The sequence below is a fragment of the Dermacentor variabilis genome, unplaced genomic scaffold (assembly GCF_050947875.1).
Source record: "Dermacentor variabilis isolate Ectoservices unplaced genomic scaffold, ASM5094787v1 scaffold_43, whole genome shotgun sequence".
NCBI classification, from domain to species: Eukaryota; Metazoa; Arthropoda; class Arachnida; order Ixodida; family Ixodidae; genus Dermacentor; species Dermacentor variabilis.
The window spans coordinates 190,148-323,000 of NW_027460621.1; the positions used below are offsets into that span (position 1 = coordinate 190,148).

Sequence of the window (132,853 nt, forward strand, 5' to 3'; positions counted from 1 at the left end):
TGTTACTGCTCATTCCGTAGAGGAGTAATCTTGTCCTATAAAATTGCGTGGCATATGCGGAAGGATCCAAGTTGGCGAAAGGTTCACTGAAGAGCGTCACATTCCCAGTTAATCTCTGGGGCAGCTCACTAAAGTATTGTCCACAAGACGTTCATTGAAAAGGGGTGCATTCCCAGTGGATTTCTCAAGAGCATATACAAAGTGAACCAAAGTTAGCGAGAGGTTCACTGAAGAGCGGCACATAACCAGTGCATCCATGCGGCAGCTCACTAAACCATTGTCATCAATGACGTTTATTGAAAAGTGGTGCATATACAGTGGGTTTCTCAGTGGCACATACACGGTGACCCAAGTTAGCGAGGTGTTCACTGAAGTGCGGCACATACACAGCTTATCCATTCGGCAGCTCACTGAAACGTTGTACTCAAAAACGTTCATTGAAATTTAGCACATATACATTGCCTTTGTGAGGACTGCGGTAGTACAGTCTTTCAGAAAACACCTTCATGAACACAAGTGGAAAAGTGCGCGGCGACGGCAGGCGGCACGTAATATGGATCAAGGACGTGCCGCAAGAACTAAGTGTATGGACCGTTCGTTGGATAAACCCTGCTGACTCCACTTCTGTCAAAAATATGGGCGATTTCAGCACAGATGTGCCTCGATCAGACGGAATGTGGGGGGTGGACGTCCTCTTGGATGTGTTCGGCATTCAATGTTGCACAGACGTCAGTGTGCCTACGAAGCGTCATCGGTCGTGCGTAGACCTCACCTTAGCGAACAACATTCGCAGTGTCGCCACAGAGGCACTGGCCGTATATCCTAGAGATCAAAAACTTACTCTGGTGCCGAAATAATAACTACAGAAAAGCAAGCAAATGAAAATTAAAAATGAAAAACAGCATCGAATAACCAATAAAACCACAGGAAGGTCGCAAGAAAACAAAATTTATTTTAGTGTGTGTCTTTTATTTTGAATCAAAATGTTTATCTCTATATATAAAGCTCCGCTGGTCGTTCACCTCCACAGAGTGGAATGGCTCTTAATTTGTTCTGCCAGCTTTGCTGAAGACATTACCAACTTTAATGAGCAGCCATGTGACTGTTATGCTATTATAATCGCCCACTCATTGTTTCATGCAGTGCAGGCCTACCGGCTAATACTCGGTAATGCGGGCGCTCTGCAATGAATTAGGCTAGGTGGATTACAGACTATTCTACTTCTAATTCTTGGGCCACCGTGAAGCAAAGACACATTGCCGGTACCACAGATCAGCGCGCCGTAGGTCGCAAAAACGCGTAATTAATTGAAATTCCCTTCGTGCGGAGTGAAATTAGCTTCAAAAAGCAGTTTGGTTGCACAACTATGAACCGCACGTTTTAATCCCAAGCACCGTATCCAGGCAAAAGCACAGGAAAACATCTTTAAAACATAAGCAGCTCGTAATTGACTAATAGGACTGAAACGCTTCACCTGGTAATTTGGCGAATATGTGTGCCTACCTATACAGTTTGTGACTCCAAGGTGTCGATAAATAACGATACTAATTTCGAAGTCTCAATAGGCAGCCGACGGCTCATCTTCTTTTGCCATGAAACACCTTTTTTTTTGCATTACACTGCAGTACTGGCGACAGATTTCTTGGCGTCCGTACAACAACGAGTGCTTGTGGTGGACATGTTGGTTCCGCTACCATGCAATTTCTAACTAACGAAGGCATTTCTTCGCTCTCGTTCATTCTGGCATTCCTCTGACGATGCAGAATGTAGGCGTGCGATATCCTTTGCGCAAACGCTGTCGCGCTTGTTACCGCTGTACCAGAAGCCCGGAAACGCATGCCGCCAGCAGAGAGCAGTGACCGGTGGTCATAACGTAGTCTCGGTAACAGACACCTGATGCGCTATCAGGATACATAATGACTACCCAAATGCGCTTCTTCCTTGTCGTTTATTTCGAACGGGACGTATCATGCGACATCATTATCTGTCATTCTATTACTTCTCGCATTATATCTGTAGTTCTATGGCTTTTATAGATGAAATAAACAAGTTAAACCTAGAAAACAAACTGATGCGTGAAACGCAAAAGGCTAAGTTTGGGGACAACATTATCGTGCAAGACGAAGCATTGTACCTGCAGCGTGCTTACACATTTCTGCAAAATCATCCACTTGAGAGATTCATTAGTAAACACTACGTACGAATGTGCTCGATAAGCTTTGAAAGATATCTAGAAGCATTGTGCCACTTGTACATGTTTGTGAACATCAATAATTTTTTCAATTCTCTCATAGTTCAAAGTCACGCGAACAAGAAGCCTGAAAGGTTAGCATTCTTCATGCATTGTGGACGCATTCGTGCTCTTGAGTGCCTTGTTCGGTATTTCAATAGAGCCGCTGTCATCAATAGCGAGCTTATGCGGGCCTCGACGCATAAGTTAGCATCTTGAACTCATGCCACTCCGAGCAACAAAAGCGGCGAACCACCTATGGGCAACCCTAGCGGCAAGCACGCGTTGATGGATATAACCTTTAGTTACTTGCTATACCCGCCGTGGTTGCTCAGTGGCTATGGTGTTGGGCTCCTGAGCACGAGGTCGCGGGATCGAATCCCGGCCACGGCGGCCGCATTTCGATGGGGGCGAAATGCGAAAACACCCGTGTGCTTAGATTTAGGTGCACGTTAAAGAACCCCAGGTGGTCAAAATTTCCGGAGTCCTCCACCACGGCGTGCCTCATAATCAGAAAGTGGTTTTGGCACGTAAAACCCCAAATATTATTATTATTATTAGTTACTTGATATCGAAAAGAAATATCTAGACCGCTTTGATGCTGCTAGAATCCCTTGGACTGTCAACAACGACACCCACCTTTTGTCAAGATGGCAAAGGTGGCTACGCGTTTGTTTGCTTTGAAGGCAGCAGACGAGACTCCGCCGTGCCCGCCCATTACTTTCTTTTCGTTTCAACGTGATACCGTAACCTTGCGGTAGACCAGGAAAGGAACCACTTCTATGGTAAAACGATCGGGACGAAATTGGCAACTACTTCGTCTGACCCAAGTTGCGTTGCTCTCTGTCTCTCGCACGCCCACAAATAAAAAGAGTTAACAATGCGCCCAGTATTCTTCCTCTTCCGTATAGCACATTATCTTGTGTCAGAAAGTAAATCGTATAATCTATGGCTTTCAGTGAGCGCGAATATTTTTAAATGATGGCGTTATAATATAAAGTGCTCGTGAGTATCTATATATTTTTACTTGTAGGTTTCAACCTACTCCCAAGTTTCTTCAGAACGCTGTGCACTTTCAGCCCGGTAATTGAGTGAACAAACGACAGCAATACATTTGACGCTAACCCAGCTGCATATATTCGCCATGCTTCGCACAATATTGCTTCTCAGCGCCTGTGTATACCATGCGTGCCACTTTATCTTCTGCCATTATTTTAAGATATGCAAGCGCCACGCAGCTGAACAGAAACAAGATAACGTTGTTTGACGTCGCTTGGATCAAAGCAGAGTCGTTTTTGCATTTCGCGTGATTAAATAATTACTCATTAGTGTTATTACATTCATTCAACAATATATTAATAGCGAAAATGTAAATGAGAAAATTGTAGACAACCCTTAAAAATTCCAATCTAGCTAGTTTTCTAGGCTTTCGTTCAAGATTGAAAAGAAAAACGTTTGTGTAGCACGTATTGAACCACAGAAAGCATATGTGCGTTGTGTCTCGTGTCTGAACCCTTTAAAAAGTTAAGTATAGTTTCGTGAAGCGCTAACGAACGTTCACGCGATAGGGAGTTAATAAAATCACTCCAGCTACTTGTGTGCATTGCTGAAGTTTATTTATCAAAGTCTACAAAACACGTCGTTCTTCGAGGACACGTGTTGGACCACACCTGAACCGTGTTGCCATGGTTAGTAATCAGACAGGGCAAAAGTAAATCTATACTTTTGACTGATATGCGCCCTCACAAGCTGAAATTGATGAATTGTTATAAGTGCGAAAATTTCTTTGTCGTGAAGAAATTTGAAACCATAGCTTATTAAAACATCTTTGATATTTTCAAAGGAGTTACTTTGCATTTGAAGGTGCTTTGATCAAGCGAGGTGAGGAATTTTAACTGCATCAACCATCCGTTCCTTAAAGGGTGAAATGAAGGATATTTCGGGCGGACTGGTGTACTGCTTATGAGAAGCCGGGCGTGGGGCATACGAATGGCATTGCTACTGTCGTAGTCTCTGTAAGTAAATGTTTGAGTACCATTGGCGGTTTCTGGAGTGGTTGCCTGCGTGCAATTATTGCAACCTGATTTAATGCAGCAGATACAACCGGCGAATTTAGAAGGCTTAGATTGTGTGGGTACTTAAAGTTTGCGAATGTTTTTTTAACGGCGGAAAAGCAATCTTGGTTCTACCTTCACAATGTTTAAAGGCTATCAATTTCTGTTAAGATATTTTGAGATTCATTTATTATCTAGGTCAAATTAAAAAGCCATACCATGTACGTTAGCATAGTGATAAATTTAGCATGCCGAAAGCTCGCTGGTCTTTTTCTAGATCGAACAAATATTCCTCGGTTGAAGTTATCGCCTTTATCCAGTCGTGAATAATTTGCAGGAGGCACTGCCTGCATAGTTCACTTGAATGCTTGTCTCATTCAGGAATGAAAACGTTATTGTCAGAGTATACGCGTTTCAGGAGGGGGTACTGACTAGATGGAATGCTTCCTTTGCAACGCGTGACTTTACTGCTGTCAAAATGAAAATGCTGAAATCACTCGGTTGGTTTTTTTTATAAAGGTTTGCCGGAAGATTATTGCTGCACATTGCTACCGTGACGTCAGCAAAGTTCATAGTGATTGCTCAGTGATATTGCCAGACATAAATTGAAAACATTCATTCTTATTCCAGAAAAATGCCGACAATGGAACGTTCGTCGCAGAGAAGTGCGAGATTGCCATTTCAAAGCTATCTGTCTTCTTATAACAACATTGTAATGTAGTTGGAGCCGATCTATGTACTCATAGAAACGGTGCTTGTGAGTACAATGGAAGCCTTAGTTCAAGGAGCTGAGTAAGCAGCGCGATTGATGTGGAAGAATGATCTGTTTTACCAAACTGTAGTTAATCATATTATTTGAAGACCAGCCAGAATGTCGTCAGCGGAGGTGGGGGAATAGATTTGATGTGAGAAAATAAATATTTATTTTTACCAAATACACAAAAGCTGATACCCTAGTGGTAGACGGAATATTGCACTTCACATATGTAGTAAGACTATTTGTGACAAGAAGAGTATGTTGCGGGAGAAACAGTATATAATTGGTGCAGTACCTCGTGCATTCAGCCTTAATTCAAACCGTTGTCGACTGACCACTGGCATTCGTATTAAGTAAGCGCGAGCGACACCTGATGAAGGAAACGATGAAAAGGGATGATTATCGGTATGGACAGATGGCAAAGTAAAATATTACCAGTATATATATGTATGTATATTGCGGCCATACGAAGCGCTTCCCCCTACACGCACAAAAACGAACAACACATTGACCATGAAAGAGCGCCCACGATGTAAGTGCGATTTTTTAGATGTAAGAATGGTGGTGGTGTAAGAATGGTTAGCAAAGAGGTTATACACTGTAATTTTTTTCTCTACTAGTTCAGTAGACAAATTACTTTATTATTTAGCGAATTCACGTGCCTATTGACAATTAAATGGAACTAGCTACTGAAGAGGTAATCTCATATTAGTCGTTTTCAAATGCAAAATATTAAAGGCAACTGGTCTATGAGTATGTTTGGCAGCTTTGGTGCAGAAACACTTGAATGACGCTTCAGGAGCACAGGAAACCAGGTGTACGCAAGAAACGTCATCTTTTGTTGTCTTATAAAGTTTCCAGGTTTCCACCTTGCAAGCGGAGCCATCTCCCTTATTTTATCGTAGTGATTATGCCTCATAGCGTGAATTTCGGTCTGCTCTGAGCTCGGAACTCCTGAACATTTGTTATCAGCTATCATAGGCAATCTAGCTCATCTTTTGAATAAAAAATTCCCCGTATTTCACGCTGCCAAGCAAAGCTCTAGAAAAAACGGGGCCAAACAGCGAGTGCACTGTTCCAGAAAGCCTGAGTTTGGCGTAGTTCGGAACAACCGCCAACTCTAAAATTAAATTCTGGGAATTTATGTGCCAGTACCACGATGTGCTGATGATGCGCCCCGTAATGGGGGGCTCCGGATGAGTTTTTGACCACCTGGCGTTACTTAACGTGCACCCAATAAACGGTATATGGGCATTTTTGCATTTAGACCCTATGGAAATGCGGCCGTCGCAGGCGACATTTGGTTCCGCGACCTCGTGCAGAGCAGCGCCACGTCAGAGCCACTAAGCAACTGTGGCAGATGTGCACGAGCACTGGCGAGACGCTCAAATGAATTGGTTAGTGCTACCAAGACGTTATAATTATACCCTCGATAAACCTGATGATAAATCGTCTGACTTAATTTAACGCTTGTGTTATAATCACATGGCAAAAAGCCTCATTCAGGACAGAAAGAAAAATTCACCTACGATTACGACACCTCCTAATGCAAAGTTTGAGCTTAGCTGTAGAAATGTTTTTATTTCGGTATAAATTTCATATATTTATACAGGCATGCGTGACGTTGCAGTCTCCAAATCTGCACTTGAATATTGCTTTGATTGCTTTCAGGTCAGCTTCTCTGGGTGCAGGGTGCCCTGGAATGATGCCCACTTGTATGGTAATGAATCTTATGTAGTGCCGTACTACTGTTGCCACATCAATATACTAATTTGCCTGACGCTGCTTATACCTTCATCATCAGAAACTTGCTCTGTGTGTTTGGCAGTGTCCTATGTACGGTCTCCTCGCCTAATTGTTTACCCCATATTACACGGTACGATCATGTAGTGTTTCGAGTTAAGGTGTTCCTGAAGCTGTGTTGCGGAAGAGAGGAGTAGTCGTCTTTGCAGCTTATAGTCTAGCTGGCATAATATCCTGTGACCAGGTTCCGAGCTCTTAAGGCAAAGAATTTGTGCCGCAGGCTGCACCTCTACGATATCTAGGCGTCTGTTCGCTTGCTGTTTCTCGTAGTCTTAAAGCACAGTGAAGTTGTCAAGGCCTGTTAGCACGTGAACCCTGGATTGTGCGAGTTGTCTTTCTTGTGCCTTGCTGGCGATTCATACCATACAATATCTTTCACACAAGTTCACCATCTGCGATTTTTTATACCATCTGTGCGTCTGCCTCCCATGATTTTAGGATTATTCTTTTCACCAGGTGTAGAATTTTTATCCATGCGTGGCATAATAGTTTCACCAGTGTGCTGGTTCGGCCGTCTTAGCCTTACACGAGCTCACGATTCAGAGTTGTTGATTTGCGGGTACATTTATCCAGCTATGTGACGCACAAGGTGCAATCGGGGGTAGTTCTTGATTCTAGTGTTATTTCCGACACCGATGTAAGCTGAATTATCAGAAACCTGGAGGGCAGACAAGCTAAACAGGGTTGCAACGTTTTCGAGAGCTTGTTGCATCGTACTTGATTTCTGTATAATGGAGATCTTCCATAGAGTGTAGTACTTCTTTTATTGTACCTATGTTGTTGGTGTGGGTGGGCCAAGTATATCTCCAACTCTCACTTGGAACTTTCTGTCTTTCAGAAAGTTGCAGTTAAACTGAGGACTCTGCCAGAATTTTCTGGCTCATCATTCCCTTGTCAGAATAGCAGGATGTACTGTATTGAATCCTCTTTACTCTCTTCATTCTTTCATAAGCGGTATTGCACAATGCCATCTAATAAAGCCTCGTCTGGTAACCCCACTCATATCTGCAGGAGGGACAACTCTTGAAAAAAGGTTTCTTGTCTGCTGTGTGCACGATGCAGTATCAGCATTCATGTAGTATGAAATTGTTACATCTGTGGAACCAGTTAGCTGATGGAATGCTTACTGTGCCTGACCATGTTTATTTGTGTGCTCTTGAACAATACATAATGCTGCAATGAATGTTTTCCACATTCGGAGTATTGTAATGATGCTTGGTTTACCGTTGCGTCCTTTGTTTTTTGCTTGGTGTTATAATTGTTTGTTAGATTTTGCGTGCACATGCCGCCTTTAAACCATAGCCTTTAGAAATTTCAGGGTTCAATAAAAGTATAACAAAATAAATCTAAGTGTAAAAGCTTTCCTTGCCCATAACTCACATCTAAACGCGACTGCCACGACTTAGAATTCAACCTCTTTTCTTGTGTTAGCAGCATAATGCCGTAGCACAGTTCCAAGTCAGTTAATTACAGAACAATTTTTGCTGTCAACAGATTTGAGGTTTTTCTTGCCTGTACGTAGGTAAAAATTGCATTAAATGAGTGTGTCATTGGAAAAAAAGCTGTTGGTGACCCTTTATTGACCAAACTGCACATTCCCTAAAACCGAAATAGAAAAGGCAGGCAGAAAGATTTGACAGCTTGAGAGAACGCCGAAGAAAAAAAAAGTTTATAATTTGCTTTTGTGGTTATCTGTGTTATGTTCTTGTTACTGCTCAGATCACTCAACATATAAAGCACCAGGTAGCTATAATTAGGTAATTCAGAAGGAAATACATATATTACGTTGTGGCTAAAATGCAAAGGAATTTTCTTATGGGTAAAGTTCATGAAGACGGTTCTATGAAGGTTTATAACCACATGCTATTCTTCGCACCAGGAGGCTATCTTATAACATGCTTGACTCAACAGCAACTGACCGGATGTACTGCTAAGTTCAAAGTATAAAAGACGGTCATCTTCATAAAGCATGATCTGAACAGTAATTTGTGTCGCGATGCCATTAATAAACAAAATAAACAACAAAGGATAAATTAGTGATCCCTGGAGAACACCGGAATTGGGTTTCGCATGTTTTGAATAACAATCACGTTCTGCTTTAGTTGGGTATAAAGAGAGCCAACCCATCAACATTTTATTAATAAGTATCCTGTCTCATTCCAAGAGCTATTTTTTAGGCAAGGCCTTATCTAATGCTTTGGAGAAATCCATAAATGTACTATCTATTTCATTGCAATGGTTACTGTATATTGCGAAAGGTTGTGTGGTTTCAACGAGCTGTGTTCATGTTGAAAAACCTTTTCTCAACCTAGTTAGGAAGTTCTGTTCAAGAAATTCAAGCATATGATTGCGTATTATCGGTGCCAATATTTTCCAAGACGTCGAAGTTAATTAAATAGGTCGATAGTTCGCAACGTGGCTTTTGTTTACTCTTTTATGTATTGGTTTGATTCTGGCAGTTACCGAATTCGGTGGCCGTTCACCCTCGCGTAATGATTTACGAAATAAAACACACAACAACTTAAAGGCCATTCTGCATATCTTTTTGAGAACGCATCATAGATGCCCTCAGCCCCAGGGAATTTTTCACATCAAGTTTTAGTAACATGTTTAAAATGCCACTCTCTGACATAACAACATCTTACATAGGGGGTAAGAAGACACTAAGAGTTGGCAAGGTACCATTGTCTCTAGTTTAATCAGATTTAAAGTGTTCATTAAAAGGGTTGGCAGTGGTGGCTAGATCACTGATCTCTTTGCCACTATAGTCAAGGATTCCACATTCACGGGACTTTGGGGAAATTGTTCTCCAAAATGTTTTTGGTGAGCTTGTTATGAAATTGCGTAACGACTCACGCCAGTAACGTCGTTTATCTGAAGTCAATTACATTTATATTGAGATGCTAATTCTGCACCTTTTTTCTTTATAACTGGATTCAGTAGAACAAGTCTTCCTTTAGTTTTTTCATCGTTTTACCTGCCTTCTCGATTTAAAGTCTGCATAGATTTCAACAGGTTCTTAATTCTACCGAGTGGTCGCACTATCAGTGCTATTAGCAGAATCATCAAAACGAAACGAAAGCATATCAAGTGTTGATTTCTTGTGAGCTTTGCAAAAGTTACGAAAAATAGACCCTTTTTGTTTTTCATTGACAGAACGTCTGATAGCGTTAACACGACAGCAAAGTGACCGGAAACACCGGGGATCACGTCACAAAACCATTTATGTGTAATATTCCCTGAAATAAAGACTAGCTAGAATTGACTTGGAACTGCCCTGGACCCCTCTGTAACTTTCAACTGCCTATGACAGGTCGTACAGAAAAGCGATATCTATCATTGCTCTGCAGAAGCGTCACATTGACTAATGTGCGATATAGTGGACGAATTAACAATTCGCCGATTAAAGTCTCCTGTCAGTATAATCCGATCACTCGACTTGATATTTGTTGACACAAGATTTTTCAATTCAATAATTATATCGGCGGATGAACCGGGAGGCCTGAACATAGTTCCCAAAACATATCTAATGTTATCATGGTGGACCTTGAAAAAGATGCGTTCAGCGTTATGTACAGCAGGCATTTTTATTAGGTTTATTGCTTTCTTAAACACAATAAACACACCGCCTCCCTTTGAACTGCAATCTTTTCTACACGCACTGAAACCAGATGGAATGGCTTCGCTGTCATAGAATCTGTTAACCATCGCTCTGTAAGGACAGCTATATCAGTATTCTGTCACAGTAGAAGCCCCTCCAATTCAATAGCCTAACTTCCAACGCTTCGGCAATTGATGTTAAGGATCTTCAGCGAGGAGTGTGGTGGCGTGTTTCATCAATTCATGTTCTTGTTTCTAATGCGGCAACACAATGCGTTAATGTCATCCTACACGAACGTGACTTCATCAAAGATTAGTTTGTGAAGCGAAATCTTCACATTCGGGCCTTCGGCCCTTGCTAGAGTGGACGTTTGCCACAATTGCCTTCTATTATCTGGAATTTACTTTGAACAGTCCTCAGGTATAGACAGGTCACGGTTCTGTAGTCTACATGCGGCCTTGAGGGCAGGTGCTTGCTATCGATGTCGCAAAAGTTCTATTATAGCAGGTTGCACTTTATTTTCAGTCTTTTGACCCAGTCTGTGAGTACTTTCAATATTTTTGCTGATATGTCTAGCTTTTCTTATATTAAAGAAGTTATATATATTATAAAGTTATTCCTTCGTCCTCTCTTTTCAAGATCGTCCATTTTTTATGCAAATGCACAAACTACAGAAAATCAGAAGACCAAAAAATGTAATGGACGTCCAGAGGAGAACGAGGTGTCGCAAAGTTGTTAACGGCGCTAACTTTGGCAAGGATCAGGCTCCACCCAGGTTCCAGGTTCGTCCCGGAAAAAGAACGCTCTCGCTGTATTTCAGATTGCATTGCTAGCATTAAGCAATCAAATTCTTATTTTAACACGTCTGTCCCTGTCCGACCGTTAGTTAATTACTTTGTGGAGCATAAACTTAGACCAGTAATATCTGACATGGAAGGTTATTTCCGTAATTATGCCAGATGATATGTTTTCAGAAAAAGCGATTTCATCCGTAGAAAAGAATTTACAGCCAGTAAAACTCAAGCCTTTGGCAGTTAAGCCGCATGTGGTTGCCTCTTGTCAAGACATAATCTTGATAGGGTTGTCGGTAATGTCAAGAAAGCAAAATACCTCAACTTAAAACTGTTTTTCTCGGCGAAGATCCACAAGCATGAAATTCCTTTTCGTGCTACAGTGTCAGAGAAGGGGACGTGGCAAGTCTGTGTCGCTAGTTACCTACAGAACTGCTTAGCTTCACTAGTTTTTTCAGACCCCTTTTGCTTGGTAATTCTCAGGCGCTAGTTCAGTATTTGAGAGAGGAAAATCCTGGTGATTGTACAGCTTTCAGTATGGATATCGAAGACCTGTATTATTCCTTTCCGCATGACGGGTTGCTAAATTTCGTAAATGAGTGCATTAAAGAACAAGTGAAAGTGTCGCCTTTTATTGACAGATGCGGTGTTGCCACGGGAGCATTTATAGAAGTTCTTTCAATGTACGTGATGTCGACGCTGATTGAGTAGAGAGATGGCGTCTTTTTTTTTGCAGAAATCAGGCATTTCTATTGGCTCAAATGTTGCCCAAATTTTTAGCAATATTTACCTGAGTAAGGTTGACAACTGCATAAAGAAAGCCTTTGGTGAAGCGCTATCAAGGCGTTTCGTTACCTGGATGATTGCCTGATTTTTTGCAATAGGGAAGAACTCGATACCGCTGCGAGCGCTGTAGCTGAGCAATTTAAACTTTATAGAGGAGGATTACAGTTTACCAAGGAATTTCCTCAGCGACGTGTACCTCATTTTCTTGACATATCCTTGGTCGTAGAACAAAATCATGTTTGTTGGTAGTAGTCGCCAAGATCTTCGAAGCCATTGCTAAACTTTCAATCCAAGCATTCCAAAGTAGTAAAACACGGAATTGCCATGTCGTGCCTTAAGTCTTCTCTCACCAGATTCTGCATGCACAAATTGAGCGCTAGTTTTAATGCGCAGGTCCGGCGCCTATTAGAAGCAGGTTATCCTAGTGTACCAGTGGGCACTGTGGCTGAGCGCCTAAAGAAGTCGGATTCGAGGGGGACGGACGAGATTACAGAAAGCAGCAATAGCAAAAAACAGTAGTGGCTATTCCGTATATTCATTCCGTGTCGCACAAGCTTGAAAAGTTGCAAGTAGATATCATGTTAATGTTGCTTTCATTGCTCCCAATAAGTTAGGTAAGATATGCGCTGCCATACAGAGGTAAAAGGAGCTGGTAAAATGCAAGAAACGAACAGAAATTTGTCCAGCGAAGCACAATAAGAACAACAGTTTTCCTGACTGTCGTATGGGTGTGGTTTATAAAATTCCCCTTAGCTGGGGCCAGTTCTACATAGCGCAAACGGGACGGTGTATCAATCAGGGGCAAAGGAACATAAATGATCCTTAACCGGTGGATCGCCTTCTAATATTTCCCTACATTGCCAAGACTGTAACTGCACGCCAGAGATGAATGCGCCATATTGTACAGGCATAAGAATGAAGATACGTGTCTTATGGTAGAGACATGGCATATATATAATGGTTGAAGTGCGTGCGTGAGTCAGCTTTCGAATACAATACATAAGGAAGAGATTAAGCGTCTTGACAGTTATCTCTCACGTAGATTGGCACGTGCACCCGACTGACACGTGGTGTTACCATTCCTGAGATTGCACAGATGAGTTTTTTGTCTTGTTTCTTTTTCCGCCCCCTGTGCTCCCTTCAGTTAATAGTCTGAGTTCGTTTTGTCCACTTCTCTACTCTTGTGTCCTGTCTGCACGCCTTACCTCTTTTTTGTATAATGAATCCTTACCAACTAGCTCAGCTTTCTGTCGTAATAAGCGTCATTTACACTTCGGCGTTTCAAAATTTAACGGCGAAGCCCCTTTTAACTCATGACATTTGGTTGATTTATTTCGATCAGTAAAAGCAAAATAAAACTTCTTTTTGCACGTTACACTGCATGTGACATTTATTGCAGCATTTAAAAACTACGAGCGCATTTAAGCAGAAATGCACTATGTCCTCATTTCAGCATTACCACATTTAGGCTTACATAGTATTAAAACATCCCAAGCCGCTGAAACATGCTGACCATGCAAATACTATAAGTAGCGGGAGAAATGCCCCAATGGGAATTAGTAGGGTGGTTGTACAGCTCGAGATATGTTACTAAGCTGCTAAACTTCGACTTTTGTAACGTGCTTTGCGTATTTTTCAGCTAATAACGTGTTTGATGACATCAGCTCTATGGTGCGTTCATCGGTAACTCAATAAAACTATCAAGATGCCTTTCCTACGTTGGCGAATTACAGGAATGCAATTGAACTGCCCGGCCGTTCCCGGAGTGGCCATGGGCTAAGCTTCTTCATTCCGAGAAACTGAAAGGGATGGAAGTGCGGCAAGTAGAAATTCCCCTGATGAAACCTGAATTGAATGGGGGCGCCTATTCCGCAACACTGCGTTCGAACCATGCACGGACTGTTCCCTTGAGGTAATATATTATTTTACTCTGTGTTATAATATGACCCCACTAGGGGTTCTTGCTGGCTCCTCCGTAATCGATTAGCCAGTCTTCGACGTCTATCGTGTGAGTGCCAAAGAAGGAGCCAGGATCGGGGAGTTGGGTCAATGCAATCGGTGTTGTGGTAGCCAAAGGCGAAGCCGCGGGCCTCTCACTCGACAAGGTTGAATGGACCACAAGATGTCCGCTTTGAAGTCCCGTGATGGGATCGTGATGCACGCCGCAGCTCCACCAAGATATTCAGCGGAGAACTACAGAAAAGGGGGCTTATTTACAATATATGCAAGGAGATTAAAAATTGAGCAGCAGCAACATAGATGGCGGACGATGGACCTCACTTCGTCCTTCCCTTGTCCGCTCTACACTTCATCTTTTTCTACGCCCGCCGGACAATTGGCTTCTAACAATATGGTGGTTAATCATTTCTCGGGGTCCTAAACGAAAGAGAAACGCCAGGATTTCACTAAATCTTGCGCTTAACATGGACCTATTTCTAAATAAGAGACAGTTGGCAAAATGCAGTGTTCTCTGTATAAATCGGAGAATGTAGCTGATACTTATTGACCTGCGTAACACTTTCTAACACTTTTCTACGGAATTTTTACCAAAGGTTGAAGCAAGTGGACGTATGCCACGCCTGCGGAAGACTCGGGCATTGCGCGTATGTCTGTCCAACACCAAACTACGTCGTCTGTCGGGGATGCGGCCTGCCAAACCCCAATGAGCAGCATCAATGCACCCCGAAATTCAAGATTTGCGGCGGGCCACACCTTACCGCCGGTAAAAAATGTGCGCCTAGATTCAAGACGCCGTACATCGTTCGCTGACGACGCTTCAAGCGTGCCAGGTAGCAAGGGAAGCTCCCCCCGCCGTCGGTCGTTCGATCCTCCGATCTGCAAGTCTCATCCAGCACCAACCTTAGGGGCAGGAGATGCTTGCGCACGGGAGGTCGTTCTACAAGCCGACGGAGCTCCAGAAGTTGTTCTACCTCAAGATCGCGACTCACCTCACCTTCTCCACCACGCTCCGGCTCCAGAAGCCACTCGAACTCCCGCACCGGGAGCGACTCGTGCAACAGGTCACGATCCAAGATCCCCAACGGCGGTAAAGGCTAGTCCTCTCTAACGTAGGCAAATAGGGCCCGTTGCAAACAAACGCAGGCGCCCAACTCTCAAGACTCACACGATTCGCGCTTCACGAACGAGCTCGACGGGCATAGGCATGTCAATGATAGCCTTAGGAAAAAAACGTTCTGTTCGAGCAGGAAATCAGTCGGCTAGCCGCCGAAAAGGCACAAATACGAAGACTGGCGCTCACACTGCCAGCTTCTTAGCTTGCCGCACGCTATTCGGCCATGGACACGGTGGAGGCCCCTCCCAAGGCGATTGCAGGGAATCATCGCGTCCTGGATAACTCAAGGCAAGACGAGACACTAGAACTCCTGTCTAAGCTCAAGAAGGCCATTCCTAACATACAGAGAGGTCTCTGTCACGAACAAAAAATGATCGCGCACCCTCAGTTGGGCCTGGTTGCCCTCAGCGCTAGAATACTTAGGCTGGAGGCGGCCAGCCACGGATCTTTGCCAAGTACATCTACAGCACAAGTCCAAAACATGCACAGAGTCATTACCTCGCGGAGGGAGGGGGCCATTCTGAATGCGGCACTTTCGCACTCCATACCCAAGCCCAAACATGAGTAACGGAACTAACGTCATAACAATGTGTCAGTGGAATTGCGCAGGGTTCGTCAGCAGACGGGCGACCCTACGTCAATACCTAAAAAGCATACGAGACGATCACACCATCAACCATCAAGCTCTCCGGCTCCCTGGCGGTGGCTTCCACTGAAGGAGAAAGGGGGGTGGCTACTATTGTCAGTAAAAAGTTCACGTGCCTTCAGCGAGATCTTGGTGCCGTGGAGATGGGGTCGAATACGGCATGGCCGAACTCCTTGTCGGCCCCGTAATTAGTGCTACAGAAGAAACAGCATCTTCATACTTAATGTTTACTGCAGACCCAGAGCTCACAGAGCCAGGCCCGGTGGTCTCAGGAAGGCCGTGCGCTTGGCCGACTGTCAGCCTCTAGTCGTCATGGGGGATTTTAAGGCCCACATCAGGCGTGGGCCTACTGGACCAATACGAAGAAGGGCAGAGATATATGGGACGGGATAACGGAGGAACATCTTACGCTGATAACGGATAAAGACTTTCCAACGAGGAGAGGGAAATCAGTGTGCCGCAATATGACTCCGGGTTTGTCAAAATCCTGGAAAACGTCAAGTGGACTAACACAGCGATGGACCTCGGTAGCGATCATTGCATCATAGAAGCAGTGATCAAGGCTGCCCTTAACAAAACGAAGACCTTTAAGTTCACTGACTGGAACTTGTTTCGAGCCAACCACTCCGAGCACGTCCTTAAGCAGGATATGGACCTAGACTCTTGGTGCGACGAGATAAAAAATGATGTAGCTGGAGCCACCAAGGAGGTGACAACCGATCAGGAGGTGGAGAGGATGGACAGTAGGCCCGCGCATCTGTTGGAAGCCAAGCAGGCACCGCTTGGCTTCAAACATGCAAGAAAATATCCGACGCAAGAAAATTGCCGATGTAAACAAAATGATAGAGGCTCATTGCAAGGTGCTACGGAAGCATCAATGGGACGAGCTGTGCAACTCGGTGGAGGGCCATCTTAAGAACGGTAAGTGTTGGAGTTTTCTCAGTCACCTACTGCACAATGGCTATGCCAAGTCCACTCAGAAGAGAGCTTTGGCGAAAGCTGTCCATTTGGCCACCGACTCGACTCCAGATGAGGTGGTTACGAAGCAGCTCATGAAGTACCTGGAGGCCGCGGATGATCCAATGCGCTCCCCCCCCAGTTTCCCGAGTACGAAGAGTGTCACATGACACCTCTGGACGAGGATTTTACCGCGGCTGAGGTGAAGCGGGTTCTCGCATCCCTCAACGGCAGATCTGCCCTGAACCCGACGGGGTCACCAACGAAATGCTGAAGCATTTCGACGGTGACACAATCCAGTTTCTTACACACAAGATGAATGAAATCAGGTGCAGCGGCCTCATTCCCAACAGCTGCAAAGCAGCCTACACAGTACTCATACCCGAGCCAGGTAAATCGCCGAGCATCGACAATCTAAGGCCCATCTCCATGACGTCGTGTGTTGGGAAGATGGCCGAGCACGCCCTACTGAACCGCCTCACTGACCATCTGGAGTCTAACGAATGCTATACAAAAACATGATTGGCTTTCGCTCGGGGCTCTCGACTAAGGACACCATGAGACTAATGAAGCACCAGATCCTTCACTCTAGCTCCGCCGATACTAAGGCAATTCTCGGCTTGGATATGTACAAGGCTTTTAACAACATATCGCACACTTTCATTCTCAAGAGCCCGACAGAGTTTAATGTCGGCAAGCGGGCGTACAATTTCGGGCGCTCCTTCCTTTCCTTGAGGTCCACTAGACTCAAGATAGACGCGTTTTTGACCCACGAAATTCAGCTTGGGCCACAGGGAAAAACATCAGGGGGAGGTCCCCGAGGCTGTTCAACATCTCCCAGGTCCACCTGTCGCGGGCCTTGAACAAGATCCCGAACCTTAACCACACGAACTCCGAGGATGATATCACCATCTGGTGCCCCAGCGGATGCGAGGGTCAGGTCGAGGGTTCTTTGCAAGAGGTCATCGATGTGACGGAGCGGTAGCTTATCTCGACCGAGCTAAGGGGCTCGCCCGCTAAATCAGAGCTCTTGCTCTACAAGAATAGGCCCAGAGGCGGTTCTCAGCTGTCCTGGAAGGCATCAACAGAGAGCCACATTGCGTTATTCACCAGTAAGGGCCCCCCGGTACCGCGGGTAGATACTATCAGGGTCCTAGGAATATTTATTGTGTCGAACGGGGCCAATGGAGTCACCTTCAAACGCATTTGTTCCAAGCCCTCAGCCCTCAGCCTGATCCTAAGAATCCCCAGCAGGTACCGCGGAATCAGGGACGACAATCTTATCCGGATTATCCACGCCTTCGTGATATGCCACCTCGCTTATTCAGGGGCTATGCACAACTGGCTCGTATCGGAGAGTCTTCAAGCTTGCCCTTGGTCTTCCCGTCTGAACTCACACTATTGACTTCCTTAGTTTTGGAATTCACAACACGTTCGAGGAAATCGTTGAAATCCAAGAGTTTTCCCACTTTGTCAGACTCTCCGGTACCCCAGTGGGCTGGGCCATATTGGCAAGCTGACACGTAACCCCACAGTCGTCAGTCTCGACGCTGTGAAGCTGCCCAACGACGTAAGACCCAAGATTTACATACACAGGATGCGACGCAGTATGCAATTCACCTACAACGAAGGATGAAGACAAGCCAGGGGTAAAGCTCTGCTCGCGAGTGCCCGCTTGAACATGGACCGAACATACTTCATCGACGCTGCTTCGTACGTTCAAGGAGAAGCCTTCTCCTCAGTGGTCATTGACTGGGATTAAAAAGCCCTTAGCTGCTTTATCATTCGTACTTCTAGTTCCAGCATTGCAGAGCGGGTTGCTATTGCTCTTGCATTGACAGACAGTGTACATGACACGATTTATTCATATTCCACGGCCGCTGTACGGGCCGTTCAGGTGGAATGGTGGCTCCCCAGACCCTAGGTATCAGCCAAAGTGCTAAAGACATCAAGCATCACTCTTTGGCCTGGTTCCCTGCACACCTTGGAACCATTGAGGGTGCCACGAACAATCCCAACGAGCAGGCACACTCGGCTGCACGAGGTTTGACTGACCGTGCGCCGGGTAACGCGTCTTCTCCGGGGCGACCCGAGGCTCTCTACTCGTAAAACCAGATTTGCAAACATAATTATCTTTCAAGAAGACTCCTGCCTTTGCCGCACTTCTCGCTGTGCTGGGCCCATTCAGTCACTCTCAGACTTCTGCAAACGAACACTTACCCGAGCCCCACGGCGCTGCATACAATCTACCCCGAACATTTCCCAAGCCCGGACTGCCCTCTGTGTGGTGCTTGTGCATACTTCGAGCATGTCCTGTGGAGCTACGCTTGTGCCGTTGCCCCATTCACCCGAAAGGAAATGGTGAAGAGCATTAGTGCCCGGACAAACCTCTGAAATCCTGGTCGTCTAGAGTGCTCGCGAGAGGCATCACATGACAAGAACTTTATTTGTGTCTTGAGTGACTGAGACCTTGGGGAGCCAAAACCCAAGGCTCCCGAAGATCAAGTCGGTGGCTCCCTCCACGATGGGACCGGGAGATCAAATCCCAACGCAATGTCGTGGGCCCTCTGGACAGCCTGGTGTTGAATGAGGAGATTACTGGTCTTGTGAGATTCCTGCCATTGTTCTTTCGTAATGGGTGGAGGCGTTAAGGGCTGGGCATAGCCACAGCATGTGGTCAAAAGAGCATGACTCATGACTACATTTGGGGCAAGATTTTGAGTGTTCAGGATCTGTCTTGTTAAGGTACCGATGAGTGGGATATGAATTGGTTTGTAGGAGTCTAAGTGCGGTAGCCTGAGGTTTGTTCAATGTGGGGTGAGGGGATGGAAATGTCCTCCTGCCTAGTCAATAATGAGAAACAATTGCGTGGACAGTACATAATGGATATTTGTGGATGTTGACCTCATTCCAAGCCTTGCTACCCGCGATAGCGTGGTGCGTCAAATCGCGCGCTCTCCGGTGAGCCTGCTCGTTAGGATTACATCCAAGCGGGTTATTTGAGCTGTCTAGATGGACTGGGAACCACGAGATTGGGTATCTTCCTTCGCCGCTCTGCCTAGTCCTTTGAAGTGCTTTATTCACAATTCTGTTCTCCTGTTCAGATATGAGGGCACACGAGAAGGACCTAACCGCTGTACCCGAGTCCGCGAAGACGACAGCGGGAACTTTTGAGCTGTGAAAAGCCAGAGCCATCGCCGCTTCCTCCGCCACATGGGCAAACTTCGTATAAACAGAGGCTGCATTGACCCGGTTTCCCCCCTCGTCTACCACCGAGACAGCGAACTTCTCCCCACTGTCATATCTGGCAGCAACAATAAAGAGGGCATCTAGTTTTTGCTTATTGATATCTTTATAGGTGGAGTTGGCTCTCGCGTATCTTCTACCCTCGTTATGCACTGGGTGGATGTGTCGCGTGATAGGGTCAACCATGATGCGAGTTCTGGGTTCCTCAGTCAAGTTAAATTTGGCTGCCGGTTCATGTCTGGGTTGGATTCCCGCTTCTAAAATCTTAATCCCTGGCTTAGTGGATGAAAGTCTCATTATCTGTGCCGCTGTGTGAGCTTCCATTAGCTCATCGATGGTGTTACGGAGTCCTAGTTCCACCAGCTGTTCAGTGCTTGTGGACTGCGAAGGCCGAGCGCGCGCTTGAGGCCGGTGCCTATTTGGAAGTTTAGCTTGGCCTTTTCCGCTTTATCCCAATTAAGGTACGGAGCGATGTAGATGACATGACTCCGGAAGAATGCCTGATAAGCTCTGAGAAAATTGTCCTCTTTGAGACCGCCTCTTCGATTTGAGACGTGGGCTACAAGTCTTAGGAAATTAAGAGCCTCTCCAGTGAGCCTGTTGAGGGCCGTCGAGTTAAGCCCTTAGCATCAATGAGGAGACCTAGAATCTTGACCTAGTCGATACTTGGTATGGGATGCCCATTTTTAGCTCGAATTTCTATCGGCAGGGTTCCCACAGGCGCAAGATTTCTGACCCCCTGTCTGGACTGGCGGTACCACAGTAGCTGCGACTTGGCGAGGGAGAGTTCAAGGAGCGTGTTTGAAAGAAAATATTTGGTTGCCACCAACGCGCTTATAACGAGTGTTAGAGCGTGGCCAGCGACCCGCCCGGCGCCCAGATCGTGATATCGTTCGCATAAATGGCGCGACCCACGTTCGGAATATCAGCGAGGCGAGTGGAGAGTTCGTGCATGGCTATATTAAATAAGAGTGGACATAGTACCAAGCCCCGCTGGGTGCCGCAGGTGCCTAGTTCGTAGAGTCCTCCCGTGACCATGCCTATTAGGAGGTGAGCCTTGCGATCCGCGACGCAAGATCGGTGTAATCATGAGACCGCTGGCCCAGGTTGAGAGACGAAATCTCCGTCAGGATGTGTTTATGCGCGACCCGGACGAAGGCCTTGGAGAGGTCCAGTGCGAGGATCCCTTTCACGTCGCAAGTAGGCTTATCAAATATTGCTTTCTTAAGCAAAAGCATAGCGTCTTGCGGGCACAACGCCTGTCTAAAGCCGATTAAGTTGTGTTTAATGAGCTCCTTGTTTTCAATATGTTTAGTGAGCCTGTTATGTATCGCGTGCTCCGCAACCTTGGCGATGCATGATGTAAGCGAAAAAGGCTGGAGATTGTTTATATGTGGGGTTTTTCCTGGTTTTGGTATGAGCACCACTTTTGCGGGTGCCACTCTATCGGGACCTGTCCACTTTTGCATACCTCATTTATTTTGGCCGTGACTATCTCGATTCCCTACCGTCTATGTTCCTTTGGAGTTTGTTCGCGAATCTATCAGGTCCCGGGGCTGATCGACAATTTAGATTGAAGAGAACGTGTCTGATCTCTGACATGGTGAGATGTTCGTCTAGATCAGGTTCCGAGAATCCCATGTAGTTCACACGCTCTACCGGCCGGTCCGCGTCTTTGGCGAGGGGGAGATAAGTACGTGCTAAGTTGTTGGCTAATTCTCGGTCGGTGAGACCAATTGCGGTTCGCTTCTTAAATAGCCCATCCGTTGCAAGGCTAAGGGTGTCCTTAGGCTGTCTATCGTTGAGGAGACTTTTCACTAAGCTAACTTTGCTACCTCTTCCTATACGCCCGTCGGTTTCGGTACACGTCCCATCCCACTGCTGCAGGGCGAGCAGGGCTGAATAGGTTTCACTGTCCTTGTTAAGAAACACGATTGTAGATCTAAGTCTACGATTAAGCTTTTGGGTCTTCCACCTGGCTGAGAGGGAGTGTTTGGCCTCCAGAAGGTGAGCAAGTCTCGAATCCATTTTAGAAACTTCAAGATCCTCATACTCATATCTCGCGGGTGATCTGGGTTTGTCACGCAACAGAATGTCAAGTAGGTAATGGTCCCTGGCTAGCCCCTCCTGGAAGTTGTCCACCGTGCCTTCAATACCTAGGAGAAAGGCGAGATCGGGAGCCGTATCTCGACTGACCCAATTACTGGATGTGGTGGGGAGCCTTGGGTCTGTGACGAATATTACGCCGAGCTCTGCAGCGTTGAAGGCCAAGTTCGTCCCTTTCGCACTTTTGTAACCGTACCCCCCTTCCGTATTACATGCGTTAGTCACCCGCAACAACGAGAGACGCGCTTCTCGCCGCCCTAGAGGTGGTGCCTAGTAATATTTTGAAATCGCTTTTCCTGTCCGATGGTGCACTGTACACGTTGAGAATGAAAATGTTAGATTTGATTGTTCTGTTCGGTACGATCTCTAATAACTGGGCCTCGAGGTCCGCTTTGTACGCGCGGACCTCGTGGTCAACGAACGAGTTCTTTCTGATTAGGGTAGCGATACCTCTGCACTATTCTCTCGGTATGCCACCGTGCGGTACCCCTAGAGGGAAATTTCAGCCGTAGATAGCGTTTCCTGTAACAATATTCTATTTTATGGCAGCTAGCTTGCCTCTGCTGTTTATTTTGGCAGGAGTATCGGCGGCGATAGCTATCGCTTCGCTCGGTTCAGCCATCTCATCCTGCTCTTCTGTCTAGCTCACCGGTTCTGGGCCGGGAGCTTTACGCTTGGATTTGCCAGCAAGTGGGCCTAGATCTTTATGTTATACTAATCGCGGTTCGAGATTTAATGCTATTTAAAGCCTCTTTGGGCTCTGAAAGTTCACGCCTGAGCTGTTGATTGTCTGCCTCAAGTGATTGGATTCGGGGATCATTCACTCTGACTGTGCCTCACCACTTGCTCTCTTGGCCGTCGCATTTTTCTTTCCCATAGACGGCACTGTGCCGGAGCCCTTGACTTTGTGGGCCCACATGGCCCACTTCGCGGGCTGGGAGCGAGACCGGGACCGGGATCTCGATCTGGATGCGCTGGAATTGCCGCCTTTCCCTGAGCTGGTTCGCCTCCTGGAGCGAGAGCACCCCCGTGATAGTGAGCTGCTTCGCATGGCGGAGCCACCACATACTGCCGCAAGTGTCACCGAACTCTGCGCGTAGCAGATACTGATATCATCGCCGCTGGCGCGCTGTGCTATTCTCAACACTTGTCGCAGCCCTCGACTTCCATGCCTAACGATATATGGGATATGGTAGCGTTGTTTGCATGTCCTATCCCCGGTGATATGGGGGCCGCCGCATGCTTCACATTTGGGTGTGCATTCGTGTTCCTCCTCTTGCGACTCTGATGGCTTCATATCCCCATAACCGCGGCACTTCTTTTCCTCTTCGCTACTGAGGCACACGTCGTCTCGGTGACCTGGTCGTCCCTGAGTGGGCTTAGCCAGGTGATTATGACTTTGCCTGCGTCTATCTTGGACCAAATAAACTTGTTTCACTCCATCACTCACTCATCAAACGTCCAACTTATTCCACTGGCATTTAACTTGGTACAAGCAATCACTATTGTGGGCACGGGACCAGCGTTGGCAGCGTTGTGCTTAATCGGCACGTTTTTGCGATGCAGGCGGTGTTATCGCTAGCCCTTGCTTGGCTCTCGTCAGCTCCCGAATCCTGGACCAGCCCTACCTCACCGTTGCCGAGCTTCGAGTACAACCATGGCTCCTACCCCGATGATCCATTCCTGGATTCAACTTCCATCGCACAGCTCCCGCCAGTCTACCCAGCGCCATCGTCAACGTCATCACTTCTGCCTGCGAATTTAAACAGCTGGCACTCTGGCACGCTCTTCAGTGGGCACGGGACCAGCGTTGGCAGCGTTGTGCTTAATTGGCACGTTTTTGCGATGCAGGTGCGTACACGGTTCTTACCATACACTAAAAAAACTGATGAACTCTGCCTGATTGTCTTCCCGTGCCCACAGGTGTTGTGCGAGTCGTTGCTCGAGTGCTACGCAATGGCGATTTTATTGTTATGCGCTGGAGACATTGAATCTAACCCTGGACCTAACACACGTACTGTCGCCTTATCTGAACTGGATGATTTACCTGATGATCCCGCAGACCAAATGAAGATCATGTTTAAACTGCTTAAGGACGTACACTCTCGTTCACTACAGTCTTCGAAGTGTCAAACCGAACTTGTTTCAGATGTCAAAGCCATTAAAAACGGACAGAAAAACGTACAAACTGAGCTAGCAGGTATCAAGAAAAGGCTTGACGATTTAGAAGAAAAATCGAAATCCCTAGACTGTTTCGACACTAACCTAACACGCATGCAAGACAACGTAGATAGCCTCGCTGCTCGGAACAGCTCCTTATTATCGCGTCTGGATGATCTGGAGGACAGGTCTCGTCGCGATAATTTAATATTTCATGGCCTACCCGACTCGAAAGAAACCTGGCAACAGACAGAAGAAAAACTAACCTCAGTACTTAACGCTGCTCTTGGATCTTTTCCCAGCAGTTCAATTCAGCGAGCCCACCGGCTCGGCACTTACCAAGCCAACAAATGTCGCCCGATAATTGCTAAATTTACTAACTACAAAGCGAAAGAATCGGTACTTTCATCACGCGCGCAGTTAAGATCTAGTAACATTGCAGTTAATGAGGACTTCTCACCGCAACTCGACTTGCCCGTAAAAAACTAATTGAGTTTGCGAAATCGCAACCAGACTTGGCACAGTTTAAACTCAGCCACAAGAAACTACTACTAAACAACAAATGCTACATGTACCATTCTAACTCAAATAGTATTCAGGAGATGCCAAGACGCAATTTTGGCCTAAACCATGTTTCAGCTGCCTCGCAACATGTTCCTACTTAGGGACACGTGAGGGGCAGTGGGCATGCGCAAAATAATCAAGTAAGCATCCTTTATACTCACATCAGAAGTGTTCTGAAAAACCGTGACTCGTTATCATCCGCAATTGGCACGTGTTCAGCCCATTTAATAGCTTTAACTGAAACGTGGCTCTCGAATGACATTCAAGACTCAGAACTGTTTCATGATAGCAAACAATTCACGATATACCGCTGTGACCGAACAGAGCGCCGTGGTGGCGGCGTACTTCTTGCCCTTTCGAAACGCATCCCATCATCACCCATTCACATCAGCACCAATCTAGAATCAGTGTGGGCTACAGCAACTCTGAACCATCAAAAGGTAATTTTAGGCGTTTGCTATCGTCCACCTTCCTCGTCACCCGCATTTACCAAATTGCATGATATAATTAGTACCATTACGACAAAGTTTCCTTCTACACCTCTTTTCTTATTTGGTGACTTTAATTTTCCTAATATAGTTTGGAACAGTGATATACCTAACTTATTATCTTCTTCTTCTGATTCAAAAGATTTCTTGGGTATTTGTACTACATTTTCATTAACTCAATTAGTCACACAAGCCACGAGATCAACATCCACTTCCGCAAACATTCTCGATTTGATCCTAACCAATCGTCCCGATTATGCCTCTACCATCCATTACTTACCGGGTATCAGTGACCACTTATTACTAAATATTCACTTTAATACTGCGTTTGTGAAACTTCCGAAGACTAAAAAAATAATTATAGACTATAATAGAGCTAACTTCGAAGCAATAAATAATGAACTCAGTCTATTTCTTAACATATTCATGAGTGATTTTGAAAATCGTAGTGTGCAGTCAAACTGGAACATGTTTCCGCAGAGGTAAATCGCTTAATCAATAAACACATCCCAACCCGAACTGTAACATGCAACCCGCGCTCGCCTTGGTACAATAATCATTTAAAACGACTATCCAACAAAAAAGACGACTATATCGTTCCGCGAAGCAATCACCCACTGACTCACGTTGGAAAGCCTACACATTAGCATCTAACACCTATGTAGCCGCACTCAAATGCGCTAAAGAAACATTCTTATCAACCACATTACCATCTATGCTGATAACTAACGTAAAAAAATTTTGGCGCGTCATACATCCAACTTCCGATGATTCTATCACTCTTAACACTTGCTCTGGTAACCCTGTTCCGAAAAACCTATGCGCAACTCTCCTGAATAATAACTTTGTTAAAAATTTCTCGTGCACAGTTGATATTGAACTACCTATCTTGAATGACTATAACTTCTTAACTATGCCTCCAGTGACTGTTGAAGTTCCCGGAGTTATTCGACTAATAGATTCATTGAAGATGGAGTCGTCACCCGGCTTTGATAACATCAGTGCTAAATTTCTGAAAAACACCTGCACTTATAGTTCCATTATACTAACCAAAATATTTCAACAATCACTCAACACATCTACTGTTCGATCAGAATGGAAAATAGGAAAAATAATTCCTTTGCACAAATCTGGCAGCAAAACATCACCTACAAATTATCGCCCGATATCATTAACCAGTACCTGCTGCAAACTGCTAGAACACATTATTTTTACTAAAATTGCGGATTTTCTTGAATCTAATTCATTTTTTTCGTCATCACAACATGGTTTCCGAAAATCATTCTCATGTTAATCACAATTATTAACATTTACTCACAAACTACACCAAATACTTGACTGTTCTTCTCTCGCCGATTGCATCTTTCTAGATTTTCGAAAGCCTTTGACAAAGTATGTCATAAACTTTTACTTTATAAACTAAGCAAATTAAACCTCGATCATAACGTTCTCAAATGGATTGAGTCATTTCTCGCTAATCGTTCTCAGTTCGTAACAGCTAATGGCCATGACTCACCTCATAGCGACGTTCAGTCAGGTGTGCCCCAAGGTTCCGTCCTGGGACCTCTATTATTCCTTATCTACATTAATGACTTACCTTCAGCAATAACCTCTGACGTACATTTATTTGCAGACGACTGTGCAATCCTCAGAAAAATAACTAACGAACACGACATCTCCCTGCTTCAGGCCGATCTCAATAACATCAGCAAATGGTGCCGATTGTGGCGAATGGAACTCAACATTAACAAATGCAAATTTCTGAGAGTATCCCGATCTAACGATAATCTGCCTGTGTACTACTTGAATAACGTTGCTTTAGAATCTACTACCTCATATAAGTACTTAGGCCTACATATAACATCTAAATTAACATGGAATCATCACGTCGAATACATAATTAATCAAGCTAACCGCTTGATGGGATACTTACGCCGTAACTTTTCTCATGCTCCCTCTCCTTTAAAATTACTACTTTATAAAACCTTGTTACGGCCAAAATTAGAATACGCTGCAGCTATATGGGACCCTTACCACGAAAACCTAATACATTCCCTTGAACTCATCCAAAACAACGCCACTCGTTTTATTCTTTGGAATTACTACCGTGGTGCAAGCGTTTCTTCAATGAAATCGAATCTGGGTCTTCAACCGCTAGCAACACGTCGAAAAATTTCCCGCCTTTCATTTTTTCATAAGCTGTATCACCACCCTACACTTCATCCAAAATTCATGTCGCTACCATGTTAATTATCTCACCGTACTGATCATCATCATAAAGTTAGAATTGGTACATGTAACACGACGCTCTTTTTACATTCATTTTTGCCACGTAAGTCGAAAGATTGGAATGATCTTCCTACTGACATTGTTTCCATTCATAACAATGATCATTTTCGAAAAGCACTAGCTAACAATGTACAATAGCAAACATTTGTACGAACTGCTCCTGGTGTTTTCCTTTTTCATGTTTAATGTTACTTTTATATGTCATGTTCTATTACTGCATTTATCATACTTTCAGCTAACATTGTATAATTAGCAAATATTATGTATAAGCTCATGATTTATTTTCTTCTTATTTGTTGTATAACCCACCCCCCTCTCTAATGCCGAAAGGCCCTGAGGGTAAATAAATAAATAAATAAATAAATAAATATAGTGGGTTAGCTTCATTTTATTGAAATCGATCTTGGTGGTGTTTGTAGTTAAGCTAGGGCAGCGCGTTCGATTTCGCGCCGCTCCTGAAGTCCACTTGTCACCCATATCTCAATATGAACGCCTGTTTCTAATGTTTATTTTATTAACCACCCCTTATGTAATACCCCTCCAATGGGGTTTTTAAGGTAAGAAAGTGAAGTGAAGTGAAGTGAGGTTGCTCCTTTTACCGCCATGTTCACGCCTGCGGATCACTCGCTTACCTAATGTTTTTAAAAGGCACCATATAACCCACACGTTTTGAAATTTGCCTACACATTGATCATGACGTGCACACAAGTTCCGTGAAATGTAAACAATGTGCATTGCTTGTTCCACCGAGACCACAGAAATAAGACTAACTGTCAACCTCATATTCTGCGTAATAATAGGAAATGAATGACATTTCAGGAAATATTTGCAGTGCTTACATTGTAACATGGTAGCTTCACCAAACAAGAACATCCTGTTTTACCATGTTTTCTTTTAATTTGGAGGTGTTATCTGGTGTAATTGTTTTCGGACACAACGAACTGTGGCGAATAACTGCGCTCTAATGCCCTGGAACACATAAATAATTAACTTGCTACAAAGACAGCAATAGGGGTAGCCAAAACAAAAATAGGGTATATCGACTTTTACTGATAGCATGTTTCCTACTTACAAAAATTATAAACATAATGCCTCGGATAGTTCACCAAGGAGACCGGGTTAAAACAACTAAAGGCATCGTATTACGCACAAAAATTAAAGAATCCGAGTATTCAGCGATTATCCATGAAAGCACATGTCAAGCCTACAAATTTTAAACGTGCAGTACACGTAACCACTGGAGTGGCCATCATTTGGAATAAATATGAAATTTCGGCTGTTTTCCATCATTGTATAAAAATGGGATTGCGTTTTAAAGTGCATATGACACCTTAAACGGACCAATAACAAAAATCTAGCAATGTTCATTTAACATCTATTTGACGAACGTTCTTAAAAAACTACCCGCATATCATATCCTCTCCAGCATTGCCCACATCTGCTTAAGATATAAACTTTGTGAGTGATACAACTATTATAGAAACCGTGAAAACTAGTACGTAACATGTTTGAGTGCTTGCAAGGTTTATTAAGCTCTTCGCTGAAAATGGCTTGTATAACGGCTACATAAGAGGACAAACTAAAAAAGAAACTCACAAACGAACAAATGTTCCCACAGTCACCTATGACTCGCGTAAGTATATCCATGAAGCAAAAAAAGAAAGGTCATTTTCGCTTGCAAAGCGAAGTATCGATTGCGATAGCAAATTAGTAGACAGCTATACGAAGTAAAGGTAGTACTTTTATTGGCCGTATAAGCTTGGAAACATTCTCTTACTAACTGAATGAACAAGGATGGAGTCACAGGGTACAAGCAAACACGAACACATCACACTCGATGGTGCGGACATTCGCTGCCAAAATCTTGGTGTGAGCAAGCGCGGCAGCAGCATCGAGCGAAGTGACCTTCGTGCGGTCGATCTCTTCAACGCAAGGGGGGGGGGGGCGAGAACACGACGCACGACGGTATGTTGTGTCTGCAAACCCCCTTCGAAATAGGATGCGTGCGACCGCGCGTGGCCGTGCACAGTGCGCACTTGTTGGCGGAGTCGAAGCTTCCCTCTCCCTCCCACGCTGCCTCCCGGCTTTCCTCCGTATACGACGCATGAGATTCAGCAGCGATCGTCAGTTTCCTTGCGCCTGCTCTGGAAATGGGAAATTGCACCTCGAGCACAACACCGTCTCCCTTCCCTCCCTCCCATCTCACGAAGGCCTTTAGAGCGACAGAAGAGGGCGCGTTTGCTCTCCGCTTCCTTCCTTCGCGGCCACAGACTGAGCTGCGATAGCCGACTCTCCGTCGCACGCTTTCACTCGCACATGCAGCATGCGGTTCATGGCGGCGATCTTATCGCCCATGAATTTCATACGAGACCTGACGGCGAAGCCGATGGCCGAAATGCGCGTGGAGTCGCCATATAAGTGATATCGTTATAACAAGGCACCCTAAAACTGTCTCGTTATCATATCCACCGCAACGGATTCGCGCGCGGTTGTTGCGGCGCGATACGATTGCAGTGGTGAAAAGTGCGTGTGAGCACCCAGGGAATGCTAACGCTACAAAATTAACCAGAGCCGTATACGATATGAATGTTCACGGAAATGAGTTTAGCATTAAATCCCTTCGCGACAACACGTATAGCCACTGTCGAAAAGAGTTATACATAAGGAGCGTGCAACGAAGGAACTCCACGCGTCCTTAAAGGGACTGATAACTGGCCAGATGTGTTGTGAGATCGTGATGGAAATAATATTACCAACACTTATAGTGGTGGAATGAAGAATGCTGTTCGGGATTTAAGTAGGAATTATAATTTTAAGTTGGCCAAACAAGGTCTCAAGAACCAGTAAGTGGAGAGACCTGGTGGTGAAATTTTGGAACTTCGAATCTATATTAAGAGATTGCTGTACGCAAGTCGACTGCTATTAAGTATATCCTTATTATTGCCTAAATTTGAAACTGCTGTATTATTAGACACTCGCGTATTATTCTGTGCTTTGGAAATCAAATTGTACGCGTGGCTACGTGCAAAACGTTGAACTCGGTATCATGTGTAAAGGTGTCGTTTTGTTTTTGATACAGTTGGTTTAGTTTTGACTTTTAAAGACCAATGCAGTTGGACAGAATACGACAAAAACACATAGCTGTAACCGCCGAAATCATTTAACCATTCCAAAACGCGAATCGCACATCGACTTGACGAACAAAATTATACTTTATTACAGCATGGCAAGGAGTAAGATTATTATATATTATTATTGCACCGTGCAGCATGGCCGCACTTGTCTTCTGCCTCCCACTAATGGCGGCGTATAATCGCTACCGCGCTAATGTATCACCGTTTTCAGCATACTTTCAGTGAACGACTACATACTCACTGCAGACCAAAAGATTCTGAGAAAAAATGTTCCACGGCGTTTTTCGCGTAAGCACTTCATCATTTGACACTCTGACCGGTTCTCTGCCGATAGAGAGGAGCCGGGCCCCTCTCTAGCGCGTCTTTATAAACACGTTGCGCCATATAGTGGCGCTGCAGAGAAGCCTGAGTGTGCTCTCCTAAATGAGAACCTTTGCACGCTGGTGCGCACGAACGGCGAGAATTGTTCCCTTCCTTGCAGCACACTGAGTGCCACATACACAGTTACCCACGTTGACAAGACATTCACTAAAAAGCGTCATTGACCAAGGCATTTGTAACCTGGCTTGCTAAATTGTATAGGTGTTGTCCTTGAGGAAGCCGCGTGACGTGGGCACGATTCCACCCAGCATCGGATAATTTTGATGCGAGAGCATTGTAATTCCTTTTAGGCAAATATCCGTCGGCGCAGGCGTGACCGAAAGACGGTATCAAAAATCGCGTATGGCGCAAGGAGTAAAAACACGTCAAGAAATGCTTGCATTTAGGTCATATTTTTCTCATGGAGGTTGCTGTAAAGAAGTCAAATTTAATGGCTTCGAAAAAGAAAAATGATCCGTTTTGGTCTGGAAGGTAACGTAACCCGCGACTCTGCTGTGGGAGAGGAGCACGCTCTCCATCGTCACATTGATTTTTTTCAGGTGTTATTTATTACAGTGAATGAAATTACCTTAACTAAATTCTGCGTTTTCACGTGCCATTATGAGGAACGCCATAGTGAGGTACACAGAAGTAATTTTGACCACCTGTGGTTCTTTAACGCGCATCTAAATTTAGTACACGGGTGTTTTCAGTATGAAACGCTTTTACCGCCGTTATCGGCGACCTTCAAGTGAGGTTGAGCCAAAAGCCAAAGCCGTTATCCGGGCGCTCTAACAAGAACATCTGGGCAGGTTGCGAAAAGAAAACGAGATTATCTGGGCAACTACACAAAACTTAATAAAATACGCTTTCTGGTCCCCAAACCTTTGTACAGGACCGCATTGCATGTGCTAGTTACTGCCCAAACAAGTGACAGAAAATATTGCTTACGATTTCTTCCTAATGATTCTTCACAATATCACTCAAGTTGTAACTTGTTATACGCCAAAGTTTTATTTGTCATTTCCAATAGCGGACGTTCAAAAAGCACATACGGGGCACCCAGCACTTCATTGTCATGTTTTGGCACTTAGACAGCGTTGCGCGTGCTATGTGAACGCCAGCAGTCCGCGACTCCCGCTGCGCAGGTTTGGCTTGCATCGAGAGATGGCAGCACGCTGCTTGGCGCCTCTGTCAGGCGATTTTTATTTTCTCTAGAATAGCAGCTTGAGCTTCTTGGTTTTCCATCCTGCTGTTCTTTCCGTCTTTTTCTGGTTAGGGAGGGCAGTTTGTTTTAATGACTTTTTCTCTCCCTGTCGTGCTGTCTTCAGCCTGTTTTCTTCTAGCTAGGCAGCGTCCATGTGAACCAGTGTACCCCACCATTTCCCACAGCACAAGTGTGGTGCGGTGGGGTGTGCAATTGCGAGCATGCACTGCACCCACTTTAAGATTGTGACTAGTCTGTTCTCCAATCATTCTGCTTTGCCGGTTGCCACTCCATGCTTACATCTACTCTTGAGTATGGCAGAACCGGCAATTTTTTGCATTTCGCCGCCATAGAAACGTGGCCGCCGTGGCCGTGATTTCATCCCAGGACCTCGTGCTTAGCAGCGCAACATCAAAGACACTAAGCAGCCATGGTGGGTAATAAATGAAATGATGTTTGTACAGGAACTATCAGCCATAATATGAACACTAGGTGGTCATAAGCAAACGCAGGTCAATGAGCAGTACATACAAAGAAAACGTTACACTAAGGAACTTCTTTCATCGAAACAAAAACTTGAACGGAGAAGTTGAACACCTAATCAAAAGGTGGATACCGTTGCGTCGGATATTCCTTTTGATCGTAAATGTCGTTTCAGTGCTTGATCACGTGAACGAAATTCATAACGTCACTGGCTGACAATAGGTAGGGCGTAGTGTTTGCGCCATTAGGCACGTGCTGACGCAGCCCAAGGAAAGGCGGTGGCACCACATAATTAGTACATAAAGTGAGCGCGTTCATGACGTTCCGAGTTTTACAAACAATAAAATGCTTTCCCATTCAAACACGCAAGCAGTCGTAAGTGTCTCCCCCGAATTGTTAGAGAAGCTTTCAATGCGTCAGCATTATTAGGCTACCTCGTGCACTTTCTGCGGGCCAACTACGTAGCTTTGTCTCTCTGTTGGTACCTGTTTTCCCGCCTACATGGTTTACTGGGTACTGCGCGGTTGAATAGATAGCGCATCGGGCTACTGTGCGCAAGTACGAGGGTTCGACACCAACCATTATATAAACTTCGCCCACAGGGTATGTGCCAATGTGTACATACGTTCTTCCCTTCAACGAATCTTTTTCAGGGCGACATTGGCCAGTGTAGGTGCAGGACTAGATAGGTACCACTGTTCGATGGGTCCTTTCACAGCGACTTGGAGAACTAGGCATGTGACGCTCGGTGTGTGGTGGTGTTGAAGGAGCCTCACTGACACGAGACACTGGGTATGTACCAGTTGGTGTGCGCTTCTCTTCAATAAACGTCCTCGAGGCCGACTTTAGCAACTGCGTATGTACAACAGAGAATGTGCCGCTCTGCAATGGCGAAGAATGTCCTTTATATTTCTTCAATGCTGGTCGGAATTGAGCCCACGTTACGAGGGTTCTTCGAAGACAGGAACACGATGATTTAGCAGGCTGCGCCGGAAATGGAGTGTGTATGTGCCGCTTTTCAATAGAAGAGTTTTACGCCAACACTCTAGTGAGCTGCGCCATATAATTATACTGGGTGTGTGCCACTCTTCAATGACCCTCTCACCAACTTGGGTCACTGAGTACGTGCCACTAGTGCGGCAAGCAAGGAAAACAATTCTTAGCGCTCGTGGACACCGGCACGCAACCCTTCTCTCGGAATCCACGTGCGGACTGAATGGTACAGCTCGTGCCTAGAAAAAAGTGCGAGAGAACATCCTGGCTTCTACATTACGCATTTCTAAGCGTTCGGTGGCCACGTGCAACAGCAGGAGGTCATGCGTGATTTTCATTTTTGGCTTTGCGGTGCACCGCTAGACGTGGCCGAGTGTTCATAGGAAAGCCCAAGACCGCCCTCACGCTGCAGTAGACGCTTCATCCATAACTGTTTTTAACGGTGGCAATACATTGCGTCGCTGTTTATTTAATACTAAAGGCTCAGCGCCGGCAGTCACGGTGATATGCATTCTGGCAATATTAAAGTAGAACGTGAAATTTGGCGTGGACCAACCTAAATTTTGAGGGCGGTCAACTTGAAGTTTGGGGTGGGCCAACGGCAAAAGAAAAGCTCAAACTAGGCTAAACAGGCAAAGGAAAATCCGAGCTGTACCAAAAAATTTCTTCGCATTAGAAACGACTTCTATGAATTTTTGAGGCTTTGTCCATTTGACCTTTTTTTCGCGCATGTATGTCGACGTTGTCTTCTTTCACGTGGGTTTTTTATTGACACTCCTTTCTTTACTTTTTTTTGGCGAATGGTTAGGTGAGATGCAGTAATGAGTGTAGTATTATTTGCAATATGGTTATCTTTCGACAATATTGTCGCTAAACACACACATATCGTTGATTTTGCCCGCTCGGTGAGTATTGTTTGCTTATTGTCTCTTTGAAGCCTAGATTTTGCTTCATTCTGCGACCCTCTATGATGCTCTAGAGGCGTGAAAGCGCATTTATCTGGCTGCTAAATAAATACGCAGGTTCTACGCATACAATAACAGTGTTAACTCATCAAAACAGAGATTGGTAGCTAAAGTTTAGTTGCCATGCTATCGCCGTCATACACTGGCCGTCGCCGTCCTGCTGCTATTATCATTCCACTCACACTCGCATCACGCACACATATGCGTGCAGACGAACACGTTGTTGCCTGGATAGCATTTTGGAGACGCTACCCAGGTTTTTTTCGGTGATAGCCCTTACAAAAATCGGTTTGACCTTTCAGTCACTCATGAGTCACCTATCGGTCACCTCTGTCACCTATCTGTAGACTCGACCTTTCTGTAGACTAAGTCCGCAGAATGTCTGCAGACACCGTGCGGACTGCAAGTAGACTTTTCTGTAATATGCGTGCCCAGTGAGTGTGTGTGTAAATATATATATGTATATATATATACATACATATTCTGAACCATGACATATTTTATAATTACGGTTGAATAGTTTTGACCTTTCAGTCACCCATGAGTCACCCACCAGTCACCTCCACGTAGACCTAGTCTGCAGAATGTCTGCAGACACCGTGCGGACTGCAAGTAGACTTGTCTGTAATATGCGTACCCAGCGAGTGTGTGTGTGTGTGTGTAGATGTATATCTGTATATAAACGCATATATATACATATTCTGAACCATGACACATTTTATAGTTACGGTTCAATAGGTCTGACCTTTCAGTCACCCTTGAGTCACCCACCAGTCACCTCCACGTAGACCTAGTCTGCAGAATGTCTGCAGACACCGTGCGGACTGCAAGTAGACTTGTCTGTAATATGAGTGCCCAGCCAGTGTGTGTGTGTGTAGATGTATATCTATATATAAACGTATATATATACATATTCTGAACCATGACACATTTTATAATTACGGTTCAATAGGTCTGATCTTTCAGTCACCCATGAGTCACCCACCAGTCACCTCCATGTAGAGCTAGTCTACAGATTGTCTGCATATTGTCTGCAGACACTGTGTGGACGGCATGTAGGTAGACTTGTATGTAATATGCATGCCCAATACATATATATATATATATATATATATATATATATATATATATATATATATATATATATATATATATATATATATATATATATATATATATATATATATATATATATGTGTGTGTGTGTGTTCTACATGACACATTTTGTAACAGTTAAATCGGCTTCACCTTTCAGCCACCCACGAATCACACACGCACACAAGCACACACACACACACAAACACACACACGCACACGTGTGCGCATCCTGAACCATGACACATTTTATCATTGCGCTCTGTTTTGCCATTTTAACATTTTGAAAACTGTCACTGATTGCTACAAGAACAGTCTGATAATGGCAGTTATATAAATCAATTATTTAATACTAATTGAAATAAGGTAGTGGTTACATAACGTACATTAAATGCAGCAATTGTACTATGGCTCGAACCGATAGCCTGAATTTAAGGACATATCTACCGCACGACGCCGACACCATCCATCCGACCACCGACTGCGTGGTTGCTTTCGGCGCCGCCCCCCAGGAGGCGCTGGCCTCGAGCACCGGTAAAATTACGGGTGAGATTATTTTCCCGTCTTCACCTGGTCACCGACATGTCACGGCGTGCACGTGTGCACGCCGCATTGACGGCGACCGATGAGGTAGTGTACATGCCGTGCCGAGAGGAATTGTGGCGATTTTTGTGTGTATTAATGATCCAAAACCCCTGTGACTGCATAACGTAGCTCTCAGTGTTTTTCGTGTGGTGTGCCGATGCCAATTATCGTAGTTATGACCCGGTCGCGCTTTCTTTGTTACCGGCTCATGAAAAGCCGATGGTACTCTCGCTGCGCTCGCATTCCATCACAGTGCGCGGAAGAATTTTTTTAAAGTTGTGCCATCACGTGCTGTAGTTCATCTGCAATTCTACGCTGTTGACGCCGGAAGCACCGTACACCGACTGTCCTTCCTGCGGTACCTGTGCGATGCGGCAGCAGCTGTCACGGAGACGCGTTTACCGAGCACGCCTAGAAAGGTAAGTCCGGCGCGTGCGCGCATTCTTGTAGTCCGTGAAGTGTGCATTTCTGTACGGATAACAAGATGATTAGTAACCGGACAAAAATGATCGTGCTTTTCGAATGTTCGTTCTTGTCGCAGGGCGCATTTAACGAACAGTTTGATGAAAATTGCCCTAAAACGTGATGTTGCCAAAACCTATCGATTATTTGCTTTCTGCTGTGAAGTTTCCTTGCGCCGGGTACTGTTTGATTTGAATAGGCGCAACAATTCAAGCAGGAAAAGTTACTATTTCTGTACGTAATTTTTCAGCGAGAAATCGTATAGCCATTTCTAGAGGTGCGTCGATTTGTCGTCTTCACAGCTAACGGCTGCGCGAGATGGCACCCGTTTGCTGTGTACGACGCATGGCCAGATTTTAGCTTGTATGCAAGTTCTTTTATTTATATAGTGTCTTCAGACAGCCTGTATTTCTTGCGTTGGGTGTCATGTGTTTTCGTGTATTTGTAAAGGGTTCCGAGATTTCAACAACAGTATTTATTTTTAATGGAAAAAATTGTTTTCTCACCTGAAAAAGAGGGAGTCTGTTCTTTTTCAATGCATCGTCCTTTGGGGCAGGGCTTTGTTGCACCGCATAAATAAATTAGGTTTTCGAACGCTTGTCATGTGTTAAGGAGCTTTCTGCTTGTGCAATTCGCATTTGACTTAGTACAGACGTGCGTTTGTGTGAAGTTCTTTATAGTGGATTCATGTTTGCTCCAGTTCCATTTACATGTTAACTGCCTGTGATGTACTAATCGGGTATTTGTGCAACGATGCAGCTTCATGTAGCTGTTTGTACGAGACTTTTCACAATGTCACAAGTTTACAATTTCAGCAGGGTTTACAGTAAACTGAACATTTCTTCTTGTTTAGGGATGTCACGATTTTGTGAGCCAGAGGAATCTACACCACTTGGGAGCCTGCGGCACTTCTGCAGGCTGAACAGCACGTCAAAGCATCTGATTTGCATGCTGCGACAAGGTGTGTGCAAGACGGTCACTGCCACTCACATGAGATGTCGGTACTCACTACTTCATTCCTTGGAAGCGATATTCTTGGTCCCAACCAAGCAGCCCGGAAGAAAACGGAGACAAATAAAATGTGCAAAGAATACTATTGCGTCGGTTTATTGCATGCATGCATGCCAGTTCCCCATAGTGGGGCTACAGAAATTCTCTCTAATGTCTGCCTAAATACTGCAGTCCTGTGACCACAATCTCGACAGACTTTCTGCAGAAATGCTGTATCCTGCAGCTACACAGATTGAGCAGACTTTCTGCAGAAAGGGTGTACCAATTGGGCGCTGGGAGGTGACAGGGGGTGACAGAAAGTCTGTCACCTGTCTTCAGATATTCTGCATCCCGGGTGACTCGGGGTATGCAGAATTTCTGCAGCAAGTCTTCAATGATTTTTGTAAGGGCTAGGTGTAACCGAATCAGCGAATTAAGTAGATCTCGCTTGCTAAACAGAGTGATGCCGACGAGGTTTTCTTCTTTTCAGCTTGCTTACTCGGACCTAAACAGCAGTTCCTTGTTTAAAGAACGACAAAAAAATACAATTGTGTTTTTTTTTGTTTTAACAAGTAGGCTTGGTTTATATCAGGGAGCAAGGGAAGCACATGCTTCCGTATGAAACATAGTTTGGGAAGGGGAACGGTTGCTTTATAAATAGCGCAACTATTTTTCTTTTGCTCTTAAGGCACTACTGTTTTTATGGAACGCACTCAGACAGCTTTATTCATGTTAGCCGTTACAGTGAGTGACTAAAGATTACTTCACAGAAGAAGAACGCCTCACGAGTCGTTCTGGCACAGATTTCGCGCGAAAAATTTTGCAAACTAAGTAAAAATGAAGAAAACTTCTGCCAACGCGAAGTTCGCGAAAATTTGGCCTGAATGAATAGAGAAAGATAGCATAAACATGTAAATAGTATTTATTTATGAAATTCATTTGGTGAAAAGTCCAGACAAAAAAGCACTGTTGATCAGAGAAGGTTTCACGACAGGAGAAAGACAGCAGCAATGGGTACGGCGTCCGAGCACATCGCTCTATGTTCACAGCAGCTGGCCAACGGCATAGAGGTAGGCAAGGCGCTTCCGCTCGAACATCAAGGTGTAGTGGCTTAATTAAGTAGCGCTTTGTGTACGCGCATGTGTCTTTTCCGTACTTTATTTTAACATTCACTTAACACATTATTTCTTAGTTTTTGGCTTTGACAGTGAGATGCCGCGCTCCACCGTGTGGCTGACCGTGCATTTACAGGGTTACCCATATTATTGAACCGCTCTGCTTGAAGCGGGAGCTTCTGTAAACAGTGATGTTCTCAATATACAAAAGTGCCTGAACCACAAGAGAAGTGCAGGAATTAAGCGATGCAGAGAACACGCTAGCGAGAGAGCATGTTCCACGCCTTATCGTAACGATACTTTATACATGCGGCTGTGTACGGCTGAAAAAACTCAAGGAACAAATTAACTCCTTGATTTCAAATTGCACATCACATTTTCAATGCGTTTTAATGGGACATGCATGTGTGAATTGAACTGCATAATTTCAACTCGCACGCTCAAACACTACCTATGGGAACGGAGCAACCACAGTGGCCATTAGTTGCCTGCATAGAGAGCTTTGGTTCGCACGATGTGTGTGTTCTTGCTGATCGAGCACTGTGGGGTGAGGTGAGTTGCACTCTAATGCAAGGTTGTTAAGGGGCTTCAGTGGAAAATTCGACAAGTATGAGAAATAGTACACGTTACTTAGCTCAGGTATAAATTGCACATCGCTGCGAAAAGAGGCTTGGCAGAGGTTTCGGTTAGAGAGGTTCGCCGCTTAAGATTGCGGTCCCAAAAGATATCGAGGGTACACGAACTAGAGGGCACGGCAGGGCTTTCCTCAATATGTTTCTGGGCATGAAGGCTACTGTTGCATTACTGTTGCATTTTTAATTCGTGAATAGCTACGACTTGGTGAACATTACGTAGGCGGTCACAATTGTTAGATAACTCTGTATTTCTAATACTGCGTATGGGTGGTCATGTAGCCAAAGAAAGATTAGCTATAAAAACTGCCTCCTTGGCTATTATATATATAGTATATGAAAAGTAGCCTTGCATCATACAGAGTAGAGCTTTTTGCATGTTTATTTCTTCACTGTCATGTAGTACTGCAATGAATGCTTTTCTTTAATTTTTCTCCTGCACTAACAGATGGATGTATATGTATGGGTAAACCTATTCCGCGGGCAGAATCCAGAAACTTCCAACGTCCCTGCGTACGTGCTCAGAGCAGCACTGATGGACACAGACTTACACTGTCAGGGTTAGTGCACTAATAAATGATATTGCCCTTATCAATATACGCCCTCTCATGCGAGCGGACACAACCTCAACAAAGATGCAGTTATCTGCCACTGCAATTATGGCCAAGGACGATTTACATATACGCACTATGGGAATGCGACTGCATCAGTATTGAACATAGTTAACATTTACTAACAGGTATCCGTGGGAGCCACAAAGTATGTTACTTCAGCCCCTACACAACAGATAACATTCCCGTTGCCGCATGCCTACCGATGACGAATTCGCGTCGTATACGCATCTGAGCAGATGTATTATTTGTCAACGAGGCCTCCGAAAATAAGCGGACTACGTGGCTATATTTTTGCACGGCAATCCAGATGAAGATACAAAATCTCAGAAACAAGAGGCCCACTAATATCCTATAAAATGCTTACAGACACTCGTGGTTATGTTCCAGTCATAACAAACAGTGCGTATTTGAAAAGCAGCAAGTTGACTTGACAGTGTCAATTACTTGACACTGTCATTCAGATGTATTGTTACTTCCTATTACTTGTTTTCTCCCACCAAAAGTAGAACGTTCGAATTCCTTAATTAACTCCGCCCTAATTGACACCAAACGTTGTGCGTTCGAATCCTACAAATGATGATGGGTAAGACCATCAATGGTGACATAATCAATTTTGGTGCCATTGAATTTTGGTCCCATCGAAGGTCGAGGGTTCGCTTCCCACCAAAGGTCGGGGATTCGAGGGCCTTTATATATTTGGTCCTAATTAACAGGAAGGGCTTTGGACTCGAGTGCCTTAAATAATTTCACCTTAATTAACAACGAAAATTGCGGTTTCGACCCCCACCAAAGATCGAGGGTTCGACTCCCAAGAAAGTTCGCGGGATGAGCACCCTAACTTTTCCCTAACACCAAAGGTCATGGGTTCGTGTGTCCTAATTCACTTTGCCTTATATACGCCAACTGTCGTGGTTTCGACTGCCAACAATGATCGTGGGTTCAGCCATCAATGGTGGCATCATCAATTTTGGTTCCATTCTATTTAGGCCCCACCAAAAGCCGAGGGTTTAACTCCCACCAAAGATCGGGGTTCAAGTACCTGAAATAATGTTGCCTAATTATTACCAACGGTCATGGGTTCGAGTGCCTTATTTGTCTTGGCCTTAGTTAACACCAAATCTCGTGGTTTTGACTCCCCTTAAATGATCGTGGGTGCGACCATCCGCGGTGGCATCATCAATTTCGTCGCAACCGAATTTTGGTACCACCTAAGGTTTAGAGTTCGAATGCCGCCAAAGGTTGTGGGTTCGAGCACCTTAGGTAAGTTTGCCTTGATTAACACCAAAAGTTGTGGGTTTGAGTACTCTACATCCGTCACCTTAATTAAAACCAAAGGTAGTGGGCCCGACTCCGACAGATGATCGTGGGTTCGACTGCTGTGGTGGCATCATCAATTTTGGTGCAGTTCAATCGAACGATGAGTAGTGGCATCAACAATTCTGGTGCAGTCCTCTTTTGGTTCCACAAAAACTCGACGGTATGAGTACATTAATTAAGTGTTCCATAACGCCAAAAACTCTGGGCTGAAGTGTCTCAATTAACTTCGCCCTTTCTACCCCCAAATGGGCTCGTTTCAGCATGCACCAAAGATCATGGGTTCGACCATCATTGGAGGCATCATAAGCGCCGACTACGAGAGGGCTCTGGCACCCGAGTCCCCCTCCTTCGGCAATTACAACGTAATCCCCCCCACACCCAACGTATTATTTACAGACTTTTGTCACCCACGTCATCTGAGGTATCTTTTGATTTGCCTCGACCTTTTCACGTGAAAATTTGTTGCGGCTAATTGCGTACTGCATGATTGTTGGCACGGACGCGCGTGGATTTTAATTACTACTTCGCTTTATTTCTGAAAAACCCCAAAATAGCATAGCAAGCACATTAGAAGTACCAGCAGCGGCTGCCTCTTCCGTGTTTTCTCACTGCAACATTTTTTTTTCAAGTTTCCACTGTAAACACCACTACATACGCAATATATTTAAATGCATACAGAGGACAACGTTTATTATATTTTTAAAGAGAAGGAGCTAGTCAATTAACAATTAGTAGCTTATGCCTAGAGAATGAATAGGTTGCTGTACGTTCACATCGCTTGAAAATGCTTTGCGTGTTTTTTGACCCTGAAAAAAACCTGTAGACTTTATTGACCCCTTCGGCAGTCTTTTATCAACGGCGTCTGAAATTCACCTGAATTATATGTGTCTCAGCATCGCTTCTCTTTACAGTAAGGAAAGCTGATGTCTCCTTGAAAACACTTCTAATAATTTACAACATTATTTAGGGCTGGAAACATCGTCACTTGCATGCGGAGGACATCAATATATACAGGGTGTCTGAAATAATTATCACGCACCAAGGTTTAAAAAAAAAACAGCACGATCCTCAATGAAACCCTACTGCATATTGTTTCCAGTACGGCGGAGTAGCTGTCAGTGACATATTTGTTAATGATATGTTATTAGTAATTGTAATAAATTATCGGACTCGAGACGTACAAGCATAATTACCAAAGTATCAATGAAGCATTTGTAGGCACAGCCAAATGACATCTAACTGCGGTATCTTCAGCTACGTACGAATTGCGTGCTATTTGTTTCTACCTGATCAGTAAACACTGGGAAATATGACGAATACCACCTGACTGCACTCCCGCCAGCATCATAAAGCAGCACCTTCGAACGAACATGCTCCTTCTGAGTTAGCCTGAACCAATTGAAGGAAATAAAGAAAAATATCGCCGCCCTAGCGCTCCGTACAGATGGTTAACGAACGAATCAGAAATGTGCAGCACCGGTGTTTATTGCTGGGCTAATCCAGACCGTTAATTAAACGACGGGTTATTAGGCTGCCGGATCCTCGGTACGCTGTTACTGCTTGCGCTCGACTGCACGAGCCTGTTCTTGTGCCTAGGCTGCAGCATCGGGATGGTGTGCACTAGCTCCTTCCCGGTTATTCTCGCGGCGTTGCTGATCGACAGCTGCCTGTGCCTCAGGATTGCATATGACCCGTGGTCTACCCATTTCGGAGCCGGAGTCAAACTGCTGCGCCCCCTCGGCTACGACGAAGAGCAACGACGCACAAGAGACGTAGCCAATCGTGCATCTGTTTATCGCTATTTTTTCGTGCGTTCGCATGGTGTTGCGCCGCAGGAGTTTTGGGCGTACAGGAGCCAGACGGGCGGATGAACCAATCGGCTAGCTATATACAGCTTCGCCGTAAAACATCCTGATCGAGCAAAGAGCTTATCTGCCGCGCCTCGGCTGAAGTAACGCGCCACGTTTGGGGTTAGTTGGAAAGAAGCTGTTATAGCTGTTGCTTTAGCCCAGATAAAGGGCGCCGATGGTTCCTTCTTTTTTTGCCGCAAGACCTATCACCTCAAAAGCGAATCGACAACGTTAGTGCAAATGTTTAAAGGTGCGCTATGTTACGTCCCCGTCACCATGTCTTTCTCTAATGAAGAGAGGGTATAAATAATTCTTGCCTTGGGTTCTGCAAATAGCAACAAGAGGAAGGGCGCAAATATATATATATATATCAGCCATGGAAGCATGGTGGTACACCAAACGCATCGATAATCATCAAAAATAATCAAAACCTAAGACAAACCGGCAACTTCAAGAAACAGTGGCGGAGAACTCCAGCTTTGAGTCCTAGTCTGTGCACGGATGTTCTAGTATTTATGGCCTCAAACCCTCGTGCCAGCGTGGGGCACACTGCCGCCCATGTACCAATTAATTAATCAGTGTGGAGGATCCTAAACGACGGCTTTTCAACTGTACCACCTTAACCAGCACCAATGATTGGAAGTTAGCGATCTGTAGAATCGTCTAGGTTTCTCGAATTGGGTCCTCACAAAAGCCGATGAGTCACCGGACTTCTTGAGCAGCATCAATATGCACAGATAAAGCCAATTTTCAAAGAAACGCCCAAGTAAATTTCCATAATGCATAACATAGGAGTCACTACAATGCACACTGGGTAAAGCGCAATCGGCACCAGTATCAGTGGTCGTTCAGTGTGGGGTCTGGAATTTACGCCAGTGGTGTAATCAGCCCATCTTCAATCCTACACTGACTAGAACCGTTATGTGGACGAAATCATTGAAAGAGTTGTGGATGAGTTTCTCAGCGAAGTCCGTGCTGTCATGTCTTCCACTTCTGTGATATAAGCAAGATGGAGCACCAGCACAGAGTAGCAGCGAAGCACGAAACTGGCGGGATGCGACATTCCATGCGCAATAGATTGGAAGGCAGAAGCCTGTAAATTGCACGGCTAGGTCATATGACCTCTCTCCTCTCGATTTCTTTCTTGCGGTTATGTGAAAGATTTGGGCTTACATAATTGAGATGGATGTGAGGTTAGTTTAAGGCAAAGATAACGGATGCCTGCTGCAGAATTCCGGCGTCGGTCATCAAGGAAGCCACTAAGATGTGATGAAACGGACACACTACTGCGTAGCTGCAAAAGTACACCTATTCGAATATGTTCTAGGCTGATGTTCAACGGAAACTACGAATGCATAAATAATAAGGACTCACTAAAATCCGTTTTTCTTTTTTTTTTGTGCAGGCATCCTGATTTCCAATTCGGCTCATTTATAAGAGGTATACATACTTTCTTGAACGCATCGGTTTTGCTTTCCTCAACAAGAGAGTCGCTTCCCGGTCTCTTTATTTCATTTCGTTTGATGCCATGAACCTATTTTTGCAGCACGTATACACTCTCATGAAAACTAAAGCAGGCACTTTAAATTGGCTTTGGACCGAAGCAATGTTCTGGCGCGAAATGTAGCTGCGCGCTCACTCTATCGATTCGGTCCGAGCAAAGCCTGCATTTTCAAACATGCTATGTCTATTACATTTGCATTTCGCGTTTCGTGCGTGGTCAGAGCGGCGCTTCGACCGCGTTATCAAGGCTATTTTGTTGCGAAAGTCATAAGTCGTCCTTGAGAGACGGATAATGAGTGTGACGTAGATAGGAAGGAACAAGTGCAAAGCCGTGAGACCTGCTGTTGCTGCTCCTTCGGTACCATTATCAAGATGATGGACAGGCTCTGTCTTCTGCTTTGCTACATGCAATGCAGTTGCTCGCAATCAGCTCAATTGAGAGCGCTGCTTTATGATGCGGGTGGGAGCGCAGTCACTGGGTATTTTTCGCATTACGCCAGGTTTGTTTGCCAGTCGCAAAAACTCTAACGCAATTAGTAATTCGCTGAAAACACGGCAGTTAGATGTCATTCGGGTGGTGCCTGGGGGTGCCTACGAATGCCTCGTGGGCACTTTTATAATTAGGACAGTACTTCTAGAATGAGATTATTAATTGCAGTTGTTTAATTAAATTTTAGGAACGAACGAATTAATGGCAGCTACTCCACTATACTGGAAACAGTATGCACTAGGTTTTCTTCGAGTAGCGCAACTTCTCTTTTCTGAAGTCTTCGTGCATGATAGTCGGGGGCACCCTGTATAATAATCGAAACGAGGCCAAGCCGGATTCACTCGAAATAAAAATCAAGAACAGCCATGCGCACTGGTGCTTATATTCGGATTCACAGAAAATAAAATAAAAAAGACACGAGAGAGGCTGCAGTTTCGACGGAAAGGCGAAGCAGTATTAGTGATAGAGAAGCATACGACAATTACATGAAGGTACACGACACCACCCAGACGCCTGATTCTTGGTGGCAGGACAGCACACAGGCTGTGAAATTGAACTGTCTCCTAGTATGAGGTTTTGTAAATTCTGATAAATTCTCACATAAGGTCGTCACTTCAGTGGACAATTCTTTGAGGTCACATTATGTCTCTTCAGGTGTAAGGAATGCATATAATATGAGACAAGGTTTTAGGCAGCCAGTCTCTTCTCTATTCTTCCGAGTTAGAGCCCCACCAGTAGGCCCCAAAACGGTGATGATGACTATGTACAAGTGAGAATATGAGGCGTACGAATGATGCTCCCACTAATTTCCCCGCGCGCGCAAGCGGTCAGTCGGGCCGCGACTTAGCCAGGAGCGAGACGCAGAACGAATCGTTTCAGGCGCGAAACGTGAACGATCTGGAAACCACGATTACGATGATCCGAAGGAATAAAATAAAATTATGGGGTTTCACGTGCCAGAACCACCTTCAGATTATGAGGCACACCGTAGTGGAGGACTCCGGAAATTTCGACCACCAGGGGTTCTTTAATGTGCACCTAAATCTAAGTGCACGGGCGTTTTCGCATTTTACCTCCATCGAAATGCGGCCGCCATGGCCGGGATTCGATCCCGTGGGCCGAAGAAATGTCTATGGGAGTAACGTGATAGTTCACGGGGGACCTTTGTTCATGCATAATGTAGGGTTCAAGGAAGGGGGGTTCAAACTCCTCACACAAACCGGTTTTACAAACGGGCGTCCAAAGGAGCACTTCCTCTCCAGGATGGAAGGAGACCTCTCGACGAGAGATATCGTAAAGTTGCTTGCTATCTAGATGACTGACTTCTGTGGTGAAGCGAGTGCGTTGACGGCAATCCTCAAATCTGGAGACGAGCTGTTCGAGTACACTGTGCGACATCTTGGGGTATTCAAGAAAGCGGCGCCGATAGGGAATGTCGGTGAACCGCCCTAAACTAGATACAAAGGTGAGTACCCCGTAGTTCGCTGGATAGCGGTATTGCGAGCAAACGTCACAAATTTTAAAAGGTTGTCCCAGTTGTCGTGGTTTGGCCCGATATACATTGATATCATATCTGTTAGTGTGCGATGAAATCGCTCTGCTAAGCCATTTCTTTGAGAGTGATACGCGGATGTCATCTTATGAACTGTGCCACAAGCTCTGAGCACTTCTTTGATGAATGTTGACATGAAAGTCGTGCCGCGGTCACTTAACAGTACACGAGGTGCATCATGACACAACACCATGGCATCCAGAAAGAAGGGGGCAACGTCTGAGGCCAAACTAGAGCGTAGAGGAGCGGTCTTTGCGTAACGTGTGGGCTGGTCAAGAGCAGTCACGATCCTTCGTTGACCTGACGGCGTTAAGGGCGGAGGGCCAACTAGGTCTATCCCAACGATGGCTAAGGGTGTCTCGGGACCGGGGATGGGCTCTAAAAGCACAGCAGGAGGCGAAGTTGGTCATTTCTGCCGTTGAAACTGGACGCAAGAAGCGGCGTACTTGGCCAGAAGTGTAGAAATGCCTGGCCAAAAGAAACAGCTTGTAACGCCGGGGGATGTTTTGTGGAAACCCAATTTGCCAGAAGATGGGTCTTCGTGAAACGCTTCAAAGACTTGTGTGCGCAGCGAACGTGAAAGAACAGTCACTCAGCGGTGTCCGTCGGAGTTGTAAATGTAACAGGGCAGCACATCGTTGCCGAGCTTAAATAGGCTCAGTTGTCGGCCTAATCTGCCATTTGGTGCAGAAGTACTTCCGCACAGGCCGAGCGTAATGCTGTTGCAGTACGGACCAGAACGTTGACACGATGCGAGCTGAGTGACGCGATGGGAAGATAACGTACCAGTAACCACTAGACGTAATAACGGGAGTGGAGACTTAGTCTCATCATCATGTGGCGAGCAATGGAGAGATGTACTCGAACATAATAGTGGCAGGGGGCAGCGAGAGAGGGCGTCGGCATCTTGATGCTCTTTCCCTGGCTTGAAGACAACGTCAAAATCGTGCTGTTGTAAGCGGAATACCCAGCAAGCAAGATGCCCAGACATATTTTCTATTGACGACAACCAGCTAAAGGCATGGTGGTCGGTTATGACCGTAAAGTGGCGTCCATAAAGATATGGTCGAAATTTTTGTATCGCCCTAACTACTACGAGACATTCCTGTTCGGTGATCGCGTAGTTCTTTTCGGCAACCATTAATGCGCGACTGGCATAGGCAACAACTCGCTCTCCCGAGGTGGTATCACGCTGTAGATGGACAGGACCGATCCCATGGCCATTTCCGTTGGTGTGCAAAACAAGTCGGTGCGTTCTTATCGAAGTTACAGACAGGGTCGTTGCTAATGCTATATATATATATATATATATATATATATATATATATATATATAGGCATTTATGTACGTATATGTATAGGCTTCGAAAATCTGGTCAAGCCCATTCCGCGCCCGGAAATTGAAACTTTCAGCACATGCGAGGCATCATCAATTTTAGTGGCACTGAACTTCGGTGCCATGGAAGGTCGTGGGGTCCAGCACTTTAATTACTTTTGCCTTAGCACCAGAGATTGCCGGTAGGAGTGCCTTAATTAACTTCGCCTTAATTACCACCAATGGCTTCGCTTAGAGCGCCTTAATAAACATCAAAGCTCGTGGGTTCGAGTGTCTTAACTAGCTGCCCCTTAATTAACACCAAATGTCGACGGTTCAACTCCCACAAAAGAACGCGAGTTCGAGTGCATACTTAAATATATTTCAATTAACTGTGCCTTAAATAAACTCATAATAATTCCCACAACAAGTTGTGAGTTCGATACCCAGCTAAAGTCGTGGGTTCGAGTGTCTCAATTAACTGTAACCTAATTGTCTGTACGGCAATAAACTTGTCTTTATTTAAAACCAAAGTTCGTAGGTTCGACCTTCAATGGTGGTACCATCAATTTTGGTGCCATTGAATTTTGGTCGTACGAAAGGTCGAGGGTTCGACTCTCCCCGAATGTCGTGAGTTTGAGTGTCTTAACAATGTTTCCCTAATTAACACCAAGGGAGGTGGGTTACACACCGACCAATTGTATCTGGATATAATGATTTAATTACCTCCATCTTAACTACCTGTGCTTTAATTACCCTCGCTTTAAGAAACAAATGTTCGTCCACCCTCAATGATGGCACCAACGATTTTGGTGCCATTGAATTTTGGTTCCACCATGGGTCGAGGTTACGACTCCTACCAAAGGGCGTGGGTTTCAGTGCCGGAATCAAGCTTTCCTAATTAATACCGAGGGACGTAGGTTCGACTCCCACAAAATGTCGCTGGCTAAATGCCTTAATTACCCCCATCTAAACTATCTGTGCTTTAGTTATGTTCGCCTTAAGAAACAACAAAGGTTGAGGGTACCACCAATAATGGTGGCACCATCGATTCTGGTGCCATTGAATTTTGGTCCCAGCAAAGGTCGAGGTTTCGACTCCCACCAAAGGTCGTGAGTTAGACTTCCCCGAATGATTGTGGGTGGGACCATCAATTTTGGTACCATTGAATTTCGGGGCCATAAAACCGAACGGACAATGCTTCGATAAAGCCGGACAACAGATTTTTCCCCATGAGCCACTTAGGGACTTCGCCTTATGAATAAACTCCGGCTGAAGGTTTCATTCGATTCTACCTTCAAATTTTTCACGCATGCGTTAGACGAATTCTGCATTGTTTTGATGAATATGCGTTCTACGTATTTCAATCGTTTTTAGATGTCTCACATTAAGATACGCCGGGCATATAAGCATGCTGAACTGCTAAATACATGGTCCCTTCACGTCGCCGCACATTCCATGTGTGCTGCAGTGCAACGTGCCTGTTTCTATGCACCTCGCGGGTCAGATCTGCATGCTCATGACTGCTTCAACAAATATTGGATTTGCTTCCATAAATATGATGCGCGCCAGCAAACACTCATCAGATTCGTTGATTTTCGACGCGATAGAATGGGAACATGACAACCCAAGTTCTTTCTTTGCGTGCACTTTAATTTTCTAAGACAGTTATTTGCCGAGAGTTCTCTCCCGCCCCCGTTCCCCCCCCCCCCGAATTCGAAATTTAGTAACCCGGATCGCTACGCGAATTGGGTTTGTCATATTTCGTAGAAGCACTAGCGTGATAAGTTTACTGAATTTTTTTATTGCGATAACAATTATATGGACGCTCTAGGTGCATTTCTGCCGTCTTCGTTACTGGGAAGTTCCCTAAAGTAGTTCCCACATTCAAAAACGGTGATAGATACTCGCGAGATAACTACCGACCAATTTCGCTCACGTGTATTTGTTGTAAAATGCTCGAACATATAATAGCTTCTCATATATACAACCATCTGGAATCTAACAACTTTTTTTTCACTAATCAGCACGGGTTCAGGAAGGGTTTGTCATGTGAGACACAGCTTTTTGAATTCACGACTGACCTGCATTTGGACGTGGACCATAATGTACAGATTGATAGCATATTCCTTGACTTTTCCAAGGCGTTTGATCGCGTAGCCCATTGCCGCCTAATTTCAAAGTTAAATGCACTAAGATTGGATTCACTGACAGAAACTTGGCTCCGGAACTTTCTTTCTAATCGCCGACAATTTACTATCGTTAACAACCTTTCTTCGCCCCTTTCCTATGTCACTTCGGGCGTGCCACAAGGTAGCGTTCTTGGGCCGCTACTATTCTTAATATACATTAACGATCTTCCTAATAACTTAACATCCCGAGTGCGAATATTCGCAGATGACTGCACTATATACCGCGCTATAACCAGCCCCGATGACCACCTCTATCTTCAAAACGACCTTCATCTCATATTCGAGTGGTGTAACACTTAGTTAATGAATCATAATTCGTCTAAATGCAATGTAATGTCTTTCACCCATAAAAACTAAATCTCTTCCTTCCAATATAACGTAAATAATAAGCCAATTTCTGTAGCTACTCCCTACAAATATTTAGGCATTAATCTCGCACCAAGCCTTTCCTGGGACCATCACATTACTATTATACGTGCTAATGCTTCAAAATCACTGGGGTACTTACGCCGAAACCTACGTAATTCGCCCTCTAATATCCGTAAGCTAGCTTATCAGACGTTTCTTCGCCCCCAGCTCGAATTTGCCTCCCCAATCTGGCCACTCCATCATAACAACCTAATCAGCTCATTAGAATCAATTCAAAATAGGGCCGCCAGGTTTATCTCGCGTAACTACACCTACAATTCAAGCATCTCACAAATAAAACTTGATTTTCACTTCGGCCACTAAGTACTCGACGCGATTTTGCACTCATATCATTATTTCACAAGTGCGTTCATGCGGATAGGAAATCTTCTTTACGGCTTGAAGTCGCACCTTTCACATCTCGCATATTACATAATCACCTCAGCTTCACACGCATCTACGGGAACACACATGCATTGAACTGGTCGGCGCTTCCTCGGGCCATTCGATTGTGGAACGCTCTTCCTGATTTCATTGTCTCCGAACCTAATCCCGATAAATTCCGCCAGCTCATCATGTCATATTCCTCCGCGTAACTTCAATAAAGTGCACGATGCTTTTTTTCTTTTTTTTTCAGTTATGTGCTCTCTTGTTTATGAGCTCATTTCGCTTATTATTCTTGTATTCTTTAGCATTGTTTAGTATTTGCACTAGAGTGGCAACATAATTTTTCATTGTTTATTAATGAAACTGTATCGTTTGTTTTTTTTCTTATATGTACACTCCAGACCTTGTTTTGTTGTACAATGCTTTTAATACTTGTATAAGATAGGCATATGTTTTTTCACTGTCAATTAATAATGTATGCCCATTACGTTTTTTATATGTACTATATACTCTGTTAATCTTATTGTAACGTCCCCTTTACCCAATGCCTCACACGAGGCCTGTAAGGACATTGTTAAATAAATAAATAAATAAATAAATATAGTCCAAGGGTGATAGCACCATCCCCGCGCGCCGTGTGATGTTTGTGCGAGTGAGAGCGTACGAGGGAGAGGCGAAAATGGCGGCGCAATCTCGTGCTCGCATATAAGAAAAGTGGGGTGGAGGGGCGGAAGCGAGCATGCCTTTCGTCGCGCGCAAGGCACCGGGCGTAGTGGAGGGAGTGGTGTTTCACTACGGATGCTTCTGCGCATTGCACAGCCGCTCGGTCCCTATCGGAAAGCGATCTGTCATAGGGACAGACTCTGGGTGTCTAAACGCACCGAAGGCCGATAGCATCGCGTGTATTCTATCCTCGCCGCTCAGCTTGCGCTGAAGCGAGAGGCAGCACGAAGGTAAATTCGCCCGCCCCTGCTGCCGTGTTTCGCGTCTCCAGCAGTTTGACAGCCATTTTTGTTGGTCATCGAGTGAGACGTGTTCATGTTTTATTGTGCGCGCATGACACCATGGTTGTTAATTTTGTTAGTAAGCGAATGTCTACAAGTTGGCACTGCCGATAAAACTACTATCCTTACTTCGTATAGCGGTCTACTAGTTTGCTACGCAATAGCTGCTTCACCTTTCGAACGAAACTGCGACTTTTATATATGTTCTGCTACCTATTTGTCTGTTTCTTCCATTTCTCGTACACAATTCCTGCAATAGCCCTGAATAGTCCTGCAGTAATTGAACATACTAACTGAAAATAAATAAATAAATAAGTAAATGCGCCTTTCGCAAATACACCGCTTGTAGATTACGCGCTGCTACTGATTAACTCAAGCGATTGCTGCCAATGCATCCGTGTTGCAGTATTTCCTATTTACGAAGATGTTGAAGTAGAAGCTGCAATTCAGAAAATAACAAGAGAGAGAGAGAGAGATGAAAAGCCAGGGAGGTTAACCAGATATCAGTCTCCGGTTTCTACCCTACGCTGGGGATGGGAGATAGGGGTTAGAAAGAAGAAAGAGAGAAAAGCGCTAAAAAACATGCACACACGGATACACACACACACACACACACACAAAAGGCGTTCCAGTTGAAGACGTTCGCAAAAGCCGGTAGATCGCAGAAAGCGCTATAGCACATGGACGGCCTTCTTCTCTGACATTAGGTCCCTTCGGTGGTGTAGAATTCATTCTTGGGATAGCGGTTCGTCATGCAGTTGGTCAGGTTCGTGGCGAAGGCATTTCCTCTGTGGACTGTACTGCGGACAAGCGCACAAAATATGGTCAATTGATTTGTCATGGCCGCAGTGGTCACAGGTTGCGGTGTCAGTAAAGGCAGTAAAAGCGCTGCGAGCTCTGCTGCCGTCGACGTTGTCGCTGGTATCACGATTTCCGCCGCATAGCTGTTTGGCAGGACAGATCCATCAGTGTAGATATGTGTAGAGTCAAGGTAGCTCCCGTACAAAAATAGTAGTGTGAGCTATTTAGGGGCTGGCAATGATAGATCACCTTTTTTTGTGATGCCAGCTATTGTGAGATTGATTTTTGGCTGAGTGAGGCACTATGGACGAATCGAAGGTCTCACAGCTGGAGTGAAGCAAGGCGACAGTGATTCATCATGTACGGTAATTATTTGGCTGAAGATGTTCGAGGTCTATCCGCTGGTACAGAGGCTAAATGCTGACGAGGAGTCCTTGTTAGATGCCTTATATGGATCCTGAGAACTTCAATTTCAATGTGGGTCTTGACAAGGTGGTCTCTAGCGATTGCTATTGTAGCCACTGTTGATGTACTCCGAGGTAAGCCTAGACAGATCCAGAGTGCTTGAGCCTGAACACTATGTATTGTGTGTAGATTCGTTTTACCTATGTTAGTTATTGCTGGGAAGCTGTATCACAGAAACTCTAGAAAAAGCACCATGTACAGTTGTAACATGGCCCAAGTCATGTTACACATTCCCCAAGTCTTCCCAGTGAAATACTTGAACAGGTGGCATATGCCTATCAAACGTTTTTTCACATATGATACGTGAGGGCTCCCTGACAAGTCCCTGTCGTGTATGACGCCTAGACACTTGAGCGATCGAACGCGCGGTGTTCTTTGGCCATTTATCATTACGTTGTAGTGTGTCATCGGTTAGCGCGTACGTGGCACTAGTGTGCATTTCTCGGAGGAAATTACCAGGCCTCGATTACGGAGGTAGATAACAGTTTCGGTCGCGGCTGTCTGAATTTTCGCTCCCAACTGTAGGCGTGTTACTGCAGACGTCCATATGCAGATGCCATCCGCGTACATTGATAACCCGCCTATGCTTGGCAAGTGCTCAAGGAGGGCAATTAGAGTTAGAATAAAGAACACAGGGATAAGTACGCTGCCCTGGGGGACACCGCGACAGCTATAATGTAGAGAAGTATGGCGTTCCTCGGTGCTTACAAAAAGGATCGCATGGAGAGATAACTCCGTATCCATTTAAACATCCGACCACCCACTCCTACGTCTGTGACCGCAGGGAGGATGGCTTTATGCGTAACCATGTCATACGCCGCTTTGAAGTCGAGGAAGAAAGAAGCGCAGAGACGCTTACGGCATTTCTCATGCTGAATGTAGGTGACAAGGTCGACGACGTTGTCGATCGATGGTCCATCACGTCGAAAGCCCGCCTTGGCGTCCCGGTAGGTGTTGTGGTACTCCAAGTACCACTCCAGGCGTCCTAGGACAATCGTCTGCATTACTTTGCCCACACAGCTTGCCAAAGCCATCGGGCGATATGATGAGGGTTCCAACGGCGACTTGTCAGGCTTCAGCAGTGGAACAAGGCGACTTGTCTTCCAGCTTGTTGGTAGCGCACCATCTCTCCAAGATTGATTGTACAGCTCAAGGAGAGCACCTCTCGCTCGCTCACAAAGATGACACAGAGCTCAGTAGGAAATTCCATCAGGTGGTGGCGCTGATGCATGGCCACGCAAAGCTAATGCTGCCTTAAGTTCGGGGATCGAGAATGGTAAATCAATGCGGTGATCACGTGGTGGCGGACAACTAAACTACTCCAAGGTGTTGGAAAGTTGGGAGCTGTAAGTTGACCGGATAGTCTGGCGCAGAAATGCTCTGCCACATCAATCTCCGGTCTCCTTTGAGAGAGGGCAAGAACTTTGAATGGGAACCGCTGTATGGTGGTTATGCGGAGACCGCACACATTTCTCCATAGTTGCGATAAAGGCTCGCGTGGATATAGCGACTCACAGAATGCAGTCCAACGTTGCAATTCGAGCTCGTGTAAGCGGCGCTGGATCTTCTTCTGCGTGCGTCTGGCGGTCCGTAAATATTCCACTGCCTTCCCACTTGGCTATCTTCGCTCAGCACGTCGTCGGATTGCTCGAAGTCGTTCTATTTCCACATCAAATTCCTTGAGTTTTCAAGAGCATGTGAGAGGGTGATAGGGCGCATAGGGTCTTGCACGGCGCTCTTGCTCGCCTCTTCCATGTCGAAAGACGGATTGGCGTCGCAGTGTTCTTCAATCACAGAACGAAATTTATACCAGTCCCCTCTTTGGATTGTATCTCGTATTTTGGAAGGGCACAATCCTCTGATCTTGACGTACCTGGGGATTTGATCCCTTCCGCACTTCCCTATGTCCGCAACCACCCAGCACGTCTGACAAGGCTTCGTGAGACAAAAGGCAAGTCAAGACAACTGCTGTTTGTGGAGCAACGTAGAAATATAGGGCTTCCATCATTCAGCAGCCAAAGTTCATTACTGGAGGCAAAAGATAACAGAGCTCTGCCCCTCGCGTTGACCTTCGAATTTCCCCAGAGTGTATGATGGGCCTTGAAATCTCCAGTGATGATCCAGGGATCGGGAGTTGAGGATAGGATGTCCCGTAGCCTTTTGTGAACAAACAGAATTGACCGAGATAGGTAGGCGCCCACAAAAGTAACGATAGATTTCTTTTTCCTTATTGTTAGGCATATAAATCATCGTAGTCAGCTGGCACAGGCTCATGAATGTAAGTGAGGCCACGGGGGATAAACACCAAAACATTACTGTTTTCACCAGCTGTTGGCTACATATACGATTCATATCTAGAAAGCCTGATCGAGTTCGATAAGTTCGGCACGCAAATGACGATAATCGGAAACATATTGGCATACGCGAAGCGTCGGAAATCCGAAATGCGCGCTCTGAAAAATCCACTGAGAAATAGCTACTTGCCGGTCCTCATCCTTGAAATACAGTGGCTGAGGAGCCATGGTCTACTCAAGGGTTGCCAGCACCGAACTCAGAGCGTCCAGTACTTGAAGTGCACTTCTGGCAGACGGTGTATGCATCTTGTTTAGCAACACGCGAATGGGATTGATTAAAGGTCTAATAAGGGCTATCACTTGCTCATCTATGCTCCGCGACTCCTCGATAACAGCACTTTGCTGTACTGGAGGCGGCTTCTTCTGTGGCTCTTCTGGCGGTGGTGTACATGGTAGTGGCGGCCATTCCTTTGTCGAGAGAGATGTGGCAGTTTTTTCCCTTCCCACATGGGCAGTTTTCCGTTCCGGGCTGGAGACTTCCGCTGATGGTGCTGCATGACGAGTGGACTTTTCTTGAAAAGTTGATATTATTCGTCGTGAAGTCCTTCGACGGTGACGTCGCCTTCGCCACACTTTCACCGCGGCCTCTTTGTGTGTAGTGCTCTCTCACCGTTTGTGTAAGAATGGTGATCTCATTCTTGATCTGGGGACAGTCTTTGGAAGAGGCACAGTGATCACCCTGACAGTTAGGACACTTCAAAGTCGTTACGCTGCAGTTGTCTTCAGAGAGGGGTTCGGCGCATCGAGGGCACACGGCAGAATTTCTGCAAGCACCTTTCACATGGCCAGTCATCTATGAGAATTGAAGCATTGCATTGGTCTTGGAATAAATGGTCGAACCTGGCGGCGAAATTGGCCAACCGTCACGTAAGATGGAAGGTAGTCACCTTTGAACGTTACCCTCACAAACGTGTGTTACCGAGGTGACCAATATGCACAATGACGTTGTGTTCACATGCTGGATTTATGAGAACTGGGAGGTCTGCCTTAGGTATTTCATTATCAATGTCATAGATGACTGCTGTTATTGTGGCACCATTCGCTGGCATGATGGAGCGGACCTTGATGTTACTCAGCTGTATGACATGTTGTAGTATGTTCAGCGCGCTTGAGTTCGTTACATCGATTGCCAGGATGCTTCGCCTAGTGGATATCCTGACATCCTTGATCTCGTTCGGCACAGTGTTTTCTAGATACACGGAGAGTGCTTGCCTGTTTAGGACGCGTAGGTTGTCAGTAGCGTTCTGTGGCACAAACAGGATGGAGTGAGGCCATCGTTGAGGTGCAGTTTTCATGGTGTTCGAGCTCGACGCCAAAGATGAGTTGAGAATTCTTCATTTGGGTTTTCGGTACTGGACAAGGTTAAAGCTGCCTTCCGAGGACTGGTCTCCTTAAGCGGAGTACAGCACTGTTTGCTCGCTATCACTCGATGTATTTCGTGGCTTCCTCGAGCTGATGTCCGCGAGTGATTGGGCACCGTGAGGGTCCCCGTGGTGCAGTACATCCATCACCGCGATGTAGGGGGCGCTTGACCCCACATGTGCAGTGAGAAATCCTGAAAAGCACAGAGACGGGCAACATGTGTTCAGCCAGAAAATAGCGAAATCACTGAGAAAATAACAAAATCAGTAGCTAACATAAGTAACTAGAGAAGCGCCACTGTTACCTTAACCGCATAGGTCAGCTGACCCCATTCGAAGTCTCCTTCACTTTTCGTTCCCGAACAGCCGCGATTTAACCTTATCGTACCGTTTGCCTTGTCGTTGAAGGCATTTCTTTCAGGACACTTGTTCGTGACACTGCTTTAACCATACCAGTATAGCGCACTACTACATGACACAATGGTCCGGTCAGAAAAAGACGAAGAGGACACGCCCAGCAGGCTGACGGTGTGCGAACAGTGCAATAGGCAGAATCAGGCTTCAATATGATTGAGTTGGCTCGGCAAAAACGCAACTTGCGCGCACCAAGCACCAGCGTCTATCTGATTTTTCTTCAATCACAAATTGGGTGACTCCGGAATGCGCCTCATTGCTCTCAGCTCCGGTTGCCCCAGCAGCTTCGCTGGGCCTAGCACCACCAGGAGCTCGGACCCCGCTGTCTTTACAGCCCGCCTTCTTCTAGTCAGTAATGGCGTCGCATTCTCCCGACCAAGTACTGCCGTCCATGCCTCTACCCCGCGATACCGAGGTCTCTGCACTGAAGCTGCCGGAGTTCTGGTCGTCAGGCTCGGAACTCGGGTTCCTTACCATCGAATCCTTGTTCCGTTGCCACACCCCAGTTCGCAGTGAACCATGTTCGATCAGGTCGTCGGAGCACTTTCACCTACTACTGCTGCCATTGTTCGCGATGTTTCAGGCTCCCCACCCGTCGACCGCCCCTATCACCAATTATGGCACTGCTCATCCAGCGCACCACTCAAACTTAGCGGCATAGATTACAGCCACTTCTTACATTGGAGGGGCTCGATCACCACAAACCTACGGACTTATAGCACCACATGCAATCCTTGGTTGGAGACCTGGCTCCTTCAACGGACAGCGCACTTCTCCGGGAACGTTTCCTGCAGCGCGTTCCACCGCATTAGAGAATGACCCTGACCGCGTCTTCGTCTTCGAAATTGGAATCCCTGGCTGATCAGTTGGCGACAAGATAATGGACATCCTAATTCCCTTCGTGCCCCCAGTTCATCACCCTCGTGACCAATCGTCCCAGGGCTCAGCCGCTGGCGACATCTACGCAAGTCTTCTCGAAGTTAACGAGTTACTTACACGGCAAGTAACGCGACTGACAGCTGAGGTAACTGCCATCCCAGTACTGCGGTCGCCTTCTTCGTCAAGACATCGCCGTTCCAGTCCTGGTCACTCAGGTCGCCGTTCTGCTCCTTCCGTTGCGCTTTGCTGGAACCACTGTCGCTACGGCTCTCGTGCAAACCGGCACCGCCAGCCCTGCTCCCACGTGGGGAACGGTTGGGCCGAACACTGGGGGCCACCACTGTTCTTGGCAACTGATTCACTCGCTTTTTCCACGTAAATGTCCGTGTCCTAAAATTCCGCTATTTCGTCGACACTGGAGCATAGATTCGTGTGCTTCCTCCTACGTTGGCTGAGTGCCACCATCCTCCCGACTCGCCTCCTCTCACTGCGATAAACTGATCGACCATCCGGACCTACGCGCAAAAGTCGGTGACGCTTGACATCGGCCTCAGACGTACCTTTTGATGGATCTTTGTCATCGCGGCCGTGCACCAGCCCATCATAGGAGCCGACTTTCTTTGAAACTACAAACTCGTTGCCGACGTGCGGCTCAGCAGCATCTTGCACTCCGAGACGAGTTTACCCATGCAAGGCACTTCCTGTCGCGCTCCACTACTCCCGCTTCTCCAGGTGCACATGGCCGTTCCCGACGCTTGGTCAGCCGTCCTTGCCGAGTTAACTAAATATGGGACGTCTTCCGACCCCCTTATTTAGTCCTTCATCGCTCGCAGGTTGACATATATCGTCATGACTGGCCCTCCCTTGTTTGCTTGGGCTCGTCGCCTTGCGTTGGATCATCTACCTGTTGCCAAAAAGTTTGAACATATGCTTGACCTTGGCTTCGTTCCCCCCTCCTCCAGTCCCTGGGCCTGGCAACTCCATATGGTGCCCAAGAAGACCGGTGAGTGGCGCCCTTGCCGTGATTACCGTGCTCTCAACAAGGTCTCTGTCCATGACCGGTACCCGATACCTCACATTCACGATTTTACATCTGCACTGAACGGCTGCACGATTTTTGGCAAGGTCGACCACGTGAAATCCCAACAGCATATTCCTGTGGAACCTTCACATATTCCCAGGACCGTCATTATAACACCCTTCGGCCTATTAGAATATCTGCGCATGTCTTTTGGCCGCCGTAAGAAGACCCAGGCCTTTCAGCGTTTTGTTAACCAGGTATTACGCAGCTTGACGCAGTGCTTTGGTAATTTCGACAAAATCCAAGTCTGCAGCACCCCCGCCTAAGTTCGCAAGCTTCATCTCTGTGAAGTTCTCACTAGACTAAGCGAGATTGGGCTTGTCGCTAACGGTCTGAAGAGCGAGTTCGCGACGTTAAGGTGTTGGATTTCCGCATGGCATTCGTCCATGGCATTCGTCAACGCCCATGGCATTCGTCCACTCCCGACCCGCCTTACAGCCATCCGTGAGTTTCCTCAGCCATCAACCACCGGGCAACTCTGCGAATATCTGGCCTCGCCAATTATTACCAACGCTTGATTCCTCATTGTGCCAATGTACTGCAGCCTATTCAAGACCTTCCATCGGTCATCAAGATACCGAATAGTTTCATGGCCTGGAAAAAAAACTACAGCCCGCGTGTTTAGAGGCATAAAAAGAGCCATAGCTAGCGCCACGCTCCTTCTTCACCCCAAATGCGACCCCCCAATATCTGTCATGGTACAAGTATGGGACACCACTGTTGGTACAGTCTTGCAGCAGTTTGGGGCTGGTGCTTGGCAGCCCATCGCATTCTCTTCAAAAAAGCTTGTGCCCCCCAGAGCGTAGCTACAGCACAATTGGCCGAGAGCTGCTCACCATCTATTTGGCTGTGAAGCACTTTCAACAATTCCTCGAGGAACACTCCTTCCATGCCCTTATCGACCATGAACCACTGACTTCCGCCTAGAGTCAAGCAGCATCTCCTACGCGGGCCGCGAAAAAAGAAAGCTCGCCTACATTTCCGAATACACCAGTGATATTCGTCATGTCAGCAGAAAATCGAATGCCGTTGCCCACGCACTTGCCGTTGTCCATGCAACAGACCACGGCCGAACTGTCACCAACTTCACCGCCATGGCTACCGCCCAGACTGTCTACGCCGAGCTCCAGCTGCTTCGCACGAGCTTCTCTGGTGTTTGAAGATATGTTGCTTCCTCACTGCGGCGTGCCTAGTTTTGTGATACGTCAACCGGATGTCCTCGTCCTGACGTGACTCGCCCATACGACTTTGATTCTTTATATACATTATCTTACTCATGTTGGCAATCGTGCAACGCAGCAACTGGTCATTTCTCATTATGTGCAGACGAACGTAGACATTTGTCACAGGTCACGCGCTTGCCTCACCTGCCAACAATCTTAAATGCGTCGCCACGCTGCGGCTTCACTTGGCACACTCCCGTCAGCGAACGCCCGCTTCAGACATCTGCACGCCGATATCGTTGACCCCCTTCGTTCCTGCAGGAATATTACTACACGTTGATTTGCATCGACAGGTTCACCAAATGACCTGAGGGGATGTCCCTCCTGGGCATAACGGCGGAGTCGATTACTGTAGCACTCCTCACACTTAGCCGCAACGGGTGTCCTTCTATCATTACGACTAACCGTGATCTCCAGTTCAACTGAACATTGCTCGACAATCTATCTGGGCTACTCGGCGTCGACAACATCAAGACTATATCTTACCACTCGATATCCACTTTTCCTTTATCCTGAATGGAGCGCCTTCTTTTCGTTATACTTGGCATCTGCACCGCTTTTCGAAATGACTTCCAGTAGCGCCACCGAGCTTACGTCAAGCATCACGCTACGAGTCCCTGGTGAATTCTTCGACGATTCGGCCACCATACCTGCTGACGTTTGCGACTACGCCTGCCGTATGCGCAGCACTATGCGTACTATTGTTCCCCCTCTTTCCAACAACGTTCTTCCCGACGTGTATACATCAACCCTGGGCCATGAGAACTGCACATACGTGTTTGCGCGCCACGATGCTGCGTGGACTCCCTTACGGCCCCCGTATGATGGTCTGTTCAAAGTGCTCAAGCATGCGCCTAAACACTTTCTGTTGCTCATCAACGGCCAAGGAGAAACTGTCTCTGTCCACCGTCTGAAGCCTGGCTACTTGGACTATGATGCTTTAGCCATTTCTGCTGTCACACTGCCTCCCGACGAGGCCAGTCCTACCGGCCGCGTGCGTTTCGCACCGCCGCCATCTGCGCTTCGCCATTCGTCCAGCTCGCAGCTTTCTCTTTAGAAGTAGGACCCTGTAGCGCACTACTACGCGCCACAATAGTCCAGTCAGAAAAAGATGACGAGGACACGCAGAGCACGTCGACGGTGCTCGAGCAGTGTACTCAGCGGAATCAGGCCTCCGAATGATTTAGCGGGCTCAGCTAAATATATAATTAGTGCACACCAAGCACCAGCGTCTGTTGAATTTTTCTTAACGCGCACCAATGTGCAATTGCAGAGCACTAATAAAACCTCAAAATTGGTGCCGCCTGTTACGGTGTCTGATGAGACGTGCACATGTAGCCATGTCTATTTTGATGCTGTTTCGTCTTTATTGAAGTCGTGAGTGATGCGCAAATGGAATTCTCTGCAAACGTAATGGAGCGTTTACATGCGGCAGCTGGTTTCAATTGTAATCAGTGCCAACGAAGCTGAGGGCTCACTTTTCTAACATGCGGTGGCTGCTTGCGTTCAAAACATTACAGATAAAGTATTAAAGGATAACACACAAGGAGCGGAGAATGCTTGGTTTTGAGAAAAACGGAAATCGTCAAAAAAGATCCCATAATAATGTGAAGAGAAATGAGCAAAAGTCGGCAGTTTTTTCAGCGCTGCGGTGAAATCTCCAATTGCTGCTCTGGGTACCTGGGTTGAATACCCATCCACAATTTTTTTCACTAGCATTTTCTTTGCCTGCGGCAGTCTTCCTCGCGTGGTAAAAATATTTTTCACCGCTTGGCGTAGATATGACAAGGCAAGATGGCAGCAAGCACTACGTGTTGACGGCTGCGGGACAGCCACACGCATCGGACCATAGACCACGCGTTTCGTAAGTTTATTGTGCCATCATTAGATGTTTTACAAAGCAAGATATAAAAAACAACGGAACAAACCAGGTGTACAAACAACACAACAAACGTACTGTACTCGTACACACGAAGCGACGGTACAATATATCTGGATGTAGAGCGGCAGTTAAGACGTCCAGCTGCATTCATTTGCCGTCATCACAGCTAAGTAGCGAGAGTGGCTTCGCCGCGCCACAGAAAGTGCTGCAATAACAAGCATAGAAGAAGGGCGTTTTAAAAGTACATTTTCTAGTGCGACAAGAAATCCATCCCGGTTTCGCAACGTCGTACCCGGAACCGCTTAGCCAGCGCGGAGCTTTCCTTTTTAATCATAATATTTATTACAGTGACATGTAACTTAAAAAAAACATTCCCCACTTGTGCATAGGTAAAGAGCGCCGGGCACAATGAGAATCACACACACACACGACGAACTGTTCATACTGTAAGTGGAGACGCTGGCTCCACTTGCGTAGCATGTTAAGGATAAGTTCTTCGCCAAACTGGGGCACCAGTCCTGTTGCATATCACATTCATCATTAACATGATTTAGGTGCAGAGTCATCTGGATGAAATTAACCCTTGTAGGTAGACTGCGTTCCGCGTTGCGGTCTATCAGTCGCGCTTTCCTGAAATTTTGCATGCCACCATGAAAAAGAAAGGACATGTTCAACGGAACAATATCATCATAGGTCGGTCGCAGGTATCGCACAGTAGGAGGGTTGATACCAAATTATTTCTTTAGTGTCCCTTGTAGGACACCCCAAAGTGGTATCACGTTTTTACATCTAATAAAACAATGTTCAACTCTCTCTGGCACATCACAAAGGCGACATTTAAACAAAAAAAAAGATACCCTTTTTCGCTAGCTATATTCCTGCCGGCGATATGTCCACGTTAAGCTTTATAAAGGAATCTTTTGCAGCAAACGGATATACACATTTTACCAACAGACTTTAGTACACCATGGCCGGGCCATTTAATGTGCAGCGATCGGCAAAGTGAAGATGGCAATATTAGGGGCAGCAAATCTTCGTTTAATGTTTTACGCTACACGGAGTCCAAGTATTCACCAGAAGAAAGAGCTCCCTTGAAAGGAGCCGCCAAATATACCTCTTGCAAGTATAAAGGCTAAGAATAAACTTGAAGAAACAACTAAAAACATCGTAAGGCACTGACAAATATGACTTGCATGAATGACAGAAATATAGGACGCGAAGAAAATAGAAGAGAGAATAGTCTAGAGGAATTGGAAATCCCACAGGTAACGCCGGAAGAAGTAAAGAAAGCCTTGGGAGCTATGCAAAGGGAGAAGACAGCTGTGGAGGATGGCGTAACAGCAGAATTATTGAAGGATGGTAGGCATGATTGTTCAAGAGAAACTGGCCACCCTGTATACGCAATGCCTCATGACCTCGAGCGTACCGGAATCTTGGAAGAACTCTAACATAATCTCAATCGATAAGAAAGGGGACGGCAAAGACTTGAAAAATATAGACCGATCAGCTTACTGTCCGTTGCCTACAAAGTATTTACTAAGGTAATCGCAAATAGAATCATGAACACCTTAGACTTCTGTCAAGCAAAGGACAAGGCAGGATTCCGTAAAGGCTACTCAACAATAGACCATATTCACACTATCAATCAGGTGATAGAGAAATGTGTGGAATATAACCAACCCTTATATATAACTTTCATTTATTACGAGAAAGCATTTGATTCTGTCGAAACCTCAGCAGTCATGGAGGCATTACGGAATCAGGGTGTAGACGAGCCTATGTAAAAATACTGAAAGATACCTATAGCGGCTGCACAGCCACCGCAGTCCTCCATAAAGAAAGCAAGAAAATCCCAATAACGAAAGGCGTCAGGCAGGGACACAGGATCGCTCCAATACTATTCACAGCGGGTTTCCAGGAGGTATTCAGATACCTGAATTGGGAAGAATTGGGCATTAAAGTTAACGGGGAATAGCTTAGTAACTTGCGATTCGCTGATGATATTGCCTTGCTTAGTAACTCAGGGGACCAATTGCAATGCATGCTGACTAACCTGGAGAGGCAAAGCAGAAGAGTGGGTCTAAAAATTAATCTGCAGAAAACTAAAGTAATTTTTAACAGTCTCGAAAGAGAACAGCAATTTACAATAGGTAGCGAGGAACTGGAAGTGGTAAGGGAATACATCTACTTAGGGCAGGTAGTGGCGGTGGATCCGGATCATGAGACGGAAATAATCAGAAGAATAAGAATGGGCTGGGGTGTGTTTGTCAGGCAATCTCAGATCATCAACAGCAGGTTGCCATGATCCCTTAAGAGAAAAGTGTATATTAGCTGTGTCTTACCAGTACTCACCTATGGGGCAGAAACCTGGAGGCTTACGAAAAGGGTCCTACTTAAATTGAGGACGACGCAACGAGCTATGGAAAGAAGAATTATGGGTGTAACGTTAAGGGATAAGGAAAGAGCAGATTGGGTAACGGAACAAACGCGAGTTAATGACATCTTAGTTGAAATAAAGAAAAAAATGGGCATGGGCAGGAAATTTAATGAGGAAGGAAGAAAACCGATGGTCATTAAGGGATACAGACTGAATTCCAAGGGAAGGCAAGCGTAGCAGGGGGCGGCAGAAAGTTAGGTGGGCGGATGAGATTAGGAAGTTTGCAGGGACGACATGGCCACAATTAGTACATGACCGTGCTTGTTGGAGAAATATGGGAGAGGCTTTGCCCTGCTGCGGGCCTAACCAGGCTGATGATGATGACGATGATGATCATGATGATGAAAGGACGCGAAATGTCGCAAAAAAAGAAACTAGAGGCACGTAAAAATGCACTAGGCCCATCCCACCCACACTAAATAGCGTAAAAGTATTGTCTTCCCTCATGGGCTCAAAAGTCAAGGCCATACGAAGCTTGTGAAAATTCGGTGAAAGCGTTGCATGCAGAGCCTTGCACATTGAATACCTTCAGTGCGTAGTAAATGTTTGTTGCTGAAATGTTATTGCAGCTCTTCAGAAAATAGAAATTCCTTGTGGAATGAACGTCTGATCAGATCATTGCAGGGACAAAAACCGTTCCTCCCAATAGTGCGCGATTAATTTATGTGCATCGAAGAGCACGCCAAGATAGTTTGGCGGACGTCCGTCCACTTAATCCCTGCAAACTATTCTGGCTTATAGCGCTATAGCCAAACAATAAGCGAACATTTTTCGCTGAGTTCATTGATGATCCTTATACGCTACCAAATTTCTCTATTGCCAATATAATATTTTCAATACTTGGCTTAGCCCAGCAGAAGTATGCTAGATCACCTAAATAAGTTGACACCTTTGCATCATTGGGCAATATGCTGAAACCATGAATGCAACTCGACTAGATTAAGCTTAGGTTTAGCAGTTCCATGCAAATGGCGAAGAGCAGTGGGGAAAACGGAAACCCTTGGTTTACCGAAGAGCAAATAGAAACGGGTTAGGAGAGACGACCTTTATTAACTACGCGTGTAGAAGAAGGAGTCTAGAAAAGCCTAAAACGTTTAGGCTCAACGGAGCGAACACTAGTGTGTTGCAAAAGAGAAAATAAGAATGACTGACACGATCAAAAGCTTTAGCAATATCTAGCTGGGGCATTGCAAGCTGCTCAGTGGCACAGAAACCGTACCGAATAAATGCATGGGTGATATGTACGTTGGCTCGAATAGATGGGCCCCTAATTACGCACCTCTGATGGGAACCATGAGAATTGACATCAAAAATTGTAACCTACAAAAAATCAATTTCAAAAATTTAAATAAATGTTTGACAATGCGCGTGGTCTGCAGCTTACGAAACATAGTAGTAAATTTTAAACTGTTAAATTATGTGAAACTACCCGCGGAGTATATTTCCGGAATTTTTCGGGAAGTAGCGCGACGTCGCTCATCAAGTGAAGCTTGACGTGCTAACTGCTCAAAGTGCAAAGCATGCCTTTTTCATGACCTAACTGTACCGAACTCTGTAGCACAGTACCGTCATACCTATATCTCTCAGATAAACATTTTCTTGGTCATATACATCGAAGTCACCACTCAGCTGTTGGAATTATTGTTTTAGTTGCGATATTTACTATACTGTCTCAACCTGGTTCCAATGAATTTCTCATTACCTCTTTATGAGACCATTCTTTGTCTCTACCGGTGATGGTAAAACCGCACGACACTACACGTACCGAGGTGATCCTCAAGGTGGTGTACTAAGCCCTACCCTAATGAACCTCACCCTCCTTGGTCTCGTTGATCATCTGCCAGCAGTGATCAAGATATCAATGTTCGCCGACGACATATGTATATGGAGCTCAGGTGTGACACGTCCTTAGATACGCGCAAGACTTCAAAAAGCTGCTACTCTAACATTTATATACCTCCGCAGCCAAGGTCCTGAAATCTCGCCAGACAAATGTGCACTAATGGCGTTCGCTCGCAAACCAATGACACCCTACGCCATCTCACTAAATGGCCAAATAATTTCTTATGAGAAGACTCACAAATTTCTTGACATAATCATTGATAGAGATTTCTCATGGAGCCCGCACGTGACCTACTTCAAACAGCGTCTGGCAGCAATCTCCCAACTTTTCAAGTTTCTGGGAGGAAACACTTGGGAAATGTCAGTGCATGCAATGCGGGGAGGGTGTTGGAATTGTGCAGGGCTCTTTTTCTGGGCTTCTTGAGATACAGTTTGCCCGTACTGACCAACACCTGCCAGACAAATCTTCGTGCTCCAGAGGCTATTCAAGCTCGGGCTCTCAGGGTGCGTCTTGGTTTGCCAAAATGCACATCGACAGCAGAGACTATTGCGATTGCCCAGGAACAACCTATACAAACACACATTGCGGTGGAAGTGTTGAGATTGCACATTAGGCACGTTGTCCGTGCCCGTTCCCACCATCTGGCAACACTACCGTCAGATAGGCCGCAGGAATCATTTTGTACTACGTATTTTACTACCTACAATACGTACTACTCCTGTACTACGTATTGTACACGTACTACACCTGGCTTACATCAGGCTTCACCCCCGCAACGAAGCCACCGACTCCTCCATGGTGTTTGGCTAGACCCGCAGTGCAGCGCACAGTACCAGGAATCAGGAAAAAATCTGAGCTGTCATCACCTGCTCTTAAACAACTAACTCTGCTCCTTTTGCACAAGAGGTACGCCGAACACGTACATATTTATACTGATGGATCGGCAACTCTCCAGTATTCCTCTGGATTCGTGGTCTTCCCAGCGAAAGCCACCACCATCAGTTTCAAGATATGTCACCCAACGACATCGATGGCTGCGGAACTTGCAGCTCTTCGTGCGGCACTTCGTCTCGTCAGCCAATAACAACCTCGAAGATGGTCGATATTCAGTGACTCGAAGGCAGCACTGTACTCTTTGCTATCAGCCCAACAACTGGGATTGGAGATTAGAGAACTAATCCATACTTTGACAGAGAAAGGACACCACGTGACATTTCAGTGGCTTGCAAGTCACTGCGCAGTCATAGGGAACGAACACGCCGATAACGCTGCTCGGTCGGCTCTTCAAATTGACGAAGAGGAGCCGATACTGTTATCAAGGACAGACGCCGCGAGAAAACTTCGAATGCTCAGCCGTGACATCACGTTCTCCTTGTGGAACGCAGGAAGTTTTCAAAACAACTGACTCCACTATCTTGACTCCTCTCTACGCTTCTGCGTTCCAGTTGGACTCTGCCGTCGCGAACCAACCCTGCTTTTTGGAATATGACTAGGGGTGGCTTTCACCAAGTCTTTTGCTTACCGAATTAGATGGGCCGACGACACCTCGTGTGCGGACTGTGATAATGAGGAGACTCTTGAACACCTTCTTTGTGGCTGTCCTCCATGTAAATTACGGAGACGATCACTGGCAATTGCGATAGTGCAATTTGACCGAAGACCTCTCAAAGAGGAACTTATTTTAAGATGCCGCCATCACAAGCCATCGTAGCAGAGGACGACGAGAGCACTCTTGCGGATTTTGAGGATGACAGAATTGGACAAGAGGCTGTAGCCAGAACAGATATTTCGAGTGCTGCAAGTGCTGCTGTGCTGTGCGGTAGCAGTAACGGCGACAGTGACCGACTGTGTTTATATGTCTACGCTCCTTTCCTTCTTTATCTCTACTTGGTTACCACTTTACCTCCCTTGCCCCTCTCTCCCCAGCGTAGGCTAGCAAACAGGATCTTTCCCTCTGGTTAACGTCCTTGCCTTTCCCCTTTCCTCTGTCTCTCTCTCTGGTTGCTGTCGTTGACGCCTTATTTTTCAGGATTTTGGCGCTTCGAAGGCCCGAATCTTGCGATATTTAGGTAGATTAGGTTCTATCTTTTATTCCGTGAACACGTTTAACACATAGGGTCAATTATTAATAGTTACTTAATTAGAATATCTACCTGCCAGTCATGCCCATGGTGAATACCATCGAAGTGTGCTACGGCTCGTATATTTTCCCGCTTGCTTACGTAGGTTTCCACCTAGCACATTCCACCCAGATTTGTAAGTATTTCAACTACTGTACTCAGAAGGTAGCGCGGAGATTCGCAAAATACGGTTGCTTAATAGCGTTCTGCTTGTGGATCCGCAATTCTACTGTACTTTAAAGGAGACGCCCTGGATTGTTCGCGCGTTCGTCAGACATACCTTTAGACACTTGGTTAACGCAAATGATACAAAGAAACAGGATGACCTATATGCGGAATTTCAGGGCTTCACAGAAATGGCGCGGAATTGACAAATAAAGTACTCATGTAGCTATTGCTTGCATAGAGGTTTCCAATAGATTCGAGAAAGTTAATGTCTACAGCAAAGTGATCACAAACGCTTCTAATATTTGACTCAAAATGCGAAAATTCTAACTATATATCAGAGACGTGGGCTTGTCAAAATTAGAACGCAAGGGTTTCAGTGATGTATATGGTTGTAAAAACGATCACGGTAGTGAAGACATTGCGCTATGACTCGAGTTGTGCGGCGATTCGGAACGAACTGCGTTATAGGTTACGTTACTAAAGTCGTTCAACAGCTAACGATTTTGCACGTGCGCTCATTTATGTGAATCGAGAAGAACAGAAAAGGAAGGTTCCAATTCTTCTGCGATATCTTACGACAACGTTTGCATAGTTATATTTGCCAAAGCGCTCTTGGCCCACGCTGAAAAATAGTGTGTGCAATTTGCAATATTTGACAGAGGAAATGCTTATTTTGGCCGGTATAATGTATTGGTCAACAAGTTGTTTTGTTGATGAAAAACTGCGCATTCGTGGATGACGCATGACGCACGTCGGATTTGGTAAAGGAATCGGTAAGGAGTAAAATTTCTGCGTATCAAATGAAAATTTAATGCTTACCTCAATATCAACCGAACAAACCTTAGAAGATGCGCGGCTGCAAATGTCCTGCATTTTGCAGGGCGATATTTATGAATTGTTTCGTAATATTTCATCGAGCGCCCTAGCAGCTGTCCAGTGACACATCTCTGTGTGTAAACTGTTTGCAACAAAATCATAGTGTAGACGAGCGGTCCTAGTAGGGCGCCGTGACTCCAGTGACGCATTCAAGTCTCCCTTTCTCCCCAACTTTATTCATCCCTATACATTCCCCGCCTTCCCTCTTCCATACTGCATATGAGCAAGCTAGAGCACACCAGGGACCCTATAACGCAAAACTATTCGAATATGTTTTATTCCTATCTTCCGAAGTCAAATTTGCGCCACCGCCGACGCAAGCATCAGGCGGTGACCCGAAGGGCTGTCTAAACAGACCAATCAAACGCTCTCCTCGTTTGTAGGAAGTAACTTTTGTTTGTTTTGAAAACGAATAGCATTGCCTACGCTGAGCGGCTTGTATTACCTAATTGGCTAACAAGAAGCAAAGACCACGCTCAGGTGGTGAGGGATTCGACGGGGCCGAGCAGTGCACTGAAATATCAATAACCATATCAAAAACGTGGTGCTGGCGTCTGCGATTGGTCCGCTTTCCCTTACTTAGCAAGCGGTGGCTTGTAGAAAATCACTGTGGCATGCAACGGAAGGTTAAGAATGGTGCTAAAACTGATTCTATGCAAAGAACAGTTGGTAGAGACGTGTCGTATACGCATGACGTATATGTGTTGAGAGGGCTCCGCAATGTTTTAATGTCGCGCAAAAGGTTTATTTATGTAAATTAACCCACGCTTTCTGCCAGGTGCTAGTAGCCCATGCCCGAGCGACCGGCACGAGCCATCTTTTATTCCTTTCGGAACGGGGCAGCCCTGGGGCTATTCACAAAAAAATCAGTTTTGTTCGGCATATTAGTGCATCTTTAACGCGTACACGTCACTTTGACGCGGTGAGCTTCGGCGGTTTTGCGACGCCGCGTGACAGGCAGGTGAAGTGGGTGCCGCCCAAATACTTTTGTCCAATAGCCGAGGTCTAATGGTGAAAAGGCATCGAATCAGAAATAAATATTTTTCTTTTGTTCGATTCAGTCGCGCATAACCAGTGTGTACGCGTCATATCAGATGGAAAGCTACAGACACTTGAAGTGGCGGTGGTTAATAAAAGTTACTGACCGATCGCTGAGAGCTGTTTGCACAATTGGAATAGAAATGTTTGGACTAGCTTTACGTTATAGCGCTCCAGCTGACCCTGATTTTTCTGCCCCTCCTAAAAATAATGTATATCCTTCTAGGCACAACGCATTGTTATGTGGCTGTGAATCGTTACAGTATTCAGGGAGTCTGACCTATCATGCACGAAGCATTAAAAAAAAAGCATTGATCATCCGAAGCAAACCAGACCAGTTCCTGATCACGTTGCGAAAGCGCCAGGAAGTATTTTTGATTTCAGTGCATTTATTCTAACGAACGAATTTCTAAAATACTGCTTTAATTATGAAGATTTAATATGGAGGGCTACTCAAAATCAAGGAACGGCTAAGTGAAAATATTTCTAGCAAGGTGCACATCGACTGTTTTTCTTTTTTTTTTCGGCGAAGCGGTTTAACCTGCGCGATTTAAAAACACGGCGTTAGACGCTTGAATACATTGCAGAACAAAACTATCCGATTACAATTACAATCAATACAATCATGAATGTAATTTATTGCAGTTACTGATTATTGATTCCGGAAAGTGTCTAATTACGGAAGTGTGATCAATTACTTTTACGCAGCTTTTTTTCAACCTTCATTGTAATGCACAAATACAATAAATAGAACCAGCCGGTCTGGTTCTTTCAATGCATCTTTCTACGTTTATATCTATGATATACCGTTTATGATATTTCTACGTTGTTTATCTTCCATGACATTTTCTTTTTAGGAAAAGTTGTAGCTAATATTCCTATGCTTTCTAGTGAATACATCAGCAGCAACACCGAAAGCGCGCTTGATGTACGCGCTTGATCGCGAGGAGTTAGTGTAATGTACAAACTCAAAGAACACATGATTCTGGTTACATAATGGTATGATGCTAGCTTCTGTGTCCTCGTGAAGCACATGACTTCTTGTTGATGCGGCTCAGAGCAGGCACATTCTGTAGGCCCTACGAAAAGCTGAAACAATATTCCGTAGTTTATTTCCAGTCATAGATTTCCGATGTCGCCGTCTCTATCGAGCCACATCACCGGTTAAAATCGTCGGCCAACATCTGGTTGAGCATTAATCAAGATTAGGAAAGAAATACAAAACATCTGGCTTTGCCTGCCTCGTCATAGAAATCAGTAAAAATGATGCATCACACGACTGCGTGTATTCCGTGCATAACTCCCGCCCAATTGAAGTCATGAGAGCAGCGTCCCCTTGTACCAGTAAGTCTCTTCAATAAATTAATGGGTCACAAGAAACTGTCCACTGCAAAAAGGTATGTGATATACAGTGAGCACTGTCGAGTTAAGAAGCATTAAATCAGTTATAAAGGTAGAATAAAATGCACTTTATTACATTTATTTACATACTATACGTTACGTACGAATCTGCATGTCACTGCGCCCGCGCGCGGTATGGCAGCGCCATGAAGCAGCTATAGGGCAAACGCAAAATGTTCATCGGTAACTGAGCGCAGCGTAGACGCGCAGGAGGCATGTTGTTTCTTTTCACGATGAACCAAGAGATACTGGCGAATACTGCGCTCCTACATCAGGGAACCACGTAGCCCTGAGCGAAGATCCTGAGATATGTTGCTTTTCCACTGAGCGACTCTAACTGCTGCACAAGTATTGCGGGTGCGTGGGTGCCCCATAACGTGGTAGCTTTCATACTTTGCGGGCTCTATCTTGACCATACAAAAATTACAGCAGCACTCATCTAACGATAACTGTCGATGGTAATTTGATTAGCAATCTAGCAATGCGGCGACACGCCGTATACATGAATTCACGTTTCCTAACATATATAGTTATCATTCCGAGACTCCTGCTGCTTCGGCTAGTTACATACTCCACTATCTCCTCACTTCGCTTCACCACTCGCTTGCAGAGGCCAACATGAGCATGGCATCATTATGATTGTATGACGCTGACGCAGTGACTATAGAATGTAGAAGTAGGAAGGACGTCGATGGGAAGACAAAGGTGACACGAGCACGATCGCTGTACACTTTGTGATGTTGATGGTGGTAAAATGACGACAGCATGATGACGACAAGATGGGGACATTGCAAGGACGACGAATATGTGGTGAATATGATGAGAAGACGAACGTAAGAAGACAACTGCATGACGAAGCTGGAATGACAATAGCTAGACCACGTAGGCACGGCGAGAATCGTTTGAAAACAATTTGATGATAGCGATTATAAGATGACAACAAAAGGACAGCGATCACTTGACAGCGGCATCTGATTCACGATTTAGCGATGGCAGGATGATTCGATTGAATGGCGATGAAATAATGTCGTCGATTGATACCATGGCAATGCACTGGTATGAGAACATTTGGAGAACGACGAGTGTATGAGGACAATGGCGTGACGAAGACTTCATGGCAAAAGTCCCATCATGAAGCTGGAGTGATCACGACGGGGACCAGAATCGTACGACGATGATGGTCTGATCACGGATGCATGATAGCGGCTATGTGGTCACGACGGCATGACAACATCGGCATAATAACTAAAGAATGACAGAAGTTAGGGGAGAATGAAGAAGGTCTGAGGGCGAAGGAACGATGACGGTGCAATGACAACGGCATGATTACATTGCGGTTACTTTAGTGAAGTGATTACGATGAGACAACGAAAGCGCGTTGACGGAGGTGTGACAACGACTGCGTGGAAGCGATGGCATGACGACTTTCAGTTTTGGCGACAATGGAACGACGGCAACAGGATCACGATGAAGGTATGACAGCATATGCATGACGACAACTGTATGACGACGGAACAATGACGATAATTGTGTGACATTGGTATGAATGCAAGGGAATGACGATGAAGGTGACGGCAATAGAGTGATGACGACTGTATCCTAAAGCCTGTAGGACGACAATGGCGTGACGACCGCGGCCTGACGAGAGCCCAATGACGAAGGCTCAGTGACGGCAGTAATGCGACCACGATGACTTGGCGATGGCGGTCTGAAAGCAGAAACATGATAGCGACTACCTGATGACGATGACATGACAATAGTGGCATAGTCACGATTGATTGACGACAGGAAAATTAGCATTTAATGACGGCGGACTCACGTCGTTGGAACGACGAAGGCTGCGTGGCAACGATAGAATGGCGATATTCATGGAACAGCGATGACAAATTGGCAGCGGGACTACAATAGCATGACGACAAAAGTATGACGACCACGGCATGAAGAAGATCGGATAACAAAGCTGCAATGACGACGAGCGAAAGACGACGACGTCATCATAACTGCGGTTTGTCGAAGAATGCATGACGACTATAGTATCAGAATTGCGTGATTACGACAGTTGGATGACAAAGCGGCAATAATGGCAATTGAACGACCAAAAGGCTTCACCACCATGACCATATGCCTAGTCGCTCAGTATATTAGACAACGTGGACCAGTGGGTCGGCTTCTCGACGAAGGCGTGATGAGAGTCTAAAAAAGTAGGTGGAATATTCACTGTGGAACTACCACGACGTCATCTGGAGCAGATGGTCATACCTACAGGCCGAAGCTGGTGGAAAACTTAGGCCACTCGGTCATTGTAAGAGGCTAGATAGATAGATAGATAGATAGATAGATAGATAGATAGATAGATAGATAGATAGATAGATAGATAGATAGATAGATAGATAGATAGATAGATAGATAGATAGACAGATAGATGGATGGATGGATGGATGGATGGATGGATGGATGGATGGATGGAATGGAATGGAATGGAATGGGATGGGATGGATGGATGGATGGATGGATGGATGGAATGGAATGGAATGGAATGGAATGGAATGGAATGGAATGGAATGGGATGGGATGGGATGGGATGGGATGGGATGGATGGATGGATGGATGGATGGATGGATGGATGGATGGATGGATGGATGGATGGATGGATGGATGGACGGACGGACGGACGGACGGACGGACGGACGGACGGACGGACGGACGGACGGACGGACGGACGGACGGACGGACGGACGGACGGACGGACGGATGGATGGATGGATGGATGGATGGATGGATGGATGGATGGATGGATGGATGGATCTCAAAATCACTGAAAAAGGCAAAAAATGTTAATTGCCTTAGTATATAGAATGTGTATTATTGCGGTATATGCACCACCCGAAACGCGATGTCGAATGCAAAGTCGGTCAATTTAGCGTACGGAAAGGTAGGTCTAGTTGACACGTAATCTTTAGACATTAGAATAAAGCGACCAGAGCATAGTGCACATTTTTATTTACGTCAGCTCTAGAGATTGTGGAGCTTGTGCACAAGTGAGAGGCAGTGTATCTCTGTGGCCGTATTGTGACAAGGTTAACCTTAGCGATATTTTTGATATTGGATGTTGCATCGTTTTCACGCCTATAATGCGCTAATTCCACAATTACGTTGATTTCAATTTGGACAAAGAATGAATCCCTTTGGTTCATTAGGAAAAGAATGACTCAAATGAAATGAACTAGGGACTTACACTCATTGTGATTATGTCGCCTTATTGCAATAGCAATTATACGGACACTCCAAGCGCATTTCTATCAGCGGCGTTGCCGTGAGCGCCGCCGTCAGCTTCCATATAACGTCCAAGGGCGATAAAATCGTCGCCGTGCGCCGTATGCTTTTTGTCCAAGTTAAAGCATGCTAGGAAGCGAAGGCTCAATCTCGGGCACGCAAGGAAGCGAAGCGGAGAGAAAGCGCGTTCCCGCCCGGGCCGCTGTGTTTGGAGAGCCATCTGCAACGCCGACAGAGTCCGCCACGCGCTGTGTTTTTGCGGTTTAGTTCGCGTTGATGGGAGAAACAGCACGAAGGTTAATTCGCTCACTTTTGCTGCAGCGATGATAGCGAGTTTCTGCTATCATCGCGTGAGATGTGTTCATATTTGTTTGAGCGAGCGGGATTCTGTGCTTCTAAATTTGGTTAGTATGCCTATGTTTACAAGTTTACGCGACCAATAAAACTGCTATCCTCAGTTCATACAGCAGTGCGCTTTTTTCTTATCCCAATCGATGCTTGACTCTTTCGGCGCAACTGTGACATTTTCATGCTGTTGTCGTGTTTGCGTGGTTGTCATACCGTCAATATCATGCTCTTGTTGCTGTACTGGCCTGCTCATACCAACGTGATCTTGTCGGTCGTCATAGCGTCTTAGACCCACCATTTTTGTTCTACACTCATCATCATCCCAATGTCATCCGGTCGTCTTTCTCACGCAGTCGCCACTACACCATCGTCATCATTTAAAATTCGTCAGCTCCTTGTGGTTATGCCACCGCGCCATTAGGCGACGTTGTTAAGCGTGTATCATTGCAACGTGGGACGACGCCTTACTAGGTCGCATTTAGCAGAAGCAACATAAGTCTCAGAATGACAAGTACACATAAATAAACGTCACTATAGAAAACTATTCATGGTGCCATTGCAAGAATGCTAATCGCATAACTATTGACAGACATCGTGAGGTGAGTTCAGCGTAATTTTTCTGTACCTTAAGGCACTATAACCTAAACCTATACGAAACATCTCTATTCCAAACATCCAGTCAGCCTTCCACGATTGGTCAAACAACTTTCGAGCCATCACCCACTGCGCCCATCTATGTTATGTGCAAAATGCTTATCCATGATTAGACCACACGAAAGCAAAATAATATTTTTTTATTAGACACCTTCATCGCGAATCACGAAAAAGGCGTCGTTTTACAACTTGCTATTGGTAAAACATTTTAGGGCTAGGCCCGCTCTACCTCTCTGTCACGAAACGTCGCAAAATCACAAAAACTCACCGCGTCAATGCGATGTGTACGCTTTAAACACACATTCATACACTGAATATAACAGAAAACTACTCTGAAAAGGTCGAAGCCCCTCTCTTAAAGAAAGATGGCTGAACGGGAAGCTTTCCCCCTATGAAAACTAAATCAAAGTCAAAGTCAAAAGACAACGACCACTCAAAGAGCCGTAGAAATGTTGGGCAACTCGATGGCATGCATATATGATTTGATTGCTTGTTTAGGATGGTAATTATTGAACACTGAAGTTCAATGAAAGCACATTTTGTTAAGCTGTATAGCCTTCATTTTGGATTATGTAGGTGTTGCTTACGCGCACACGCTCGCACTTTCATGAACAACTCTACACTTGCACAGCATTGCCTTGTGGTAACTGTTGTAGACGGTCAGAGGCTCTGCGGTCGTAACTTGACACAGCCTGCTTGTAAAAGTCAGATCAATTTAGGATCGATGTTGGATCGTGGGTCGACCTAGCACCTTCCGCTTTAACAACAAGCAATGTAGCATGAAACTCTCGATCTGTTTGTCATGCTCTTTTGTCACACCGAGGTTAAAGTCACCGCACACGAGGATCGGCGTATTTCTGGCTTTAAGGTCTTCATCGTTTCTGCCAAGAACGTTTCCGCGTCACAAAAAGACGTGTTCAGTCTGATGTGTACGCTGACGATCACAAGACCTGCAGGCATATAAACTGTACAATCGTCTCCCACATGGCTTGTGCATGCCGTTGCCGATTCACGGGATCGGCCTTACGGGCCACATCGCGCTCTTACTTACGTTCGCGTACGGCAGTCTCAACTTCTGCCGTGTGCTGCACCTGCGGTCTACTCACGGTGACGGCAGGGAATGAATGTATTGCGCGACGCGCGTAATGCAATGCAGATATACACCGTTCGTCTCGCTAGCATGGCGTACAACCATTTTTCTTTGAGAAAGGGATTTTATTTTCTGCATATCCTAAGATGGGGGGCCCTTTTTCATGTGCACTTGCTGTCTCCGGTAAGCGGAGAAGCTCAGTTACTCGCCACACTGGTGGTGTCATACCTAGCAGGCTCAACGTGGCATACGCTACTGTTGCTGTGCTCGTACTCCACGTCCTTAACAGGCGCTCACCAGCTGGCTGCTCGACGTTGGCGCAGTACCGCGAATATAAACTGTAGCGTTCTACGCAGATGCGCAAGTTGGCTTTCCTGCTGTGCGTTTGCGGCACTCATGGACGAATCAGTAGATGTAAAAAGCTTCGCCTTAATAACTGAAGACTGCCCTGTTCCATAATCAATGAAAGATGGCTGCCCGCCGATCCCTGTGGCACTGGCTACTCGGAGTTGCTGGGGAGCATGAATTTTCTTGGGTATAAGAGATGTTATAAGAGATAAGAGATGTTATAAGAGATGTTGTAAGAGATAAGAGATGTTATAAGAGATAAAAGCTTATGCAGACCTTTCGGCATGAATGCGATATCGCTCTACCAACTCTACTTTCTTGAGGGTCGGTTTTAACGGCATTTTTAACCTTACCTTGCAAGCCACTACGATTTTCGACATCCCACTGTAAGCTAAGTAAAGGGAAATGGACCAAATGCGGACGGCGGCACCTTCCTCCTCATGAAGTTATCTACTTCACGTGGCAGGCTCGCCCCGATTTCTCTGTCCATTTGTGCGTGCTACTTACTTTTTATCAACCAATTAGATCAGAAAAACTTCTCAATGTAGGCAATGCTATTCGCTTTGAAAGCAAAAGAAAATTACATTCTATAAAGGAGTAGCGCCTTTGATTAAGCTTTTGAAATAACGACGCGGGTTACCGCTCGATGCTTGCGTCAGTAGTCGCACATATTTGCCGTCAGGAAGGTGGAACAAAATCTTTTTACGTTGTAGTGCCCTTGAACCACGGCCGCATTTGTGCATCTTATTGTTACTGCATGCCAGGCCTCTAATATGACAACTTTTTATTGTCTTCGGGACGTTTCTTGTTCGAAGGTGGGCAACTATGAAAGACTACTCAAATAATGCCTGAATCTTCAACTAAGTGAAGGGACGACTGCACAGCGTCTGACACTTGTTAAAGCCGCAGTTTGTCTTATTGTGGCCACTTACCGTATGTCATTACCATTATTTATACCGAGTGCGCCTTTGTGGGAGATGTAGATAGTATCTATGAAATCAGATTTGTGTGAAGTTCCCGCATGAAGCTTCTTACAGAGCGATGAGTTGAAGGCCATAGCGGAAGCGGAGGCCGCGACCAACTCACGCCCGCTTACACATACCCAGAAGACGGAGAAGTATTTCCAGTGCCCCTAGAAAACTTTTCGAAGGTTCCCCACCGGTCCAATGAAACAACCACAATAAAGACACCGCTAGTTAGCCACAAAACACTCAGAGGCACCTTTTCTTCGGAAGTGGGGTAGCTTGAGAACTGTAGGAAAGTTCTCATTCACGTGTGGCCATAATAAAGGAATGAGCTTCTTCTGGAGCTCTTGCCGATTTATTGGCATGCTCAACCGTCCGAATGCAGCTTAAGAGTGGCAGATGGAAGGTTCCTTGGAGAAGAGAGAAGCTTCCGGCACTCTGGCCAAGAACACGCGAGCCGTTTTTCGCCATGACGGCTTCATTGAATAATGTCGCATTAACACCCAAAGCCGCAAACGGCTTAAACGAACAGCGAGAGCTCTTCCTCAACTTTCGATACCTGACACCTGGGTGATGAAAATCACAGAAATTTATCTAGACAAAAGAAGAAAAGTCAGCCTAAGGTTGCGGACTTTAACTTGCTAATCCACGCTGTGGTAGGAGAAGAACGGAACAGGAGAGGAGTAGAAGTAGCGAAGATAATATTTTTGTAGGACGAATGCATAGCCGTTAGCAAAACAGCACACTTATGTGTGGAGTCTGGTCTCGTGTTGTGCGAAAATCGTTTATGGTCCACACTGCTTTCTTTAATGCATAACAAATGAGACTAAGAGTTCCAATATTCCTCTGATATTAGTATGGGGTTATACATTGTCAGGAAAAAGGCCAAGGTTTGTGGCGCCTTTCTGTAGGTTGTACTGGTGGAAAGTATGCGTTTTAGTGTCTCTCCTAAATGGCAGCGGGCGCAATATGGCCTTCTCTCCCTACCAGTGAGGTGTGCACAAAACAACGTGAATGCCATAGCAAATCGTGCCCTATGAACGAAAATTGTATTTTTGTTAAGAAATATCGGCATCTTGCACAGCACGCTATCGCAAAATAGGTATATGCATAATTACTGGTTAACAGAAGAAACTAGTAAATCAACGTAACATTAGGAATAAAATAAAAGCAAACAATGGATGGGCTGTATGAGATCAGAGGAACAGCATAAAAGAAGGTATGGCTGTATTATCTAGCTAATTGATGAACATAATCAGGGAATACCATAGCGAATTTGTCTTTGTACACATCATGATATAAACACCCTCGATGGTATTCGAAACCCTAATTCTATGCGCAAAGAAGGAAAACGTAAAACACTGAAGCGAAGATCTTATTGGGACATTTCTAAGACGATTATTTCGTGGGGTGGGTTAGGTGTTAGGTAATATAGGTGTTTCGCCAACAGAGAAGTATGCATGTGGGGCAAAAGCTTGAGCATAATCTAATTAGCATGTGACAACAGAGAAAAATAACGGGCGAAGTAATTACATGCAAATATAATAGCCTTTTTTGAGCAGACTGAAGCTTATCTATGTCTTTGGAATAATGTGGTGACGAGACAACCAACGCGTACTCAAGCAGAGGCATCATGAATGAGTTGCATGCCGTAAATATACAATCTCTAGTGGCAGCGGATACGCCGCTTTCAAGATAACCTTTTTTCTCAACGCCTTCTTTGTTATGTGTTCAAAAGTGTACTTGCCATATTAGATAAGGCTTAAATGAAACTGCAAGTTATTTAAACAATTTAGAACACACGTGTTCATGTGTTTAACTAAAATATTTTAATATGAAGGGCTGCTTGTTATTCAATATTGTTTTTAAAAGTGTTTTCTTGAAATTAGGTAAGATTTTCCACTTTCTGCTGTGTTCAAAGAAACAAGAGAAACCTTCATTTAACATAATTTGAGCATTGGTACACACTATTGTAGAACCAATAACGCAATCATAGGCACAAGGTCTTATTATATTGAAGGCGTACCAAGTTATTTCAAGAACGTACTTTATTAAGTAATAAACAACAAAGGACCGAAGAGGGAGCCCCGCGGTGCACCTGAGGTAACATTGACACGAGATGAGTGAGCGCGGTTAAACACAAAGAACTAAGTTTTTGAACTTCACTTCTCTTGCATCGGGTCAAGTATTTTAGGTTCATGAATATTTCTGCTCAGTTTGATTAGAAGTTTGTTATTACACTCCACATTGAATCATCTGCTCTAACAAATGAATGTAGCATTAAGCTCTCCCCTAAGGTTAGGCGCGTAGGCACTAAAACGTGAGAATTTTGAAAGTTACGATACCGTCAATGAGCCTGAACAGAGGCGAAGTTGGGCATTCGAGGGAACATTAGGATCAGATAGATACTCATTGATACAATAATTTATGATGTGCTCTAAACATTCGCAACACGTTGATAATAAAGAAATAGGTCTCTACATAGACATTACCGCCTTATTTCCATCTGTATTAATGGGAAGAAGCTTAGCACATTTCCAGAGCACTGGTACAATAAAATATTCCAAAGACTGCAAAAATTACCAAATAATAACAATGACATCGTCAAAACGTGTGTGGAATGTTTTATTTAGCCAAGTAATTTCTGTAGTATTAGTTTTGTCTATAAGGTTAGGGGCAGAGGTTGCACTTTCTTATAAACAACATTAGGAAAAGGTGATGTCGAAGTACCGGTGTAAAAGAGAGACTTGGGTCCATGAAAACCCGTGAACACTTACTCAGAGTAGTCATAAAGACATCAGACATGGCATGACTCCCTGTGCATGTTTGATCAGCGACAAAAAATAGAGATAGTTCTTGCTTTGCAGATTGATGGTTTTCCAAACTTTGTTTGGTTGCTTTTAATAAACAATAACAAAAAGTTACTACCAGTTAAACAGAATGGTTGCTGCTGCTCGAAAACTCATCAAATGAGAATTCGAGCTAATTAAGTAGAGCGTTGTTATTGGCACGCCCAAAGTGCACTTTGATAGAAATGGCGCTCAGGTAGTGTTGTTTTATATATAATAGAGGTCGGCGAATGCGAATATTTTCGAAAAAATAGCATATTACTTGTAAGTATTAAAAGCATTTATATTTATTTTTGCATATCTAGATATAATGCCTGTACTGCCTAGTAAAAAAACGGGCAACTGTCAGGGACGAATAATGCGTTTTAAATGTAACATTGCTATACGTGATCATAAATTGCATGAATAGTCTCTTAACATTTTCAGAGCCTTGTTGCAAATAAACCTTCGAAGAATGAGTGGTTACTTTATGGAATAAAGCTTTACAAAAAGCTAAAGAATTGCCAAAAAAAACATCACAAGAGTTGGTTAAAGAAAACTGCAGAAGGACTTGTGTGCCGTAAGCACAAGTGAGACGGCAAGAGTAAGTGAAAATATTTCTCGTCGATGCCTAAAAGATACAAGACATGCAAAACGACTAGCCTGCCAAAAACGCGAAATAATAGACCACTAGCAATAGTCACAAAATATCATGTAGGCTTCCACCGCGAAATGGACAACGAAATGGAAAGGAAATAAACTTTCACATTCACTTTCATGGAAAACAAAACTTGCATAATTCATGTTGTTTTTGCATTCGTTTGAAAACGTTTACCCTTATTTCTCTTCTGATAATTTTGAATAATTTCTTTAGCAGATATAGATGAGTAACAAGGCTTGAACATTAGGTTGTTGCGAATGACTGGAAGTGCTCAAAAATGCTGAATGGTTGCTTTTCAATTACGACTTCGAAAAGTTAGTGTGCAATAGTCGATTCGCTTTCGATAGTTTGAGTATTCGCCCACTTCTAATATATAGTGGTTAGAAATGATATCTCCAGGATCCAATGGGTCTTCGGTATTTTTAGAAACAATACCACTTTGTATGAGGTTCTGAAATCATAATAGACCATACAAGTATACACTACCATGTACAAATGCAATTTAACCTGCTTCAATGCTCAACATGTCATAAGGTGGGGAAACCAAAACATTCCGTTCACAACGGTTTAACAACCGTAGCGCAAATGCTGTTAGCTATCCACAGTTATTGATCCTCGTCTATTGACCGTACGTGAAAATTGTGGTCCATAGATAAGCACCTGCAGCATTTGGCGGGGGCAGCCATTCTTGAAAGGGGCTACGGTACGTAGCGGTAAGACGTCTTTTATATTGGTGACTATGGTATCGCATGCTGCGCGGCAAAGTTCACTCATCATGGCATTGCTGCAAGCTGCCGCTTTGCCAAACAGGAGCCTCTGCACGTTTTTGCGCAAGCCGCAATGACGAATGCTTAGTAGGTTGGCGATTAGGTATAATTGCTCTTAAATTATGAGACAAGTTCTAGACGGGCATGCGAGAGCGAAAGAAAGTCGCAGTTTCGCACGAAGGGCGAGGCATCCATACTAATAGAAAATTCGTCTGCAGCCATAATAACTAAGCATAGTATATTTATAGGCCGCATAAACATGTAAACACTCGCTTACTAGCTAAATTACCAAACCTGATGTGAATGCGTACACGCGAACATGTCCATATCACACGATGACGGCGGATATTCGCTGTCAAAACGAGGGAGCGAGGAAGCGCGGCCGTAGCAGCAAGCGAAGTAACCTTCGTACTCTCTATCGCTTCAACGCAAACTAAGCGATGACAACACAGCACACGCAAAGCTACGAGCAGTCAACTGACCTAGACTCTGCAAGCAAAGCAGATCACCTGCAAGGCAGAGCCCGCGCAACCGCACGCGGCCATGCCATAAGCAGTTGCTATTGAAGTATGACGCCCACCTACTTCATTCCCCCTCCCCCCGCGGTCGGTTCATTGCGCGCGATGGAAGACGACACGCTTCCTATCTGCTTTTCTCCCTTGCGCAAGCGAGGTTGAGCCGTGATCGTCCGCTCACCCACGCACGCTTCAATCGTACATAGAGCATACGGTGCGCAGCAACAAAGTTGCACCAGTAGCACCACTTAAGAATCGTGCTACTGGTGGTATGTTAAACGTACACCCGTAGTGAAACTTTGCAACAGGGTATATTGCAGGAACGCCAACCTCTGTAGAAATCTGAATAATATTTTTCTTTGCTTTAATGTGTTCCGCAAGTTTTGTGAGCCGCATTAAACCAGTCGAGTATTTAAAGTCAATATATTTTCAACACTTTAACGGACCTGAGAAATTTCGGAAAAATGATGCAAAGCGCAGATTTGTTTATAGACTCGCATTTTCTGCGATTATTGTATCAACATGTGAACCCACGTGTGCCTATACCGCTTTTCAATGTCTTATTGTATACTATAGCGAAATACAGTGTGTCATACTTCCATGTGTGAATTTTAGGAGGTAGCGCAATCTTCGTCATGCTGAGTTAAACCGCCCTTGGGAGTAAAGCATTTAAGGTGACCGCTTTGGCTGAAGATGTTGAAATATTTCTTTATGATAGGGTTCCGCCAGGAGACCGATGTGTTGCACCTTATGACAAGAATAAATTGAGTAACGCTACGAAGTACCTGATCAGTTTTCACTTCCGAGTAGACCCCGGCGGTCGAGGCTCTATGTCTCCCTCGGTGCGTTGGCGCTAACTCGCGCTGGCAATATCCGACCAATTGGTTTACCTTGAAGCTTATCCCTATTCGAATCAATTAGCTATAGTCAAATCACACGCATCTAAGTCGAACTCTATGACTTCAGAAATGCTGATATTGCTGTGATTTGCCCCGAAAATGCAAATCATGAAACATCCAGGTTGGCTAGCTTTAATGTTCCGCCATTCCTCTATTGTTGCACAAGGTTCATCCTCAAAGAAGAAAAGAAGTTGATAGTGATACCTGAGTAACAGCGCTAAAAAGAAATAAATCGATAAAAGAACGAACCTTTTGTTCATAATGGTGCCAGATTAGTAAAAAATATTGATCAAACATTTGACACAAAGGTCCTCACGACAGGAGACGCAAAAGGCTTATCTTTCAATACGTGTATAATAATATCCACCTGCAGCTTCGATAGCTTCATGTATAGAAGTGCCAATTAAAGCTGTTGTGCAGGTCATTGAGCTAAATCTTGATAAGCTAAAGAAATAGCTTAACAACCTAATACCTAAAGAAAGAGACGAGAATTGATTTCTCAAAAAAAGATTTTTTTCCGCAAGAACACCCCGGATGATCTCAGTGCGGCGCAATTTTTGATTCTTGCAAATTTGCAGGCATTCTTTTAGTATGACCATGTACCAGCTAGTCCAACTAGCCACTCTCATGTTTATCATTATATTGCGAACAAACAAATTGAGTTGGGCAGATTTTGGTTTAGAAGTGCCACTAACGGACATGGAGAGCATCAGCGTGGAACAACATTTGTTCACAGCAACGAAACACATTGATGTGGTTAGGTCGCATTTTTATTGAGTGCTTTAACGACCATTATTTCCTTTCATTTATCATTTGCTCTCCCTCTCTCTTAACGACCATTATTCAGGTCTGAGCTGAAAATGATTCGGTTCAAGAGATAGCGCGACAGCACATCTGATTTAGAAAGATCCATTCGTTTTTCTAACTTTCAGTTACCTCTCAAACACGCCTTTAGTCAGCGTGGAAAGACATTGGTATACAGGTACGAAACATTTACAGTCACCAGAAACTAATTGGCAGAGGACCTTCGTGGTGGAGGCAATAACAAACTTCATACGTATAGGCAAAACATACCCAAGAAGTAAGCGATATAAAATGGTAGAAACATAGACATCATCATATTCACACCGTCACCAAGCAGATCTACGGAAGACGCGCTCTCCCTGAAGTATCAACGTCAACAAGGCAAATAATATTCATGGCAAACTTACCCTGAAAAAACCTGTCAGTTCAGCTCTAGATACGACGTACCGAAGACAGGACAGAAACTCTGCACTGCGAATAATGCAAAACAATTTCTCTTTGATACAAACATGGAATACGTTTGAAAAGAAGATAGCAATACACAAGTAGATGTAGAAAAATAAGGAAAATTCAAGGGTACTTCGTTGTCCCTATGTGGATGAATGGAAAAATATTGCGACCAACGCGAGATGCCCATGCTCTTTCAGTCAATGAGTAACTAGTTCTTGGGACACGTAGTTTTTGGTTCGACTCCCGCCAAAGAAGGGTGATGGTTTCGGCATAAGTAAGCCATCCGTGGTCATATCAGGAAAGGAGAATGGCATTCGCAGACAATGTCAGCGCGAACAGTGAGCGGCGATGGAATCTTTATAATGTATTTCTTCTTGATTTTTGAAACCATTATTGCTTTTTTAGATGTATATTTTACCTTGTTTCCTCAGTTTTTCTATATAAGCACCTTGTATCAGGCAATCAAACTTCAGTTGGCCATAAGCGCTTGCCCTCGTTTGATCCTGTGTCACCTGTCCGTATTCGTGCTGTGCCGGACAGTCCCGCCAAATGTCGAGGGTTCGACTGCAAAAAACGTTCGCGTGTTCGCGTGCCTTATATTACCATAAGCTTAATTACCTGTGCCTTAATTAATATCGTCTGAAGTAACACGAAAAATGGGGGTTGGAGTTGCTTAATAAACAACATCCTAATTTACAGTGGCTAAATATCTTTGCCTTTCATGGTTTCTACGCGCACCAGAGGTGAGGGTTCATGGCCTTAGTTAACACCAAAAGTCGCGGGTGTAATAAGTCTATCCTTATTAACTGTTCCTTAACGTCGTCTTCATCATCATCATCATCATCATCATCATCATCAGTTTGGTTACGCCCACTGCAGTGCAAAGGCCTCTTCCATACTTCTCCAACTACCCCGGTCATGTACTAATTGTGCCACGTTGTTCCTGAAAACTTCTTAATCTCATCCGCCTCCTAACTTTTTGCCACCCCCTGCTACGCTTCCCTTCCCTTGGAATCCAGTCCGTAACCCTTAATGACCATCGGTTATCTTCCCTCCTCATTACATGTCCTGCCCATGCCCCCCCCCCATTTCTTTTTCTCTATTTCAACTAATACATCATTACCTCGCGTTTCTTCCCTCACCCATTCTGCTCTTTTCATATCCATTAACGTTACATCTATCATTCCTCTTTCCATAGCTCGTTGCGTGGTCCTCAACTTAAGTAGAACCCTTTTCGTAAGCCTCCAGGATTCTGGCCCGTACGTGAGTACTGGTAAGACCCAGCTGTTATATGCGTTTTTCTTCAAGGATAATGGCAATGCCTGACAAACGCACCCCACCCCATTCCTATTCTTCTGATTATTTAAGTCTCATGATCCGGATCTGCAGTCACTGCCTGTCTTAAGTAGATGTATTCCCTTACCACTTATAGTGCCTCCCTACCTATCGTAAACTGCTGTTCTCTTCCGAGACTGTTAAACATCCCTTTAGTTTTCTGGAGATTAATTTTTAGACCAACCCTTCGGCTTTGCCTCTCCAGGTAAGTTAGCACGCATTGCGATTGGTCCCCTGAGTTACTAAGCAAGGCAAGGTCCTCAGCGAATCGCAAGTTACTAAGGTATTCTCCAATAAATCTTATCCCCCATTCTACCCAATGTAGGTTTGTGCGTACCTCCTATAAACACGCTGTGAATAGCAACGAATAGATCGAGTCTCCCAGCCTGACGCCTTTCTTCATTGGGATTTTGTTGCCTTCTTTATGGAGGACTACGGTGGCTGTGGAACCGCTTTAGATATATATCAGTATTTTTACATACCGCTCGTCTACACCCTGATTCCGCAACGCCTCCATGACTACTCAGGTTTTAACTGAATCAAACGCTTTCTTGTATTAAATGAAATGTATATGTAAGGGTTGCTTATATTCCGCACATTTCTCTGTCACCTGATTGATAGTGTGAATATAGTCTATTTTTGAGTAGCCTTTACGGAATCCTACATGTACTTTGGTTGAGAGAAGTCTAAGGTGTTCCTGATTCTATTTGCAACTACCTCAGTAAATACTTTGTAGGCAACGGACAGTAAGCTGCTCCGTCTATAATTTTTCCAGTCTTTGGCTTCCCCTTTCTTATGGATTAGGATTATGCTAGCGGTTTTCCAAAATTCCGGTACGCTCGAAGTGATGAAGCATTGCGTATACAGGGAGCCCAGTTTTTCTGGAACAATCTGCCCACCATCCTTCAACAGATCTGCTGTTACGCGATCCTCCCCAGCTGCCTTCCCCCTTTGCGTAGCTCCCAAGGCTTTCTTTACTTCTTCAGGCATTACTTGTGAGATTTTAAATTCCTATAGACTATTCTCTCTTCCATTACCTTCGTGAGTGCCACTGGTACTGTATAAATCTCTATTGAACTCCTCAGCCACTTGAACGATCTTATCCGTATTAGTAGTGATATTGCCAGCTTTGATTCTTAACGCATACATCTGATTCTTGCCTATTCCTAGTGTATTCTTCACTCTTTTTAGGCTTCCTCCGTTCCTGAGAGCGTGCTCAATTCCATCCATATTATACTTCCTTATGTAAGCTATCTTGCGCTTGTTGATTAACTCGGAACGTTCTGCCAGTTATAGTCTAGATGCAGGGTTAGAGGCTTTCATACACTGGCGTTTCTTGATCAGATCTTTCGTCACCTGCGACAGCTTACTGGTACCCTGTCTGACGGAGTTGCCTCTGACTTCTATTGCAGACTCCTTAATCATGCCCATAAGATTGTCCTTCATTGCTTCAACACTAAGTTCGCCTTCCTGTGTTAAAGCTGAATACCTGTTCTGTAGCTTGATCCGGAATTCCTCTATTTTCTCTCTTACCGCTAACTCATTGATCGGCTTCTTATGTACCAGTTTCTTCCGTTCCTACCTCAAGTCTCAACCAACCACTTTTCAAACCACAGTATTCTCAGTGAATCTCTCTTTACGCACTTGATAGAAATCTGTAGAAACCTGAACGTCAGTTCTGATCCCTATCTTATGCATGCCAAAAGACAATATTATCTAAAGATTACTGTTCAGGTTGGGGCCTTTCTTCAGATGATCGTTGAAGGATAACACTCCGGCCGCATGAGATGACGCATGAAACATGACCCGCATCTTTTTATTCATCGAAAATATCTTGATGACTTCGTTATGTAGCATGTATGGCGTCTTCTCTTTGGCTTTAAGGTGCTGGCTTCTTTCACATACTGCGTGATGGTGACGTACTGCGGGACCGCCGTATCATACAGAAGTAGACCTGCACTCTTGGGCAGTGTGCGTAGAAGGCACTGTCGCCTTTTCATCACTACCGATCGCTTGTCAGTAAGTTCTATGTCAAGCGCCTTCCAGGGGAGGCCTATTTCGTCGCTTTGGTCGTGCAGCTTACCATTGTTGCTAAATTCTTTCAAAAGAGTATTATCATGTCCGGATTAACCTGGCTGATAAGTCATACAGATGTTCTCAAGCCGCCAGAATATTAGCAAATTTGGCAGATCATCGAACATGGAACAGGACGTTCGAAGCCTACACACATTTGTTTGCGTTTACTGATTGGGAGATGTGTCATTGCTTACTGGGCCTTGGATTGCCCTTCCGGGTGCCTAGCCCATAGAAACGAGTTCTTTGTCGTAGTCATCACATGGTACTTCTTGTCCTAATAGTTTCCAGTTCTATTCTGCGCTGATTAGCAATCTCCTTTTTCCTGTAGTGGTTTACGATAGACAACTGTGTCAGTGAGGGGCTTCCAACAACGCTGTATACTCTTGGAAAAGGTAATGTCGTGCGGTGTCGCCACAACGTCCTTGGGAATGTGCGGGATTTCAATTCCTTCAATTTCTACAAGAGTCCCGTCAAACTGACTCTGCAGTGAAAGTTTAACTATCTTTCGTCGTGCAGTGCGGCAGGTCATTTGATGGCCAAACATGCGTCTGCATAAGTCAACATCATTTATGACTTCTATCTTCAGTTTTAACTTCAACAAAGGTACGTTGGCTGCCGTTAACAGGAACGCGTCGATTGTAGCAGTAAAGATTCCGGCCACTCATCCGTGCTCTGACCGTTTGAAGAAAATAGCAGTGTCCACTTTTCAACGGTTCTTTCTGCCTACTTGTGTAGGATGCATCGACGCACTGCTAAGAAACTGCTCCATGTCAGTTGTAACCGCTTGCTATCTGTTCTTAAAACACACAGATGAAGCATGTCTGCGGGACAGTGGGTACAACTAACCTTGCGGCGGCAGTCCTGGGCCCGATGTTGCTTCGTAAGGCACTCGAATTAACTGCCGCTTGCCGTGATCACCTGGTTTTTTTGCTATGGCTCAAGGAGGATTTGTATTCTTGATGTACATGATGCTTCTCGCATATGACACACGTTCCAGTAGCAATGTTCCTTAGTAGCGCTGCTAAAAAAGCTGATAGTTTTCGGTGACCGGATCCTGGATGCAGGTCTTCGCTGGACACCTGTAGTTGACCATGTGCTGGTTTCATCCCGTAGTGAACATCGACGCGAAAATACTGCAGGAGATCTTTGAGGTCTTCCTCCACTGTTGGCCGTAGGTTCCGACTGTTACTAGCCTTAAGGCTTCTGTGTCTACGGTACTTTATGACATGTTGAGGCATGGCTTTCGTTAACACTTCGCCGGGCGCTGCTGCCCTTCAGCATGCAGGTACTCAGAGACCTCTCAGCCCTCTTACATAGACCTTTACGAAATCGTATAGGTTCCGCAATCTCGTTACATGGTTCGAACAGCTCACTGGACTTGGAGAGCGCAGGTTGTCAAGGTACTTTGCCTCGATGATCTTGGTGCTACCGAAATGTTCCTTGGGAATCTAAATGACATCGGAGTAACTGTTTTCGACTCTAATGATCCCGGAGGAAGTTTTTGGTGCATAGGCATCTCCTGATGAGCGCAGACACTGGAACTTGTCAATGTTACTGAGACGGGAGTTCTCATGCACTTGGGACCGAGCAAGCCCCAAAACAGCAATTACTTCATCGTTGATTCATCGAACCTCAGCAAATCCAGTAAGTGTTGTCAAGATCCAAGTGCGGCATTGGCATCCACTTGGGGACCATTCTAAGCAGAAGCAATCCCGCTGGTAGACCCTTTGGTTTGTAGCTGAAAACGAACAGCTGTACTGGTGGCTGGAGCATTCAACAGCTTCAAAATATGGTGTCACAGCAGTCTCAGTGTGCCTGCGACCCGGTCGTCACATTCCATAACGGAATCCTGGCCAGATGTAATCTAACCGTGGGACATCTCGGCATAAAGCTGACCTTTGATCTTCGGAAAGTCATTCGTGGTCTTCTCGACACCCTGAATGATAGTCCGGGCAATGCAAGGTTGAAATGATTCGATTCGACGAGGTCACTGATCTCCTTTACAAGTCCCGTCTACTGAGCTCTTCGAGCTGCATGAATCTCGATGGAACAACCGAGAGGAAGTCCTGCGCCCGGGGTTTGGTACCACATGTAGAGGCGAGAGGCTTTTTAGAAATAGCAGACTTCATCATCGGGGACAGAAAAACCTTGCGAACGAGACACAATGCATCAGGTCATCTTCGGGCATTTTTTTTTCGTGCCCATTCACCACACTCCCTGTGGCATGTGAATTCCTCCAAACCCGATTGTCGTTGGCTTCTCTGCGCCGCACAGCGTAACAGTCGATGCTACCAAAATACAAGAGACAGGCATTTACACGCTGCACGCTTTTTGATGGCAGTACAAAATTATATGCAGAGGTCAACCGACAGTACAAAGGAATGTAATATTTATAACCCTTCATAGATAGTGCATGCATAGTGACTTTCAAAACATTTTATTATTATTATTATTATTATTATTATTATTATTATTATTATTATTATTATTATTATTATTATTATTATTATTATTATTATTATTATTATTATTATTATTATTATTATTATTATTATTATTATTATTATTATTATTATTATTATTATTATTATTTGTAGAAACATACAGGCACACGAAGGAAATAGGGAGGGAGCTAGCTGACAACTGCCAACGAGCGGCCCACAACGCCTGCCTACTCAGTCGGGAGGAGGGAATGAATAGACGAGAAGAGAAGAAACTAAGAAGAATAAGAGGAAACAAAGAAATAGGAAGGAAAATAGGAAATAAACAAATGAAATTGACCGGGACAAAAGAAGGTAGGAACATGGAAAAAAATACTATAAAAGAGAGGCCAAATCAGTTTTCTGCATAATAGTTAGCAAGGGACTAGTGACTTGGTCCCGTAGAGCAGCACCTCCTCTCGGAAAGGGGAAACCATCAACGGTCGTACACTTCATTCCAATCAGACCGTATTCCTTAAATAGCAGTGAAAATGGTGTGAGTAATGCGGGACACTCCAATACAAGGTGTTCAAGTGTCTCACAGGAGCGCCAGGACGTACACGGCGGACTGTCCACACGTCCTTGACGACACAAGCGTTCGCGCACCAACACAGAGCCAACTCTTAATTGCACTAACGTTGCTCTGGCATTGCGAGGCCAGCCACAGCCACGAACACGGGGAGGGAACGAGCCGTTTGCAACATGGTGGTCTGGGTGCGGGTTTAGGAGCTACTGGCGGATTAACACACGGGCGTTGTCAATCATACAAGACATTTCTGTGCAGTCACTCCAGTTATGAGCACAAGTTAAAGCAAGGCGAACAGCCTCTTCATTTACAGCAATAACCACGTACTAACGTATCTACTAGGCAATGAGGGAAACCCCACGAGACGTATTTTTCTTGGCATACTATATTATACTGTGGTGAATTGGGCTATTGGCCTCCTTCTCAACATCCTGTTAAGGGCAGCACGGCACTCTGTAACGACGACGCATTCGACGTGCGTATTTCTTCCTGTACCTACTTCAGAGCAACATTAATCACTAGCAGCTCCGCAGCTGTTGATGAGGATGAATGAGGTATTCTAAACACCCTTCTTATGTCAGTCGAAGAGCAGAAGAAAGCTACTGCAGCGCCTCGAGCTTCGCCGCTTATCGATGCGTCCGTAAATATTTTAATATAGTATCCATATTCTTCAAATAGGCGCAGCTGGGCCAACTGGAATAGGGTACAAACAGGCTCGTCACATTTTTTTGTATGGCGGAAATCGAAAGATAAATAGGGAAATGTCATCTTTTGATGTGTTCCACCGTACTTGTTAGAAAGGTAGTAGTTTCTGCTATCTTACGAACAATGCCGTCATTTTCTCCATGCTGTAGAACGGTCGCCGAATGAGCCGGTTAATAAGTACTTGTCCATCTGAGTCTTCGTGAAGACGCTCTACGCGATATAACGCTCTCTGGTCTGCTTGCAGCATCAGGGGCAGCTGGTGTGCTTCAGTGAGTAATAGAACAGACTGTGCCTCACGAGGTAATTAATCCAAGAATGTGTCGGAGGGGAACACGGCGGTCTCGTTCCAATTGAGATATCAAACTAGGTGGCATGTTCAACACTGGCAAGGCATACAGATTGCCAGAAAGTACAGATGATTGATTACCTGTAGTGCTGTCATCTGGCCACAGCCATGGCGCCTTATCACACAACAATATTAAATACAAAAGACCTTGTAAAAACGCTAACGGAAAACATCTTCACATAAGATCAACACAAAGTAGGGAAAGAAAAAGGTATGCGCGCCCAGGAGTTCAAAGATGAAACACGACCTACACTGAAACATGAAAAAAGAAGAAAAGCGAGGGCATAGTCACCGAAAACTCCTGATAGCATGAGTAACAGAAGGGCCTTTTCCCCTTGTTTACAATATATGTTTCTTCGGAGTATCTTGGCGTGCAGCCAGGAAGGAGTTATAGCCTGTACTTTCAGCAAGAAGCCCCGGCAGGCAATACCATTTGCTGGCTGCTAAAAGAAGTGCGAAAAAACTACGCACGGAAAGCTGTTAATCTTTGTTGCCGTGATTAATGCTGGTTAATGCGCATTTTAAGGATTAATTAGGTCACGTGTGTCGTTAATTGGCTGTGTAGAAAGGTTCTGTGGAAAAATGCGAGATGGTTTCTTGAATTTAGAGATCGTTAAAGATCCCCAGGTGGTCGAAATTTCCCGAGTCCTCCACTACAGCCTGCCTCATAATCAAAATGTGGTTATGGCACGTAAGACCCCATTAATTTTTTTATTTAGTTTGCCTTGCAATAATATCAGCTGGATTGAATAACAAAAAAATTTGAAATTTTGTGGTTTTATTCTTGACGTATGAGCTCGTCCGATTTTGAAAATTGGCTTCAGATAATAAAGAAGACTAAAGCGTTCTGTGGAAAACCTGTGCGGTACACCAATTTTGTGGTCTACGTATTGAAGACAAGCAGCGAAATATCTTGCTGTTATAGTTAACGAATTGTGCAATGAAGAATATCCAATACTGCAATATATAATTATGGGGGTTGAAGAATTGCGTTACGCTGAAGCTTCGATGGCCCTTGTATGGACGGTGACGGCGATGGTATGGCTAGTTCTAACGTGCTCGTATTAGCCCTACCATTGCTGCAGCGTCTTGCACTTGCCGTGCAAAAGGGGTACACATACTTCGTCGACAGTCATCGGCCAAGAGTTGGCAAAGTGTCTTGTCTTTTCTTTTTGTTGGGGGGGTGCTTATGAAATCACAGTCCTACGTGGTCATCGCACGTCCTTCACGGTGTCTCGACCATTGCGGTAACTCTTGTACCACTCATGCCCACATTTTTTGATAAATCAGTTTCCATACCACTGGTTTTGCATGACCTTACAGTCGCTTGGCATTTCCTAAGTTTCAGGCACAATTTCACTCTTTGTGGCTGCACCGTTTTACCCACAAAAGTGTCGTAGCGCTACACAGTACTCCACGTCTGGTCAACTGTACTTCCGGACAACCACACGGCTTCGCGAACGACGACTGAGTGAGCCCGGGCTTCGTGGACCTCATCGCCAGCCAGGATAAGCAGGCACACCGCACGGCAGCAATTCTTTCACGGTGTTTATTGATGAGAGATGGTTTATTCGAGCAGCATATTTGGTGAATGTGCGGTATAGGCTGGCTACAACACCTGGAACTGGATCTTCGGAGTAGACGCCAGGTTATTTGCACCATGATAACCGAGGAAGCGACGCAGTGTGCCCAGAGTCCGTCGGCGGTTATGATCGTGCACCGTTATGCGAAGCTGTCGATCGCGGACCGAGCATCTCTGGCGAAACTCCGAGTCCAGAAACATTCTCTTGAATTTGGAATCCGCCCGTTGGAACTCCAATGAGGTCAAAATCAATCTTCTGCCACTCTGACGCAGATTCGAAAGACCTAGCTTGACGCTTACGAGTGACCTCAAGTGCGCGATCTTGAACCGTAATCCCCCCCCCCCCCGCCATATGAAATTTATACCGAAATGAAAACATGTCTACAGCGAAGCTCAAACTTAGCATTAGGAAGTGTCGTAATCGTGGGTGATTTTTTTTTTCTGTGCTGAATGAGGTTTTTGCCATGTGATTATAACACAAGCGTTAAATTAAGTCAAACGATGAATCTTCAGGTGTTTCAACGGTATAATTGTAACGTCTTGGTAGCACTAACCAATTCATTTGAGCGTCTCGCCAGTGCTCGTGCACATCTGCCACATTTGCTTAGTGGCTCTGACGTGGCGCTGCTCAGCACGGCGTCGCGGAACCAAATGTCACCTGCGACGGCCGCATTTCCATAGGGTCGAAATGCGAAAATGCCCATGTACCGTTTATTGGGTGCATGTTAAGTAACACCAGGTGGTCAAAAACTTATCCGGAGCCCCCCATTACGGGGCGCATCATAAGCACATCGTGTACTGGCACATAAATTCCAAGTATATAATTTTTAGATTTCGTGGTTGTTCCGAACTACGCCAAACTCAGGCTTTCCTGCATAGCACACTAGCTGTTTGGCCCCGTTTTTTCTAGAGCTTTTCTTGGCAGCGCGAAATAAGGGGCATTTTTGAAACAATTGATCAGCTGGATTGGCTATGATAACTGGCAGCTAACGTTCATGAGTTCCGAGCTCAGAGCCGACCGAAAGGCACGCTATGAGGCATAATAACCACGTTAAAATTACGGAGATGGCTCCGCTTGCAAGGTGCAAACATGGAAACGATATAAGACATGAAAAGATGACGTTTCTTGCGTACACGTGGTTTCCTGTGCTCCTGAAGCAGCATTCAAGTGTTCCTGCACCAAAGCTGAGAAACCTACTCATTGAGTACTTGCCTTTAATATTGCTACGAAACAGCCACCACAGTGTGGCTGCGCTGAGGAGGAGGAAGACGACGTGGACCCGCTTGATATAGCGTCGCCATTGTGGCCTTTCGTTAGCTTCCTCTGAATAAATGTATATAGCATTTGGCTACAGCTACACGTAAGATTAATTTGGTGGAGGTGCTGAGTAAGGAGAGTACACAAATGCAATATTTTGCATTTGAAAACTGCTAATATGAGATGACCTCTTCAGTAGCTAGTTGCATTTAATTGTCAATAGGCACGTGAATTCGCTAAATAATAGAGTAATTTGTCTACTAAACTAGTAAAGAAGAAATTAAAGTGTATAGCCTCTTCGCTAACGTACTCCCCCCCCCGCATTCTCACCACTCTTATTTCTAAAAAATCGCATTTATATCGTGGACGCGCTTTCATGATCAATGTGTTGTTCGTTTGTGTGCGTGGAGGGGGAAGCGCTTCGTATGGCCGCAATATACATACATATATATAGTGTTAATATAATACTTCGCCATCTCTCCATACCGATAATCATCCCTTTTCATCGTTTCCTTCACTAGGTGTCGCTCGCGCCTACTTAATAGAAATGCCAGTGGTCAGTTGACAACGGTTTACATCAAGGGTGAATGCACGAGGTACTGCACCAATTATATACTGTTTCTCCCGCAACATACTCTTCTTTTCACAAATATTCTTACTACATATGTGAAGTGCATTATTCCGTCTACCACTAGGGTATCTCCTTTTGTGTATTTGGTAAAAATGAACATTTATTTTCTCAATGCAAATCTATTCCCCCACCTCCGCTGAGGACATTCTAGCTGGTCTTCAAATAATATGCTCAACTACAGTTTGATAAAAAATGGCTGTGGCTTAGCTAAGGTTAAGCCCAGGATGCGAAGCATACTAGCCTTTATTTTAACGCGCGAGCGTTAAGGAGCTCGTGTCGCAGAAAAGCCGGTGTCGTCGGCGTCGGCTCAGGCGTGCGGCGCTTGCTCAGGCGCACATTTCGTTGTCGCGCCGAACGCTGCGTTGCTCGACGCTCACCGCGTCCGATGCGGGGCGCGTAGTCGCTGCGCCGTAGCAAAGCCACCTAGACACAGTCTGTGTAGCACGCCGCAACCTTCGCTTCTCATTCCAACGAGCAGCTCTGTCTCCAGGAGGCATCTCACCTCGTGAGTGTCTAGCAGAGGCAAGCGCAGCTGCTTATATACCGCTGCGACGCCGCGAGCGACGGCGCGAGTTGGAGCCCCGTTTCTCCTCTGTCGTGACGTCACGGTGTCACGTGGTATTGAAGGCGACACCGCCGCGCCTGAGGAGCTGGGTTGAGCCCTAGTAATATGCTTCGCATAAAACAGATCATTCTTCCACATCAATCACGCTACTTACTCAGCTCCTTGAACTAAGGCTTTCATTGTACTCACAAGCGCCGTTTCTATGAGTACATAGATCGGCTCCAACTACATTACAATGTTCTTATAAGACGACGGATAGCTTTCAAATCGCAATCTCACACTTCTCTACGACGAACGTTCCATTGTCGAAAGCGTGGCAGTTTGGGCGAGTTGGTATGTCATAACTGTTTAAGGCTATTAGCGCAGCTCAGGACGAGCAAAAAAGGAAAGAGGTAGGGGTAATCAAAGGGAGCGGAAAACAGGGTGAGCGCTAACTTCCAACTGAGGTTTATTTCGTGACACAAGACTACTTATACATTCGCAAACCATGTGACATCAACAAAGAAAACCAAGCAAGAAAACCGATAGCAACCAAGTGGCAACACATTCATACAGCCTGTGGCTGCAGTCGGAGATACGCCAATTCATTTCTTGATAATGATAATGTGAGTGAGCTCACACATGCATGGCCCAGACCAATGATGGCCTTTGCTTCGATGATCTCTCTTGTGAGCTGATTACGACTGCGACCAAGAATGACGCATTCCTCTAAGATAGGTTCGCAACCACACGTTTTGCAGTGCTGCGCGAGAAACCCCCCAGCTGTAATACAATTCCTGGCATTGTAACCATGCTCGCGCAGCCTGTCATTCAGGCATCGGCCAGTTTGACCTACGTAACGTTTTCCGCACTTGAGTGGAAAAGAATAAACAACACAATGTGCGCAATTAACAAACTTATTTTTGTGGTTCTTGTCGCAGGAAAGAGGAGCTACCTTATTCGGATTAGTGTCAAGGACCTCTACTATTCTATTCCTCACAATGACCTGATGTCAGCTATTTCGCAGACAATTGATGAATTTGGCGTCACCCGTTTTCACAATAATGCTGGGCTGTCTAGTGATCACTTTTTAGAACTTTTGAGCTTTTATTTGTCATCTACGTTCATTACTTGGAATGACACCATCTATTTGCAGAAAAACGGAGTATGCATTGGTTCCTGCATTGCCCCGCTCCTCAGTGATTTATTTTTAGCTCGCCTAGACGTCGCCATGTCAGTCAACCTTTATCAGACTAACATTTTTAAGATATTTCGTTACGTGGACGATTTTTTGTTTTGTGTGCAGTGTTCACCGGCTGACCCTGGGACTGAGGTTGCCTCGGTTATGCCAATAATCCAAGAATGCCTTGCGCCCCTCGACGTTACCTACGAACTCCCACAGGATCATAACATCCGGTTTATGGATTTGCGCTTATCTTGTTCTGATATTCATACGTGTTGGTACTATGAACCTCGAGCTAACAAACCACTTCTTCCGTTCCATTCCGCCCATTCTAAGTTGGTGAAGAGAGGCATTGCTAACCTTTGCCTTAATAATGCTCTGAAAAAGTCGTGCCACCATAGTGTTTCGTCTAGCTTTGCCTCTCAGTGCGAACGGCTTTCGCAGGCTGGTTATCCCGTGTCCCTACAAGTGTCAATAGCAGAATGAATTCTTAGACAGTGTAGAAAAGATAACCAGCACGCAGATAATCCTGTAACTACTCGGGGTAGGACTAGCGTCATCCCTTATATTCACACCGTCTCACATAATCTTAAGAAAATCGCCCAGCGAGCGAATGTTCGTGTAGTATTTTCTGCCCCCAATAAGCTCATCAGGATTTGCAAACTCACTAATCCGAATAAGGTAGCTCCTCTTTCCTGCGACAAGAACCACAAAAATAAGTTTGTTAATTGCGCACATTGTGTTGTTTATTCTTTTCCACTCAAGTGCGGAAAACGTTACGTAGGTCAAACTGGCCGATGCCTGAATGACAGGCTGCGCGAGCATGGTTACAATGCCAGTCTTGTGTCACGAAATAAACCTCAGTTGGAAGTTAGCGCTCACCCTGTTTTCCGCTCCCTTTGATTACCCCTACCTCTTTCCTTTTTTGCTCGTCCTGAGCTGCGCTAATAGCCTTAAACAGTTGTTCCATTGTCGGCATTTTTTCTGGAGTAAGGATGAATGTTTTGAATTTATGTCTGGCAATATCACTCAGCAATCAATATTAGCTTTGCTGATGTAACGGTAGCAATGTGCAGCAATAATCTTCCGGCAAAACTTTATAAAGAAAACCAACTGAGTGATTTAAGCATTTTCATTTTGACAGCAGTAACGCCACGCGGTGCAAAATAAGCATTCCACCTAGTCAGTACCTTCTCTTTACACGCGTATACTCTGACAGTAATGTTTTCATTCCTAAATGAGAGAAGCATTCAAGTGCACTAAGCAGGCAGTGCCTGCTTAGTGCACTTGCACGACTGGACAAAGACGATAGCTTCAACCGAGGAAAATTGTTCGATTCAGAAAAAGACCAGCGAGCTTTCGGCATGCTAATTTTATCATTATGCTAACGTACATGGTTAGGCTTTTTACTTTTGCCTAGATAATAAATGAACATTAAATATCTTGACCGAAATTGATAGCCTTTAAACTTTGCGAATGTAGAACCAAGATTGCTTTACCGCCATTAAAAAACATTCGCAATCTTTAAGTACCCACACAATCTAAGCCTTCTAAATTCGCCGGTTGTATCTGCTGCAATAAATCAGGTTGCAATAATTGCACCCACGCAACCACTCCAAAACCGCCAATGGTAATCAAACAATTACTAACAGAGACTACGACAGTACCAATGCTATTCATATGCCCCACGCCCGGCTTGTCATAAGCAGTACACTAGTCCACCCGAAATATCCCTCATTTTACCCTTTAACGAAGGGTGGGTTGATGCAGTTAAAATTCCTTAACTTGCATGATCAAAGCATCTTCAAATGCAAAGGAACTCCTTTGAATTTATCAAAGATGTCGTAATAAGCTATGGTTTCAAACTTCCTCACGACAAAGAAGTTTTCGCACTTATAACAAATAATCAATTTCAGCTTGTGCAGGCGCACATAAGTCCAAACTATAGATTTATTTTTGTCGTGTCTGAGTACTAACCATGGCAACACGGTTCAGGTGTGGTCCAACTCATGTCCTCGAAGAAAGACGTGTTTTGCAGACATTGGTAAAGAAACTTCAGCAATGGACACAAGTAGCTGGAGTAATTTTAATAACTCACTATCGCGTGAACTTTCGTTAGCGCTTCACGAAACTATACTTAACTATTTAAAAGGTTCAGACACGAAACACAACGCACATATGCTTTCTGTGGTTCAATACGTCCTACACAAACGTTTTTATTTTTCAATCTTGAACGAAAGCCTAGAAAACTTGCTAGATTGGAATTTTTCAGGGTTGTCTACAATTTTCTCATTTATATTTTTGCAATGAATATATTGTTGAATGAAGTGGTGTAATACTAATGAATGATTAGGTAATCAGGCGGAATGCAAAAAAAAGCTGCTTTGCTCTAAGCGACGTCAAACAACGTTGTCTTGTTTCTGTTCAGCTGCGTGGCGCTTGCATATCTTTAAATAATGGCAGAACATAAAGTGGGCATGCATGGTATACACAGGCGCTGAGAAGCAATATTGTGCGAAGCATGGCGAATATATGCAGCTGGGTTAGCGTCAAATGTATTGCTGTCGTTTGTTCACTCAATTACCGGGCTCAAAGTGCACAGCGTTCTGAAGAAACTTGGGAGTAGGTTGAAACCTACAAGTAGAAATATATAGATACTCACGAGCACTTTATATTATAACGCCATCATTTAAAAATATTCGCGCTCACTGAAAGCCATAGATTATACGATTTACTTTCTGACACAAGATAATGTGCTATACGGAAGAGGAAGAATACTGGGCGCATTGTTAACTCTTTTTATTTGTGGGCGTGCGAGAGACAGAGAGCAACGCAACTTGGGTCAGACGAAGTAGTTGCCAATTTCGTCCCGATCGTTTTACCATAGAAGTGGTTCCTTTCCTGGTCTACCGCAAGGTTACGGTATCACGTTGAAACGAAAAGAAAGTAATGGGCGGGCACGGCGGAGTCTCGTCTGCTGCCTTCAAAGCAAACAAACGCGTAGCCACCTTTGCCATCTTGACAAAAGGTGGGTGTCGTTGTTGACAGTCCAAGCGAGATTCTAGCAGCATCAGAGCGGTCTAGATATTTCTTTTCGATATCAAGTAACTAAAGGTTATATCTATCAACGCGTGCTCGTCGCTAGGGTTGCCCACAAGTGGTTTGCCGCTTTTGTTGCTCGGAGTGGCATGAGTTCACGAAGCTAACTTTTGCGTCGAGGCGCGCATACGCTCGCTATTTATGACAGCGGCTCTATTGAAATACCGAACAACGCACTCAAGAGCACGAATGCGTCGACAATACATGAATAATGCTAACCTTTCAGGCTTCTTGTTCGCGTGACTTTGAACTATGAGCGAATTGAAAAAATATCGATGTTCACAAGTTTGTACAAGTGGCAGAACGCTTCTGGCTATTTTTTAAGGCTCATCGAGCACCTTCGTACGTAGTGTTTACTAGGGAACTTCTCAAGTCGATGATTTCGTAGAAATGTGTAAGATGCTGCAGGTACAATGCTTCTTCTTGCCCGATAATGTTGTCCCTAAACTTAGCTTCTTGCGTTTCACGCAGCAGTTAGGTTTCTAGGTTTAACTTGTTTATTTCATGTATACAAGCCATAGAACTATACATATAATGCGACAAGTAATAGACTGACAGATAATTATTTCGCATTATACGTCCCGTTCGAATTAAATGACAAGGAATAAGCGCATTTGGGCAGTCATTAAGTATCCTGATAGCGCATCAGGTGTCTGTTACCGAGACTACGTTATGACCACCGGTCACTGCTCTCCGCTGGCGGCATGCGTTTCCGGCCTTCTGGTACAGCGGTAACAAGCGCGACAGTGTTTGCGCAAAGGATATAGCTCGCTACATTCTGCATTGTCAGAGGAATGGCAGAGTGAATGAGAGTGAAGAAATGGCTTCGTTAGTTAGAAATTGCGCGGTAGCGGAACCAACATGTCCACCCCAAGCACTCGTTGTTGTGCGGACGCCAAGAAATCTGTCGCCAGTATTGTAGTGTAATGCAAAAGAAAGGTGTTTCATGACAAAAGAAGATGAGCCGTCGGCTGCCTATTGAGACTTCGACATTAGTATGGTTATTTAACGACACCTTGGAGGCGCAAACTGTATAGGTAGGCACATATATGCGCCAAATAACCAGAGGAAGCGTTTTAATCCTATTATTCAATTACGAGCTGCTTATGTTTTAAAGATGTTTTCCTGCGCTTTTGCCTGGACACAAGGCTTGGCATTAAAACGTGCGGTTCATAGTTGTGCAACCAAACAGCATTTTGAAGGTAATTTCAGTCAGCATGAACAGAATTTCTATTATTACAGCGTTTTCGCGACCTACGGCGCGCTGATCTGTGGTACCGGCAATGTGTCTATGCTTCACGGTGGCCCAAGAATTAGAAGTAGATTAGTTTGTAATCCACCTACCGTAATTCATTGCACAGCGCCTGCATTACCGAGTATTAGCCGGTAGGCCTGCACTGTATGAAACAGTGAGTGGGCGATTATAATAGCATAACAGTCACATGGCTGCTCATTAAAGTTGGTAATGTCTCCAGCAAAGCTGGCGGAACAAATTAAGAGCCATCCCACTCTGTGAAGGTTAACGACCAGCGGAGCTTTATATAGAGAGATAAATATTTTGATCCAAAATAAAAGACACACACTAAAATAAATTTTGTTTTCTTGCGACCTTCTTGCGGTTTTATTAAATTGGATATTCGATGCCCTTTTTCATTTTTAATTTTCATTTGCTTGCTTTTCTGTAGTTATTATTTGGGCACCAAAGTAACTTTTTGATCTCTAGGATATACCGCCACTGCCTCTGCGGCGACACTGCGAAGGTTGTTCGCTAAGGTGAGGTCTACGCACGACCGATGACGCTTCGTAGGCACACTGATGTCTGTGCAACATTGAATGCCGAACCCATCCAAGAGAACGTCCACCCCCCACATTCCGTCTGATCGAGGCACATCTGTGCTGAAATCGCCCATAATTACGACAGAAGTGGAGTCGGCAGGGTTTATCCAACGTACGGTCCATACACTTAGTTCTTGCGGCACGACCTTGATCCGTATTACGTGCCGCCTGCCGTCGCCGCGCACTTTCCCACTTCTGTTCGTGAAGGTGTTTTCTGAAAGCACTGTTCTACCGCAGTCCTCACAAAGGCAATGTATATATGCTACATTTCAATGAACGTTTTTGAGTACAACGTTTCAGTGAGCTGCCCAATGGGTAAGCTGTGTGTGTGCCACACTTCAGTGAACACCTCGCTAACTTGGGTCACTCTGAATGTGCCACTGACAAACCCACTGTATATGCACCACTTTTCAATAAACGTCATTGATGGCAATGGTTTAGTGAGCTGCCGCATGGATGCACTCGTTATGTGCCGCTCTTCAGTGAACCTATCGCTAACTTTGGTTCACTTTGTATATGCTCTTGAGAAATCCACTGGGAATGCACCACTTTTCAGTGAACGTCTTTGTGGGCAATACTTTAGTGAACTGCCCCGTAGATTAACTGGGCATGTGACGCTCTTCAGTGAACCTTTCGCCAACTTGGGTCCTTCCGCATACGCCACAGGCGGACCCACTGGAAATGCGCCACATTTGGATGAATGTCTTTCAGGACAATGCTTTAGTGAGCTGCTCCATGAACGTACTTGGGTATATGTGCCGCTCTTCAGTGAACCTCTCCATGAATTGCGCAACTCTGTACGTGCCACCGTGAAACCCACTGAAAATGCGCCACTTTTCGATGAACGCCTTTCAGGACAACGTTTATTGAGATGCCCCAGGAATGTAGTTGGCATTTGCCGCTCCTCAGTAAAGCTCTCCCTGACTTGGGTTACTGTATATATGCGTCTGATGGACGCACTAGAAATGCGGTTCTTTTCAATGAACGTCTTTGAAGACAATGCTTTATTGAGCTTCCCCATGGATGCACTGTGCCTGTGCCGTTCTTCAGTGTAGCTCTCGCCAAATTGTGTCACTGTGTACATGCCACTGATAAAGGCACTGTAAATGCGGTACGTTTCATTGAGCGTCTTTGAGGACAGCGCTTTAGTGCGCTGCCCCAGGGATGCACTAGGCATGCGACGCTCCTCAGTCAATATCTCCAAGCTTGGGTCACTTTGTATATGCGACTGACGAACCCAGCGGAAATGCGCCGCTTTTAGATGAACGTCTTTGCAGACAATGCTTTAGTGAGCTGCCCATGGATGTACTTGGTTAAGTGCGGCTCTTCAGCGAACCCCTTGGTAATTTTGGCCACTGCGTATATGCCACTGACATACCCACTGAAAATGCGCCACTTTAAATGGACGTCTTTCAGGGCAACGCTCCAAAGAGCTGCCCCATTGATGTACAATAAGGAAAGTATTGAACAGGAGCGGACACTTCCATAGAGCCAAGTGGACGAATGACTGCAGTGCACGAAGCTGTCGGCATTAATACCTGAGCCACACTTCCGGTTTCGGTTTTGGGCGGGCGTGTTTTGAACTCTCCCTGATACACGTTACGCCTGCTGCACTCATACTTTTTTTTCCTTCTACAGCTCAGCCGCACGCGGTCTTCGTGGGAAATTGTTTTAGAGGTAAATTATGATTCATTGGGGACGATCTTTAGAAGCTTCCATCGAATGCGTGCCACGTGGAAATTCATAAGGAAGGAAGACGCCTTGGGAAAAGAGGAAACGTTTATTTTATTCTATATAAATGCTCGTTGCGGGCTTTTTGTCAATCATCCAACGTTGCGGCAACGATAAAGCTGCAGCAGAGTTCCCGTATGAAGCTCCACTGACGACGTCAAGTGAAAAACTTAAATTACAAGCAAGAGTCATTGCGGTATTAACATATACGAATAGTACGTGTAGATGCGAAACAAGCGAAAGTGGTGACTGGGCGGCGTTAAAAACAAAAGCAGTTCGCTTTTACATACAAGGCGTAGAAGTCACATGACTCATCCAAAACAATACCATACATGCCACAAAAACACCTTATTTACAAGCATTCCCCTCTTCCTGGCCTTCTTTCCTGCGCTTTAAGAGCACGGGCTACTACGGGCTACTTCTACTACGGGCTACGAATACACGGGGTACTGGTCATTTCCAGAACTTGGCTACAACCGACGCCTTAGTACGCTATGAATACGCAGAGGTGGCCACAACAGACTCTCAACCAGACCGTGCTGGGCGCTCCCAGAATTGCTTCTACTCGCCCTCAAGCCAAATGCGTCGGGGCAAAACCTGCATTCAATCCTTGAGTAGACACAATTTTTGAGTTACAAGTTCCTGGCGTTTGAGCTCCTTGGCGTATTATCTCGCGCGTTCTGCCGGCGCAGGCAACAAACATACTCCCTTGCTGTCAATCTTGGCAATTGCTTGTCGCGTTCACGACAAGCGTGAGTACCGAAAGAAGGCTTAAATTGTTGCGGCCCTTAAAAGTTGCCACCGAATTGTCGCAGTAATATTAAGTACACGCCAACCTACCTAAGTCAGCATGGGCAAGCTGCTTTTCGCAGCCTCAGTAAAGGCGCGGCGAGCGTGGCTCGGCACCCAGCGACAAGCCAAGTCTTCACTCGTCCAATGTGCGAGTTTTAAGCGTGAGCTGCATAAATGGTACTCCCCGTAAATGTCCGCGTAAGCGCTCGCGCGTGCGTTCCATGTATACTTCATTCCAGTCCAACACGAAATTTTATAGGACAAGATTACTCCTCTACGGAATGAGCAGTATCATCCCAGAAAATTCTGACACATGAAGGCGCGCCCTGCGCCGCGTGATAACTTTGTAATACTTTCTCGCCGGTGAAAAAATGATCACCGGCAAAAACGGAAACACGGTAGTCATGTTCTTTCAGGCTGTGTAAGCGTGACAACTATTTTCAATCACTTTTGAAAGCACTCAAGTCATTGCACGTGAGCGCCTAGCCATAAGATGAATTTTCATATTCCGCATGCTTAATTTTGATCCACCGAAAAATGAAGCTTCCACAGTCACCCTATGGAAACAATCGTATTGAGTGTTCCAGATTGTGCTTTTTAGCATTCTGCTGAAGATTAGCGTCTAAATCTATAATTCAAATGTCCTTTAATTATTTGTGCTAAACCATTACTTATGTTGCTAGTAAAATATAGCTTGAGCCTTGGCCTAGCCAGAAATTTCGTTGGAGGGGGCTCACGTTGCCGCTCGGCCTCCTCCTCAAGAAGGAGCTTTAGCTCGTATGCTCTTCTAAATAAATGCAGAAGGAGATTCGTTTTTCTCGGCAACCACTGCACCAAATTTGACGAGGTTTGTTGCATTTAAAAGAAAAACTTAACTTCGAGTTACTGCTGGTTTTCAATTTCTCATTTAGGTTGCCCATTTTTTAAAATTTGGCATAAATCTCAAATTTTTAGAAAACGATACTACCAAGTTTAAGATTCTGTAACTCAACAACCAAAAAGATATCGAAATTCTGTAAATTGCAAAAATAGTACATCTACAGCGAACAGAATTGTTATTTTATACATAGAGAGAGAGAAGAATACAGGAAGGTAGGGATGTTAACCCGTTAATAGTCTGTTTGGCTACCTTACACTGGGGGATGGGAGAAGGGGAAGAGAAAGAAGGGAGAGAGAAGATGTAGGTCCGTGTACGGACAGCACTTCAGTTAAAGTTGCTCGAGCAAACCAGAAGTTCTGCGAAAACACGAAAGTGCCTTCACTGCCTTCTGAGCCGATGATCGATCGGGACGGTGCTCTAATATTGTCTGTTCGCTCAGAGGATGATCATCTAGTTTCCTCAATGTGTTGGACAAATACTGTCTTTGTGCTTGAAATTGAGGCCAATGGCACAATAAGGGGGCGATGTTTTCCTCGCATCCGCAAACATCACATGCAGGACTATCAGCCATTCCAATTAGTCCTGAGTAGGCATTCGTGAAGGCCACTCCAAGCCATCAGCGACTCGGAAGAGACGCTTCACGCCGGTGCAGACCGGCTGGAGGTCTGAGTTGAAGTGACGGGTTTAGTCTGTGCAGTCTTGTGCGCCTTGTATGTACGTTATTCCACTCTGCTATAGAGATCGTGCGTGCTAGAATGCGAAGTTGTCTCGCGGCGTCGGTCATTGAGAGAGGAATGGGGACGCAGCGGTCTTCCTGGTTTGACGTTTAAGCTGCCTTATCGGCGTTATCATTTCCAATGATACCTCAATGACCTGGTATCCACTGAAAATAGATATCATGGCCTTTTCCTCTTTAGTGATGGACAAGTTCCGCGATTTGGCACGTGAGCTGATCGTGAGTTCCATGTCGTAGAAATGACTGCACACATTGCAAGGCCGGCCTTGAATCGCAGAAGACTGACCATTTTCAAGCCGTTCAAGGACGTTCGGCGTTTATCACTTGAAGCGCGTCGCGCAGAGCCGCGAGCGCTGCAGCTGTAGACATAGTGACATGGGAAGTCTTGAACCGCTTGGTTATTCTCATATTTATAACTACAGCGCCGCCGAAACTTGTTGATGCAGTTGATCCATCAGTGTAGACGTGAGTGCAGTCGCTGTATTTCTCGTACAAGTGAAGTAAAGTTACTTGCTTGAGCGCTGATGATGGCAAGTCCGACTTTTTCGGAAGTCCTGGGATTGTAAGGTTCACTTGAGTATGGAGCATACAACATGGAGGAATGGAAGGCCTTGCCGCAGGTGTGTAACCTGACCTGAAAGAGGCACGGTGTGCGAAGACAGTCGCACTGAATGTCGTGTGGGGCCTATCTACTGGGAGACTTGCCAGGTGGTGGGTAGGGGTCCGGGCGAGATGTCTTATGTGCACAGCATTGTTTCAATGCTAATGTACGTTCTAATAGTGAAATCTTCAGCGACTGGAATAACTTCAGTCGTTGACACACTGCGCGGTAGACCGAGACATATCTTGAGGGCTTGGTCTTGGAAGCTTTGGATTATATTCAGGTTAGTTCTACAGGCGTTGGACATGACCGGTAGGCTGTACCGCAGGAATCCCATAAGGAGGAACCTGTACAGTTGCAGCGTAGAGTGTATTGGCACTCCCGAGGTCTTTCCTGCAAGGAATTTAAACATATGGCAAATTCCTGTCAGGCGTTTTTTCACATAATTCACATGGGGGGTCCAGGAGAGATTTTTGTCAAGGACCACCCCCAAAAATCTGTGACTCGAACTGTACGAGATCATGTGTCTGTCGACGGATATCACGTATGGAGACATTTATTTCCTGGTAAATGCCACCGCTTCGCACTTTTCGTATGATATACGAAGTCTTTGTTCTCGAAGAAAGATAGGAGGATGTTAAAGTGGCTGACTTTTGAAGCCGCGCGCGAAGCTGCAGTCGCGTCACAGCCGACGTCCAAATGCAAATGTCGTCGGCATAGATGGAGAGCCTAACGGTGCCTGGCAGGATGTCGGTGAGTCCAATGAGTGTTAGACTGAAGAGCGTTGGGCTGAGTACTCCACCCTGAGGCACCACACGGTTACTGTAATGCTGGGAGGTCGGGCCATCCTCGGTAAGTACGGAAAAGGATCTCTTATGTAGATAGCTACTTATCCAGAAATAGACTTTGCCCCGAAGTCCTACTGCCTCTAACGCGTTGAAAATCGCTTCGTGCGTTACGTTATCGTACGCTCCTTTAACATCCACAAACAGAGCAACAGATAATTTTTTGCAGGACTTCTGGTGCTCGACGTACGTCACCAAGTCGATAACATTGTCTATGGAAAAACGGCCACGCATGAAACCGGCCACTGTATCTGGATATACCTGGTAATGCTCGAGGTACCGTTCTAGCCGTGCTAGAACCATCCTCTCCATTAGTTTTCCTATGCAAATGGCAAGCGCAATTGGTCGGTATGATGCAGTGTCTACAGGCGAATTGCCAGGCTTGAGCAGTGGAATTAGGCGACTGGTCTTCCATTCCTGGGGAACCATACCTGTCTGCCAGGAGCTGTTGAACAAGAGCAGGAGCACTTTTCGAGCCTCTTCGCCAAGATTACACAGGGCACGATAGGTTTTACCGCCGGGTCCTAGTGAAGATGAACGCTTCCACAAGGCGAGTGCAGATTCGAGCTCGTCCATGGAGAAAGGACTATCCATGCGGGGTCGCGTGAAATCGGTGAGAAAAGTGGGGAAAACAGGGGGACACCGAGAGGAAAATAAAAGAGAGAAAGAACAAAAAGAAAGGGAAGAAGGGGGCATGGGAGGGTGTTGGGGAAGCGAGAGGTTGGGAGCATTGAGGGGTGTCGTTGGCGGCATGTATTTATGGCATTAGAATAGCCGGTCCGGCGGTCAGTGCGCGAGTAACACAAAAGACCAGAAAAAGACCATTAGTTGAAAAAGTGACTAGCGTAGCCAGCAGCAATGCGTCGAGTAATTTTGAAGTAGTTAAGATGGCGACAAGGAGTCTGTGGTGCAATATATAGGGTGACTGGAAGGCTGCGGCATGGTCTTTCAAGGAGCATTAGCCCCAGTCGTTTAACGTAGGTTTCGTTACGGCGGTATCAAGAAATGCCAATACCCTGTGTTGAGACGGCGAAAAAGGGCATATTGACGTCTGGGACTTCAGAATGTGTTGGTGATGGTGTTTCAAAAAATATATAAAAAAGATAAGAAAGGGGGAACCGAAACCGTAACATAAAATAGGAGATTGACGAGCGCAAAAGGGGGCGGGACAAGTGTACATCGGAAAAGCTGGTCGTACAGTTTATATAAACGTAAAAACTTGAAAGAGCATATGAAATTGCGTAGTAGGCAGGAAAAAAAATTTTTCATTACAATGAAAGTTTATCATTCAAGAACCTTGTTTACATTCTTGTACACATGCAACCACCAGTGAAAAATCTCAATGACGCTGTCATTGTTCCAACATATTACGCACGAGCAGCTGTCACCGGTCCTGTATCGTGAGTAATTGCATCGAAATTGTAGCCGCTACAGAGAGCACGTATGAAAAGCAGGAGTTTTGCAAAATATGCGAGGGCCAGTCAAATGATAGTGAGCCAATGCGAACGTATGACAAACGGGGTACTTTAATTAAAAGTAGTGTGGACATTTATACTAGTGACTAACTAGTCGCATGATTCCCGTCTCATAAAACTCCTTGAGTTGCTTCATCAAAAAGTCTGCAACTGACTCTTTCAGGTGGTCGTCCATCATGAATCTGGTTCCCTTGAGTGGTTTTTTTCAGTAGCCCAAAATGTGGAAGTGGCAAGGCGACAGGTCGGAGCGGTATGGCGGACATTGCAGCGTTTTACACTTGAACGTTGCCAGTTTTGTATTAACCGTGCACATCAGCGGCGTGGGGACGGGCATTGTCGCGGAACAAGGCGACCCCATTCATCGATTTACCACGTCCATTGTTCTTGAGTGCGACACGCTGCTGATTAGGTGTTTCACAATATCGCAAAGAATTGATAATCTCTCAATATTTGGTAAATTCTATCAGTATTGGCCCCTTGACGATATAAAAAAGTCAACAACACCTTCCCGGCGATAATAATGGTCTTTGCTTTCTTTGGGGGTGGTCAATTCAAATGTATCCACTGTAGGCTTAGCCGTCGTGTTTTAGGCTCGTAATAGTGGCACCATGGTTCGTCCCCTATCTCAATTGCAGACAAGAAGTCGTCGCCCTCATTGTCATACTAGATCAGATGAGTCAAGACACCACCGAAATTCTCCGTCTTCTGGGGCGCTATAACGTAAAACTATTCCAAACTTTTCTATTCCAATTCTGCAATACGCCCACCGCGATTGTTCAAAATCTTTTTGGACCACACCTACTTCACCTGCCACGTCACGAAAACCGCGACAGCTCCCCATCTGATATGACGTGTACACACTGATTATGCATAATTTGACCCAACAAAACAAAATAGTTATTTCTGATTTGATGCCTTTTTGTCATTCGCCCTCGTCTATTGGTTAAAAGATTTCGGGCTGCACCCATTTCGGACTGGCTTTCACGCGACGTCACATGACCACATAAACTTAGCGCATCAAAGTGACGCGTACGCGTTAAAGATGCATTAATATGCTGAACAAAACCGAATTTTCTTCTGAATAGCCGCAGGCTGCCCCGTTCAGAAAGGAATAAAAGATGGCTGCCGCCGATCGCTCCGGCACTGGCTACTCGCCCCTGCCGGAGAGCACGGGTGTATTTGCGAGTAATGAGACTTTTTGGGTGGCCGTGTAACGTTTTCGAGAACTTTCTGTACGTTTTCGACCTCGTTCTGCCAACTCGTCTTTGCTGAGGATCCGTTTTAGCGCCATTTTTAATCTTCCGCTGCATGCTGCAGCGATTGTCGACGAGCCACTACAAGCTAAGTAAGAGAAAGTGGACCAATCGCAGACGCCGGCACCACCCTCTTCATCCGGTTATCGATATTCAGTGCACTGGCTCGGCCCCTTCGAATCCCTCTCCACTTGAGAATGCTCCTCGCCTTTTGTGAGCCAATTAGAAAAGACAAGCCGCTCAGTGCAGACAATTTTATACGTTTTTCAAGCAAACAAAAGTGACCTCCTATGAACGAAGACATCATTTGATTGGTTTGTTCCGGCCGACCTGCGGGTGACCGCTCGGCGCTTGCGTCGGCGGCTACGCAAATTTGACGTCAGGAGATTGGAATAGAAACATATTGGAATAGTTTTACGTTATACGGCCCCTGGTGGTGGTTCAAAATCTTGGCCATCGATTGCGCACACAAGAGCTGATAGCCGAGATGGTCATCGATTATGGTGTGAACCGAAGCTTGGCTGATGTTCGTACGCTCTGCCAGTTCCTCGGTGCTTATCCTCCGTTCTTGTCTAATCACCTCATCAACGATTGCAATTGTGTTGGGGATGATTGCACAGTGACTTTCGCCCGGTCTTCGATCGTCTTTGCAACATTCACGTGCTTCTTTGAACAGTGTGCTCCAACACTTCACAATGACCAATGAAATGCAATGTTCAATGTACACGGCAGCCATATATACGGCGACTGATTTCTTTTAAGGAAACGCTTTCAGCTGTCAAAAACCTCCTAGCCCCACGCTGCTCAAATTCTGAAGCGTCCATTACGCCACACAACCATGTTCAACCCAGTGTATAAGAGCATTAAAGAGCATCCACGCTCAGACCTGCGTGTCAATATTGTAGATGAGAGATGCCTGTGTGCTACACGCATGCCTCTCAGATAATGGACGGAACTATAATTGCGCGTGGTGAGTAGGCTCTCTTTCATTTGACTCGCCCACGTGCGTTAGAAACAAAAAGATAGAATGGAATATACAAATGCGAAGACCGCTTGATAAAGGGCACAAAAGTGCCACTGGAAAGGAAGCTCACTGCACGTATACACAAAACCTCGCAAACAGATATATCAATATACGCATAAGTCTTCAATAAATCAACGTATCTAAGAAAAAGTCACTGTATACATTGCGTTAAACAAGGCAATTAAGAATGTTACGCACTCACAGATTCACAGAATCATAGATCTCGGCCCCATTCAACCCATTCCCCCCGATGTGCGCGACGGAAGGCGGACGCTTGCTGCCTGCTTTTCCCCTTTGCGCACACAAGACTGAACAACCATCGACGTCTCACCTATTTCCAACCCCACTCCCCATCCTACGCTTTCATTCGCACATACAGCATGAGGGGCGCGCTCACGATGTTATCGCCTTTGCACTTTATACGAATCATGAGCGCCACGGCGACGGCAGGAATGGGCCTGGAGCGTCCATATAATTGCTATAGCAATAATATAATAAGAGTATCCGGCAACTGAACCAACCCGTGGCCAATTACTTTCTCCAAAGAAAAAGTAAAAAATTGAACTTCCACTATGCGAGTGATAATTCGCTGCGCTGCACCACTGTATGTTCTTTTTTCTTCTGGGGGGCCGGGCCACCGAAATGAACAAACGCAAAGGAACGTATGTTGGCCATAATACAATGCCTACTTTGGGCAACTAATGTGGCTACCTTAAGAATATCGAAGAAAACGTGAGAATCTTGGCCCAGAGAGAGCCCATGCGCATACTTCTCGGTATCCTACACCGGCGAGACAAGACTTTCCGGAGAGGTTGCGCTCAAGCCAACGCGGTGCAATCCGTCGAGTCCTCTCAGGGATGACGGTGAGCGACCATTGTTTCTTTTTCTAGTCTGTTAGCCAGAAAGCGTCCAAAACTCTGCAATGCGAAAATCCACTCGGCCATAGAAAACCGAACGTGCACCGAAGTGCGCAGCGCAGTGGTCGGGGCACCACCAGAAAAACGCATGCGCTCTGGCTGGCTCTGGCAGCGAGAGCGCATGGCAGCCAGAGCGCAGGGTAGCGAGAACAAAATAAAATTGAAGAGGCTCAATGTGTCCTTCTAAATAAATGTGAAAGTAGAAAAAATAAATAAGAACGTAGTTACCTTGGTCGGCTTTAGTGTCTTAACATGGATGCTTTGGCACAGGTGAAAAAAATATGTTGATTTTTTTTATGTTACGTGCCAGCGCAAATGAACAACCACAACATTTCGTCTCATCTGACCTCGTTTCGTGCTTTATCAGCTTGTCTGAGAGTGTGTAGATTTGGCTTGTATCGTTGTATGTTCCGATATAAGATGTTAGAAATATCAATGTACCTTTGGCGTCGAATGCTTAAAACAACATTAAACCTACCAAGTTCCGCAATTTAAAGTCTAAACCCCAACTTTGGAAATGTGAATGCACCTTTCACATCAAACGTTTATGAGAACTTTACGCCCATAAAGTTTCGGAACTGACATCCATGCCTTCCGTAAATTTTGCGGCCTGCGCGACAAGCCGCGGCAAGACCATTCGCCATCAAAACGCCCTCGAAACATTAAGTTCCGATGGGGCTGCTTGCGTTATGTGATTACCGGTGCATGGGCGTTGCCGCGAAATCCAGCCCTAGCTCGCAATGTTCCCGGTGCAATGTCTTTTCGAGCATTGAAAAGATATTCTAGACGAAGTACAGAACGATTTCCGGCGCCAGGGGTTGCTTTGGTATGAAAAAGGTAGACGGCATGAAAAAATTTTGGAGGGTGGCTGACGCCCCATATACCCCCTCCCCCCCGCTCTGGCTGCGCGTCTGTCTGTGAGCTGCTCAGGTTGGCGGTCGAGAACGCTCACTTGTCTTCTGTAGTTTGGCGAATGCCCCGTTTCCCGTTTCCAAGGCTTTTTAAAGTCTATCCTGACTATCAAAATGACTAGCACCAACGGACCAGATCGACATTAAATCATCGTAAGCAACAGACACATATCACTCTGCATGTTCTAAGGAGCCTAATAGAGCCTATGCCCAGATGAGCTCACTTTATGTTAAGCTTGAACAACGCATTTGCCTTTCACCTGTTGACATGAATTCAGAGTAGGTTACGACGAAATAGATCTTCCTGTAGGTGTCTCGTTTCTAAATTAAGTACAATTGCCTACATATTATTAAAATATAGCTTTCTTCATAAGCACATGTGGCTACCAAGGCTCTTATTACATAGTACTAAAATTTGATTGAGAAGCAACATCATCATCATCATCATCAGCCTGGCTACGCGCACTGCAGAGCAAAGGCCACTCCCATACTTCTACAACTACTCCAGTCATGTGCTAATTGTGGCCATGTTGTCCCTGCAAACTTCTTAATCTCATCCGACTATCTACCTTTCCGCCGCCCCCTGCTACGCTTCCATTCTCTTGGAATCCAGTCTGTAACCCTTGAATGTCCATGGGTTATCTTCCCTCCTCATCACATTCTCGGCACATGCCCATTTCTTTTTCTTCATTTTAACTAAGATGTCATTAACTCGTGTTTGTTCCCTCACCCAAACTCCTCTCTTCTTATCCCCCTTAACATTACTTCCATCAGTCTTCTTTCCATTCTCCTTATGTCGTCCTCAATTTAAGTCGAACCCTTTCGTAAGTTTCCGTGTTTCTGCCCCGTAGGTGAGCAATGCTAAGACACAGCTGTTATATATTTTTCCCTTGAGGGATAATGGCAACCTGCAGTTCATTATGTGAGAATGCCTACCAAACGCACCCAGGCCGGTTACAGCCCGTTCTTATTCTTCTGATTATATAGGTTTCCGTGGTCACTAACTGCTCTAAGTAGATGTATTCCCCTGATCCCTTCCAGTGCCTCACTACCTATCGTAAACTGCGGTTTCCGAGACTGTTAAACATTGGTTTTCTGCAGATTAAATTTTAGACCCACCTTTCTGCATTGCTCTCCAGATCAGTGAGCACGCATTGCAATTGGTCCCCTGAGTTACTAAGCAAAGCAATGTCATCAGCGAATCGCAAGTTACTAAGGTATTCTCCAATAAATCTTATCCCCCATTCTTCCCCATACAGGTTTGTGAATACCTCCTGTAAGCACGCTGTGAATAGCAGTGGAGAGATCGTATCTCCCTGCCTGACGCCTTTTCCTATTTGGATTTTGAGGCTTTCTTTGTGGAGGACTACGGTGGCTGTGGAGACGCTACAGATATCTTTCAGTATTTTTACATACGGCTCATCTACACCCTGAATCCGTAATACCTCCATGACTGCTGAGGTTACGACTGAATTGAACGCTTTCTCGTAATCAATGAAAGCTACACATAAGGGTACCAACATTGCAGCTTATATATAACTTAGCACTGACTTTACACTTTCGCACTTCATATTAGACATAACTGGCTTACAGCGGCGCACGCACAAGGATGGCGAAGGTAGGAACTTCAAAAATACGTCGCGAATTTAAAAAATTGTGCGAGTCGCAAAAACGAATTTTCATTATCGTTACACGGGTAATTGCAGAAGATGAAATCCAGAGATCTTCATCAAATATGGAGAGCGCGAAGAAAGCATTGTATGTGGTTTCTATGCTAGAAAGAATCGGAAAGGGTGAGCAGTGATATGCCCAACAGGAACAAGTCACTTTGGCCTGTTGGTTAGATCGTCGTTTACCACAATGAAGGGCACCAGGTCCTCTTACCCGAGATCGTGTGACATCAAGTGCGGTGAAATCGAGGAGGGTGTTTTCCAGTGAATTGCAGGGCAGCCATGCAATGCGTCTCTACGCTCTATTAGGCTTGTGAAAAAACATCGTTTTTCGTAAATAGTACTGGATAGATGACTTTCGCGGAATGCTCAGATATTGTTCTCGAGGAACGTGTTAACCACAGCTTTAATGAGCTTAGATGTGACACCTACATCAAACGGGAAGGTAGATCTGACTCTCTAATGAGACGGCATGTAGTGCTGATTTGTCAAGCTATTTCCTACTGTTCAACTTTTTTGGCTTTATTAATCTCAATATAATGGGCGCCGATTCACGAACATAACAACGAGGGGCACAATTCACTAAGCGAACCTACCAGTAAACTTGGCGTAAGAAACATCTTAAGAAAATAGCGTATTCACAAAGCTAATGCTGTTGGCAAGATCAGCAAGAGTGCGTTGCTCACCGCTTCAAAAACGAGCACTGCTGTCGAAAAAAGGCAAGTATGTAATGGTTCCGCAGTTTCTAACTTCACTACTTGCACCAATAGTAAGCGTAACTCTATTCAGAAAATATAAACAGCCGTCGCAGCTACCGACTTACGAAGAAATTGCTACCATTGCCGCGTAGCAGGCTTATGGGCGTTATTATGTCCATCTGCGCCGGTCGAGCTGGCCACGTAAGTGTTGTAACGTGCTGCAGCATCCGATTGGTCTGAGACCACTAATGAAAGCCGAGGATGGCGCGTGCTTATCTCAAATGGCACTGAGCAGTTTTAGTGAGCGATTGTACTGGGCCTGCTCTGCTGTTAATGGTAGTCACATTATCGCTCTCTAACGAACTTCTGCTGAATGTCTGTTAGGCTGTTTCTATATGCGCGAAGTTGCTTGATTTTTCATACTCAACATGACCCTCAATTGGAGAGTAGCAAATAGAAGCGTAGTGCCCGTTCCAGAGAAGCACGAAGTTTGTCATTGATAAGCTTTGATCACTTTGTTCTAGTATGAGCTCTCTCTCACTCATACCCCCGCAGGGGCGTCTGCGTCAGTAGGCGTTTGGTGTGTTGCGACACCACGTACCCGAGCACACGAGGGTTGGACCCTCCCGCGTGTAGCCGTGCGCGGCTTAGCCGTGTCTCGGGAAAAGGGGATCCTGGGGGTTGAGCCGAAGCTGGGTGTTTGGACCTTTAAGGCCCCCCGGCGGAGGCAACACACCTCTTCGGCCTCGGCTTCACATAGACGGCACCCCCGGACTGACCCACCCGGGGGAAATCGGCAGTCGCCTTTTCCTGTCCTCCTCTCCAATCTTCGTCTTTCTCTCTAGCCTTTTTCATCTTTCCTGTCTTCTCATCACTTCTCCTCACTTCCTAGTTTCCCGGCGGCAAGAGTTAACCTTGTGTAGCTAGCCAGCCTTGGTTATGCTGTATTTGGTTATAGCAGCGATGTACGGCTGGCGTTGGCAGGGTTTCTCTAGCAGAAAGTCCTGTCACGTCCCCCTGTTGGGCTCCATGGTGGGTGGTCGGCATCGCGGCCGAAAACTCAACTATACTCATGGAAAACGCTTTTCCTAAACTCCCTGATCGCCCTTAGAAACGAGGGCGGACCGAAGAGATCTTCCAGTTTTTCGGACGCCAAGTCCAGAATTTTCCTCGTTTTCATGTAATACACGCAGAAAAACCAGCTAAACAAGTGCGAACAATCTCCCCGTTCCTTGTATCTAAGTCTCTTACCGAACTTTTTGGTCCAGGATATAAGGTGTCGAGGATGGCTAGCGGTGACCTCCTCCTGGAGCTCCGCGATCAAAAGCAATTTGAGAAACTGCCTCAGCTAGTATCATTTGGGGACACCCAAGCAACAGTAACCCCGCACCGTACCATGAACACCACCCGCGGCGTTGTCTCGGATGATGACATGCTAGAGCTCACTGAAGCTGAACTCTTGGAGGGCTTCAGTGAACAGAATGTCATAAATGTTAAGCGAATTAAGATCAGGCGAGACGGTAAAGAGATCAATACGAAACACCTGATACTCACTTTCGGTTCAAGTGTCCTCCCCGAGTCCGTCGAGGCCGGTTATATCAAACTTCGTGTTAGGCCATACGTGCCCAATCCTCTCAGATGCTTTAAGTGCCAACGGTTCGGCCACAGTTCACAGAACTGTCGAGGCCGGCTGACATGTGCCAAGTGCAGTGACAAAGAACATTCCTCCGAAACGTGCCAGAACACTCCACATTGTGTAAACTGTGAGGGCGAGCATGCCGCATACTCGCGGTCCTGCCCGTCCTGGAAAAGAGAAAAAGAGATTGTCACAATCAAAGTCAAAGGAAATATATCTTTCAAGGAGGCACGTAGGCGGGTGTCATACCTGTCTAAGAGCAGCTTTGCCGATGTGGCGCGTAAGGGGGCAGCGTCACAACGGCCTCCGGCGGCTGTCCGACCCACAGGCAGTGAGTCGGCAGTTACGCCATCTGCCCCCGCGGCGGTTGCAGCTAGCGCTGCTCCGTCAACCGAGGAGAAGGGACCATCCACCCCGAAGGTGGGTGCAGCCGAGGCTGCCCCAACCTCCGAGGCCCCTTCCAGCGCTGGCAACGGCCAGCGCAGCCAAATCCCTCAGGGAGCCCCATCGACCTCCGGGCTGGTGGGCGCAGGGGTCTTGCCCTCCAAGGCGGGACTCCCTCTGAAAACCTCTCGCTCGCAAGAGCGCTTGTCCGGCGCCTCACACGAGGCAATGGACACTACACCTGTCCCCAAGGCGCACCAAACGCCTAAGGAGCGTCGAGAATCGCTCGAACGCTTCAGAAAGAACAAAACACCTACTACAGGGCCTCGAAAGGGCTCTGTAATATAAGGCATCCACTCCGTTTCCGTAAACACAGCACCAATTTACCTTAAACACGGATACACAAATCATTCAATGGAACATCAGAGGTCTCCTTAGAAACCTTGATGATTTGCAAGAACTCATCCACAAACATAATCCAAAAGTGCTGTGTTTACAGGAAACACACTTAAAATCTAAACACACAAACTTTCTCCGTACGTATGTTGCGTTTCGCAAAGATCGCGATGATGCCGTCGCATCATCAGGTGGTGCTGCGATTCTTACTCATAGAAGTATTGCGTGTCAACCTTTACAGCTACAAACGCCCCTTGAAGCAGTGGCGGTTCGAGTTGTCCTACTAAACAAACTCATCACCATTTGCTCCCTTTACATACCCCCGCATTACCAACTGAACAAACATGAATTTCACTCCTTGATCGATCAATTGCCAGAACCTTATGCTGTTCTTGGCGATTTCAATGCGCACAGCTCCCTGTGGGGCGACTCTCGTATAGATGCGCGAGGTCGCCTTATTGAACAGTTCCTTTTTTCTTCCGGAGCGTGCCTTCTCAACAAGAAAGAACCCACGTATTACTCTCTTGCAAACCGGTCCTTTTCGTCAATAGATCTTAGTATAGTCTCCCCGTCTGTATTGCCTGAACTTGAATGGGAAGTTGCCGACAACCCTTACGGCAGCGACCACTTCCCTATACTGCTAAGATCACCTAAAGAAAATGAATATCCACCACACGCTCCTAGGTGGAATATTGACACAGCAGACTGGGAGAGGTTCCGAAACTTAACTAGTATATCATGGGACGACATGTCTTCTTTAGAAATCGATGCTGCTGTGGAGTACTTCACAGCCTTTATAATAGATGCCGCATCTAAATGCATACGTGAATTAAGCGGCTCGGCATGCAAACGGCATGTCCCGTGGTGGAACAATGAATGCAGAATCGCACGTAGGAATCAGAACAAAGCGTGGGAGATGCTACGCGCTTCGCCCACTGCAGAAAATCTTGTCAACTTTAAGAAAGTAAAATCCCAAGGTAGGAGAACCCGCCGACAGGCCAGAAGAGAAAGCTGGCAAAAGTATCTATCGAGTATTAACTCGTTTAGGGATGAGGCCAAAGCCTGGAACAGAGTTAACAGGATTAGAGGTAGGCAAACATACTCAGTCCCCCTGGTAAACACACAGGGCGATACACTGCAAGACCAGGCCAACTCACTTGGGGAGCACTTTGAGAGTGTATCAAGCTCAAATCATTATTCGAAATCCTTCCTAAAATATAAACAAATACAAGAATGCAAGCCACTTATCAATAAATGCCGACAGAATGAACCGTACAATTGCCCTTTTAGTGCTGCCGAGTTGAAAGCTGCCTTGAGCGCATGCAAGAGTTCCGCACCAGGATCTGATAGAATCATGTATGAAATGCTCAAAAACTTACACAATGACACGCAACTTACACTACTCACACTTTTCAATACCATCTGGGATGCAGGGTACCTTCCAACCGCGTGGAAGGAAGCCATTGTAGTCCCTGTTTTGAAACAAGGCAAAGACCCTTCCTCAGTGGCAAGTTACCGCCCGATAGCCCTCACAAGTTGCATTTGTAAGGTGTTCGAAAAAATGATAAATCGGCGACTCATTCATTTCCTTGAACAGAGCAAAATGCTTGATCCTTATCAGTGCGGCTTCCGAGAAGGGCGCTCCACAACCGATCATCTCGTGCGTGTTGAAGGGAATATCCGGGACGCATTTATACATAAACAGTTCTTCCTATCGATATTTCTCGATATGGAAAAGGCGTATGACACAACGTGGCGTTACGGAATCTTAAGAGACCTGTCAGAAATGGGCATCCACGGTAATATGTTTAATATAATAAAAAGCTATCTGTCAAACCGTACCTTCCGGGTAAAAGTCTGCAATGCACTTTCACGTCCTTTTACGCAAGAAACGGGTGTACCCCAAGGAGGCGTGCTCAGCTGCACGCTATTTATCGTGAAGATGAACACGCTTCGTGCTTCACTACCACCCGCCATCTTTTACTCTGTCTACGTGGACGACATTCAAATAGCTTTCAAATCTTGTAACCTCGCAGTCTGCGAGAGACAGGTACAGCATGGCCTGAACAAAGTGTCAATGTGGGCAGACAAGAATGGGTTTAAGATCAATCCTAACAAAAGCTCTTGTGTTCTTTGTACACGAAAGAGAGGACTTATCCCAGATCCTTGCATAGAACTGCGTGGACAACAGATACCTGTAAACAAAGAACACAAATTTCTAGGTGTCATACTTGACTACAGACTCACTTTCGTCCCCCACATTAAATATCTTAAAGAAAAATGTCTGAAAACAATGAACATAATGACACTTCTGTCCCAGACTACGTGGGGTAGTGACAGGAAATGTTTAATAAATCTATATAAAAGCCTCATTCGATCGCGACTAGACTATGGTGCCGTGATTTATCACTCTGCCGCCCCGAGCGCACTAAAGATGCTAGACCCAGTGCACCATCTAGGAATCAGACTGGCCACTGGCGCTTTCAGAACGAGTCCCATACAAAGTTTATATGTAGAATCAAATGAGTGGTCACTTCATCTGCAGAGAACATACATCAGCCATACATATTTTCTGAAAGTCCACTCAAATCCTCAGCATCCCTGTTTTAATACCATTAATGACATGACATATGCTACACTCTTTCGCAATCGTCCCTCCGTAAGACAGCCTTTCTCGCTGCGTGTGAGGGAACTTAGTGAAGAAATGGACGTTCCACTCCTCGAGCTTCGCCTGATGCATCCAGCCAAGCTGCTACCTCCTTGGGAGTGGCAGCTCATACAATGTGATATATCTTTCGTGGAAGTCACAAAGCATGCTCCAGAGATTGAAATCCTAATGCATTTCCGGGAACTCCAGCACAAATACTCCTGCACGGAGTTCTACACAGACGCATCAAAGTCACACGACGGGGTGTCCTATGCAGCCGTCGGTCCATCCTTCTCGGAATCCGACGTACTGCATCCGGAAACTAGCATCTTTACGGCTGAGGCCTACGCACTCCTGTCGGCCGTAAAACATATAAATAAATCACAACTCCCGAAATCAGTTATATATACGGACTCCCTCAGTGTTGTGAAGGCCTTGATGTCTTTCCGTAATCACAAAAATCCAGTATTTAATGAACTCTACTCCGCATTGTGCAAATCATATATATCTAACCAACATGTGATCATATGCTGGGTGCCTGGACATAGGGGCATCGAGGGAAACGTTCTAGCCGACCAGATGGCCACATCAATCTCATCGCATGCAGTTAACTCTACTGCTTTGGTCCCTGTCACAGACCTGAAGGCTTTCTTAAGAAGGAAACTACGAAATCACTGGCAACGCATGTGGGACATGGAAACAAATAATAAACTGCATGTAATAAAGCCACAATTAGGTTTCTGGCCTCCTGTAACAAAATCCCGCCGGACAGACGTCCTATTCTGCCGTCTAAGAATAGGACACACTTTTGGCACACATAACTTCTTACTCACGGGAAACGAGCCTCCAACCTGTGGTAGATGCGGGGAGAGGCTGACCGTCCTCCACGTCCTACTGGAGTGTCGGGAAGCCGAACCCGAAAGAAAAAAACATTTTCTCTTAGCATACAGGCACCACATCCCCCTTCACCCTGTTATGTTACTTGGTCCAGAACCAATCTTTGACACCAACGCCGTCTTAGGTTTTTTGAAAGATGTTGTGTTGAATGTTATTAGCCCCACATGTTCGTAGCGCCTCCTCTCTTCAGAGGATGCCGCTGCGATAATCATTTTGAATAAGCACATGCCTCTAGGCCCTTGTGGTTCAAGGGCTCTGGCGAGGCTGTAGTGCTGTAAGCAATTTAACGTCTCGCATATTTTAAACAATGCATCATTCTTTCACGATGGATTTTAATCTTCACAGTATTCGTCATTAGTCATCGCCATAATTTTATATCACGTAGATTTTATGCACTTTACAGCAACTATTTTTAGGCCACTTTACAGCCAAGTCACATGTCCCTAATACATCGTCAACATCACCACTTGTCATGGCGCTCTTTGGCCATACCTGGCCCTTGCGCCATTAAACACCACATATCATCATCATCTCTCACTCATACGGCTATTGATGAACGTTTTTGCCCGTGTTTTTCCCCCGCTTTATCATTCTGCATGCATCATAAAAGAACGAAACAAACGTCTAAACGTTTCTAATTTTCAAAACTTGTTGCTGTTTTACACTTCCCTCTCGTCTTCCGTGCTGTTAGCATCAGCCTTCTATTATATTGCTCACACTTTCAATTCAGCAATAGCTCGAAGCGACGTAGTGACTGTGCTCATGGTATTTCTCTTCCTGTGGCCTAAGGTGTGAGCGAATGTATGCGCTCGACGGAGGATAATCGTGTCTATGATATGAAACAGGATGACAAAGTTACTCAGTGCTAGAACGCATCTGTCCCAGCTAGCCAGTTTTAGTCAAATTTTTATCAGGGGGAATTTCCGCGTCCTGGATTGGGGCGATAGGCTCGGAACGTTTCGCAGGCTCATGCGGCCAGAAGTCTGCGACCGCAAGCTCTTCTAAGATTCAAGGCACCCTGTCAACCACTAGTGAAGGTTCAAGAGAGGCTCCTACTCACGGGGCCATGGATGCAGAGCCTATTGCCGGCCCGTCTGGCCAGACCTCTACGTTGACAAGCTCCACAAGGAAACAAGGCACCTGGTAAAGCAGTAGCGAAGAGTCAGAGGTCGACTAAATCACAGGTGACGACTCATCGGATGATACCTTCGTGTTGCTGTGGAGCCGACACGAAGGAGCTCATCAAGAGGTCATCACGAACGAGTTCGTCAACCATGAAAGTTGTAAGTGAACGCTGGCAGCACACTATCCACTTCATGCCAGTGGAGTCTTCCGTCCCTATTCGAATTTTGAACAGACAAGCTGTCTATATTTATTTAGGTAAAGGCGCCAAACAAAATCAAGGAGGTGCGCCTAAACACATTATAGAACGTTCTAGCTGCTGACACAACCCGTGCACCCAGGCTGGAGAAGCTACGATGAATAACAAAATTGGGCAACATAAAAGTACGACCGGTCATACCCTTGGATAGGGCCATCACTGCAAGTGTAATCTACGATACTGACTTGCAAATTTCAAACTCAGGCATGCCAATTCTGATAAAACTGCCATGCGAAGGAGTCGCCCTCACGCACGCATGCCTACTCGGAAACAGCCGCGGCGTGAGGATAGTGTTGATGGGTGATTCAATCCCTTCGCACGTAATGGTTGGTAATTTTTGTCAAGTCGTACGGAGGTTACTCCCAAAGCCGCTTCAATGCAAAAGTGCTTGAGAATCGGGCGTCTGCGCAAACTCCCCATTGTACCCCCGGTGTGCGGAGTCGCACTTGGTAGACGTTTGTGGTGAAGCAAAATTGAGTTGTGGCAGCTGTGAAGGCACCCATGAAGCGACATCTAAAGAGTGCCCAAGAATCAAAAAAGAGTTCGAAGTTCCGAAGCAAATGGTCAGGGTAAACTCAACCCATAGAGGAGCCTCCGCAAAGATCCGGTGTCGACGCTGTCATTGACGGAGTTCGTTCACCGCTTGCGTCAACGCCATCATCTACAAATGAAACGCCCGAGAGTACAAGGATGCCTGAAACGGTAAAGGTTTCCCCCGTGGAAGAGTGGCCGGTGCTCGCAAGTACTCAGTCTTCTAAAGAGCCTCCACCCTTCATGCTCCCATCAAAGACAGTTTCTGTTATTGAGGCTTCAACAATGGACTCCCAAATGATGCGGTGCTGCGATCTATTGTGAATGTATCAGGGCTAGGGTGGCAAGCATTGGCACCCCATCTGCTCGAAGTGGGCTACAAGTTTTGGAGGCGCTGAGCCGCATCCTAGCAAGCCTTCAGTAAGGCCATTACTGACAATCACCACTCATTTCGTAAGTTTAGAGAGGTGTAGATTCCTCAGTGGAACGCGAGAGGTCTAACGCCTCGCATCGCCGATTTTTGTCAGTTTCTTCTCACTAACCTGTTTCAATCATTGCCATCTGTGAACCCGGATTATCACATCTAATAGGGCTATCCGGCTACTAGACATTATTCTCATCAAGCAATATCAAAAGTAGGAAGGTCGTCGTGTTTATTAGCCGTCAGCTCACTTACGTCGTCCAACCTGTGCAACCTCATGACAGTCAGCATGTGCGCATGACTATTAGAAACGGAAAAGTCACCTTTGCACTCTTGCTGTATCTGTCCCCATCACGTCGATTTGACAACAAGAGACTAGACATCCTAAAAACACAACCTGGGGGGCTATTCTGTAAGAGCCCACCTAGTGGACTGTCCTATTCGGCCACTGCTGATTCGCTAGGGCCTCTCGTCTCCTCCTCTCTCGTACAGCTGAATCCAATCAGCAGCGGCGAAAATGAACAGTCCCCAAGGTAGACTCTTACAAAATACCCCCCCCCCTCTTGTCTGTGTATTATCACCGGGGACTTCAACGCCCACCATACCAGTTGGGGAAGCTCAAAGGGTAACGCGAAGGGATAGGGACTAGCTTCATTAGTTTTGAACAATGGTCTCTATCTGCTCAGTGACGCGAGTCCAACGTTTCTGTGGAGAATAACGCACAGCAGTAGCCTCGATTTGACTTTTGGCTCCCGCCGCGTCACCGCAAATGCTAAGAGGTTTTCCGACATTGAAACGCACGGAAGCGACCACATCCCCACTCACCTCAAATCTAGGCAATGTCTAACACGTATATGTTCGCCACAATAGGAAGAACAGATTGCAGTATCTTTAAAACCCAGACTGAGGACACTTCCCACAAAGGCCTCTCTTGCGGACTTCAAAAAGCTATCGAGAAAACGCCGCAGACAAAGCAGGATGACGAAGTTACTCAGTGCTAGAATGCATCTGTCCCAGCTAGCCAGTTTTCGTGAAATTTTCATCAGGGGGGATTTCCGCGTCCTCACCTGTGGCGATAGGCACGGAACGTTCCGCATGCTCGTGCGGCCAGAAGTCAGCGGCCGCAAGCTCTTTTATGACTCAACGCCTCATCACAACCTCATGCACAATCAAGCGTTTTCCAAGGTACTCTGAATTCGACCTGGAATAGGAGTTGCTTCGAGCGATTCGCCGTCGTGATGAAAAAAGATACGGACGCAGTAAGTTATTTCAGAATCTAAGGACAGCCCGGCGAATGCAAAAGAAGATACAATGCCGCATGAGTAAACTAGAGGCACAGCGGTGGTCGTACTTTTGGGCGTCGCTAGATCCCAGAAACCACTATCTGAAATACGGAGAGATGTGCAAGGTATACGTTCTGTTCCGAAGCAGTGATTTCCGTTTTCCAGTACCGAGAAGAGATTCATGTGGCAGAAGCCTTCTGTGCCATGATTGCGGGCCTGCCAACTTGCACAGGTTCTGTTACAATGAACAATTTTTCAGATTCACAAGATTCGCGCATAGATCGCCCTTTCGCAACGCAAGAGCGTGAGGCGGCGCTCGTCCTTTGTAATCGATCGTCGTCGCCTGGTACGCATGACTTATCTTACTGTATCCCAGTCATGATGATCAGGAAGTCGAAAGCTTCTATGAAGACGTGCAATCGGCAATAGGTAGAGTGAAAACTAAATACACCATACTAATGGGCGACTTCAATGCCAAGGTAGGCAAGAAGCCGGTTGGAGACAAGGCAGTGGGGGAATATGGCATAGGGACTAGGAAAAGCAGGGGAGAGTTATTAGTAGAGTTTGCGGAACAGAATAATATGCGGATAATGAATACCTTCTTCCGCAAGCGCGATAGCCGAAAGTGGACGAACCCAAACGGCGAGACTAGAAATGAAGTAGACTTCATGCTCTGCGCCAACCCTGGCATCATACAAGATGTGGACGTGCTCAGCAAGGTGCGCTGCAGTGACCATAGAATGGTAAGAACTCGAATTAGCCTAGACTTGAGGAGGGAACGGAAGAAAGTGGTACATAAGAAGCCGATCAATTAGTTATCGGTAAGAGGGAAAATAGAGGAATTCCAGATCAAGCTACAGAACAGGTATTCCACTTTAACTCAGGAAGAGGACCTGTGTTGAAGCAATGAACGACAATCTTGTGGGCATCATTAAGGAGTGTGCAATGGAAGTCGGTGGAAACTCCGTTAGGCAGGATGCCAGTAAACTATCGCAGGAGACGAAAGATCTGATCAAGAAACGTCAATGTATGAAAGCCTCTAACCCTACAGCTAGAATAGAACTGGCAGAACTTTCGAAATTAATCAACAAGCGTAAGACAGCTGACACAAGGAAGTATGATATGGATAAAATTGAACATACTCTCAGGAACGGAGGAAGCCTAAAAACAGTGAAGAAGAAACTAGGAATTGGCAAGAATCAGATGTATGCGTTAAGAGACAAAGCCGGCAATATCATTGCTAATATGGATGAGATAGTTGAAGTGGCTGAGGAGTTCTATAGAGATTTATACAGTACCGTGGCACCCGCTACGATAATGGAAGAGAGAGCAGTCTAGAGGAATTCAAAATCCCACAGGTAACGCGGGAAGAAGTAAAGAAAGCCTTAGGAGATATGCAAAGGCGGAAGGCAGCTGGGGAGGATCAGGTAACAGCAGATTTGTTCAAGGATGGTGGGCAGATTGTTCTAGAGAAACTGGCCGCCCTTTATACGCAATGCCTTATGACCTCGAGCGTACCGGAATCTTGGAAGAACGCTAATATAATTCTAATCCATAAGAAAGGGGACGCCAAAGCCTTGAAAAATTATAGACCGATCAGCTTACTGTCCGTGGCCTACAAACTATTTACTAAGGTAATCGCAAATAGAATCAGGAACACCTTAGACTTCTGTCAAGGAAAGGACCAGGCAGGATTCCGTAAAGGTTACTCAACCATAGACCATATTCACACTATCAAACAGGTGGTAGAGAAATGTGCGGAATATAACCAACCCTTATATATAGCTTTCGTTGATTGCGAGAAAGCCTTTGATTCTGTCGAAACCTCAGCAGTCATGGAGGCATTGCGGAATCAGGGTGTAGACGAGCCGTATGTAAATATACTGAAAGATATCTATAGTGGCTCCACAGCCACTGTAGTCCTCCATAAAGAAAGGAACAAAATCCCAATAAAGAAAGGCGTCAGGCAGGGAGATACGATATCTCCAATGCTATTCACAGCCTGTTTACAGGAGGTATTCAGAGACTTGGATTGGGAAGAATTGGGGATAAATTTTTATGGAGAATAGCTTAGTAACTTGCGATTCGCTGATAATATTGCCTTGCTTAGTAACTCAGGTGACCAACTGCAATGCATGCTCACTGACCTGGAGAGGCAAAGCCGAAGGGTAGGTCTAAAAATTAATCTGCAGAAAACTAAAGTAATGTTTGACAGTCTCGGAAGAGAACAGCAGTTTATAATAGGTTGTGATGCACTGGAAGTGGTAAGGGAATACATCTGCTTAGGACAGGTAGTGACTGCGGATCCGGACCATGAGACGGAAATAATCACAAGGATAAGAATGGGCTGGGGTGCGTTTGGCAGGCATTCTCAGATCATGAACAGCAGGTTACCATTATCCCTCAAGAGAAAAGTTTATAACAGCTGTGTCTTGCCAGTATTCGCGTACGGGGCAGAAACTTGGAGGCTTACAAAATCGGTTCTACTTAAATTAAGGACGACGCAACGAGCTATTGAAAGAAGAATGATAGGTGTAACGTAAAGGCATAAGAAAAGAGCAGCTTGGGTGAGGGAACAAACGCGAATTAATGATATCTTAGTTGAAATCAAGAAAAAGAAATGGGGCATGGGCAGGACACGTAATGAGGAGGGATGATAACCGATGGTCATTAAGAGTGATAGAATGGATTCCAAGGGAAGGGAAGCGTAGCACAGGGCGGCAGAAAGTTAGGTGGGCGGATGTGATTAATAAGTTTGCAGGGACAACATGGCCACAATTAGTACATGACTGGGGTTGTTGAAGAAGTATGGGAGAGGCCTTTGCCCTGCAGTGGGCGTAACCAGGCTGATGATGATGATGATGATGACGACGACGACGACGACGGCGACGACGACGACGATGACGACGACGACGACACCCTGACACGTCTGATTTCAAATCGTCCACCGACAGCCAGCTACGTGCATTGATTCGCTCCATCATCCGTGAGGAACTGCACGCACAAGCTTGGTCAAACCCTCTTGAGGTTCATCTGATGCCTCCTGGTGGCAGCCTATGCCTTATCGCGAAGGAAGAGATAGCTGCCGTGACCTGCCCGCAAGTCCCGAGCTCGCACTCCATCCCTACGACAACTTACGCTCACGTTGCATCTATAGTGTCACCCTCCCAGCAGCCACCACAACAGGCACCTGTACCGCACGTGTCCCTGAATCATATCGCTGCAAGACCACCGCCTGTTCCGTCTTTCAACGCGTTGTGCCCACCTAGACCGGTTTGTTGCTAGTGCGGCATCCGTGGCCACATTTCAAGGTTTGGCCGACGACGTCAGCAAGATGAAACACATGGCTATGACGGGTTTGAAGGGATGAGTTTTCTGGCCCTGTACCACGACGTCGGCGTTCTGACTACGATTATTATCCACGACGTTCCCCATCTCCACAGGGCTTCAACACTGCAGATTCATTGAGTTTCCCGCGTTGCCGCTCTCCAACACCAATGCGGTGCTACTCTTCCCCCCTAGGACCGGCTACTTCGTCCTCCGATTAACGCCCAGAAAACTAAATGGTGCAGCTTCAGGAGGGAAAGCTGCATCCTTTATACAGCGTGAAGCTCCTCCGGAACGCCCCTCAAATGTACTTTTGGCGTGTGTTCAAGGTGTCTCAATGGGAGTCTTTGTTGATACAGGTGCATCGCTTTCCGTTATTAGTACTGACTTGCGTACTCGATTGCGAAATGTGACGAGACCGTATAATGGCCCTCCTCTTCGTTGCGCTATAGGAGCTCTTGTTCAGCCCTCCGGTGTTTGCATTGCGTGCGTTTTCATTGATGGCATTCTTCACCACATTCAGTTCGCCGTGCTATCTTCCTGTACCTACGCAATGATTTTGGGATGGGACTTCTTGTCCTCCACCTCAGCGTTCAACTTTTGCCGTCAGCGAACTATACATATCACGGACACTGAATCTTCGTCCGCTGCCGATGCTCATAGCCTACGTTTCGGCACGTACGGACTGTTTCATTCCTGCGGGCAATGAGCATATTCTGACACTGACTTCCGACACTATTCTTAATGGTGATGTGTTCCTAGCACCCAACGGTCACTGCACTTCTGATGGGCTTAGCCTTACTCCTAGCCTGGTTCGGTTTCAGGACGGCAGAGCGCTAGTCGCTTTTCGTAGCCCTACTTATTCGCCACTTCTGCTCTCCCAGGGCACTACTGTGACATGCTTTACTAACACCCAACCTCTTTCGCTGGTACCGCTTCACACCGAATCACCACCTTTATCTACCCCAACTAATTATCATTCTGCTGCCGCTGCTTTAACAGCCGCGATAAATCCCGATCTTACCGCTCAGCAGAAAGACCTTTTGGCACTCCTGCAAAAACATAGCACCTTATTTGACGTTCACTTCACGCTTCTGGGGCGCACTTCCGTCGCAGTGCATCGCATCGAAACCGAAGGCAGTTCGATTGTACGCCGCCGCCTATATCGCGCGTCTTCCGCAGAATGGAAAATCATTGCAGATAACGTTGATGACATGCTCAAACGAGACATCATTCAGTCATCGTCCAGTTCTTGGTCGTCTCCTGTTGTATTGGTTCGCAAGAAAGATGGCTCTGTGCGATTTGGCGTCGATTATCGAGCCCCTAATAAGGTCACGCGCAAACATGTACATCCGATGCCAAGAATAGACGATGCCGTTGACTCCCTCCAGGGTGTAGAATATTTCTCTAGTCTAGACCTGCGATCCGGGTACTGGCAAATCCCCCTGCACGAAGCGGACAAGGACAAGACAGCCTCTGCAACACCAGACGGACTATACGAGTGCAAGGTCATGCCCTTCGATTTATGTAATGCTCCTGCAACATTTGAACGCGTGATCGGCACAGTTTTACGTGGCCTTAAATGGAAGACCTCTCTGGGCTATTTAGATGATATCGTTATTTTTTCTACAACTTTTTGTCAGCACCTTGAGTGTATGGATGAAGTTATTGAATTCCCCACAAAGAAATGCAATTTTGCCATAAAGGACGTCAAAGTGTTGGGCCACCTCATCAGCAAAGATGGCGTTCGACCAGATCCCGACAAGTGCTTCGCTTCCCTCACCCTCAAAATCAAAAACGATTAAGAAGTTTCCTGGGCCTGGCATCCTACATCCGCCGCTTCATCAATCATTTTGCTCTCATGGCGTCACCGCTGCACTAGTTGCTCATGTCGGACACTGCTCATGTCGGGCACTGGACAGGCGATTGCGAACTTTCTTTCCAAGCCCTCAAGCAAGCATTAACTACCGATCCTGTCCTCTGTAACTTAAATTAGAACTTACCAACTTGTTTGCACACCGACGCTAGTGGCCTTGGGATTGCTGCTGTCCTTCTACAGCGTGATACCACCTCACGAGAGAGAGTTGTTGCCTATGCCAGCCGCGCATTAACGGCTGCAGAAAAGAACTACTCGATCACAGAGCAGGAATATCTCGGAGTATTTTAGGCGATACAGAAATTTCGACCGCACCATTACGGACGCCACTTCACGGTCATAACCGACCACCACGCCTTATGCTTGTAGTCGTCAATCAAAATTTTGTCGGCACGCCTTGGTCGCTGGGTGGTACGCTTACAAGAGTATGATTCGGACGTTGTATACAAGTCTGGGTAAAAGCGTCAAGATGCCGACGCTCTATCTCGCTGCGCGCTGCCACTATTATCTTAGAGTACACCTCTCCATTGCTCGCCACTTAATGATGAGACTAAGTCGCCACTCCCTTCATCACCTCTAACGGTTACTGACACGTTACCTCCCAATCACGTCACTCAGCTCGCCCCGTGTCAACGTTCTGACCCCTGACCCCTACTGCAACAGCATTATCCAACGCCTGTGCGGAACTACTTCTGCACCAAATGCCAGATTACGTCGACAACTGTGACTATTTAAGCTCGACAACGGTGTGCTGCACCGCTACATTTACCATTCCGACGGACACCGCTGGGT

General features: G+C 45.5%; 1 long non-coding RNA gene across 1 annotated transcript; it reads right to left on the reverse strand.

The window, feature by feature from the left end:
- Nucleotides 1-57,311: 57,311 nt before the first annotated feature.
- On the reverse strand, nt 57,312-118,855 carry LOC142569055 (uncharacterized). The gene is made up of 3 exons (XR_012825628.1): nt 118,837-118,855; nt 86,106-86,169; nt 57,312-57,378 (listed from the first exon to the last, which is right to left on the reverse strand). It is a non-coding gene; the product is annotated as an uncharacterized LOC142569055 (long non-coding RNA).
- Nucleotides 118,856-132,853: the final 13,998 nt, after the last annotated feature.